Source organism: Myxine glutinosa, chromosome 6 (assembly GCF_964187855.1).
Source record: "Myxine glutinosa chromosome 6, kmMyxGlut1.1, whole genome shotgun sequence".
In the NCBI taxonomy this organism is placed as follows: domain Eukaryota; kingdom Metazoa; phylum Chordata; class Myxini; order Myxiniformes; family Myxinidae; genus Myxine; species Myxine glutinosa.
The window spans coordinates 1,778,428-1,922,606 of NC_136266.1; the positions used below are offsets into that span (position 1 = coordinate 1,778,428).

General features: G+C 46.0%; 4 protein-coding genes across 13 annotated transcripts in view; 2 read left to right on the forward strand and 2 right to left on the reverse strand.

Moving 5' to 3' along the window:
* Window positions 1-10,780: 10,780 nt before the first annotated feature.
* On the reverse strand, window positions 10,781-50,762 carry LOC144892555 (uncharacterized). 6 transcript variants are annotated; one of them, XM_078779554.1, is made up of 6 exons: window positions 50,644-50,762; window positions 21,711-21,770; window positions 20,967-21,017; window positions 16,107-16,172; window positions 14,971-15,006; window positions 10,781-11,705 (listed from the first exon to the last, which is right to left on the reverse strand). In XM_078779554.1, exons 1-6 carry the CDS (start codon window positions 50,648-50,650, stop codon window positions 11,635-11,637), a joined length of 291 nt encoding a protein of 96 aa, XP_078635680.1. In that variant the 5' UTR covers window positions 50,651-50,762; the 3' UTR covers window positions 10,781-11,634. The 6 variants fall into 6 exon arrangements, with proteins under 6 accessions (XP_078635680.1, XP_078635679.1, XP_078635678.1 ...); XM_078779553.1 differs by having other exon boundaries at window positions 16,107-16,199; XM_078779552.1 differs by lacking the exon at window positions 50,644-50,762 and adding an exon at window positions 26,908-27,244.
* Window positions 50,763-51,101: 339 nt separating this feature from the next.
* On the forward strand, window positions 51,102-81,256 carry LOC137429530 (uncharacterized). Of its 3 annotated transcripts, XM_068119499.2 has the most exons (3): window positions 51,102-51,203; window positions 75,651-78,014; window positions 79,332-81,256. In XM_068119499.2, the coding sequence occupies exon 3, from the start codon at window positions 79,489-79,491 to the stop codon at window positions 80,872-80,874; it is 1,386 nt and encodes a 461-aa protein (XP_067975600.2). In that variant the 5' UTR covers window positions 51,102-51,203; window positions 75,651-78,014; window positions 79,332-79,488; the 3' UTR covers window positions 80,875-81,256. The 3 variants fall into 3 exon arrangements, with proteins under 3 accessions (XP_067975600.2, XP_078635673.1, XP_078635674.1); XM_078779547.1 differs by having other exon boundaries at window positions 75,651-81,256; XM_078779548.1 differs by lacking the exons at window positions 51,102-51,203; window positions 75,651-78,014 and having other exon boundaries at window positions 78,562-80,638; window positions 81,010-81,256.
* LOC137429531 (gap junction delta-3 protein-like) lies at window positions 75,692-76,582 on the forward strand. The gene has a single exon (XM_078779521.1). The coding sequence runs from the start codon at window positions 75,692-75,694 to the stop codon at window positions 76,580-76,582; it is 891 nt and encodes a 296-aa protein (XP_078635647.1).
* Window positions 81,257-123,979: 42,723 nt separating the features above from the next.
* LOC137429117 (uncharacterized) overlaps window positions 123,980-144,179 on the reverse strand; it is a 232,344-nt gene continuing 212,144 nt past the window's right edge. For all 3 annotated transcript variants that reach the window (XM_078779541.1, XM_078779542.1, XM_078779543.1), the window contains 4 exons: window positions 137,553-137,757; window positions 137,345-137,443; window positions 128,357-128,462; window positions 123,980-128,055 (listed from right to left, as the gene is read on the reverse strand). In XM_078779541.1, coding sequence (XP_078635667.1) covers window positions 124,923-128,055; window positions 128,357-128,462; window positions 137,345-137,443; window positions 137,553-137,757 — 3,543 coding nt within the window. In that variant the 3' untranslated portion in view covers window positions 123,980-124,922. The remainder of the gene's footprint in view (window positions 128,056-128,356; window positions 128,463-137,344; window positions 137,444-137,552; window positions 137,758-144,179) is intronic.

Genomic DNA, 144,179 nt, shown 5'->3' on the forward strand with positions numbered 1-144,179 from the left:
AGCTGTCTCCCTTGTCATATCACGGGCCTTTGATACGGTCTGGCACCCAGCTCTGCTCACCAAACTCTCCTCCTATGGTATCCATGGAAATCTCCATGCATGGCTTGCGTACTTCCTCCCTGGTCGTAGTCAACGTGTGGCCCTGAATGGATTTCTCTCATCTCCCCTTCCTGTTCAGGCTGGAGTTCCCCAAGGCAGTGTTCTGGGCCCTGTGCTTTTTCTGGTCTTTATCAATGATCTCTCCGACTCTCTGGAAAATCCTCTCTATCTCTTTGCTGATGACTCCACTCTCTGCCGCTCCATTCCTCTTCCCTCAGATCGGCAGTCTGCAGCCTCCTCACTCTCTGAAGACCTGGACAAAATCACAGACTGGTCAAACAAGTGGAACATGTCTTTCAATCCTGACAAATCTCACTCTCTTACTATGTCTCTCCGAAAAGATCGACTGGACAACCCTCCCATCTACTTTCTCAACAATCCTCTCCAAGAAGTTCTGTCGCTCAAGCTTTTGGGTCTCACTATCTGCCATGATCTTTCTTGGGAAAACCACATTTCCAAGCTGGCCTCCAAAGCCAGTCGCCGACTGGGCAGCCTCCGTCGTGCGAAGTCCTTCCTCGGCACACCTGAGCTCCTCACCACATACAAGGCTTTCATCCGCAGCTCAATGGAATACTGTTCTCCCCTATGGGCTTGTGCTCCTGCCTCACACCTGGCTCGGCTTCACGCTGTTGAATCCAAAGCTTTCAAAATCATTGGAATCTCCCGCGATGAAGCTATCTCTGAGGGCCTTTCACTCACTCACCGCAGGCAGGTAGGTGGTCTTTCTGTCTTCTACCGACTCCTCTCCGGCCTTGCTCCCCCAGCTCTCTCTGTGCTCTGTCCCCCAAATATTCCTACAGGTCGCACAAGATCTGCCAGCAACCCTCTGATGGTTAAACTGCCGAAATCTCGGCTCTCCGCTCACCTTCACTCTTTCATTCCTCTTTTCTCCCGCCTGTGGAACAAACTCCGACACTCCCTTCAATCCCTCTCCTCCCTCCAGGTCTTTAAAACAGCTGTTCACCACCATCTCTTATCTTCCCTCATCCATAACCTTGATCTTTTCTACCCCCACTAATTCACCCCAGATCCACTTTGTTTGAAATTCCAACTTCTTTCCTGGAAATCCTGGCAGTGTCCATATGTTTATACCTCTCCCACTCCCCCCCCCCCCCCTTCACATGCCTCTCCCCCCAAAGCCCTCTCCCTTCCACAGATCTCTCGATGTCTCCATGTTTCTTGGTCCCTGCTCTCAAATGTTGTGTTTGTGTCCTTCCCCCTCACTCCCCATCTTGTCTACCGCTCCCGATGTTATTTGTTTTATGTGTCTGTTTGTCTTTCTGTGTGATTAATGTTCGCTCTTTCACGAGCCTCGATCTTGTATACAAAAAAAAAAAAAAAAAAAAAAAAACCGGCATGTTAGTACGGATAATAATAAAATTATTAAGTCATTTTCTTTTCCACTTACTATGCTCAATTCACGAACATCTACGCCAACCAGGGAAGGAAAACTATTGAAATATTTGAAGCGATTCTTTCATCGGTTAAGTCACATTTATTAAGAGAAACTAAATTTAAAGATTCTCTTAACGTAGTAAATATATTTTGGCGTAAGTGTGATGAGAGGACATCTACCAGGAGTCATTCGCCCACCATGTATCCAAAGCTTTTGATAAATAGTGAAGAAGGTAGAAATGAAAGAGAATGTAGAAATGAAAATTCCCCGATAGAGATTACAACAACGTTTTATAAGAATATCGTTTCTGGAGATAATATTCATGATTGTTGTATCGATCCTCAAGATTTGATGGGGGGAAACTAAGGTTAGTTGTGCAATCGAGGTTTCTCAGATCCTGATTGGAGAGTGGGGGTTATTCATTCCATTGAAAGTTAATGATGTTGTTGTTAATCAAATATTTGAAAAAACACGTAAACGAATGGTTAACACGAACAACATCTAATTAATGAGAACAGGAAGATCTCAATCATAATACTGATTACGATCTTAGGGCTATGAGTCACAAAAAATAGCGATGACTCCATCTACATCTCACTGTCTGATAATATGGACCAACTTCTATCTACCCATCCCAACTCTCTCTTCCTCATATGTGGTGATTTCAATTGTCACCATGCCAGTTGGCTGGGTGTGGGTACCTCTCTCACCAGCCATGGCTCTTCAGCAAAGGACTTCTGCGACTCACTGAGACTGACACAATCTGTCAATTTCCCGACCCGGATCTCAGTCAATGGAGCTTCTTCTCTTCTGGATTTGGTTATGACAAACTTCCCTGAAAATGTCTGCTGCTCTTCTTCTGCTCCAATCGGCTCATCTGATCATGTGCTTGTCAAAGTGGACATCTCTCTGACCATTCTCAGAGAGCCTCCTCAGCGTCGACGAGTCTGGCATTTCACTCAGGCCAACTGGCACGGTCTTCAAGCAGCCATCAATCATCTGGACTGGTCTCCCATCTCTACCGCCTCTGACATCAACTCATCCTGGGAATTCTTTCAAAGTAAATTGCTCTCTCTCATGCACAGATTTATACCATCTCGTCTTCAGTTGTCATACCCTTCCTCCCGTCCATGGTACACGGAATCTTGTGGTGAGGCTGTTGCCCTGAAACAACTTGCTTTCGTCTCCTGGAAAGCAAATCCAACGGAAGGAAATCTCATTTCCTTTCACAAAGCCCGAAACAAGTGTGTCTCCACCCTCAGGAGAGCCAGGAAACAATATCTCACCATTCTCAAGACCGAACTCTCTTATCTGTCTCCCTCTTCCAAATCCTGGTGGCGTCTGGTCAAATCTGTTTCTGGTGTTTGTTCCCCCTCCATCCCCTCCCTCACCTCAAACGGCTTAACGGCTGACTCCGCACGTGAAAAAGCTGAATGCCTCAACTCTGTGTTTGCCTCTAAATCTTGTGTCCCAAACCCATCCCTCTCTGTACCCACCATACCCAGTCGTACCCAGCTGCTCCTGGACTCTGTGTCCTTTCCTCCTGACAAGGTGGAAAAGTTTCTGTCAACCCTCGACTCTGATTCTGCAACTGGTCCTGACGGCATCAGCCCACGGGTCCTAAAATCATGTTCTTCTGCTCTTTCACTCCCTCTTTCTGTTCTCTTCACCCTCTCTTTTGCTCAAGGTCATCTGCCATCTGCTTGGAAATCAGCCAACATCACCGCTTTGCACAAAAAAGGTGCAAAAACAGATCCCAGCAACTACAGACCAATCAGCCTTCTCCCAATTATCAGCAAAGTCATGGAATCCATCATTGCTTCAGATATTAAATCTTTCCTCTTCTCCAATGGCTTGATCTCTGATCATCAATTTGGTTTCAGACCTGGTCACTCTACTCTGGACATGCTGCTTCTGCTTTCTCAACAATGGATGGAGGTCCTCAACGCCAAACAGGAAATTAGAGCTGTCTCCCTTGACATTTCACGTGCCTTCGATACGATCTGGCACCCTGCTCTGCTCTCCAAACTCTCCTCCTTTGGTATCCATGGAAATCTCCACGCATGGCTGGCGGACTTCCTCTCTGGTCGTAGTCAACGTGTGGCCCTGAATGGGTTTCTCTCATCTCCTCTTCCTGTTCAGGCTGGAGTTCCCCAAGGTAGTGTTCTGGGCCCTGTGCTTTTTCTGGTCTTCATCAATGATCTCTCTGACTCTCTTGAAAATCCTCTCTATCTCTTTGCTGACGACTCTACTCTCTGTCGCTCCATTCCTCATCCCTCAGGTCGGCAGTCTGCAGCCTCCTCACTCTCTGCAGACCTGGACAAAATCACAGACTGGTCAAACAAGTGGAACATGTCTTTCAATCCTGACAAATCTCACACTCTTACAATGTCTCTCCGAAAGGACCGACTGGACAACCCTCCCATCTACTTTCTCAACAATCCTCTCCAAGAAGTTCTGTCGCTCAAGCTTTTGGGTCTCACTATCTGCCATGATCTTTCTTGGGAAAACCACATTTCCAAGCTGGCCTCCAAAGCCAGTCGCCGACTGGGCATCCTCCGTCGTGCGATGTCCTTCCTTGGCACACCTGAGCTCCTCACCACATACAAGGCTTTCATCCGCAGCTCAATGGAATACTGTTCCCCCCTCTGGGCTGGTGCTCCTGCCTCACACCTTGCTCGGCTTCACGCTGTTGAGGCCAAAGCTTTCAGAATCATTGGAATCTCCTGCGATGTAGTCAACGCCGAGGGCCTTTCACTCACTCACCGCAGGCAGGTTGGTGGTCTTTCTGTCTTCTACCGACTCCTCTCCGGCCTTGCTCCCCCAGCTCTCTCTGTGCTCTGTCCCCCCAATATTCCTTCAGGTCGCACAAGATCTGCCTGCAACCCTCTTATGGTTAAACTGCCAAAGTCTAGGCTCTCTGCTCACCTTCACTCTTTCATTCCCCTTTTCTCCCGCCTCTGGAACAAACTCCCCCACTCCCTTCAATCCCACTCCTCCCTCCAGGTCTTTAAAACAGCTGTTCACCACCATCTCTTATCTTCCCCCATCGAAAACCTTGATCTTTTCTACCCCCGGTAATTCACCCCAGAGTCCTTGCAGTGTTCATATGTTTTAATCCTCTCCCACCTCCCCCCAAGTCCTCCCGATGTCCCTGCTCTCAAATGTTGTGTTTGTGTCCTTCCCCTTCTTCCCCCTCTCTTTTGTGTCCTCCCCCCTCTCTCCCCATCTTGTCTGCCGCTCCCCTTGTTTTTTGTGTTTTGTGTGTCGGTTTGTCTTTTTGTGTGATTAATGTTTGCTCTTTCACGAGCCTCGATCTTGTATACAAAAAAAAAAAAAAAAAAAAAAAAAAAGGATTCACCTCTTTTAGTAAAAAAAAATTTAACCATATAGGTTCAAAATTTACTGTTTTGAGAAAATTAGTTTTTTATTTATATAAAATTTCATATTTTTATTTTAAACTGTTTATCATAATTCTGAAATTTTATTTTTTGATTTTTAGAAATTTTGGAAATTATAAAAAATTTTTAGCAATTATAGAAATTTTAGAAAATCGGAAAATCGGAAAAATCAGGAAAATCGCAAGGGAAATTTTGAAAAATTAATTTTTTTGTTTTTTTGGGAAAAAATCTTTTTATTTAATTAATTATTTTTTGTTGGGCTGCCCCAGAATCGGCAATATTATCCTACTAAGGTTACTTCACTCCATCCCATTTAGAGGTTGAACGTTGAACGTTAGAGGTTAGAGGTTGAACGTCACAGACACAGGTGGGTGGCGAAGGACGGACACCACTCGAGCGGCCGTGCCGGGCCCGAGGGAGGCGACGACATGGCAGTAGCGCATGTCGTCGTTGGTGAGGCGCCGAAGCTGCACTCCATCTACATCTAACTTTGAGGTTAAAGGTTCATGCAATCCATCTCATTTAGAGGTTGAAGGTTCCTTCACTCTTTCCCAATTTGAGGTTGAACGTTCATCGACTCCATCTCCATCCCATTTAGAGGTTGAAGGTTACTTCATTCCATCTCCATCCCATTTAGAGGTTGAAGGTTCCTTCACTCTTTCCCAATTTGAGGTTGAAGGTCCCTTCACTCTATCCCATTTAGAGGTTGAACGTTCATCGACTCCATCTCCATCCCATTTAGAGGTTGAAGGTTACTTCATTCCATCTCCATCCCATTTAGAGGTTGAAGTTCCTTCACTACATCTCCATCCCATTTAGTGGTTGAAGTTTCATTCACTCCAGCTCTATCTCATTTAGAGGTTGAACGTACCTTCACTGCATCCAATTTATAGTGGGGTTCCCACCATGAACAAATTTTCATTTTCACTTCAAGTTTTTGAAAAAGTTTAGTTTTTGGTACCAGGTCGAAGCTTAGGGTCTAAGTAACAATTTTGGTCCGAGTGGACAAAGATCACATGGAGTCTTCATACATTCCCGCCATTTTCCAACATGGCCGCCATCAAAATCGAATACTGACAATATCTCGGAAACTAATCAACCTAGAAACATGAATTTGGTGTCTATACCTAGGTTTTCATGGTCAAGGAATCAAATAAAACCATTTCTGACTACATCAGAGTATTTATTTGTCCCGAAATGGTAAAATTCAAGATGGCCGCCACCAAAATCCTATATCGGCTATACTTCCAAAACCACTAAACCTTCAGTCATGCTGTTGGTGTCCATGCCTAGAATTTTATGGCCAGGGAAGCAAACAGTTATGTCTCTAAATCAGTAGGTGTATCTCTGTTCCCCAAAAGTAGAAAAATAACCATGGCAATTAGGATCTCACATTTATCCTTTGTGATCATGGAATCAGCTTAGGTTGTTTGCTGGAATATCTGTGCAGTACACGAACTCATTAGCACATTTTCTAGTCGCATTATATATCTGTTGATATATCAGTATGTATCCAAATATCTAAATACAATAGCCATTGTGTTATATAATTCAGCACACATGAATACATTTTGTATATTTGGAAATCGGTTTGGATAATTCATATGTATGTGCAACTGCTTCTGCTGAATCCCTACTTGTCAGATTTTTGTGTTATGTTATGTCCATGTATACTTGATTATGCTTGGTTATTATATACTTACATGTATTTTCTTTTCGTTCCAGGCTAGTGTGATGGCTGAGACAACGAACTGTGAGTTGTGTGTCCTCTGCCAAGAAAAAACAAACGAAGAACTTGTCTGTCCTCTTGACAACCCAGTTGGTGTACGTAGGGCGGAGGCATACAAAGATATTATCAGCCTTGTAAATCAATTCCGAGATGTTGATGCTGCACCTCACCCAAACTTGGAACTTCCAGATGAAGGATCTATGCAAGCAAATCGAGCATCCTGGCACAAAACATGTCGTCAGTTGTACAAGGCATCAGCACTTGACCGGGCAAAAACACGTTCTTCCAAAGGCTTGCCACCTCTACGAAAACGACCAAGAAGATCTAGCACAGAAACTAATCGAAATTTATGTCTCTTCTGTAATGAAGAAACGAGTAAAGATGACCATTCATTCCAAAAAGTTTCCCTCACCGAGAACATCCATGACAAAGCAGTTTCATTGGGAGAGGATCGCATTGTAGCACGGCTTGCAGAAGGAGATCTGGTAGCTATTGAAGCTAACTATCATCGATATTGCTACACTAAATTCAACCGTCGGCATTATGAAATGCTAATCAGTACAAAACAAGGTCAAGTCACCCAAGACACTGAAATCACAGTAGAAAATGAGCTACTACAATTCGTCAGTGAAGAAATTGCTGGAGGACGTAGAATCTTTGCTCTCCAAGATTTGACAGATATGATGACGGAAAGGTTGGGACAGCATGAGATTCGTAAGACAGTGAACTGCACACGCCTGAAAGAGAGAGTACTTGAACACTTCCCACATCTGACAGAAGAAAAAGGGATCCGAAATCGAGTATTCCTTGTTTGCTCAGAGACAGCTCGAAAAATCATCTCCAGCGCGAGCCAGACACCAGAGGAAGAATCACGTACCTTACTGTTGGCAGCATCAATTCTACGTAAAGCAGTTTTGGATCATGATACTGCTTTCAATTTCAAGGGGTCATTTCCTGAAGGTTGTGAGGAATCTGCTGTTCCAACAAAGCTGAAATATTTCTTTCGTCAACTGCTTACTGGTCCTAAATCATCTCCTATCTATCTATAATTCCAGTAATCTCTGTCTGTACGTTTGTTTGTCTGTGACCGCTGTTTCTCGACAACCACGGGTCCGATATACTTTTAACTTGCCAGGTATATTGCTGGGGACCCGAGGATGTGCCTTTTCAAGGTTTCATATTAATCGGACAATTACTTACCGAGCTATGTCCAAAAAACGATTCAACCAATCAGAGAGCAGCGAACGATCGCGTGTGCCGGCGTTGCGAATGGACCAAACCATTCCATGTAAATAGAGGGGGGGGGGGGGGTTCTGTGGTCGTTGCGAATGGACGAAACCATTTCATGTAAATAGAGGGGGGGGGGGGGATTGTCACTGTACTCGCAAGCCGTTCGCCGTTCGCTTTGGCGTTGCGAATGGACCAAACCATTTCATGTAAATAGAGGGGGGGGGATATAATTTTAGATAGATATATAGTACGGGCATATATATAGTACGGGCATGCCCTAGTGCAAGACAATTCCAGGACAGTTCTCTCCATGAGTCAACTAACCATGTTGAACATCACTTCTCTTCCTGAGGGTTTTCTGTCACAGGACTAGGGATGTGGAAAGAATACCCCCTACAAGTGATGCGCTGGACCAACATCTCAAAAGGAGTGTCTTCCAGGCGAGCATCTGGACTACAGCGCACGAGCCACTGGCACTAGTCCCAAGCCCAAGCAATCATGGATGGATGGAAAAAGATGGCCAACTGGTTCCCATCTGGACCACGTTGCCCTTTGCCAGGGATGTGTTTGATCTAGACGTAAAATGCGCGTGCACAAAACCTTGCTCGTCATGCAAGTGCAAAAAAGCTGACTTGAAGTGCTCACGTTTATGCAAGTGCACATGTCCCAACTAAATGACCATGATGGTTGTGAGAATGAGTAATGATTTTTTAGTTGCACTTACCTAATCAATCAAATATCACTAAGAACAATGAAAATAGAATGTTCGGTTTATATTCATGGTATTTTATAGAATTTACGTTCGTATGTGCTTAATTGTTAACATGCATAATTCTGCTAAATTCTGCTATAACGTTTGTTGTGTAATTTACCATTTCGGGACAAATAAATACTCTGATGTAGTCAGAAATGGTTTTATTGGATTCCTTGACCATGAAAACCTAGGTATAGACACCAAATTCATGTTTCTAGCTTGATTAGTTTCCGAGATATTGTCAGTATTAGATTTTGATGGCGGCCATCTTGGAAAATGGCGGGAATGTATGAAGACTCCATGTAATCTTTGTCCACTCGGACCAAAATTCTTACTTAGACCCTAAGCTTCAAAATGGTACCAAAAATCAAACTTTTTCAAAAACTTGAAGTGACTGATGCCCCAGGCCCCCCCCCCCCTATTAGTGGTTGAAGGTTCCTTCACTCCATTTCCATCCCATTTAGAGGTTGAAGGTTAATTCACTCCAGCTCTATCCCATTTATAGGTTGAACATCGCTTCACTCCATCCAATTTAGTGGTTGAAGTTTCATTCATTCCATCCCATTTAGAGGTTGAAGGTTCATTCACTCCATCTCCATCCAATTTAGTGGTTGAAGTTTCATTCACTCCAGCTCTATCTCATTTAGAGGTTGAACGTACCTTCACTGCATCCCATTTAGAGGTAGAAGGTTCCTTCATTCCATCTCCATCCCATTTAGAGGTTGAAGGTCCTTCGCTCCATTTCCATCCCATTTAGAGGTTGAAGATTCATTCACTCCATTTCCATCCCATTTCGATGTTGAAGGTTCCTTCACTCAATTTCCATCCCATTTAGAGGTTGAAGGTTCATTCACTCCATCTCCATCCAATTTAGAGGTTGAAGGTTCATTCACTCCATTTCCATCCCATTTAGAGGTTGAAGGATCCTTCATTCCATCTCCATCCCATTTAGAGGTTGAAGATTCATTCACTCCATTTCCATCCCATTTAGAGGTTGACGGTTCCTTCACTCTATTTCCATCCCATTTAGAGGTTGAATGTTCCTTCATTCCATCTCCATCCCATTTCGAGGTTGAAGACTCATTCACTCCATTTCCATCCCATTTAGAGGTTGAAGGTTCCTTCACTCCATTTCCACCCCATTTAGAGGTTGAAGGTCCTTCGCTCCATTTCCATCCCATTTAGATGTTGAAGATTCATTCACTCCATTTCCATCTCATTTAGACATTGAAGGATCATTCACTCCATTTCCATCCCATTTCGAGGTTGAAGGTTCCTTCCCTCTTTCCCAATTTGAGGTTGAAGGTCCCTTCACTCTATCCCATTTAGAGGTTGAAATTTCATTGACTCCATCGCCATCCCATTTAGAGGTAGAAGGTTCCTTCATTCCATCTCCATCCCATTTAGAGGTTGAAGGTCCTTCGCTCCATTGCCACCCCATTTAGAGGTTGAAGGTTCATTCACTCCATCTCCATCCCATTTAGAGGTTGAAGGTTCATTCACTCCATTTCCATCCCATTTAGAGGTTGAAGATTCATTCACTCCATTTCCATCCCATTTAGAGGTTGAGGGTTACATCACTCCATCTCCATCCCATTTAGAGGTTGAAGATTCATTCACTCCATTTCCATCCCATTTAGAGGTTGAAGGTTCCTTCACTCTTTCCCAATTTGAGGTTGAAGGTCCCTTCACTCTATCCCATTTAGAGGTTGAACGTTCATTGACTCCATCTCCATCCCATTTAGAAGTTGAGGGTTACATCACTCCATCTCCATCCCATTTCGAGGTTGAGGGTTACATCACTCCATCTCCATCCCATTTAGAGGTTGAGGGTTACATCACTCCATCTCCATCCCATTTCGAGGTTGAGGGTTACATCACTCCATCTCCATCCCATTTCGAGGTTGAACGTTCATTGACTCCATCTCCATCCCATTTAGAGGTTGAGGGTTACATCACTCCATCTCCATCCCATTTAGAGGTTGAGGGTTACATCACTCCATCTCCATCCCATTTGGAGGTTGAGGGTTACATCACTCCATCTCCATCCCATTTAGAGGTTGAGGGTTACATCACTCCATCTCCATCCCATTTCGAGGTTGAAGGTTCGTTCATTCACTGTGAATTAAGAAACTCCTGCCCCTCTTGGACAACCGTCAAAAAAAGGAAAGTTTTTGCAATTGCAAACAGTGACAGTTTATTGGAGCATAGCAACACGTTTGGTTACTTGATTTATTTTTCCATAGCTTGCAAATTATGATTATAAATACGAGTAACCAGCTAGCTTTGCTTGCAGTCGCAGTGGAAAGCTGTTTTTTGCGTGTTTGGTATTACCTGGCAAGTACATTCACAAAAACCTTTCATCAATCATCGATTTGCAAACACAAAATGACGAAACCATCACCATCACCATCACCATCAGGAGGTGAATGAGGATAATTATTCTCAATAATGCCCTCCTTGTTTTCATCGTTTTATCCACTGCTGTTCACATGTTCAACGTTACTTATGATCAGCAGTTCATTATCAACATGACCATTAACAAAAAAAAATGTTCTTTTTCAAATGAACAGCAATGTTATCACAATGAAGCTAACTAGGATTATCCAGAATTATTGGAGTCGGGAGGCAGCGTCATGTCGGCCGGGGGTCCTTGTCGCAGGTACGGATGTCCTTGGTCGGCTCACCGTCCCATCCCGGCCCGTATGCGTGGCCGGCCACGTTCGCTCACCTGTCCACCCGTGTGCCCACTCGAACCACACGACGTCTATAATACGGCTCACCGTTCCAATATGTGATACCTTCAACTTGACCTTGGCAACCAGGTTTGGGGAAGATGCATCATCCCAAATGCTGTATATTTTGATCATGGATAATCACACAGGTTGCCATAAACAGACATACACAGCCGGGAAAATACTTTATCGCACAAGCAGAACCTGAATATGTCGGAATAATATTAGCAATGATGATATAATTTCATTTGGTGAGGGAAAGGTGTGTGTACTTGAGCACATTTGCCGGTTCATTTCTTGTAAGGAAAGCCATTGTAATGATAGCCCTTTCCAGCGAGGCCACCGCAACGCATCACGGGCCCTGGAAAGAATGGAAAAATGGCACATTATGCGATAAAAACGAATGTTGGGAGATTGTTGGAATAAAAACTAATGTTGGAAGATTGTTGGAATAAAAACTAATGTTGGGAGATTGTTGGAATAAAAACTAATGATGGGAGATTGTTGGAATAAAAACTAATGTTGGGAGATTGTTGGAATAAAAACTAATGTTGAGATTGTTGGAATAAAAACTAATGTTGAGATTGTTGGAATAAAAACTAATGTTGAGATTGTTGGAATAAAAACTAATGTTGGGAGATTGTTGGAATAAAAACTAATGTTGGGAGATTGTTGGAATAAAAACTAATGTTGGGAGATTGTTGGAATAAAAACTAATGTTGGGAGATTGTTGGAATAAAAACTAATGTTGGGAGATTGTTGGAATAAAAACTAATGTTGGGAGATTGTTGGAATAAAAACGAATGTTGTGAAATTGTTGGAATAAAAACTAATGTTGAGATTGTTGGAATAAAAACTAATGTTGGGAGATTGTTGGAATAAAAACTAATGTTGGGAGATTGTTGGAATAAAAACTAATGTTGAGATTGTTGGAATAAAAACTAATGTTGAGATTGTTGGAATAAAAACTAATGTCGTGAGATTGTTGGAATAAAAACTAATGTTGGGAGATTGTTGGAATAAAAACTAATGTCGTGAGATTGTTCGAATAAAAACTAATGTTGAGATTGTTGGAATAAAAACTAATGTTGGGATTGTTGGAATAAAAACTAATGTTGGGAGATTGTTGGAATAAAAACTAATGTTGGGAGATTGTTGGAATAAAAACTAATGTTGAGATTGTTGGAATAAAAACTAATGTTGAGATTGTTGGAATAAAAACTAATGTTGAGATTGTTGGAATAAAAACTAATGTTGGGAGATTGTTGGAATAAAAACTAATGTTGGGAGATTGTTGGAATAAAAACTAATGTTGGGAGATTGTTGGAATAAAAACTAATGTTGGGAGATTGTTGGAATAAAAACTAATGTTGAGATTGTTGGAATAAAAACTAATGTTGAGATTGTTGGAATAAAAACTAATGTTGAGATTGTTGGAATAAAAACTAATGTTGAGATTGTTGGAATAAAAACTAATGTGAGATTCTTCGAATAAAAACTAATGTTGTGAGATTGTTGGAATAATAACTAATGTTGTGAGATTGTTGGAATAAAAACTAATGTTGGGAGATTGTTGGAATAAAAACTAATGTTGAGATTGTTGGAATAAAAACTAATGTTGGGAGATTGTTGGAATAAAAACTAATGTTGAGATTGTTGGAATAAAACTAATGTTGAGATTGTTGGAATAAAAACTAATGTTGGGAGATTGTTGGAATAAAAACTAATGTTGGGAGATTGTTGGAATAAAAACTAATGTTGGGAGATTGTTGGAATAAAAACTAATGTTGGGAGATTGTTGGAATAAAAACTAATGTTGAGATTGTTGGAATAAAACTAATGTTGAGATTGTTGGAATAAAAACTAATGTTGAGATTGTTGGAATAAAAACTAATGTTGGAAGATTGTTGGAATAAAAACTAATGTTGGGAGATTGTTGGAATAAAAACTAATGATGGGAGATTGTTGGAATAAAAACTAATGTTGGGAGATTGTTGGAATAAAAACTAATGTTGAGATTGTTGGAATAAAAACTAATGTTGAGATTGTTGGAATAAAAACTAATGTTGAGATTGTTGGAATAAAAACTAATGTTGGGAGATTGTTGGAATAAAAACTAATGTTGGGAGATTGTTGGAATAAAAACTAATGTTGGGAGATTGTTGGAATAAAAACTAATGTTGGGAGATTGTTGGAATAAAAACTAATGTTGGGAGATTGTTGGAATAAAAACTAATGTTGGGAGATTGTTGGAATAAAAACGAATGTTGTGAAATTGTTGGAATAAAAACTAATGTTGAGATTGTTGGAATAAAAACTAATGTTGGGAGATTGTTGGAATAAAAACTAATGTTGGGAGATTGTTGGAATAAAAACTAATGTTGAGATTGTTGGAATAAAAACTAATGTTGAGATTGTTGGAATAAAAACTAATGTCGTGAGATTGTTGGAATAAAAACTAATGTTGGGAGATTGTTGGAATAAAAACTAATGTCGTGAGATTGTTCGAATAAAAACTAATGTTGAGATTGTTGGAATAAAAACTAATGTTGGGATTGTTGGAATAAAAACTAATGTTGGGAGATTGTTGGAATAAAAACTAATGTTGGGAGATTGTTGGAATAAAAACTAATGTTGAGATTGTTGGAATAAAAACTAATGTTGAGATTGTTGGAATAAAAACTAATGTTGAGATTGTTGGAATAAAAACTAATGTTGGGAGATTGTTGGAATAAAAACTAATGTTGGGAGATTGTTGGAATAAAAACTAATGTTGGGAGATTGTTGGAATAAAAACTAATGTTGGGAGATTGTTGGAATAAAAACTAATGTTGAGATTGTTGGAATAAAAACTAATGTTGAGATTGTTGGAATAAAAACTAATGTTGAGATTGTTGGAATAAAAACTAATGTTGAGATTGTTGGAATAAAAACTAATGTGAGATTCTTCGAATAAAAACTAATGTTGTGAGATTGTTGGAATAATAACTAATGTTGTGAGATTGTTGGAATAAAAACTAATGTTGGGAGATTGTTGGAATAAAAACTAATGTTGAGATTGTTGGAATAAAAACTAATGTTGGGAGATTGTTGGAATAAAAACTAATGTTGAGATTGTTGGAATAAAACTAATGTTGAGATTGTTGGAATAAAAACTAATGTTGGGAGATTGTTGGAATAAAAACTAATGTTGGGAGATTGTTGGAATAAAAACTAATGTTGGGAGATTGTTGGAATAAAAACTAATGTTGGGAGATTGTTGGAATAAAAACTAATGTTGAGATTGTTGGAATAAAACTAATGTTGAGATTGTTGGAATAAAAACTAATGTTGAGATTGTTGGAATAAAAACTAATGTTGGGAGATACTTGGAATAAAAACTAATGTTGAGATTGTTGAAATAAAAACTAATGTTGGGAGATTGTTGGAATAAAAACTAATGTTGAGATTGTTGGAATAAAAACTAATGTTGAGATTGTTGGAATAAAAACTAATGTCGGGAGACACTTGGAATAAAATCTCATTACAAGTGTCCGTTTAAACAAAGGCCACAGGAAGTCACAGTTATTCACAACATAACACTTTTATCCAATAATTGTGTTGTAACAAGGTATACTGTGCCTTACCTTTAACTCCAGGGACGTAGTGACAGCCAGCTCGTCCTGAGGACAGAAACATTTGTTTAATTGTACAATCGTTTCCAAGAATCAGCATAGTATATGTCACACGGAACTAACAAAACGGCATAACCATTTCGACTCAACTCCATATCAGGTTATTTGGGAAGATAGGGGAATAAATTGGTCCATCCTTGCATGTTGGTGGCGACCCGTCGGGGCAGGTATCTTTGGAGTGGTGACTCATCCAGGCAGCTAATGGGGAGTAGTGGCGGATTCAGGCAGGTATATTTGGAGTGGTGACTCATCCAGGCAGGTATTGGGGGAGTAGCGACCCGTCCGGGCAGGTATCGGGGGAGTGGCGACCCATTCGGGCAGGTATTGGGGGAGTAGCGACCGGTCCGGGCAGGTAGCGGAGGAGTGCCGACCCATCAGGCCAGGTATCGGGGGAGTAGCGGCCGGTCCGGTCAGGTGTTCGTGGAGTGGCGACCGGTCTGGGCAGGTATCGGGGGAGTGGCGACCGGTCTGGGCAGGTATCGGGGGAGTGGCGACCCGTCTGGGCAGGTATCGGGGTAGTGCCGACCCATCCAGGCAGGTGTCGGGGGAGTTGCGACCCGTCCAGGCAGGTGTCGGCGGAGTGGCGACCCGTCTGGGCAGGTATCGGGGGAGTGCCGACCCATCCGGGCAGGTGTCGGGGGAGTCGCGACCCATCCAGAATTGTAACCTCAAGCAAGGAATGGGTCTTGGGAACCTTACGAATTTAACCGCCAAACGACTTCACTCCTGTTCCGCAAGGTGCACCTTTATGGATTTGCCCACTGTTCATATGTAACAATTTCATTGATTAATTAGTGCTTGTAGATTAATCTAAAATCATTTACAAACTTGGAGGGATCTTCCTCAAATCGCTGCATCCGGTTTCGTCAATGTCACTCTCCAAGTGAAAATAAAGGTGAGAACATTGAAAGGACCACGATAACAGGTACTTGACAGGTAAATAGTCATTCATTCAACAAATGGACCTTTTTAACAAAACAATTTGTTAATTTTTACCATGTTCATCAAAGGATGTGAAATATAGTATCAACAAAATCACCAAACATGCCACTATCATGACGGCACGGCAGGCACCACTCACTGCTCACCTGCATATCCCAGCCAAGGTGCAGCGGCCACGCTCCCGACGCGATGCTTCAGGTATGGATAGTAACCTGCGTGGTGGAGCACAGGACGAACACCTTCAGGGAAAGAACAAATGTTTGTAAAGGTTCGACCTCGATACATGCACCTATGTCTGTGCACATGAGCACAAGGAATCTTATCAGGTGTTCCTCATATAAATTTCTTAACCTGCACCGATTTTCTCCGAGTCAAACTCAAATATTAGGAAGAGCGATCGATTCCCTGGTGATGTCTGGATTGGCGATCACAAACAAGCGTTTAGAATGTGTATGTATTCAATTTCGATAATCGATCATAAACAAGCCTTTAGAATGTGTATGTATTCAATTTCGATATAATCGATCACAAACAAGTGTTTAGAATGTGTTTGTATTCAATTTCGATAACCGATCACAAACAAGCGTTTACATTGTGTATGTATTAAATTTCGATAATCGATCATAAACAAGCGTTTAGAATGTGTTTGTATTCAATTTCGATAATCGATCACAGACAAGCGTTTAGAATGTGTATGTATTCAATTTCGGTAATCGATCACAAACAAGCGTTTAGAATGTGTTTGTATTCAATTTCGATAATCGATCACAAACAAGCGTTTAGAATGTGTATGTATTCAATTTCGATAATCGATCACAAACAAGCGTTTATAATGTGTTTATATTCAATTTCGATAATCGATCACAAACAAGCGTTTAGAATGTGTATGTATTCAATTTCGATAATCGATCACAAACAAGCGTTTATAATGTGTTTATATTCAATTTCGATAATCGATCACAAACAAGCGTTTAGAATGTGTATGTATTCAATTTCGATAATCGATCACAAACAAGCGTTTAGAATGTGCTTGTATTCAATTTCGATAATCGATCACAAACAAGAGTTTGGAATGTGCTTGTATTCAATTTCGATGATCGATCATAAAGAAGCGTTTAGAATGTGCTTGTATTCAATTTCGATAATCGATCACAAACAAGCGTTTAGAATGTGCTTGTATTCAATTTCGATAATCGATCACAAACAAGAGTTTGGAATGTGCTTGTATTCAATTTCGATGATCGATCATAAAGAAGCGTTTAGAATGTGTATGTATTCAATTTCGATAATCGATCACAAACAAGCGTTTAGAATGTGTATGTATTCAATTTCGATAATCGATCACAAACAAGCGTTTAGAATGTGTTTGTATTCAATTTCGATAATCGATCATAAACAAGCGTTTAGAATGTGTATGTATTCAATTTCGATAACCGATCACAAACTAGCGTTTAGAATGTGTATGTATTCAATTTCGATAATCGATCACAAACAAGAGTTTAGAATGTGCTTGTATTAAATTTCGAGAACCGATCACAAACAAGCGTTTAGAATGTGCTTGTATTCAATTTCGATAATCGATCATAAACAAACGTTTAGAATGTGCTTGTATTCAATTTCGATAATCGATCATAAACAAGCGTTTAGAATGTGCCTGTATTCAATTTCGATAATCGATCATAAACAAGCGTTTAGAATGTGCCTGTATTCAATTTCGATAATCGATCATAAACAAGCGTTTAGAATGTGCCTGTATTCAATTTCGATAACCGATCACAAACAAGCGTTTACAATGTGTATGTATTCAATTTCGATAATCGATCACAAACAAGCGTTTAGAATGTGTCTGTATTCAATTTCGATAATCGATCACAAACAAGCGTTTAGAATGTGTATGTATTCAATTTCGATAACCGATCACAAACAAGCGTTTACAATGTGTATGTATTCAATTTCGATAATCGATCACAAACAAGCGTTTAGAATGTGTATGTATTCAATTTCGATAACCGATCACAAACAAGCGTTTACAATGTGTATGTATTCAATTTCGATAATCGATCACAAACAAGCGTTTAGAATGTGTATGTATTCAATTTCGATAATCGATCACAAACAAGCGTTTAGAATGTGTATGTATTCAATTTCGATAACCGATCACAAACAAGCGTTTACAATGTGTATGTATTCAATTTCGATAATCGATCACAAACAAGCGTTTAGAATGTGTATGTATTCAATTTCGATAATCGATCACAAACAAGCATTTAGAATGTGTATGTATTCAATTTCGATAATCGATCATAAACAAGCGTTTAGAATGTGTATGTATTCAATTTCGATAATCGATCATAAACAAGCGTTTAGAATGTGTATGTATTCAATTTCGATAATCGATCATGAACAAGCGTTTAGAATGTGTATGTATTCAATTTCGATAGTCGATCATAAACAAGCGTTTAGAATGTGTATGTATTCAATTTCGATAATCGATCATAAACAAGCGTTTAGAATGTGTATGTATTCAATTTCGATAACCGATCACAAACAAGCGTTTAGAATGTGTATGTATTCAATTTCGATAGTCGATCACAAACAAGCGTTTAGAATGTGTATGTATTCAATTTCGATAATCGATCACAAACAAGCGTTTAGAATGTGTATGTATTCAATTTCGATAATCGATCATAAACAAGCGTTTAGAATGTGTATGTATTCAATTTCGATAATCGATCACAAAAAAGCATTTAGAATGTGTATGTATTCAATTTCGATGATCGATCACAAATAAGTGTTTAGAATGTGTATGTATTCAATTTCCATAATCGATCACAAACAAGCGCTTAGAATGTGTATGTATTCAATTTCGATAGTCGATCACAAACAAGCGTTTAGAATGCGTATGTATTCAATTTCGATAGTCGATCACAAACAAGCGTTTAGAATGTGTATGTATTCAATTTCGATAACCGATCACAAACAAGCGTTTAGAATGTGTTTGTATTCAATTTCGATAGTCGATCACAAACAAGCGTTTAGAATGTGTATGTATTCAATTTCGATAGTCGATCATAAACAAGCGTTTAGAATGTGTATGTATTCAATTTCGATAGTCGATCACAAACAAGCGTGTAGAATGTGTATGCATTCAATTTCGATAATCGATCACAAACAAGCGTTTCGAATGTGTATGTATTCAATTTCGATAATCGATCATAAACAAGCGTTTAGAATGTGTATGTATTCAATTTCGATAGTCGATCACAAACAAGCGTGCAGAATGTGTATGTATTCAATTTCGATAATCGATCACAAACAAGCGTTTAGAATGTGTATGTATTCAATTTCGATAATCGATCACAAACAAGCGTTTAGAATGTGTATGTATTCAATTTCGATAGTCGATCACAAACAAGCGTTTAGAATGTGTATGTATTCAATTTCGATAATCGATCATAAACAAGCGTTTAGAATGTGTATGTATTCAATTTCGATAATCGATCACAAACAAGCGTGCAGAATGTGTATGTTTTCAATTTCGATAATCGATCACAAACAAGCGTTTAGAATGTGTATGTATTCAATTTCGATAGTCGATCACAAACAAGCGTTTCGAATGTGTATGTATTCAATTTCGATAGTCGATCATAAACAAGCGTTTAGAATGTGTATGTATTCAATTTCGATAGTCGATCACAAACAAGCGTTTAGAATGTGTATGTATTCAATTTCGATAATCGATCACAAACAAGCGTTTAGAATGTGTATGTATTCAATTTCGATAATCGATCACAAACAAGCGTTTAGAATGTGTAAGTATTCAATTTCGATAATCGATCACAAACAAGCGTTTAGAATGTGTATCTATCTATAATTCCAGCAATCTCTGTGTGTCTGTGTGTCTGTGTGTCTGTGTGTCTGTGTGTCTGTGTGTCTGTGTGTCTGTGTGTCTGTGTGTCTGTGTGTTTGTCTGTGACCGCTGTTTCTCGACAACCACGGGTCCGATATACTTGAAACTTGCCAGGTATATTGCTGGGGACCCGAGGATGTGCCTTTTCAAGGTTTGTAATTAATCGGACAAGTACCTACCGAGCTATGTCCAAAAAACGCTTCAACCAATCAGAGAGCAGCGAGCTATCACGTGTGCCGAACCGTTAATGCAATGCAAGCGTTAATGCGTTAATGCAAGGCTTTTCTTTTTTTCCCTCTTCTCTTTCTACTTTTCCTTGCGATTAAATTGCAAACAGCCAAAATACGTTGGCGCTAATTGAATAATTGGCCATTAACACTAAAATAATCGTAACTGCGATATGCCAACTTCCGGACAGTGCAGCCTTCCATGTTGTTGTTGTTTGCAGCAGCTGTTTGCAGCAAGGCAAGGCTTTTCTTTTTTTCCCTCTTCTCTTTCTACTTTGCCTTGCGATTAAATTGCAAACAGCCAAAATACGTTGGCGCTAATTGAATAATTGGGCATTATGTTTTACAACTAATAAAAACGAATTTGCGATTCATTCGCTTTCCTGCGCGTTTGTGTACGCGATGGCGATTTCTTTACCAAACTCCGGAAGCCGTTCGCTTTGGACCGAACCATTGCATGTAAATAGAGGGGGGGGATTGTCACCACTCGCAAGCCGTTCGCTTTGGACCAAACCATTTCATGTAAATAGGGGGGGGGATATAATTTTAGATATATATATAGTACGGGCATGCCCTAGTGTATTCAATTTCGATAGTCGATCACAAACAAGCGTTTAGAATGTGTATGTATTCAATTTCGATAATCGATCACAAACAAGCGTTTAGAATGTGTATGTATTCAATTTCGATAATCGATCATAAACAAGCGTGTAGAATGTGTAACTATTCAATTTCGATGATCCATTTCCAATACCATTTTCACAGACGGGTCGGGTCATCAAAGAACTTAGCAACACAATGGAAGGTCATGTTCGATGATACATTGGATTGAACATCAATATCGTGTTTCAAGGACGCCGTGTACACACCAGTGTGTCTTAGTCCATGAAAACCTCCATAGAGATGGCCTGCTCCATATCCTTCCATGGTTATGGGGAATACAAGGGAGGTTTTGTGAGGCAGAAAGGTGGGGGCGAGGAGAGATATTCAGATATGGTGGAATGCAGATACCAGGGTCACATGGGACTATGATCTGCTGCAAGATGTACTTGGGATGTCCGCAACAAGCAAAGAAGCAATATGGATTACATGATGTGAACATGTGATTTTTCCACTAAATCGGGGTCATTGATCCCACTACATCCCCACCACCACCTCCACCACCCACCATTAATCCCTTTCTGATATACAAGACATTACACAAAAACTCTTCTATTGGCCTCAGCTGATGGTCCTGGAAAGGTTTAGGAATGCCATGAGTCTCTTAATTTATCAAAGTGAAATCATTAACTGTTTAGTTTATTTATCCATGTAAAGTTAATATTCAATTTACAGGTATCCTAACTTGGCTCCTTCCACTCAAGCCGAGAGATCCTGTGTGAACAAAATCTTCTTATCAACTCTACACAAGCTGCCCCTGATTTATAAGTAACTCGTTGTAATAATAGGGATTATCGTTTGGAGAAATAAATTCAGGCACATATATATCACGTCATAACAACACTGTTAAAATGGCAATTCATGTTCCTTCCTAGAATCTGGATACAAGTGGAATTAGGGAGCAAACCGGTCTGGTCGGGCAAGGTTCACCAATCACCAGCTGCTGCACTTACCTGGGTAGTAGCCTGGATGTACACCTGGATCAACCACTTCATGATGCACCGACTTAACACCTGCAACAAACAATGTCCGTCAGACAATCCAAACCGTGGAAAAAATGATCACAACAATGACAATAATAATAATAATAATAATAATAATAATAATAATAATAATAAATAGAACTGCCACTTTATTAGTTCTGGCAGTGAAGACCAGGTACCAAGATTCAAAATGCATTTTTAAATGGCTGCCAGACCATGTGACCTACGACATTTACATTATGAAACTATATTCCCAAACACTCGTTGATCAGCTGTGTGAACTTTCCCATTGATCTATTAAGCCATTCTGGAGAAGAATAAATTAATGTTTACGATTCAAATAAGGGAAAAAGTGCTGTGGCAGAGCCATTGGTTTAAAGGAAAATATTAAATAATTACTGTATATCTGAAACCGCTAAAGCGATCGATGCGAGACTTTGCAGCTATGATCCACTACTCTCGCTGCATACATTGTGATAAGTTTCATATCGATTGGTTAAGTGGTTTCAAAGGAGGGTTTTGAAATATCGTTTTTCAAACGAATATGGCTGTCAATCCACGTGACTTGTGATATCAAATATTTACACTCCGCCTATGATTGGGTAAGGGATCACGTGTGTGAAGTTTCATGTTCATCATTTAAGGTTCGTTTTTCTATCGAATATGGCTGCCAAACCACGTGACATATGACGTCATCATTTCAAACGATGCAGCAATGTTGTGAGTTATTTGTAAAACCTTGCATCGCTAACGTAAGCGGCTTCAGAGAAATATTTTTTTCAATATATTCCTTAAATCCAATATGGCCGCAAAACTAGGAGATCAATGACGTTTTTTTTTTCAACATTATATCCCCATGGGTAGTCGAACATATGGTTAAAATTTCACATCGACCTGCTCAGGGCTTTCCTCTTTAAAGAGCCTCTTTAAAGTTTTTGCATAAAATCCAATATGGCTGCCAGGCCATGTGGCTTTTGGCTTAATTGTTTTCAAGCTTTATTTCCTAATGCTAGTAGATCACATATGTGGAGTTTCACATCGATTTAGTAAATTGTTCTGGAGAAGAAGATTTTTAAAGGTTTTCATTTTCAATCCAATATGGCTGCCAAACCACGCAACTTATGATGTCATAAATTTAATTTTCCCATACAATATTTGCGAAGATCATGCTCAAGAAATTTAAAACTGACCAGATTAAGCGTTGTACTTGTCCAATTATGACATCATAATAAAGGCACTGATGACATCATTGTTAACATATATTCTATTCCCCGTGGGGAGTTCTTGACAATGTGCCAAGTTTCAATTTTTTCCAAGGAGCAGTTTCAAAGATATAGAGGTGGAAAGTTTTTCGTTTTTTCCAAGATGGCACAATGACGTCATAATTATCATTAGAAAAATTCTACAGGAGGAGGTGCTCCTTTCATCATAATTTATTGGCAATCGCTCAAGTGGTTACAGAGAAAATAAATTAAAAAGAAGATAAACGTCCAAAATTGGCGGAGTAATGCCATAGAATAATAAAATCAAACAGAATAAAAACAAGTACAGATACATTCAAAGTACACCGCCCCCATGCCAAATAAATAAATATCCTACAGCGCGTGGGGCACCATTGGCATTGCCGGGGCGCCATTGGCACCCGGCGATACCGCCGTGCAGCTCAGAGAGACTGCATTGGGTGGGAGAGGTGCACAATATTTGATTGATTGCATAATTAAAATCAATAAACGATGGTCATAAAATATTTTCTTAATCAATTGACTAATAGCATCCCTAAACTACCAGTGCTTCATTTGAAGCTATAACTTTTTGAAAATTAATTAAATAGGTCATTAATCGAAAAAATTTAATAAACAATTGATTAATCAATAAATAATGAATCGATTGGCTAATAGCATACCTAAACCACCAGTGCTTCATCCGAAGCTGTAACTTTTTGAAAATTAATTAAATAAGTCATTAATCGAAAAAAAAAAAATTTAATTTATTAATCAATGAATAATTAATCGATTAATTGATTAATCAATAAATCAAAAATATCCTTTATAGCCACATCACTTCGTCACTGTCATGTCCAAATATTAGCTTCCTAGCTCAAAAGGTGCCTGAGATATTGCCCAGATGAGAAAGAAAATAAATAAATGACAAGCCAGGAGACGACGATGGTTCACGAGCGAGCGGTATTCAATGACAAAGGACGGACTATAACCGAAACAGGCCCGGACAGGCCAGGCCCGGAAATGTCAAAACGAAGGTTACTGACCTTGAAATGAGATAGAAAATAATGTATAATCAGTTATGAGGTTAGTTATCCGCACAATACCGAAAATTCGGTGAAAAATGAATTTGGCTGAAAAAAAAAAAATAATAATAATAATAATAATGAAAAATCGAGCTTCGTGGGGCTAGACACATGACATTGGCCTAACCAAATATCGAATCCCCTGTCAGATTCCACCAACTCCCTCGGAGAAGATGTAGCTTGAACTCGATTACCCCCTAAAAAGACATCTTTTTCGGGCGTGGCTCCGCCCACAATGGGCGCAATACGCCCACAAGGCAGGACACAACTCGATCATGATATCAACCTCCCACCCAAGTTTCATCAAGATCGGATGATATCATCGGGTAGTTATGCTGCGGACAGACAGACACACAGACAGACACACACAGACAGACGCACACACATGACGAATATAGTGGTCACTTGATAACTCGTGAACCAATTAATAATGAAAATAAATAAATAATAATCATAAAATAATTAAATAATTAATCAATTTCCTAATCGAATACCTAAATGACCACTGTTTCATCCGAATCTGTAACTTAAAAAAAATTAATCAAGTCATTAATCGAAAAATTAAATAATTCATCGATTAATTGATTAATCAAGAAATCAAAAATAGCTTTTACAGCCAAATTGCTTGGTCATTATAGCGTCCAAATATCAGCTTCCTCGCTCAAAAGGTGCCTGAAATAATGCCCAGATGAGAAAGGAAATAAATAAGTACTTAATTAATCGATAATAATTAAATAACTAATCAATTAATTGATTAATCAAAAAACTGTTTTTGTTTATTTTTTGGCCAAAGCACTTGCTCACTATTGTGCCGAAATTTCCTCCCAGGTCTCAAAGCATACACCTTTGTTGTGTGTGGTGTATGTATATACTTATATGAATGTGTACATGTATATGTGCGTAAGTGTGGGTGCGTGCATGCAAGTTTCACACCTGGGCGGGTTTCAGGAGATCGATCGGAGACCTACCAGGTCTCAAAGTATCCAGTGTGTGTGTGTGTGTGTGTGTGTGTGTGTGTGTGTGTGTGTGTGTGTGTGTGTGTGTGTGTGTGTGTGTGTGCGGCCATAATATGTAAAATATAAAAAGACTACCTTTAAAGCTAGGTCAATGCTATCGATTCCTAAGTTATGGTTATGATCCCGGGGTATGAGTTATGATCCCGGGTCGATGCTATAGATTCCTAAGTCATGGTTAAATCGATGCTATAGATTCCTAAGTTATGGTTAGATCGATGCTATAGATTCCTAAGTTATGGTTAGATCGATGCTATCGGATTTCGGATTAATAATTCCCAAAAAGAAATATGTTTGATCCCGAATTAATCATTTGGAAAGAGAAATCTGTTCAATTCTCGATTAATCACTCCCAATGAGAAACCTGTTCGATCCCGGATTAATCATTCCCGATGAGAAACTTGATCGATCCCGGATTAATCATTCCCGATGAAAAACCTGATCGATCCAGGATTAATCATTCCCGATGAGAAACCTGATCGATCCAGGATTAATCATTCCCGATGAGAAACCTGATCGATCCCGGATTAATCTTTCCTGGAAATAAACCTGATCGATCCCGGATTAATCTTTCCTGGTGAGAAACCTGTTCTATCCCGAAATAATAATTCCCGATGAGAAACCTGCTCAATCCCGGATTAATCTTTCCTGGTGATAAACCTGATCGATCCCGGATTAATCTTTCCTGGTGATAAACCTGATCGATCCCGGATTAATCATTCCCGATGAGAAACCAGATCGATCCCGGATTAATCTTTCCTGGTGATGAACATGTTCGGTCCCGGATTAATCTTTCCTGGTGAGAAACCTGTTCTATCCCGAAATAATAATTCCCGATGAGAAACCTGCTCAATCCCGGATTAATCGTTCCTGGTGATAAACCTGTGTAATTCCTGATGAATCATTCCCGATGAGAAACATGTTCTATCCCGAAATAATCATTCCCGATGAGAAACCTGCTCGATCCCAGATTAATCTTTCCTGGTGATAAACCTGTTCGATCCCGGATTAATCTCTCCTGGTGATAAACCTATGTAATATCTGATTAATCATTCCCGATGAGAAACCTGATCGATCCAGGGTTAATCATTCCCGATGAGAAACCTCATCGATCCAGGGTTAATCATTCCCGATGAGAAACCTCATCGGTCCCGGATTAATCATTCCCGTTGATAAACCTGATCGATCCCGGATTAATCTTTACTGGTGATAAACCTGATCGATCCCGGATTAATATTTATTGGTGAGAAACCTGTGTAATATCTGATTAATCATTCCCGATGAGAAACCTGTGTAATACCTGATTAATCATTCCCGATGAGAAACCTGTGTAATACCTGATTAATCATTCCCGATGAGAAACCTGTGTAATACCTGATTAATCATTCCCGATGAGAAACCTGTGTAATACCTGATTAATCATTCCCGATGAGAAACCTGTGTAATACCTGATTAATCATTCCCGATGAGAAACCTGTGTAATACCTGATTAATCATTCCCGATGAGAAACCTGTGTAATACCTGATTAATCATTCCCGATGAGAAACCTGTGTAATACCTGATTAATCATTCCCGATGAGAAACCTGTGTAATACCTGATTAATCATTCCCGATGAGAAACCTGTGTAATACCTGATTAATCATTCCCGATGAGAAACCTGTGTAATACCTGATTAATCATTCCCGATGAGAAACCTGTGTAATACCTGATTAATCATTCCCGATGAGAAACCTGTGTAATACCTGATTCCCGTGAGAAACCTGTGTAATACCTGATTCCCCACCACGTTTAGCAACGGCCCGTTGAATATGAACAAGGTGATCTCGAGGTTCATTACGGACACTCACCTGTGCCCGTTAGGGCGGATCCGTTAAGGAATTGAAGCACGAGGACGGCGAGAAAGCCAAAGAAAAAGGCCGAACGGCCTCGGGTGAATGCGGAGCACATGGTTCAGGACGAGGATGATGAAGGACGGATGAGAGCGGCTTCACAACACGTCTTCACGATACGACAACTCATCTCGTTTCGCGGCCCTTTTATGGCATCCCGAGGGCTCAGGGATCCGAGGACGTGACGGCACAATGTCCGTCACGGAGCCAGATCACACAAACGCCGAACACGGGCCTCGTTCAGGGCACAAAGTAAACACAAACACAAACCGCGCCGGGTTCGCGCTCCCCGCCGTGTCCGCGTTACAACGGCAGACAAAGTGCATTCCGTGCTTTACACCACCACGTTTAACAACGTTACACCACCACGTTTAGCAACGTTACACCGCGTTTAACAACGTTACACCACGTTTAATAACGTTACACCACCGCGTTTAACAACGTTACACCACCACGTTTAGCAATGTTTGCACCGCGTTTAACAACGTTACACCACGTTTAACAACGTTACACCGCGTTTAGCAACGTTACACCACATTTAACAACGTTACACCACCACGTTTAGCAACGTTACACCACGTTTAGCAACGTTACACCGCGTTTAACAACGTTACACCGCGTTTAACAACGTTACACCGCGTTTAACAACGTTACACCACGTTTAACAACGTTACACCACCACGTTTAGCAACGTTACACCGCGTTTAACAGCGTTACACCACGTTTAGCAACGTTACACCACGTTTAGCAACGTTACACCACGTTTAGCAACGTTACACTGCGTTTAACAACGTTACACCGCGTTTAACAACGTTACACCACCACGTTTAGCAACGTTACACCGCGTTTAAGAACGTTACACCGCATTTAACAACGTTACACCGCGTTTAACGTTACGCCACGTTTAACAACGTTACACCACGTTTAACAACGTTACACACGTTGAACAACGTTACACCACCACGTTTAGCAACGTTACACCGCGTTTAACAACGTTACACCACGTTTAGCAACGTTACACCACGTTTAACAACGTTACACCACCACGTTTAGCAACGTTACACCACGTTTAGCAACGTTACACCACGTTTAGCAACGTTACACCACGTTTAGCAACGTTCCACCACGTTTAGCAACGTTGCACCACCACGTTTAGCAACGTTGCACCACCACGTTTATCAGCGTTACACCACGTTTAGCAACGTTACACCACACGTTTAGCTGCACCACGTTACACCACCACACTAACGTTTAGCAACGTTACACCACCACGTTTATCAGCGTTACACCACGTTTAACAACGTTACACCACACGTTTTGCAACGTTACACCACCGCGTTTAGCAACGTTACACCACCGCGTTTAGCAACGTTACACCACCGCGTTTAACAATGTTACCCCACCGCGTTTAACAACGTTACACCACGTTTAACAACGTTACACCACCGTGTTTAGCAAGGTTACATCACCACGTTTAGCAACATTACACCACACGTTTAGCAACGTTACACCACGTTTAACAACGTTACAGCACTGCGTTTAGCAACGTTACACCACCACGTTTAGCAACGTTACACCACCACGTTTAGCAACGTTACAATACCATGTTTAGCAACGTTACACCACGTTGAACAATGTTACACCACCACGTTTAGCAAGGTTACACCACCATGTTTAGCAACGTTACACCACCATGTTTAGCAACGTTACACCACCATCACGTAACCGTTACACCACCAGAAGGACAATTCTCAAACGTTAAACCAGACAATTCACCACAGTTATCGGGGTACGAGTTCGACAACCTGGTTCGCTTTCCCGATGAGAGGGTAGCTGATTTCATGGCTGATTTCATGGCTGATTTCGTTGCTGATTTCATGGCTGATTTTGTTGCTGCTTTCGTTGCTGATTTCATGGCTGATTTCATGGCTGATTTCGTGGCTGATTTCGTTGCTGATTTTGTGGCTGATTTTATGGCTGATTTCGTGGCTGATTTCATGGCTGATTTTGTGGCTGATTTCATGGCTGATTTCGTTGCTGATTTCATGGCTTATTTCATGGCTGATTTTGTTGCTGATTTAGTGGCTGATTTTGTTGCCGATTTCGTGGCTGATTTTGTTGCTGATTCCATGGCTGATTTCATGGCCGATTTTGTGCCCGATTTCGTGCCTGCTTTTGTTGCTGATTTTGTGGCTGATTTCGTTGCTGATTTTATGGCTGATTTCATGCCTGCTTTCGTTGCTGATTTTATGGCTGATTTCATGGCTGATTTCGTGCCTGCTTTCGTTGCTGATTTTATGGATGATTTCATGGCTGATTTCATTGCTGATTTTGTGGCCGATTTCATGCCTGCTTTCGTTGCTGATTTTGTGGCTGATTTCGTTGCTGATTTTATGGCCGATTTTGTGCCTGCTTTCGTTGCTGATTTTGTGGCTGATTTCATGGCTGCTTTTGTTGCTGATTTTGTGGCTGATTTTGTGGATAATTTTGTGGCTGGTTTCGTGGCTGATTTCATGGCTGATTTTGTAGGTGATTTTGCGGCCGATTTCGTATCTGCTTTCGTTGCTGATTTTGTTGCTGATTTTGTGGCCGATTTTGTGCCTGCTTTCGTTGCTGATTTTGTGGCTGCTTTCGTGGCTGATTTCATGGCTGCTTTCGTTGCTGATTTTGTGGCTGATTTTGGGGATAATTTTGTGGCTGATTTCATGGCTGATTTTGTGGCGCAATTCATTGCTGATTTTGTGCCTGCTTTCGTTGCTGATTTTGTGGCTGAATTAGTTGCTGATTTTGTGGCTGATTTCATGGCTGCTTTCGTTGCTGATTTTGTGGCTGATTTCGTCGCTGATTTCATTGCTGATTTTGTGGCCGATTTCGTGCCTGCTTTCGTTGCTGATTTTGTGGCTGATTTCGTTGCTGATTTTGTGGCTGATTTCATGGCTGCTTTCGTTGCTGATTTTGTGGCTGATTTTGGGGATAATTTTGTGGCTGATTTCATGGCTGATTTTGTGGCTCAATTCATTGCTGATTTTGTGCCTGCTTTCGTTGCTGATTTTGTGGCTGAATTAGTTGCTGATTTTGTGGCTGATTTCATGGCTGCTTTCGTTGCTGATTTTGTGGCTGATTTCGTCACTGATTTCATTGCTGATTTTGTGGCTGATTTTGTAGCTGATTTTGTGGCCGATTTCATGCCTGCTTTCATTGCTGATTTTGTGGCTGATTTTGTGGATAATTTTGTGGATAATTTTGTGGCTGATTTCATGGCTGATTTTGTAGCTGATTTTGTGGATAATTTCGCTGCTGATTTTGTGGATAATTTTGTGGCTGATTTTGTGGCTGATTTCGTCGCTGATTTCATTGCTGATTTTGTGGATAATTTTGTGGCTGATTTCATGGCTGATTTCATTGCTGATTTTGTAGCTGATTTTGTGGATAATTTCGCTGCTGATTTTGTGGATAATTTTGTGGATAATTTCGTTGCTGATTTTGTGGATAATTTTGTGGATAATTTCGTGGCTGATTTTGTGGATAATTTTGTGGATAATTTCGTTGCTCATTTTGTGGATAATTTTGTGGATAATTCCGTGGCTGATTTCGTGGCTGATTTCATTGCTGATTTTGGAGCTGATTTTGTGGCCGATTTCGTGCCTGCTTTCGTTGCTGATTTTGTAGCTGATTTCGTTGCCAGGCTCAAGCATCTGGTGGGAGATTGTCGTTTTGGTGATGATCAATGATCACAAAGATTTCACTTTCACTCACTCACCGCAGGCAGGTTGGTGGTCTTTCTGTCTTCTACCGACTCCTCTCCGGCCTTGCTCCCCCAGCTCTCTCTGTGCTCTGTCCCCCCAATATTCCTTCAGGTCGCACAAGATCTGCCTGCAACCCTCTTCTGGTTAAACTGCCAAAGTCTAGGCTCTCTGCTCACCTTCACTCTTTCATTCCCCTTTTCTCCCGCCTCTGGAACAAACTCCCCCACTCCCTTCAATCCCACTCCTCCCTCCAGGTCTTTAAAACAGCTGTTCACCACCATCTCTTATCTTCCCCCATCGAAAACCTTGATCTTTTCTACCCCCGGTAATTCACCCCAGAGTCCTTGCAGTGTTCATATGTTTTAATCCTCTCCCACCTCCCCCCAAGTCCTCCCGATGTCCCTGCTCTCAAATGTTGTGTTTGTGTCCTTCCCCCTCTCTTTTGTGTCCTTCCCCCTCTCTCCCCATCTTGTCTACCGCTCCCCTTGTTTTTTGTGTTTTGTGTGTCGGTTTGTCTTTTTGTGTGATTAATGTTAGCTCTTTCACGAGCCTCGATCTTGTATACAAAAAAAAAAAAAAAAAAAAAAAAAAAAAATATTGAAGGATCATTTTATCACGGGTTTGGAAGATAAGAAGATGGTCTCGTCAAACTTATGGTTAACATTTGAAGACATTACATTTACTAAAGCGGTTGAAACTGCGGCTTTTGTGAAACAAGCTAGAAAGGATTTTCGCACCATTGTTGGGGAGGACTCGGCTGTTAATGCCATAGATGCGGGAGGGTCACGTGCTCACAATTCTCCAACTGTGTCGGTGGATCAGGGAACTGCTTCTTCTTCCCGGGTAGATGCAAGCAGTGCGTTAGTGGGACAACTACCACGGCAGCCTTGTCAGGGATGTGGTGGTTCACATTCTCGTGGGAGCTGTCCATTTCGGAATGCGGTGTGTTACCGGTGTGGTAAGACAGGCCATGTGCGGAGGGTCTGTCAGGGCCGGGCACCGTCATCGGTTGATGTGGTCGGGGCTGGCAGAGAGTTTGATCAACAGGGCGTTTTTCCGACGACATCAGCTGCGAATCACCACTTTGTGGTGATTGTCAGTGTGAATGTCAGGCCAGTCAACTTCACAGTGGATACCGGGGCATCAGTCAGTGGGCATCAGTCAGTCTCGTGAGTAAACGGATCTGGCGTCATTTGGGTTGTCTGGTGTTAGCCTCGATACACACTACACTTCGTACTTACACTGGAGATGATGAAGCCATTGGGCTTGATGGATGTGTTGGTTCGTTATCGGGACCAGCAAGCGGTGTTGCCCCTGCATGTGGTTGATGGTTCTGGACCATCTCTACTTGGTCATGATTGGTTGCACACCATTCGTCTGGATTTGGCAAACGTTTGCAGTGTCCATACGTCATTTCTGTCTAAATTCGCGCTTGGAGAGGATCTTGGAAAAACACCAAGTTCTATTCGGGCCTGAACTTGGAAAGCTCAAATGTGCTCAAGGTCACCTGCACCTGAAGGAGGGTGTCAGTACGCGATTCTGTAAGCCTCGACCGGTGCCGTATGCCCTTCGCGATCGGGACAAAGCTGAGCTCAATCAATTGGAAAAGATTGGGGTCATTGAACCGGTGGGAAAAGGTTGGGGTCATTGAACCGGTGGAACACTGAGTGGGAAAAGGTTGGGGTCATTGAACTGGTGGAACACTCTGAGGGGGAAAAGATTGGGGTCATTGAACTGGTGGAATACTTTGATTGGGCAAAGATTGGGGTCATTGAACCGGTGGAACACTCTGAGTGGGAAAAGATTGGGGTCATTGAACCGGTGGAACACTCTGAGGGGGAAAAGATTGGGGTCATTGAACCGGTGGAATACTTTGATTGGGCAAAGATTGGGGTCATTGAACCGGTGGAACACTCCGAGTGGGAAAAGGTTGGGGTTATTGAACCGGTGGAACACTGAGTGGGCGACGCCCATGGTCACTGTGCTTAAGCGGGATGGAGGTATTCACCCGTGTGGTGATTTTAAAGCGACTGTTAACCCCAACCTCTGCGTGGACCAGTATCCACTGCCATCCATTGACGAGATATATTCCAATTTGGCGGGGAGTCGGTACTTCACAAAGTTGGACTTGCGCGATGCGCACTTTCATCTTGAGATCGCGCTGGAGGATCGTCACCTCCTTACCGTCAATACGTGTCAGGGTATGTACCAGTTTACCCGTCTTCGTTTCCGGATCGTTTCAGCTCCGGCAATGTGGCAGAAGGTGATGGATCGTCTTTGTACCGACTTACCTGCACAATGCTACTTGGATGACATCCTTATTGTGGGTGACACGGCCAAACAACATCTTGAGAACATTGACAAGATGATGTCTAAGTTAGCTTGTCATGGCCTTCGCTTGAACAAGCACAAATGCTTATTCTTTCAGAAGCGAGTGGAGTACCTGGGGCATGTCATCACCCCATAGAGTACCTGGGGCATGTCATCACCCCAGAGGGAGGGGCTGTCAAAAGTCCATCAGAAAGTCGACGCTATAGCCGACATGCCCAGCCCAAGGGACAAAGTTCAGCTTTGTTCCTTCATTGGGCTTGCTCAGCATTACCACAGGTATGTCAGCAACCTGAGCACCGAGCTTTCCCGACTGACTCACATTCTGCATCGAGATGTTCGGTGGAGGTGGAGTTCGATGGAACAAGCAGCATTTTAACGAGTCAAAGCTCGCCTTACTGTAGACACGGTACTTCACATTACGAACCTCTCATGTCCTCTCATTCTGGCGTGGGACAGGTCGTCGTCCGGAATCGGTGCCGTCTTGTCTCAGGTAATGAGTGACGGTGCTGTGCTTCCGGTGTGTTGTGCGTCACGTGCTCTGACCGCTGCAGAGCAGGCCCTTGCTCAGATTGAGTGTGAAGCACTGAGTTTGGTATGGGACATGTTGAAATTTCATCAGTACCTGAAAGGTCGCCATTTTCTCCTACAAACCGATCATCAGCCACTTCAGTTCTTGTTTAATCCTCAGAAAGACATCCCAGTCACTTCCGCTGCTCGGACACAGAGATGGTGTCTTGTCCTCAGTGCGTACGACTATGAAATCAAATTTCGTGCCTCCGAACGGCACGGTACCTGTGATGGTCTGTCTCAATTGCCGTCTACAAAGGCCGGTGCCGAACCTGCGGATGAGGTCGAGGTGTTCATGTTGGAACAGATTTAATCTGATCCGGTAATCATTCCGGAAGTGGCCGCTGCCATTCGTCGTGATCCTGTGCGGTCACGTGTTGCTCACCTTGTTTTGTCAGTGTAATGTATGTTTGAAGTGCCTGCAATTAAGAAGCAACTACATGGTGGTTGTTGTTGTTGGTTGTCCCGAGGGACCCAGAAAATAAACAGACTTCCGGTGCGGACCGGATGGCCTAACATTTGAGTCCTGCTTATGTTGCATGGTGTCAGAAATAATCTGCAATACCTCCATCAATCTGGTATCTGAGATACATAAACTATGGCATCTGTTAACTTTGAGCACCCCATGATTGACTGGGATTCGGCTTCATTATATCAGGAATTTGTTGGATTTCGAAACCACGTTGGATTTGTGTTCAAGGGTCCTTTGGCCGATCTGCCCGACAAACGCAAGGCAGGCTTGGAACATGGATCGGAGAACAAGGACGAGAGATATACAAGACTTTTGAGTGGATTTAAGGTGAGGATGATCCCAAAAAAGTTTTGGACAAATTTGAATTGTATATTCATCCACGAAAAAACAAGCGCATCGCGAGGCATCGGCTGTTCAAGAGGAAACAAAGCTCCGAGGAATCGTTTGACAACTTTGTTCAGGACTTGTGTCTCATTCTCTTGCACTGCGAGTGTGCGCAACCTGAAGATGTGCTCATGGATACGATCATCCAAGGTGTGTATGAGAAGGTCCAGGAAAGCCTGCTGGACAAAGGTGAGGAACTTACACTGGCCCAAGCTCTTCAAGTGGGTCAGCAATATGAACTTTCAAAGAGGCAAATTCGCATTGTCCGTGACGAGGACCCGAGTGTAGCTGCTGTGCACGACAAACAAGCGAGGTCGAAACCACAATCGAACCCAGCGCCACTACCACCATCACGCAGAAGACCAACCCCGAATAGACCACGGCTCAGGGACAGATGTCAACACTGTGGAAAAGATCCTAACCATGCATGGAATCACTGTGAATGTCCAGCAATTGGATCCACATGCTCTTACTGCAAGAAACCGAATAATTGGCTTGCAGTTTGCCTTCAACGTGCTAGCATACATTCGGTTGAAACTCAATTGGACGGTGCTGATGCTGATACAACAGAGTATATGGATGAAACTCATGGGAACATTCTGCGGATCAGTGCACTGCAGACAATGGCTGCATCTTCTGGTGATAAATGGAGGCAATCTCTCTTGGTATCAGGAAAGCAAGCGACCTTCAGAATTGATACCGGACCTCGCTGCAACACAATGACACTATCTGATTGTCAGCGTCTCGCTCACAATGGTGAACTCCGTCAATCAGCCAAGGTATTGTGTACCTACTCTAATCACAGGAGAAAACCCGTCGCAGCCGTGGGTCTTCCTGTTCAGTACCATGGCAAGACAGTCACCACAACGTTTGAAGTGGTTGCTCTCCCACAGGAAAACATAATATCCGGAGATACAGCTGAAGTTCTGGGTCTGATCATTAGACTCCATTCCGTTGGAACTGAGGTGGACTCTGGTGACGTTCTTACTGAGCTGAAGGAGTATCCGGATCTAGTGCGAACTACTCGAACTCTCCCAGGAATTTTACAATTAAAGTGCAATCTGGTGCGAAGGGAGTAGTACACGCTTCGTGGCGACAACTCTTGCCACATATTAAAACCCGACTGGAGGAGATGGAATCCGATGAATACATTGCCAAAGTTAATGAACCAACTGAATGGGTCAGCTCAATGGTGATTTCTCTTAGAAATGACATTTCATTCCAAGGTAGATGTTGTGTTTCAATTTGATGAGTTAAGAATTCCTTAATGAAGAATTTATTAAATTAACAATTAAGCATTTCAATGTTTCAAAGATGAATTATTTCATTTCAATTGCAATAACTTGGTCACTGCACTTTTCCATCTTGGGGGGAAAGATGTAATGTATGTTTGAAGTGCCTGCAATTGAGAAGCAACTACATGGTGGTTGTTGTTGTTGGTTGTTGTTTTTGTTTGTCCCAAGGGACCCAGAAAAATAAACAGACTTCCGGTGCAGAACGGATGGCCTAACATTGGAGTCCTGCTTATGTTCCAGTCAGGTTCTTGGCGCGAGTTGCCCTCTGTGTCAGAATATGCTCCATATGTGTCACGTGTGTCTGAGCTGCCTTTATCTCAAGGTTGTGTAATGTGGGGCATGAGGGTGGTCATTCCTGCTGCTTTACGTCAGCGCTGTCTCAATGAGTTGCATGAGGGTCATTTAGGTTTGGTCAAAACAAAGAGTTTAGTTTGAGCAAAAGAGAGGGTGAAGAGAAGAGAGAGGGAGTGAAAGAGTGGCAGAGCAGGATTTTAGGACCCGTGGGCTGATGCCGTCAGGTCCAGTTGCAGAATCAGAGTCGAGGGTTGACAGAAACTTCTCCACCTTGTCAGGAGAAAAGGACACAGAGTCCAGGAGCAGCTGGGTATGACTGGGTACGGTGGGTACAGAGAGGGATGGGTTTGGGACACAAGATTTAGAGGCAAACACAGAGTTGAGGCATTCAGATTTTTCACGAGTGGAGTCAACTGTGTAGCCGTTTGAGGTAAGAGAGGGGATGGAGGGGGAACAAACACCAGAAACAGATTTGACCAGATGCCACCAGGATTTGGAAGAGGGAGACAGAAGAGTTCAGTCTTGAGAGAGGAGAGATATTGTTTCCTGGCTCTCTTGAGGGTGGACACACTAGGGGGGGGGGGGGCCTGGGGCATCAGTCACTTCAAGTTTTTGAAAAAGTTTGATTTTTGGTACCATTTTGAAGCTTAGGGTCTAAGTAAGAATTTTGGTCCGAGTGGACAAAGATCACATGGAGTCTTCATACATTCCCGCCATTTTCCAAGATGGCCGCCATCAAAATCTAATACTGACAATATCTCGGAAACTAATCAAGCTAGAAACATGAATTTGGTGTCTATACCTAGGTTTTCATGGTCAAGGAATCCAATAAAACCATTTCTGACTACATCAGAGTATTTATTTGTCCCGAAATGGTAAATTACACAACAAACGTTATAGCAGAATTTAGCAGAATTATGCATGTTAACAATTAAGCACATACGAACGTAAATTCTATAAAATACCATGAATATAAACCGAACATTCTATTTTCATTGTTCTTAGTGATATTTGATTGATTAGGTAAGTGCAACTAAAAAATCATTACTCATTCTCACAACCATCATGGTCATTTAGTTGGGACATGTGCACTTGCATAAACGTGAGCACTTCAAGTCAGCTTTTTTGCACTTGCATGACGAGCAAGGTTTTGTGCACGCGCATTTTACGTCTAGATCAAACACATCCCTGGCAAGGGGCAACGTGGTCCAGATGGGAACCAGTTGGCCATCTTTTTCCATCCATCCATGATTGCTTGGGCTTGGGACTAGTGCCAGTGGCTTGTGCGCTGTAGTCCAGATGCTCGCCTGGAAGACACTCCTTTTGAGATGTTGGTCCAGCGCATCACTTGTAGGGGGTATTCTTTCCACATCCCTAGTCCTGTGACAGAAAACCCTCAGGAAGAGAAGTGATGTTCAACATGGTTAGTTGACTCATGGAGAGAACTGTCCTGGAATTGTCTTGCATAGGAGATGATTTAGGACCAGTAAGCAGTTGACGAAAGAAATATTTCAGCTTTGTTGGAACAGCAGATTCCTCACAACCTTCAGGAAATGACCCCTTGAAATTGAAAGCAGTATCATGATCCAAAACTGCTTTACGTAGAATTGATGCTGCCAACAGTAAGGTACGTGATTCTTCCTCTGGTGTCTGGCTCGCGCTGGAGATGATTTTTCGAGCTGTCTCTGAGCAAACAAGGAATACACGATTTCGGATCCCTTTTTCTTCTGTCAGATGTGGGAAGTGTTCAAGTACTCTCTCTTTCAGGCGTGTGCAGTTCACTGTCTTACGAATCTCATGCTGTCCCAACCTTTCCGTCATCATATCTGTCAAATCTTGGAGAGCAAAGATTCTACGTCCTCCAGCAATTTCTTCACTGACGAATTGTAGTAGCTCATTTTCTACTGTGATTTCAGTGTCTTGGGTGACTTGACCTTGTTTTGTACTGATTAGCATTTCATAATGCCGACGGTTGAATTTAGTGTAGCAATATCGATGATAGTTAGCTTCAATAGCTACCAGATCTCCTTCTGCAAGCCGTGCTACAATGCGATCCTCTCCCAATGAAACTGCTTTGTCATGGATGTTCTCGGTGAGGGAAACTTTTTGGAATGAATGGTCATCTTTACTCGTTTCTTCATTACAGAAGAGACATAAATTTCGATTAGTTTCTGTGCTAGATCTTCTTGGTCGTTTTCGTAGAGGTGGCAAGCCTTTGGAAGAACGTGTTTTTGCCCGGTCAAGTGCTGATGCCTTGTACAACTGACGACATGTTTTGTGCCAGGATGCTCGATTTGCTTGCATAGATCCTTCATCTGGAAGTTCCAAGTTTGGGTGAGGTGCAGCATCAACATCTCGGAATTGATTTACAAGGCTGATAATATCTTTGTATGCCTCCGCCCTACGTACACCAACTGGGTTGTCAAGAGGACAGACAAGTTCTTCGTTTGTTTTTTCTTGGCAGAGGACACACAACTCACAGTTCGTTGTCTCAGCCATCACACTAGCCTGGAACGAAAAGAAAATACATGTAAGTATATAATAACCAAGCATAATCAAGTATACATGGACATAACATAACACAAAAATCTGACAAGTAGGGATTCAGCAGAAGCAGTTGCACATACATATGAATTATCCAAACCGATTTCCAAATATACAAAATGTATTCATGTGTGCTGACTTATATAACACAATGGCTATTGTATTTAGATATTTGGATACATACTGATATATCAACAGATATATAATGCGACTAGAAAATGTGCTAATGAGTTCGTGTACTGCACAGATATTCCAGCAAACAACCTAAGCTGATTCCATGATCACAAAGGATAAATGTGAGATCCTAATTGCCATGGTTATTTTTCTACTTTTGGGGAACAGAGATACACCTACTGATTTAGAGACATAACTGTTTGCTTCCCTGGCCATAAAATTCTAGGCATGGACACCAACAGCATGACTGAAGGTTTAGTGGTTTTGGAAGTATAGCCGATATAAGATTTTGGTGGCGGCCATCTTGAATTTTACCATTTCGGGACAAATAAATACTCTGATGTAGTCAGAAATGGTTTTATTTGATTCCTTGACCATTAAAACCTAGGTATAGACACCAAATTCATGTTTCTAGGTTGATTAGTTTCCGAGATATTGTCAGTATTAGATTTTGATGGCGGCCATGTTGGAAAATGGCGGGAATGTATGAAGACTCCATGTGATCTTTGTCCACTCGGACCAAAATTGTTACTTAGACCCTAAGCTTCGACCTGGTACCAAAAACTAAACTTTTTCAAAAACTTGAAGTGAAAATGAAAATTTGTTCATGGTGGGAACCCCACTACACTTGTTCCGAGCTTTGTGAAAGGAAATGAGATTTCCTTTCGTTGGATTTGCTTTCCAGGAGGCAAAGGAAAGTTGTTTCTGGGCAACTGCCTCACCACAAGATTCCGTGTACCGTGGACGGGAGGAAGGGTATGACAACTGAAGATGAGATGGGATAAATCTGTGCATGAGAGAGAGAGCAATTTACTTTGGAAGAATTCCCAGGATGAGTTGATGTCAGAGGTGGTAGAGATGGGAGACCAGTCCAGATGATTGATGGCTGCTTGAAGACCGTGTCAGTCGGCCTGAGTGAAATGCCAGATTCGTAGACGCTGAGGAGGCTCTCTGAGAATGGTCAGAGAGATGTCCACTTTAACAAGCACATGATCAGATGAGCCGATTGGAGCAGAAGAAGAGCAGCAGACATTTGCAGGGAGGTTAGTCATAACCAAGTCTCGAAGAGAAGATGCTCTGAAGAGAAGAAGAAAAAAGTGAATTATGGAGGCCACTGTGCTCTTGGGAACCTTCAATGCAGCAGAATTTTTTTTTGTAGGCTTCCCCAGATCTGTGCCTCGACACAATCCTGTCTCGGAGCTCTGCAGGCAGTTCCTTCGACCTCATGGCTTGGTTTTTGCTTTGATATGCATTGTCAGCTGTGAGACCTTATAAAGACAGGTGTGTGCCTTTCCAAATCATGTCCAATCAATTGAATTTACCACAGGTGGACTCCAATCAAGGTGTAGAAACATCTCAAAGATGATCAAGAGAAATGGGAGGCACCTGGGCTAAATTTCAAGTGTCGTAGCAAAGGGTATGAATACTTATGGAAATGTGATATTTCAGTTTTTTCTTTTTAATAAATTTGCAAAACTTTCTGAAATCCTGTTTTCTCTTTGTCATTATGGGGTATTGAGTATAGATTGATGAGGGGAAAAATGAATTTAAACGATTTCAGCATAAGGCTGCAACATAACAAAATGTGAAAAAGGTGAAGGGGTCTGAATACTTTCTGAATGCAGTTTATTTATTTATTTATTTTTTTGTATACTGAATCGCGGCTCGTGAAAGAGCTAACATTTACTTCACAAACAAATCAACCAGACAAACAAAATATATAAAAAGAGGGAGCGGAAAACAAGATGGGAAGAGAAGGGGAAGCACACAAACACAACATTTGAGAGCAGGGAGATGTGTGGAAGGGAGAGGGCTTTGGGGGAGGAGGCGTGGGAAGGGGGGGGGGGGGGGAGGGAGAAGTATAAAACACAAGGACACCAAGGACTTCCAGGACAGAAGTTGGTATTTCAAAAAAGTGGAACTGGGGTGAAATTAGCGGGGGTAGAAAAGATCAAGGTTTTGGATGGGGGAAGATAAGAGATGGTGGTGAACAGCTGTTTTAAAGACCTGGAGGGTGGAGTGGGATTGAAGAGAGTGAGGGAGTTTGTTCCAGAGGCGGGAGAAAAGAGGAATGAAGGAGTGAAGGTGAGCAGAGAGTCTTGATTTTGGCAGTTTGACCATAAGAGGGTTGCAGGCAGATCTTGTGCGACCTGTAGGAATATTTGCGGGACAGAGCCCAGAGAGAGCTGGGGGGGCAAGGCCAGAGAGGAGTCGGTAGAAGACGGAAAGACAACCAACCTGCCTGCGGTGAGTGAGTGAGAGGCCCTTGGAGTTAGCTTCATCGCGGGAGATTCCAATGATTCTGAATGCTTTGGTTTCAACAGCGTGAAGACGAGCTAGGTGTGAGGCAGGAGCACCAGCCCAGAGGGGAGAGCAGTATTCCATTGAGCTGCGGATGAAAGCCTTGTATGTGGTGAGGAGCTCAGGTGTGCCAAGGAAGGACTTCGCACGACGGAGGATGCCCAGTCGGCGACTGGCTTTGGAGGCCAGATTTGAAATGTGGTTTTCCCAGGAAAGAACATGGCAGATAGTGAGACCCAAAAGCTTGAGTGACAGAACTTCTTGGAGAGGATTATTCAGAAAGTGGATGGGATGGTTGTCCAGTCGGTCTTTTGGGAGAGACATCGTAAGAGTGTGAGATTTGTCAGGATTGAAAGACATGTTCCACTTGTTTGCCCAGTCTGTGATTTTGTCCAGGTCTGCAGAGAGTGAGGAGGCTGCAGACTGCCGATCTGAGGGATGAGGAATGGAGCGACAGAGTGTAGAGTCATCAGCAAAGAGATACAGAGGATTTTCAAGAGAGTCAGAGAGATCAGTGATGAAGACCAGAAAAAGCACAGGGCCCAGAACACTGCCTTGTGGAACTCCAGCCTGAACAGGAAGAGGAGATGACAGAAACCCATTCAGGGCCACACGTTGACTACGACTAGAGAGGAAGTCCACCAGCCATGCGTGGAGATTTCCATGGATACCAAAAGAGGAGCGTTTGGGGTCATTCCATGTCAAAATGCTGATTTTCGAACCTATATGCCATACGTACATGTACATTATTGCTCATATCTCAGAAACTATTGGAGTGCCCATCACAAAACTTATGTGGAAGCTTCTTGATATCATAAGGTACATCTGGGATGAATTTGAGGAAATTTGAAGGATACATTTTTTTTGGATTCACGATTGAAGTTTATATTTTGTGATAACTTTTTTGTGATTGGAGGTAGGAAAATGTTGCCCAGACAAATTTATAGCGCATGAAAATACCTTTAAAATTACACCAAAACCAGCTCTCTAGGTGTTATACTTTTAGAGATATGGCCATTTGAATTCGCGACATCGCGCTAATTAGTCCAAAGTTCGTTAACCTGTATCTCACTAATTAAGAGGCTGTTAGCAAAAATATTTGAGTTCTAGCTGTTTTTCATGGGTCCCAATTGGTTCCCAAAGTTTTACAAAAATCTGAGAGATGACGGCAGATTCTTTGATGATTTGACATGGAATGACCCTTTGGTGAGCAGAGCGGGGTGCCAGACCGTATCGAAGGCACGTGATATGTCAAGGGAGACTGCTCTAATTTCCTGTTTGGCATTGAGGACCTCCATCCATTGTTGAGAAAGCAGAAGCAGCATGTCCAGAGTAGAGTGACCAGGTCTGAAACCAAATTGATGATCAGAGATCAAGCCATTGGAGAAGAGGAAAGATTTCATATCTGTAACATCAAACAAAGAAATTTGGAGGAATCCGGACATCCGTGAGGTGAGTTTTACTTCCAGAACTGAGCGAAGATCTACTGTAATCTATATACCCCACAAGGGTTGGGTAAAAAACATGACCCTTCCTGCCGCTGACGTGACGTTTTTCGTTGGGAACTTTTGAAACCCACCAATTTAGGTTGTTTTTTTTTAAACCACCAATGAAACCCACTTTTCCTGCTGTTTAACACGAAACTGAAAGGGAGGAAGACTGGGGTGTGCTCATTTACCAAGCCAGCCGTTCCTTAACGGTTTTGAATGGAGTGCTTGCTCGAATGTTTAAACCACTTGGCGATCTCTCCACAAGAAACTTGGTAAATGAACACACACCCAATGTTCTTGAGACCCGACCATAAAAAATAAAAAAAAACACCTATAGAGGCTATTTTTCCCCGCAAGCGGGGGTTGGCCTTTTTCGGGGACCGTGGTTGTTGTTGTTTTTTGGTCCCCTTTTTGAAGCAATGTTTTACGGCCGGATGCCCTTCCTGCCGCCAACCCTTTTTGTCGCCTTTTAACGACAAACAGGGAATTACCAGTGAACTGGTACTCAATTTGCCGACCTCGGAAGGATGACAGGCTGAGTCAACCCCCCTGGCGTTAATTCAGCAATCGACCGGGATTCGAACCCAGGATCCCAGGATCCTAGGATCCTAAGTTGGCACCCTAGCCGCTAGCCCAACACCCGACCATAGATCGACTGTAATCTATATACCCCAAAAAGGAATGACCCTACCTGTCACTCCCATAGTGAGCAGGTGTACTAGTAAATGAAAATAGCTGTCAGTGGCATCAGCCGTCATACCATCATAGACGTAATGATGTAGCGTGACGGACGGACATAAAACTGCCACTTCTTTAATATGTAGAAGATGATATATTTTAACTTCCAGTAAGTTTGCAGTCACTACGAAGGGATTAGTGTTATGATTAGATTTGCTATAATATTAACGTTATGTTATCATTATTACGAAAATGATATTGCTATCAAAAAAACGAGGCCAATTCCTTACTTCCACGGTTATTAGTACCGTACACCGCTTATCATCGATTCATGAACCATACACCGCTTCAATCCATTGACTTTGCATTCACGACATTGGGATTAAAGTGTTATGGTCATATTTACTATATTATTATTATTACGAAAATGATACTACTGAAACGATGCACTACTGTATTAAGAAACCTGGGCTAATTTGCGGCTTGAAGCGGCCTGAAGGTGAGGCATGAAGCCTACACGTACTTCGTCGTTCGTAGATCCATAACGCCAATGCTTTTGATATTTGATGATCATTTTAACAATCGGTTTGTTTGTGTTTCACACTGAATGAAAAACGTAAAGGTAGAGCATGGTGATTGTGATATATGACAGGTTCGACGATATGTTCGGCATGAACAGCATATAGATCAAAATGGCGGAGTGTGGAGAGTCAGCTGCAGCACCGCCGTAATGACATCAGACGTAATCACATCACCCTGTCATGTGACCAGATCCTCAGCTCTGATTGGTAGACGTTTGAGGGGACATACATACATACATACATACATACATACATACATACATACATACATACATACATACATACATACATACGGACAAACACTTCTAAAAGGCTTTGCCCCATGGGCTACGCCGAAAAAATTCACTCCGCCTCCTTTTTGTCTCCACGAACAAACCACACCCAGACAGCACACGCCACACCCACACCACACAGCACTCGGCACACCCACACCACACCCATATACACCAACATCCCCCTTGTGTGCCCTCACTCATGACTCACCACCCCTGGCCCTTCCCAATACACACATGGAAAGTGGGACAAGGGATGGGGTGGGTCATTGAGGGGAGCACACCTTCCCTTTTTTTCTCCTGGATTCATTTTTATAATTAACAATTAAATAATTGTAAGCAAAACAAATATAATTAAAACCATACAACATTTAATACATTAAAACATTTGTCTGGGTGAGGTTAAATATTCAATTGTGCAAATGTTAATTCTTTCCCAGCATAAATCAGTGTCCTTCAAACGCCTTGAAGTTTTGAAACTCTGATGCCATATTCTGCCGAAACACACCACGGCAGAGTTTAACTTTACACCTCCTGGTATAACTGTACACCACCATGTTTAACAACTAACGGCTCGGTTTTACCACACCACAGCAGAGTTTAACTGTACACCACCACGTTTAACAACTAACGGTTCGGTTTTACCACACCACAGCCGAGTTTAACTGTACACCACCATGTTTAACAACTAACGGCTCGGTTTTACCACACCACAGCCGAGTTTAACTGTACACCACCACGTTTAACAACTAACGGCTCGGTTTTACCACACCACAGCAGAGTTTACCTGTACACCACCATGTTTAACAACTAACGGCTCGGTTTTACCACACCACAGCAGAGTTTACCTGTACACCAACACGTTTAACAACTAACGGCTCGGTTTTACCACACCACAGCAGAGTTTACCTGTACACCACCATGTTTAACAACTAACGGCTCGGTTTTACCACACCACAGCAGAGTTTACCTGTACACCACCATGTTTAACAACTAACGGCTCGGTTTTACCACACCACAGCAGCGTTTAACTGTACACCAACATGTTTAACAACGAGCAGCCCAGTTTTACCACACCACAGCAGAGTTTAACTGTAGACAACCATGTTACACAACTAGCAGCTGTTTTGCCATCCCAGGGCAGAGTTTAACTGTACACCACCATGTTTAACAACGAGCAGCTCAGTTTTACCACACCACAGCAGAGTTTAACTGTACACCACCATGTTTAACAACGAGCAGCCCAGTTTTACCACACCACAGCAGAGTTTAACTGTACACCACCATGTTACACAACTAGCAGCTCAGTTTTACCACACCACAGCAGAGTTTAACTGTACACCACCATGTTTAACAACGAGCAGCTCAGTTTTACCACACCACAGCAGAGTTTAACTGTACACCACCATGTTTAACAACGAGCAGCCCAGTTTTACCACACCACAGCAGAGTTTAACTGTACACCACCATGTTTAACAACCAGCAGCCCAGTTTTACCACACCACAGCAGAGTTTAACTGTACACCACCACGTTTAACAACCAGCAGCCCAGTTTTACCACACCACAGCAGAGTTTAACTGTACACCACCATGTTTAACAACGAGCAGCCCAGTTTTACCACACCACAGCAGAGTTTAACTGTACACCACCATGTTACACAACTAGCAGCCCAGTTTTACCACACCACAGCAGAGTTTAACTGTACACCACCACGTTTAACAACCAGCAGCCCAGTTTTACCACACCACAGCAGAGTTTAACTGTACACCACCATGTTTAACAACGAGCAGCTCAGTTTTACCACACCACAGCAGAGTTTAACTGTACACCACCATGTTTAACAACGAGCAGCCCAGTTTTACCACACCACAGCAGAGTTTAACTGTACACCACCATGTTACACAACTAGCAGCTCAGTTTTACCACACCGCAGCAGAGTTTAACTGTACACCACCATGTTTAACAACGAGCAGCCCAGTTTTACGACACCACAGCAGAGTTTAACTGTACACCACCATGTTTAACAACGAGCAGCCCAGTTTTACCACACCACAGCAGAGTTTAACTGTACACCACCATGTTTAACAACGAGCAGCCCGGTTTTACCACACCACAGCAGAGTTTAACTGTACACCACCATGTTTAACAACGAGCAGCCCGGTTTTACCACACCACAGCAGAGTTTAACTGTACACCACCATGTTTAACAACGAGCAGCCCGGTTTTACCACACCACAGCAGAGTTTAACTGTACACCACCATGTTTAACAACGAGCAGCCCAGTTTTACCACACCACAGCAGAGTTTAACTGTACACCACCATGTTTAACAACGAGCAGCTCAGTTTTACCACACCACAGCAGCGTTTAACTGTACACCACCATGTTTAACAACTAGCATCCCGGTTTTACCACACCACAGCAGAGTTTAACTGTACACCACCATGTTTAACAACGAGCAGCCCAGTTTTACCACACCACAGCAGAGTTTAACTGTACACCACCATGTTTAACAACCAGCAGCCAGCTTTACCACACCACAGCAGAGTTTAACTGTACACCACCATGTTTAACAACTAGCAGCCCGGTTTTACCACACCACAGCAGAGTTTAACTGTACACCACCATGTTTAACAACGAGCAGCCCAGTTTTACCACACCACAGCAGAGTTTAACTGTACACCACCATGTTTAACAACGAGCAGCTCAGTTTTACCACACCACAGCAGAGTTTAACTGTACACCACCATGTTTAACAACGAGCAGCCCAGTTTTACCACACCACAGCAGAGTTTAACTGTACACCACCATGTTTAACAACGAGCAGCCCGGTTTTACCACACCACAGCAGAGTTTAACTGTACACCACCATGTTTAACAACGAGCAGCCCAGTTTTACCACACCACAGCAGAGTTTAACTGTACACCACCATGTTTAACAACGAGCAGCCCAGTTTTACCACACCACAGCAGAGTTTAACTGTACACCACCATGTTTAACAACGAGCAGCCCGGTTTTACCACACCACAGCAGAGTTTAACTGTACACCACCATGTTTAACAACGAGCAGCCCAGTTTTACCACACCACAGCAGAGTTTAACTGTACACCACCATGTTTAACAACGAGCAGCCCAGTTTTACCACACCACAGCAGAGTTTAACTGTACACCACCATGTTTAACAACGAGCAGCTCCGTTTTACCACACCACAGCAGAGTTTAACTATACACCACCATGTTTAACAACTAGCAGCCCGGTTTTACCACACCACAGCAGAGTTTAACTGTACACCACCATGTTTAACAACGAGCAGCCCAGTTTTACCACACCACAGCAGAGTTTAACTGTACACCACCATGTTTAACAACCAGCAGCTCAGCTTTACCACACCACAGCAGAGTTTAACTGTACACCACCACGTTTAACAACTAGCAGCTCGGTTTTACCACACCACAGCAGAGTTTAACTGTACACCACCATGTTTAACAAATGGCAGCTCGGTTTTACCACACCACAGCAGCGTTTAACTGTACACCACCATGTTTAACAACGAGCAGCCCAGCTTTACCACACCACAGCAGAGTTTAACTGTACACCACCATGTTTAACAACTAGCAGCTCAGCTTTACCACACCACAGCAGAGTTTAACTGTACACCACCATGTTTAACAACCAGCAGCTCAGCTTTACCACACCACAGCAGAGTTTAACTGTACACCACCATGTTTAACAACCAGCAGCTCAGCTTTACCACACCACAGCAGAGTTTAACTGTACACCACCATGTTTAACAACCAGCAGCTCAGCTTTACCACACCACAGCAGAGTTTAACTGTACACCACCATGTTTAACAACTAGCAGCTCGGTTTTACCACACCACAGCAGAGTTTAACTGTACACCACCATGTTTAACAACCAGCAGCTCAGCTTTACCACACCACAGCAGAGTTTAACTGTACACCACCACGTTTAACAACCAGCAGCTCAGCTTTACCACACCACAGCAGAGTTTAACTGTACACCACCACGTTTAACAACTAGCAGCCCAGCTTTACCACACCACAGCAGAGTTTAACTGTACACCACCATGTTTAACAACTAGCAGCTCGGTTTTACCACACCACAGCAGAGTTTAACTGTACACCACCATGTTTAACAACTAGCAGCTCAGCTTTACCACACCACAGCAGAGTTTAACTGTACACCACCATGTTTAACAACCAGCAGCTCAGCTTTACCACACCACAGCAGAGTTTAACTGTACACCACCATGTTTAACAACGAGCAGCCCAGTTTTACCACACCACAGCAGAGTTTAACTGTACACCACCATGTTTAACAACTAGCAGCTCGGTTTTACCACACCACAGCAGAGTTTAACTGTACACCACCACGTTTAACAACTAGCAGCCCAGCTTTACCACACCACAGCAGAGTTTAACTGTACACCACCATGTTTAACAACTAGCAGCCCAGCTTTACCACACCACAGCAGAGTTTAACTGTACACCACCATGTTTAACAACTAGCAGCTCGGTTTTACCACACCACAGCAGCGTTTAACTGTACACCACCACGTTTAACAACTAGCAGCCCAGCTTTACCACACCACAGCAGAGTTTAACTGTACACCACCATGTTTAACAACTAGCAGCCCAGCTTTACCACACCACAGCAGAGTTTAACTGTACACCACCATGTTTAACAACTAGCAGCTCGGTTTTACCACACCACAGCAGAGTTTAACTGTACACCACCACGTTTAACAACTAGCAGCCCAGCTTTACCACACCACAGCAGAGTTTAACTGTACACCACCACGTTTAACAACCAGCAGCTCAGCTTTACCACACCACAGCAGAGTTTAACTGTACACCACCATGTTTAACAACTAGCAGCTCGGTTTTACCACACCACAGCAGCGTTTAACTGTACACCACCATGTTTAACAACGAGCAGCTCAGTTTTACCACACCACAGCAGCGTTTAACTGTACACCACCATGTTTAACAACTAGCAGCTCGGTTTTACCACACCACAGCAGCGTTTAACTGTACACCACCATGTTTAACAACTAGCAGCTCGGTTTTACCACACCACAGCAGCGTTTAACTGTACACCACCACGTTTAACAACTAGCAGCCCAGCTTTACCACACCACAGCAGAGTTTAACTGTACACCACCATGTTTAACAACTAGCAGCCCAGCTTTACCACACCACAGCAGAGTTTAACTGTACACCACCATGTTTAACAACTAGCAGCTCGGTTTTACCACACCACAGCAGAGTTTAACTGTACACCACCATGTTTAACAACTAGCAGCTCAGCTTTACCACACCACAGCAGAGTTTAACTGTACACCACCATGTTTAACAACCAGCAGCTCGGTTTTACCACACCACAGCAGCGTTTAACTGTACACCACCACGTTTAACAACTAGCAGCCCAGCTTTACCACACCACAGCAGAGTTTAACTGTACACCACCATGTTTAACAACTAGCAGCTCAGCTTTACCACACCACAGCAGAGTTTAACTGTACACCACCATGTTTAACAACTAGCAGCTCGGTTTTACCACACCACAGCAGCGTTTAACTGTACACCACCACGTTTAACAACTAGCAGCCCAGCTTTACCACACCACAGCAGAGTTTAACTGTACACCACCATGTTTAACAACGAGCAGCCCAGTTTTACCACACCACAGCAGAGTTTAACTGTACACCACCATGTTTAACAACTAGCAGCCCAGCTTTACCACACCACAGCAGAGTTTAACTGTACACCACCATGTTTAACAACTAGCAGCTCAGCTTTACCACACCACAGCAGAGTTTAACTTTATATCAGAATACCACGTGTTAAGGTATCACGGTAGGTTTCACCGTGCCATAGGTATCAAGGTATCACGGTAGGTTTCACCGTGCCATAGGTATCAAGGTATCACGGTAGGTTTCACCGTGCCATAGGTATCAAGGTATCACGGTAGGTTTCACCGTGCCATAGGTATCAAGGTATCACGGTAGGTTTCACCGTGCCATGGTACAAACTCGGTTGGGACACGCTAAAGGTGCCTCAGCGTCAATCAAAATGGTTGATTGAAGAGCGATGAATAGCGGGGTAAAGGTGTCGTTTACACGTCATTCACGGTAAAAACAACACCGATCGGTCTGTTATTTATTCGCCGATAACACAGAGAGTCTCTGAGGGGATTTTAAAAAATGGACGACACTGTGAGGCGGCGGGATCGACGTGGTGAAAAGACGAGCGTGGTGGCCCCGGTCGCTCGGTCACCGTGAATCGACCCTCACACACAGGGGGATGCGGTTCGCCTCAGGAATCTGTCCCGAGGAACGAGCGAACGGGCGCGCCATGAGAGGGTCTTGTCTAGACGAGGGAAGGAGGAAAAACAAAGCGCAATGGGACCCCGCCTCGGCTTGGCCCTCAATCAGACGCGTGTGCCTTGGGTTTGTGTTGGACGGCGCATGCGAGATAAACTTTCCTCCTTTCCTTCGGCCTCTCGCTCTGTCGTTTATTAAAGGAGCTCTGTGACTTACATTTCATGGCGTTCACATCAATAACACCGCTATCTTTGCTTCAGCGAGGTTCGGCGCACCTCCGTGGAGCGCGTCACGTGACCCGCGGCGCCAGAGCGCGTCATCAGCGTCACCGCTCGACGCTCGTCCACAACCAGTGGGATCGCTGCCGAGACGTGACGTCAGCATGTTTTGTCATTTGAAAATTAAACGTTCACAACAAACACGAAGGAATGTCGAGTTTTTGTGCGTGGATCGGACCATTCGGACTTCGAGCATGAAGGGCGCACAGTCGTCACTTACTCGATCGCGTGTATGTGCACTTATTACGTATGCAAGGTAATCAAGGTGTGCACGAGGATTTACAATATTTAACATCAACCTGCGAATAAAGTTCATCGTCGTTTGAACCGAGTTCATAGTACATTTGTTTTATGACCTTTTATTCACAAATTACTGCGATGATAAAAAACTCATTCAGTCACCGAGGTGAAGTGTACCACTACCTACTAGGGTACCGGTACCGGTACTGGTACTGTAGCAGGGTGCAGTGTGCAGGGTGCAGTGAAGTCAACAATTCTGTAAGTTTACACTTTTCCTTCTCCTTTTCCACTATTCCACGATATATATCGTTTTTAGCCTTTTTATTTAATGCTGAAGAGTCACTTTAAAATATTCTCAGATCTCGATTCGAATCTTCACCAAACCCGAACCGATTCGTGCTCGTCACACCCAACCTGTTACCTGTCCACCAGGTTTCGTCTCGATCCGTCCAGAACTTTTTGAGATGTCGTGCGATATATTTGTTTTAGCCCAATATGTCTCAAAGGTGAAAAGTCTCTTAAACAATTCCCGGATCCGGATTCGAATCTTCACCAAAAGTGTGCCTTGCTCTCCTTGGCCGGTCACTCACCTACGCACACCAAAAAAATCCACAATGACGACTTGAAAACTGTAGACAAAATCGTGACAGACAGACAAACACACACATGGACACAAGCACATGGAGCCATGGACACACGTACATGAATACTCACACATGGACATGGACACGCGAACATGGACACACACACACGTGCATGAATACTCACACATGGACAAATGGACATAAACAAACGCGCATGGACACCCGCACATGGACATGGACACACGAACATGGACACACACACGCACATGAATACTCACACATGGACAAATGGACATAAAGAAACGCGCACGGACACCCGCACATGGACATGGACACACGAACATGGACACACACACGTACATTAATACTCACACATGGACACACGAACATGGACACACACACGTACATGAACACACACACATGGACAAATGGACATGAAGAAACGCGCATGGACACCCGCACATGGACATGGACACACGTGCATGGACACACACACGCACATGAATACTCACACATGGACAAATGGACATAAAGAAACGCGCACGGACACCCGCACATGGACATACGAACATGGACACACACACGTACATTAATACTCACACATGGACACACGAACATGGACACACACACGTACATGAACACTCACACATGGACAAATGGACATGAAGAAACGCGCATGGACACCCGCACATGGACATGGACACACGAACATGGACACACACACGTACATTAATACTCACACATGGACACACGAACATGGACACACACACGTACATGAATACTCACACATGGACAAATGGACATAAAGAAACGCGCACGGACACCCGCACATGGACATGGACACACGAACATGGACACATACACGTACATTAATACTCACACATGGACACACGAACATGGATACACACACGTACATGAACACTCACACATGGACAAATGGACATGAAGAAACGCGCATGGACACCTGCACATGGACATGGACACACGCGCATGGACACACACACGCACATGAATATTCACACATGGACAAATGGACATGAAGAAACGTCCATGACATGTCATGTCATCTATCTATAATTCCACTAATCTCTGTGTGTATGTTTGTATGTTTGTATGTTTGTCTGTGACCGCTGTTTCTCGACAACCACGGGTCCGATATACTTTAAACTTGCCAGGTATATTGCTGGGGACCTGAGGATGTGCCTTTTCAAGGTTTCATATTAATCGGACAAGTAGTTACCGAGCTATGGCGATTTAGCCGTTCGCCGTTCGCTTTGGCGTTGCGAATGGACCAAACCATTTCATGTAAATAGAGGGGGGGGGGGGGGGGGTTCTGTGGTCGTTGCGAATGGACCAAACCATTTCATGTAAATAGAGGGGGGGGGGTTGTCACCGTACTCGCAAGCCGTTCGCCGTTCGCTTTGGCGTTGCGAATGGACCAAACCATTTCATGGACCAAACCATTTCATGTAAATGGAGGGGGGGGGGGATTGTCACCGTACTCGCACCCACGTACCCACGTACCCACGTACGGGCATTGCACCCACGTACGGGCATGCCCTAGTATATAATGATGTCATGTTTATTTCACAGTTTACAGTTACAGAAATTACAATTTTCAAATGCTCGATATTGATTGAGGTTTCTTTCTTTTATGGACACATTTCCGGTTTTTCACGTAAATATTCATTTTCGGATGCTTTGCTTTCCGTCTTTTTTCCCAATGTATCAGCTTCGATGTTCATCGGCACCAAAACTCAACTTTCCATGACACCTGGAAGGTACCGAACATTAATATCAGCGAATCAGTGGTTAGCATGAGCTTCATATACGTTATACATGCGGTATCTATATCGATATCCACACACCAGCTCTGCTGTGAATCCATGACAAATGGACATGAACCACTTGTACATAACATACTTGTGTACACCAGCTCGGCTCGGCTCACCAAGCGTCGATACTGAGGAGCGGGCTTATTTTACCTGAGGATAATGACTGTACCTGAGTTGCTGTGTTGTCATGATTTACAGCAATCATAATACAAACAATTACTTTGCACAAATGTATTTGTTGTGTTTGTGATATTACATTTTTATCGGCAATTTAGGTTGAAAAAATATATAAAATTCAAGAAAGAACCCCTCAGCACACACACATCGGGGAGGGGTAGGGGCAGACTGGAAGTTTGGGACCATTACACCTCACCACCACGTAATTTAAAACACCTCACCACCACGTAATTTAAAATACGTCACCACCACGTAATTCAAAACACCTCACCACCACGTAATTCAAAACACCTCACCTCCACGTAATTCAAAACACCTCACCTCCACGTAATTTAAAACCCCCCACCACCACGTAATTCAAAACACCTCACCTCCACGTAATTCAAAACCCCTCACCTCCACGTAATTCAAAACCCCCCACCACCACGTAATTCAAAACACCTCACCTCCACGTAATTTAAAACCCCCCACCACCACGTAATTCAAAACACCTCACCTCCACGTAATTCAAAACCCCCCACCACCACGTAATTCAAAACCCCCCACCACCACGTAATTCAAAACACCTCACCTCCACGTAATTCAAAACACCTCACCTCCACGTAATTCAAAACCCCCCACCACCACGTAATTCAAAACACCTCACCACCACGTAATTCAAAACACCTCACCACCACGTAATTCAAAACACCTCACCTCCACGTAATTCAAAACACCTCACCTCCACGTAATTTAAAACACCTCACCTCCACGTAATTCAAAACCCCTCACCACCACGTAATTCAAAACACCTCACCTCCACGTAATTTAAAACCCCCCACCACCACGTAATTCAAAACACCTCACCTCCACGTAATTCAAAACCCCCCACCACCACGTAATTCAAAACCCCCCACCACCACGTAATTCAAAACACCTCACCTCCACGTAATTCAAAACACCTCACCTCCACGTAATTCAAAAACCCCCACCACCACGTAATTCAAAACACCTCACCACCACGTAATTCAAAACACCTCACCTCCACGTAATTCAAAACACCTCACCTCCACGTAATTTAAAACACCTCACCTCCACGTAATTTAAAACACCTCACCTCCACGTAATTTAAAACACCTCACCACCACGTAATTTAAAACACCTCACCACCACGGAATTCAAAACACCTCACCTCCACGTAATTCAAAACAACTCACCACCACGTAATTCAAAACACCTCACCACCACGTAATTCAAAACACCTCACCACCAAGTAATTTAAAACACCTCACCACCACGTAATTTAAAACACCTCACCACCACGGAATTCAAAACACCTCACCTCCACGTAATTCAAAACACCTCACCTCCACGTAATTCAAAACAACTCACCTCCACGTAATTCAAAACAACTCACCTCCACGTAATTCAAAACACCTCACCTCCACGTAATTCAAAACACCTCACCACCACGGAATTCAAAACACCTCACCACCACGGAATTCAAAACACCTCACCACCAAGTAATTCAAAACACCTCACCTCCACGTAATTCAAAACAACTCACCACCACGTAATTCAAAACACCTCACCTCCACGTAATTCAAAACACCGCACCACCACGTAATTCAAAACACCGCACCACCACGTAATTCAAAACACCTCACCACCACGTAATTCAAAACACCGCACCACCACATAATTCAAAACACCTCACCACCACGTAATTCAAAACATCTCACCACCACGTAATTCAAAACACCTCACCACCACGTAATTTAAAACACCTCACCACCACGTAATTCAAAACATCTCACCACCACGTAATTCAAAACATCTCACCACCACGTAATTCAAAACACCTCACCACCACGTAATTTAAAACACCTCACCACCACGTAATTCAAAACCCCTCACCACCACGTAATTCAAAACCCCTCACCACCACGTAATTCAAAACCCCTCACCACCACGTAATTCAAAACACCTCACCACCACGGAATTCAAAACACCTCACCACCACGTAATTCAAAACCCCTCACCACCACGTAATTCAAAACCCCTCACCACCACGTAATTCAAAACACCTCACCACCACAGAATTCAAAACCCCTCACCACCACGTAATTCAAAACCCCTCACCACCACGTAATTCAAAACCCCTCACCACCACGTAATTCAAAACCCCTCACCACCACGTAATTCAAAACCCCTCACCACCACGTAATTCAAAACCCCTCACCACCACGTAATTCAAAACACCTCACCACCACGGAATTCAAATCACCTCACCACCACGTAATTCAAAACCCCTCACCACCACGTAATTCACAACACCTCACCACCACGTAATTCAAAACCCCTCACCACCACGTAATTCAAAACCCCTCACCACCACGTAATTCACAACACCTCACCACCACGTAATTCAAAACCCCTCACCACCACGTAATTCAAAACCCCTCACCACCACGTAATTCAAAACCCCTCACCACCACGTAATTCAAAACCCCTCACCACCACGTAATTCAAAACCCCTCACCACCACGTAATTCAAAACCCCTCACCACCACGTAATTCAAAACCCCCCACCACCACGTAATTCAAAACCCCTCACCACCATGTAATTCAAAACCCCTCACCACCACGTAATTCAAAACAACTCACCACCACGGAATTCAAAACACCTCACCACCACGTAATTCAAAACCCCTCACCACCACGTAATTCAAAACCCCTCACCACCACGTAATTCAAAACACCTCACCACCACGGAATTCAAAACCCCTCACCACCACGTAATTCAAAACCCCTCACCACCACGTAATTCAAAACCCCTCACCACAACGTAATTCAAAACCCCTCACCACCACGTAATTCAAAACCCCTCACCACCACGTAATTCAAAACCCCTCACCACCACGTAATTCAAAACACCTCACCACCACGGAATTCAAATCACCTCACCACCACGTAATTCAAAACCCCTCACCACCACGTAATTCACAACACCTCACCACCATGTAATTCAAAACCCCTCACCACCACGTAATTCAAAACCCCTCACCACCACGTAATTCTCAACACCTCACCACCACGTAATTCAAAACCCCTCACCACCACGTAATTCAAAACCCCTCACCACCACGTAATTCAAAACCCCTCACCACCACGTAATTCAAAACCCCTCACCACCACGTAATTCAAAACACCTCACCACCACGGAATTCAAATCACCTCACCACCACGTAATTCAAAACCCCTCACCACCACGTAATTCAAAACACCTCACCACCAAGTAATTCAAAACACCTCACCACCAAGTAATTCAAAACACCTCCCGTCCACGTAATTAAAAACACCTCCTGCCCACGTAATTCAAAGCACCTCACCACCAAGTAATTTAAAACACCTCACCACCAAGTAATTCAAAACACCTCACCGCCACGTAATTCAAAACACCTCACCACCAAGTAATTTAAAACACCTCACCGCCACGTAATTCAAAACATCTCACCACCAAGTAATTCAAAACACCTCCCGTCCACGTAATTAAAAACACCTCCCTTCCACGTAATTCAAAACACCTCAACTCCAAGTAATTAAAAACACCTCACCACCACGTAATTCAAAACACCTCACCACCAAGTAATTTAAAACACCTCACCGCCACGTAATTCAAAACATCTCACCACCAAGTAATTCAAAACACCTCCCGTCCACGTAATTAAAAACACCTCCCGTCCACATAATTCAAAACACCTCACCTCCAAGTAATTAAAAACACCTCACCACCACGTAATTCAAAACACCTCACCACCAAGTAATTTAAAACACCTCACCACCACGTAATTCAAAACACCTCACCTCCAAGTAATTAAAAACACCTCACCACCACGTAATTAAAAACATTTCACCACCGCATAATTCAAAACACCTCACCACCACATAATTCAAAGCACCACATCTCACCACCATGTAATTCAAAACACATCACCACCACGTAATTCAAAGCACCTCACCACCACGTAATTAAAACACCTCACCACCACATACTTCAAAACACCTCACCACCACGTAATTCAAAACACCTCACCACCACATAATTCAAAACACCTCACCACCACATAATTCAAGACACCTCACCACCACGTAATTCAAAACAACTCACCACCACGTAATTCAAGACACCTCACCACCACATAATTCAAGACACCTCACCACCACGTAATTCAAAGCACCTCACCACCACGTAATTCAAAACATCTCACCACCACATAATTCAAAACATCTCACCACCACGTAATTCAAAACACCGCACCGCCACATAATTCAAAACACCTCACCACCACGTAATTGAAAACATCTCGCCACCACGTAATTGAAAACATCTCACCACCACGTAATTGAAAACATCTCACCACCATGTAATTCAAAACATCTCACCGCCACATAATTCAAAACACCTCACCACCACGTAATTCAAAACACCTCACCACCACGTAATCCAAAACATCTCACCACCATGTAATTCAAAACACCTCACCACCACATAATTCAAAACAGTTCACCACGACATAAACAAAAGTTTGAAGGAGAGTAAGTAGTTCAGTGACAACACAGACACTGTCCACATATGTAGATATAGAGATGGATGACTGTACCCGAGTTGCTGTATTGTCATGGTTTACACCAATCATAATACAAACAATTATTTTGCACAAATGTATTCGTAATATACGTGATATTGTGGCGGACACAAAAGCCCACTGGCGTGGTGACATCATCCCGCGCACCAAGTGGGCGGTGGCCACGCCCGAGGGGTAGGCGTGGCCTCATGATATACACCGGGCGCCCAGCCCGGAGCGGGCGAGTGTTACAGTGAGCTCTTACAATAAAGACGTTTATATGTTACCGCTTATCCGCTTCCTCCTTGCTCGCAAGCAGCGCGCGTAACGCCGCGCTTTACTGGTGACCCTCGATGTTGGATCTGCCGGAGCGATCCTTCCACACGCGACGCCATTGCCATGGCCAACTTCGTCAAACTTCCGGAATTTTGGGAGGCTCAGGCCGAAGTCTGGTTCGTCCAGGCCGAAGCCCAATTTCAGCTTCGGCGCCTCACCGGCGATGACACGCGCTATTGCCACGTCGTCGCCTCCCTCGGGCCCGGCACGGCCGCTCGAGTTGTGTCCGTCCTTCGCCAACCACCGGACGGCCACAAGTACGAGGCACTCAAGCGGCTACTCCTAGCCACGTTCGGCCTCACGGACGACGCACGGGCCGACCGCCTCCTGGATCTCCCCGAGCTCGGTGACACGCGCCCGTCGGTCCGAATGGACCATCTGCTGTCACTGTTGGGCGACGAAGCCCCCGGTTCCCTATTCCGGGCGCTTTTCCGGCGCCAACTTCCAGCGCAGGTTCGCCTCGCGTTGGCCGGGACCGGGCTAACAGAACCCCGAGCATTGGCAGCCGAGGCGGACAGGTACTTCGCCGCTTCGGACACGCGGGCGAGAGTCGGCGTGGCCATCACGGCCCTCGAAGCTGATGCTGCTGATGCTGCTGATGCTGCTGTTCCACAGCATCAGCTTCTACAGCATACGCAGCATGTTCCACAGCATCAGCTTCTACAGCATACGCAGCATGCGTATACGCACCTCGTGAACGCCGCCACGCCCCGCCCACCGCCGCGGCGAAAACCGCCACCACGGGGAAACCCACCAACTCCACCGGCCTGGCGGAGCCAGCCGCGCTCCTCCAGCTCCACCACCTGGTGCTGGTTCCACGCCAAGTTCGGCCACGAAGCTCGGCAGTGTCATCCGCCATGCTCCTTCAACAGGTCGGGAAACGCCCGGGCCGGCGCTCAATAGTGGCGATGAGCGCCGGCCGTTCGAGCAGCCTGCTGTTCATAACCGACACCTTCTCCGGGCGCCGTTACCTGTGCGACACGGGAGCGCAGGTGAGTGTCATTCCCGCCGGCACGTCAGACAAGCACGCCGCGGGTGGGGGCCCCGCGCTGCTTGCCGCGAACGGGACGCCCACCCGTACGTACGGAAAACGCTGCCTCTCTCTGCGGTTTGGAGGGCAGGTTTTCCGATGGACGTTCGTCACCGCCGACGTGCCCATGGCACTGCTTGGCGCGGACTTCCTGTGCACTAATGGGCTCCTGGTCGACGTCAAGCGCAGACGTCTTGTCCAGGCCGAGACGTTCAGCTCGCTCGCTTGTGCGTTGCCCAGTTCAACGAGCGGCTTGCCAAGCGGCTTGCCGAACGGTTCGGTTCCGGCCACGTTGGTCTGTACGCTTCCGGCAGCGGACGCATTCACCCGCCTCCTCGCCGGCTTCCCGGCCCTCACGCGGCCCACCTTCTCGGCGGGGGCCGTCAAGCACGGGGTGGCCCATCACATCCCCACCGTCGGGCCACCGGTCTATGCCCGGGCACGCCGCCTCGAGCCGACAAAGCTGGCGGTGGCAAAAGCGGGGTTCGCTACCCTGGAGCGACTCGGCATCGTTCGGCGCTCAGAGAGCGCTTGGGCGTCGCCGCTGCACATCGTGCCGAAGCCCGGCGGGGGATGGCGACCATGCGGGGACTATCGCCGTCTCAATGACGCCACGACTCCCGACCGCTACCCCGTCCCCCACATTCAGGACTTTTCTGCCCGTTTGGCGGGCAGGTCCTTCTTCTCGAAGGTGGACCTCATACGCGGCTACCATCAGGTCCCCGTCAGGCCGGAGGACGTCCCGAAGACGGCGGTCATCACGCCATTCGGACTCTTCGAGTTCCTGCGCATGGCCTTCGGTCTGAAGAATGCGGCTCAGGCGTTCCAGCGACTGATGGACAGCGTCCTGCGCGACTTGGATTTTGTCTACGTCTACCTGGACGATATCCTCGTCGCCAGCGCGTCCCGCGAAGAGCACCTACGCCACCTCCGCACGCTCTTCGAACGCCTGGGCCAGCATGGCCTGATTGTGAACCCCGCAAAGTGCCGGTTCGGCGCCGCCACAATCGATTTTCTGGGGCACCGTGTCACCAGGCACGGAGCCGTCCCCCTGCCGGCCAAGGTGGAGGCGGTGAAGGGGTTTCCGCGCCCCCGCACGATCAGAGGGCTGCAGGAGTTCCTGGGCATGGTGAACTTTTACCATCGGTTCCTGCCCCGCATCGCCCAGCTCCTGCGCCCCCTGCATGAAGCTCTCCGAGGTAAGCCGGGCAAAGGCGACATTACCTGGACCGAGCAGATGGACACGGCGTTCACGGGCGCGAAGCTCGCCTTGGCTAACGCCACCATGCTCGCGCACCCGGCGCCCGATGCACCGATCGCCCTCACCACCGATGCCTCGGACTAGGCAGTGGGCGCGGTGCACGAGCAATGGGTGCGTGGAGCTTGGCAACCGCTGGCGTTCTTTAGCCGGCAGCTTCGCCCGCCCGAACGCCGTTACAGTACCTTCGACCGCGAGTTGCTCGGACTTCACTTGGCGGTCAGGCACTTCCGCCATCTGCTCGAGGGCCGTGCGTTCACTGCCTTCGTCGACCACAAGCCGCTGATCTTCGCGATGGGCAAGGTCACCGAGCCGTGGTCGGCCCGGCAGCAGCGTCACCTCTCGGCCGTGTCCGAGTACACGACGGACATCCAGCACGTCGCGGGGAAGGACAACCCGGTGGCGGATTGCCTGTCCCGGGCCGTCGCCCACGCAGTCCACCTCGGCATCGACTATGCCCGGATGGCAGCGGACCAGGCCGCTGACCCCGACGTCCAGGCCTTGTGGACCGCCGTCACGGGCCTCCGCGTCACCGAGGTGCCGTTCGACGGCACGGGCGTGGCCCTCTTGTGCGACGTCTCCCTCGGGCGTCCTCGCCCCATCGTGCCCGCGGGCTGGCAGCGCCAGGTGTTTGACGCCATCCACGGCCTGTCCCACCCGGGCGCGAGGGCCTCCCAAAGGCTGATCGCCGACAAGTTCGTCTGGCATGGCCTCCGGAAGGCCGTCCGCGGCTGGGCCAGGACGTGCCTCGCGTGCCAGCGCGCCAAGGTGCACCGGCACACCCAGGCCCCGTTGGCCCCGTTCACGGTGCCGGAACGCCGGTTTGACCACGTCCACGTGGACCTGGTGGGACCTCTGCCCCCCTCGCGGGGTTTCACCTACGTCCTCACCATGGTGGATCGCACCACCCGGTGGCCGGAGGCCGTGCCCTTGGCGTCGACAACGGCGGCCGATGTCGCGCAGGCTTTCATCGCCACCTGGGTCGCCCGGTTCGGCGCCCCCTCAGACATCTCATCCGACCGCGGCCCCCAGTTCACCTCGGAGCTCTGGGGGGCGGTTGCGCAGGGGCTCGGGGTCCGGCTGCACCGAACCACGGCCTACCACCCCCAGGCTAACGGCCTGTGTGAGCGATTTCACCGCTCATTGAAGGCCGCGCTCCGGGCCACCCTCCGCGACGGCGGCTGGGTCGACAGGCTCCCCTGGGTCCTGCTGGGCCTCCGGACGGCGCCCAAGGAGGACCTGCGCGCATCCGCGGCGGAGTTGGTCTTCGGGCAACCGCTGCGGGTGCCTGGGGAATTCCTCCCCGACTCCACGGCACCATGGTCCGCGGCACAGCAGCGCTCCGCTCTGCAAGAGACCGCCCAGAGCTTCGCCCCGGTGCCAACGGCATGCCACGGGCACCCACCGACGCACGTCGCCCCGGAGCTTCGCGCGGCGGAGTACGTCTTCGTCCACCACGATGCCCATCGGACACCACTGCAGCCCCCGTACGACGGGCCTTTCCGCGTGCTGGAGACCGGGGCGAAGCACTTCACCCTGGACATCGGCGGTACTCCTGACCGCGTTTCGGTAGACCGCCTCAAGCCAGCCCACCTCGATGTGGACCATCCACCGCCAGTGGCCCGACCCCCACGTCGGGCCGCCCTCCTGCGGGCGGACCCCCGGCACCGCCCAGCCCCGCCGCCACGCCGCCCCCCGGTCCTGCACCCATCCCAGGGGCAGCCAGGGGCATCCCACCTGGCATCCCTGCACCCCGGACGCCGCCGATCGCCAGGGGGCGCTTCGGCCGGGTCATTCGTCTGCCCCGCAAACTGGCCCTCCAGGTACGCAGGAATTCTGGGGGGGCGCGTGTGGCGGACACAAAAGCCCACTGGCGTGGTGACATCATCCCGCGCACCAAGTGGGCGGTGGCCACGCCCGAGGGGTAGGCGTGGCCTCATGATATACACCGGGCGCCCAGCCCGGAGCGGGCCAGTGTTACAGTGAGCTCTTACAATAAAGACGTTTATATGTTACCGCTTGTCCGCTTCCTCCTTGCTCACAAGCAGCGCGCGTAACGCCGCGCTTTAATTTTACATTTTACTAGAGAAATACCCGTGCTATGCATGGGTGGGAGGCCAGAAAGAAACAGGCAATGCAGATACGGTGAATGCTAAAGCATGAAACCAATAAATTCCACATTCCTGGAGCACCTTCAGTCGCACGCCAGACATGGACAGCAAGTTCGTGAAGGACTTCCATGAAAAACGTACCTGTTCGCAAACAAACGGGTACGTAGAGAAACATCGATCGTGGGTCCGTGGCGAATCTGCATATGGCGATGGCAAAATATCCGAAATTGAAGGTTTTTTTTTATTTTAAACGATTCATGTAAACATCCGTTGAATCATATCACACGCAAATCATCACAATCTAAACAGTATCGTTAGAATTTCAATAAAAGCCACATCACTGTTCATATCGGTAAATATTATGCCATCACGTTTCAAATCGTGATCGATACACTATGATCGTGATGATCGTGATCGTGAATCGTGATCGATAATCGTGTTCACAATCGCTATGTCGTACGTACTCCCGATACGTGTACCAAATTCCCGATACGTGTAACTGTACCAAATCAACAGTGAAAAGGATTTTGAGCCGATCGGTGTTACGGCCTTGGCAAGATTGATGGAGACAGTGATCTGTTAGATCTGATCCTCCTTCATGCCGAAGTGCAGATCCTCCTTCATGCCACATGCGATCGATGCAGCTGTGCAGCGATCGGTGCAGTCGTTTGTGCGACACACGGTGCAGCGATCGGTGCAGCCATTGTGCGGCACACGGTGCAGCCGTTTGTGCGGCACACGGTGCAGCGATCGGTGCAGCCATTGTGCGGCACACGGTGCAGCGATCGGTGCAGCCGTTAGTGCGGCACACGGTGCAGCGATCGGTGCAGCCGTTTGTGCGGCACACGGTGCAGCGATCGGTGCAGCCGTTTGTGTGGCACACGGTGCAGCGATCGGTGCAGCCATTGTGCGGCACATGGTGCAGCGATCGGTGCAGCCGTTTGTGCGGCACATGGTGCAGCGATCGGTGCAAACGTGGACTCCCACACTGCCACATCCTGCTGATACTTGCTCCCGCATGACGTTTCCGCATGGCGGATGTTTATATAAATCGTTTAAAAGAAAAAAAGGCTTCAATTTCCGATATTTGGCCTTTTCATTTGGGCCTCCCAATTGAAGCCCCGCCCATTGGGCGGGTACCATTGCTCGACGTAAGAAGACGTCACAATGAACGTCATGCAAACGCGAATGTTATGCGGGAGTCCAAACCTGAGAATGCTGGAGACTAAAGCTCAAATTGGGAAAACCAAATAGCCTATTTTACTCCTGGGGATCCCAGGATTATACACCCAAAATATCTTTGCGATCGGTTCAGCAGTTTTTACGGTACCTTCGAACAGACAGACAGACAGACAGACATTTGGTGAATTCTCGTAAGATAAACTTAGTTGTTGAAAGTTGTTTAAGTTGAAAAAAAACAACTTTGAAATTTATTTTCAAAAACAACTTTTTTTTTTCAAAACGTTTTTCAAAACAAATACCCTTAAGACATACACGCGGGAGAGATAGGTGCATCCGAGGAGTTTGGTACGATTTCACTAAAGTTTGAGGTAGTCGTTCAGTGACAACACAACACAGAATATATATCTTATATACAAGTGGTTCATGTCCATTTGTCATGGATTCACAGCAGAGCTGGTGTGTATATATCGATATAGATACCGTATGTATTGAAGCGCGGTGTTACGCGCGCTGCTTGTAAGCAAGGAGGAAGCGGACAACGCGGTAAGTTGTAAGAGTCTTTATTCAAGAGCTCCACTGTAACACTGGAGCGTTCCGGGCTGCGCGCCCGGAGTATATCCCGCGGCCACGCCTACCCCTCGGGCGTGGCCGCCGCCCACTTGGTGCGCGGAATGATGCCCTCGCGCCAGTGAGCTTTCGTGTCTGCCACACGCGCCCCCCCCCCCCCAGAATTCCCGCGCACCTGGAGGGCCAGTTTGCGGGGCAAACGGATGACCCGGCCGAAGCGCCCTCTGGCGACTGGCGGCGTCCGGGGTGCAGGGATGCCAGCTGGGATGCCTCCGGCTGCACCCGGGATGGGTGCAGGCTCGGGGGGCGGTGTGCCGGTGGGGCCGGGCGGTGCCGGGGGTGCGCCCGCCAGGGGGCGGCCCCGACGCGGGGGCCGAGCCACCGGCGGTGGGTGGTCCACGTCGAGGTGGGCCGGCTTGAGGCGGTCTATGGAGACACGGTCAGGAGTGCCGCCGATGTCCAAGGTGAAATGTTTCACCCCGGTCTCCAGCACGCGGAAAGGCCCGTCGTACGGGGGCCGCAGTGGTGTCCGGTGGGCGTCGTGCCGGACGAAGATGTACTCCGCGGTGCGAAGCTCTGGGGCAACGTGTGTAGGTGGGTGCCAGTGGTGCGCCGTGGGCACCGGGGCGAACCTCTGGGCGGTCTCCTGCAGCGCGGAGCACTCCTGCGCCGCAGACCATGGTGCCGTGGAGTTGGGGAGGAACTCGCCCGGCACCCGCAGCGGTTGCCCGAAGACCAACTCCGCCGCGGATGCGCGCAGGTCGTCCTTGGGCGCCGTCCGGAGGCCCAGCAGCACCCAGGGGAGCCTGTCGACCCAGCCACCGTCACGGAGGGTCGCCCGGAGCGCGGCCTTCAACGAGCGGTGGAACCGCTCGCACAGGCCGTTAGCCTGGGGGTGGTAGGCCGTGGTGCGGTGCAGCTGGACCCCGAGCCCCCGCGCGACCGCCCCCCAGAGCTCCGAGGTGAACTGGGGGCCGCGGTCGGACGAGATGTCCGAGGGGGCGCCGAACCGGGCGACCCAGGTGGCGATGAACGCCTGCGCAATGTCCGCCGCCGTCGTTGACGCCAAAGGCACGGCCTCCGGCCACCGGGTGGTGCGGTCCATCATGGTCAGGACGTGGGTGAAACCCCGCGAGGGGGGCAGAGGTCCCACCAGGTCCACGTGAACGTAGTCAAACCGACGTTCCGGCACCGCAAACGGGGCCAATGGGGCCTGGGTGTGTCGGTGCACCTTCGCACGCTGGCACGCGAGGCACGTCCTGGCCCAGCCGCGGACGGCCTTCCGGAGGCCATGCCAGACAAACTTGTCGGCGATCAACCTCTGGGAGGCCCTCGTGCCTGGGTGGGACAGGCCGTGGATGGCGTCGAAAATCTGGTGCTGCCAGCCCGCGGGCACGATGGGGCGAGGCCGCCCGAGGGAGATGTCGCACCAGAGGGCCGTGCCCGCACCGTTGAACGGCACCTCGGTGACGCGGAGGCCCGTAACGGCGGTCCGCAAGGCCTGGACGTCGGGGTCGGCGGCCTGGTCCACCGCCATCCGGGCATAGTCGATGCCGAGGTGGACCGCGTGGGCAATGGACCGGGAAAGGCAATCCGCCACCGGGTTGTCCTTCCCCGCGACGTGCCGGATGTCCGTCGTGTATTCGGACACGGCCGAGAGGTGACGCTGCTGCCGGGCCGACCACGGCTCGGCAACCTTGCCCATCGCGAACACCAGTGGCTTGTGGTCGACGAAGGCCGCGAACGCACGGCCCTTGAGCAGATGGCGGAAGTGCCTGACCGCCAGGTGGAGCCCGAGCAACTCGCGGTCGAAGGTACTGTACCGGCGTTCGGCCCCGGTTCGTGGGCACCGGGGCGAACCTCTGGGCGGTCTCCTGCAGCGCGGAGCGCTCCTGCGCCGCAGACCATGGTGCCGTGGAGTCGGGGAGGAACTCGCCCGGCACCCGCAGCGGTTGCCCGAAGACCAACTCCGCCGCGGAGTGCTGCTGGGCCTCCGGACGGCGCCCGGCGGGCGAAGCTGCCGGCTGAAGAACGCCAGTGGTTGCCAAGCTCCACGCACCCATTGCTCGTGCACCGCGCCCACCGCGTAGTCCGAGGCGTCGGTGGTGAGGGCGATCGGTGCATCGGGCGCCGGGTGTGCGAGCATGGTGGCGTTAGCCAAGGCGGGCTTCGCGCCCACGAATGCCGCAACCATCTGCTCGGTCCAGGTGACGTCACCTTTGCCTGGCTTCCCCCGGAGGGCCTCGTGCAGGGGGCGCAGGAGCTGGGCGATGCGGGGCAGGAACTGATGGTAAAAGTTTACCATGCCCAGGAACTACTGGAGCCCCCTGATCGTGCGGGGGCATGGAAACCCCTTCACCGCCTCCACCTTGGCTGGTAGGGTGACGGCCCCGTGCCTGGTGACGTGGTGCCCCAAAAAGTCGATTTCAGTGACACCGAACTGGCACTTGGCGGGGTTCACGATCAGGCCGTGCTGGCCCAGGCGTTCGAAGAGCATGCGGAGATGGTGGAGGTACTCTTCGCGGGACGCGCTTGCGACGAGGATATCATCCAGATAGACGTAGACGAAATCCAAGTCGCGCAAGACGCTGTCCATGAGGCGCTGGAATGCCTGAGCCGCATTCTTCAAACCGAAGGGCATCCGAAGAAATTCGAAAAGACCGAACGGCGTGATGACAGCCGTCTTCGGGATGTACTCCGGCCTGACGGGGACCTGGTGGTAACCGCGTATGAGGTCCACCTTCGAGAAGAATAATAATAATAATAATAATTCATTTATTTTGTATAGCGCTTTTCCAGAAGCCCAAAGGCGCTTTGACAGAGTGGAAAACATAATGCATAACAATACATGAAAACAACAATTGCAAAAAGACAAGAATCAAGAAAACAAACAGCAGCGATATACGGCATATATATAAGACAAGAATCAAAAAGACAAGACAAGAATCAATAGGGAAATATTTAAAGCAAAAGGAGGGAGAAGGAGAAGAGATAGTCAGGGGTTAAATGCTGTGGGTTGAATGTTGAATGCAGCGTTGAACAGGTGGGTCTTTAGTGATGTTTTGAATGTGGTGAGTGAGGAGGAGTCTCTGATGGTGTGAGGTAGTGAGTTCCAGAGGGTGGGAGCAGCGATGGAGAAGGCCCTGTCCCCCCAGGATCTGAATTTGGTCCGGATGGAGGGGGTCAGGAGGTTGGTACCAGCAGAGCGGAGGTTGCGGGTGGGAGTGTGTCTGGAGAGGAGGTCAGCCAGGTAGGATGGGGCCAGGTTATGGAGGGCTTTGTATGTCAAGAGGAGGATTTTGTACTGGATTCTCTGGGGGATGGGGAGCCAGTGAAGCTTGTAAAGGACGGGGGTGATGTGGTCACGGGTCCGGGAATGAGTGAGTAGACGGGCAGCGGAGTTCTGAATGTATTGGAGTTTATTGGTGATTTTTGAGGGTGAACCATAGAGGAGGCTATTGCAGTAGTCCAGACGGGAGGTGATGAAGGCGTGGATGAGGGTTTCTGCAGCCGTGGAGGAGAGGGATGAGCGGAGACGGGCAATGTTTTTCAGGTGAAAGAAGGCTGACTTTGTGATCTGTTTAGTGTATTTGTCGAAGGAAAGGGTTTGGTCAAAGATGACGCCAAGATTCCGGATGTGAGGGGAGGTGGATACTGGGATACCGTCGATGTTGAGGGCAAAGTTATGGGTGGATTTTGTGAGCGTTTTTGGGCCAATGATGATTATTTCAGATTTATCACAGTTAAGCTTGAGGAAGTTGATTTGAAGCCAGGATTTTATTTCAGTGATGCAGTTTGTCAGGATAGAGTGGGTGTCGGTGGAGACGGACTTGGTGGAGATGAAAAGCTGGATGTCATCGGCGAAGCAGTGGAATTGGAGACCATGACGGCGGATTAAGTGACCGAGCGGGGACAGGTAAAGGATGAAGAGGAGGGGGCCAAGAACTGAACCTTGGGGGACACCTCGGGGGAGGGGAGCAGTGGGGGATTTGCAGTTATTGATGGAGATGAACTGGCATCTGTCAGAGAGGTATGATTTAATCCAAGAGAGGGCAGTGCCGGTGACGTTAAAGGTGGATTCAAGTCGGGTGAGGAGGATAGTGTGATCGATGGTGTCAAAGGCAGCGCTGAGGTCGAGGAGGACGAGAATGTTGAGGTTGCCAGCGTCAGAGGAGAGGAGAAGGTCGTTGGTGATTTTGAGGAGAGCAGTTTCAGTACTGTGGTTGGAGCGGAATCCGGATTGGAATGTTTCATACAAGTTATTGGCAGAGAGATGATGTTTGAGTTGAGTGGCTACAGCGCGTTCCAAAACTTTTGACAGAAAGGGTAGGTTGGAGATGGGTCTGAAGTTGTTTAGGGTGTCAGGGTTTAGACCCGGTTTTTTTAGAATGGGGGTAACAGCAGCAATTTTGAGGGAAGGTGGGACGATGCCTGTAGACAGGGAGGAGTTTATTGTTGCAATGATAAGTGGAGAGAGAGCAGGGAGGGAGGCTTTGACAAAGCTGGAGGGGATGGGGTCAAGAGTGCAGGTGGCAGTTTTCATTCCTATGAGGAGTTCAGAGAGGTCAGTAGGAGAGATTGGGGAGAACCGAGACAGGGGATGGCAGGACAAGGGGGGGCAGGTGGTTGGAGGGGGAGCGGGTGCGGCGGTGGTCAAGCTGTTGTAGATGTTGTCAATTTTGCGTTGGAAGAAAGAGAGGAAGGAGATGCAGTTGTCTACTGTGAATGACTGGGTGGTGGTGTTCAGGGGGCGGAGGAGTTTGTTTATTGTCGAGAAGAGTGCTTTTGGGTTTCCGGAGCCAGAGTGGATAATTTGAGAGTAGTAGGCAGAGCGGGCGCGGGAGAGGGCATCTTTGTAGTGTTGTATGTGGTCCTTGTAGGCTTGGGAGTGAACTGTGAGACCCGTTTTATTGCGGAGTCTTTCAAGTTGGCGAGCACGAGTTTTCATCAGGTGGAGTTCAGGGGTAAACCAGGGAGCAGAATGGGTGAAAGAAACTGTTTTGGTTTTTACAGGCGCAAGCTGGTCAAGGCAGGAGGAGAGAGTGTGGTTGTAGTAGTCAGTGAGGTCGGAAGGGGTGTGGAGGTCAATGAAGGGAGAAGTGGACATTTTTTCAGAGAGGGTGGATGAGAATGAGGTAGGTGAAAGAGCGTTTAGCTTACGGAAGTTGATTGTGCGATAATGCCTTGGTGTTGGGGCGGGGATGTTGATGGTCAGAGTGATGGCTAAGTGGTCAGAGAGGGTGAGGTCGGAGCCATAGAGATGGTGCAAATTTAATCCAGTGGAGCAGACAAGGTCCAAAATGTGACCACGGATATGGGTAGGAAAGTCGACATGTTGAGTGAGGTTAAAGCAGGTGAGTAAATCAGTGAAGTCAGTGGTTATTGTGGAGTCAGTGGAGTCCATGTGGATATTGAAATCACCAAGGAGGAGGATTGAGGGGGAGAGGGAACATAGCTGGGTCAGAAAGTAGGAGAAGTCAGACAGGAATGATGGGTGTGGTTTGGGAGGGCGGTAGACGACAGCCATGACTGACTGCGTGTGACCAGAGAGTTTTAAAGCCAGGTGTTCAAATGATGGAGCAGATGAGATGGAGATGAGGTTGGTCTTGATGTCTTGACGGTGGATAACGGCAATTCCACCACCTCGGCCCTCCGAGCGTGGTTTATTGACGTAGGAATATCCATTGGGTGTGGTGAGGTTGAGTGTGTAGTAGTCCAGAGGTTGTTGCCAGGTTTCGGTGAGACAGAGAAAGTCCAGTTTGTTATCCAGGATGTATTCGTTCAGGATGAGGCATTTATTGTTGAGGGACCGGGTGTTGAACAGGGTGAGCTTGATGTTGTTTTGAACAGCAGGGATGAATTCAGGTGATTTAGCCAGGGTTCGTAGGCAAGAGGTGCGATCGTGTGGGTTGCTGTGACCAGGTGCGCTGGGACGAAGAGTGAGAGTGCGCTGAGCCGACCAGAGGACGGGGATGGAGTGACCTGATTGCAAATAAACAAACTTGCGACCGGAGCCACGGTGAATGTACCTGGGTCGTCGGAGGAGTCCATTTGATTTGATGGCAGAGATGCATGATGGGGTGGAGCGGGTATTGAGCAGAAGAAGCCTTGCGGCGGAGTACTTCAGAGCCATGCCAGGCAGGAGCGAAGGGACGAGTACGAGGCCAAGGTCGAGGAGGCAAAGCGGCAAACGCAGCGGCAAACGCAGCGGCAAACGCAGCGGCAAACGACTGCAGCCGCTAATCAAGACCACAGCGGCAAACAAGGCCACAAGGACACCAAGACCACAAGGCCACCGGCAAACAAGGCCACGGCCACAAACAACGGGAGCGGGCCTTTCGATTCCGTATTCCGTACCATCAAAAGCAGATTCCGTTATCCAGCCGGAGAACACGCGGCACGTGCGGGTGTGAAAAGGCAGGACAGGTGTGAGATGTCAGGTCAGAAAAGTAGAAGCAGACCCTGTACATCCATCCAGTCGGAGAAGCGGCGAATATGCAACGCCAGCGTCCTCTCGCAACCGAACCCGGAACCCGGAAGAAGGACATATTCGCCAAGCGGGCGGAAAAGTCCTGAATATGGGGGACGGGGTAGCGGTCGGGGGTGGTGGCGTCGTTGAGACGGCGGTAGTCCCCGCACGGTCGCCATCCCCCGCCGGGCTTGGGCACGATGTGGAGCGGCGACACCCAAGCACTCTCGGAGCGCCGCACGATGCCGAGCCGCTGCAGCGTAGCAAACTCCGCTTTAGCTACCGCGAGCTTCGTCGCCTCGAGGCAGCGTGCCCGGGCGTAGACCGGTGGCCCGGCGGTGGGGATGTGATGTTCCACCCCGTGCTTGACGGTCCCCGCCGAGAAGGTGGGCCTCGTGAGGGCTGGGAAACGGGCGAGGAGGCGGGTGAATTCGTCCGCTGCCGGAAGCGTGCAGATGAACCTGGCCGGAACCGAACCGCTCAGCAAGCCGCTCGGCGAGCCGCTCGATGAGCCGCTCCGTGAGCTGCTCAACGAGGCGGGCAGCACGCACACGAGCGAGCTGAACGTCTCAGCCTGGACAAGCCTTCTGTGCTTTACGTCCACCAAGAGGCCATTGGCACAAAGGAAGTCCGCGCCAAGCAGTGCCATAGCACGTCGGCAGTCACGAACGACCATCGGAAAACCTGCCCTCCGAACCGCAGAGAAAGGCAGCGTTTTCCGTATGTGCGAATGGGCGTACCGTTGGCAGCAAGCAGAGCGGGACCCCGGCCCGTGGTCTGCTTGTCGGATGTACCGGCGGGAACGACACTCACCTGCGCTCCCGTGATGCACAGGTAACGGCGCCCAGATAAGGTGTCCGTTATGTACAGGAGGCTGTTTAATCGGCCGGCGCTCAGTGCCACTACCGAGGGCCGGCCCGGGCGTTTCCCGACCTGCCGAATGAGCACGGCGGGCGACATTGCCTGGCCTCGTGGCCGAACCTAGCGTGGAAATGGCACCAGGTTTGCAGCGAAGCCGGAGGCGCGGTTTCCGTGGTGGTGGTGGGCGGGGCATGGCGGCCGCCACGAAGCGCCCCTCGGAGTAGGGGTGGGCACCCGCAGGAGGTTCAGCGGCTACGCGGTGCGTCGCATAGTATGGGTGGGCACCCGCTGCAGTTTCGGGCTCGGGAGCCGCTACGGCCGCACCGAAACTCGCCTGCGTGTCCAAAACCGCGTAGAACTTGTCGGCCTCGGCCGCGAGCGCTCTGGGTTCCGTTGTCGCAGAACCAGCCAACGCGAGGCGTACTCGTGCCGGCAGCTGGCGTCGAAATAACGCCCGGAATAGAGCGTTCGGGGTTTCGTCGCCCATGAGCGACAGCATATGGTCCATTCGGACCGATGGTCGCGTGTCACCGAGCTCGGGGAGGTCCAAGAGGCGATCGGCCCGTGCGTCCACCGTGAGGCCGAACGTGGCGAGGAGGAGACGCTTGATCGCCTCGTACCTGTCGTTGGCCGGTGGGTTCCTCAGGACCGACACGACGTGGGCGGCCGTGCCGGCCCCGAGGGAGGCGACGACGTGGCAGTAGCGTGTCTCGTCCGCCGTGATGCCTCGAAGCCTGAACTGGGCTTCTCCTGCAGGAACCAGATCTCCGCCTGAGCTTCCCAGAACTCGGGGAGCTTTATCGCTACCGCATTGGTTGCCATGGCTGTGGCGGGTTCGGGTGGTCAGTGACGGCTGACCAGAACGTCGGAGGTCACCAATGAAGCGCGGTGTTACGCGCGTTGCTTGTAAGCAAGGAGGAAGCGGACAACGCGGTAAGTTGTAAGAGTCTTTATTCAACAGCTCCACTGTAACACTGGAGCGTTCCGGGCTGCGCGCACGGTGTATATCCCGCGGCCACGCCTACCCCTCGGGCGTGGCCGCCGCCCACTTGGTGCGCGGAATGATGCCCTCGCGCCAGTGAGCTTTCGTGTCCGCCACAGTATAACGTATATCAAGCTCATTCTAACCACTGATTCGCTGATATTAATGTTCGGTACCTTCCGGGTGTCATAGAAAGTTGAATTTTGGTGCCGATGAACATCGAAGCTGATACATTGGGAAAAAAGACGGAAAGCAAAGCATCCGTAAATGAATATTTAACTGAGAAACCGTAAATGTGTCCATAAAAGAAAGAAACCTCAATCAATATCCAGCATTTGAAAATTGTAATTTCTGTAACTGTAAACTGTGAAATAAACATGACAATGAAAATTTACATAAAAAAGGTAAACGTGTCTAGAAAATAAATAAATCTAAATTGATACCTGGCAGCAGGTCGGTGATGCTTGCCTTTTATAATAAAGCGTCTATTTATTATGTACGTGCATACGGAGCACAGTTTATTGCTTACAATGTGTAAGCATACATACTTTACTAGTATTTACCAAAGCCTTTTTTTTTTTTTGGTTTTTTGTATACTGAATCGAGGCTCGTGAAAGAGCTAACATTTATTTCACAAACAAATCAACCAGACAAACAAAATATACAAAAGAGGGAGCGGAAGCCAAGATAGGGAGAGAAGGGGGAGCACACAGGGGAAGGGAAGCACACAAAGGGGAAGCACACAACCACAACATTTGAGAGCAGGGAGAAGTGTGGGAGGGAGAGGGCTTGGGGGCAGGAGGCGTGGGAAGGGGAGGGGGGGGGGGGCGGAGGTATAAAACACAAGGGGACCGAAATTAGCGGGGGTAGAAAAGATCAAGGTTTTGGATGGGGGAGGATAAGAGATGGTGGTGAACAGCTGTTTTAAAGACCTGGAGGGTAGAGTGGGATTGAAGAGAGTGAGGGAGTTTGTTCCAGAGGCGGGAGAAAAGAGGAATGAAGGAGTGAAGGTGAGCAGAAAGTCTTGATTTTGGCAGTTTAACCATAAGAGGGTTGCAGGCAGATCTTGTGCGACCTGTAGGAATATTTGGGGGACAGAGCCCAGAGAGGGCTGGGGGGGCAAGGCCAGAGAGGAGTCGGTAGAAGACGGAAAGACCACCAACCTGCCTGCGGTGAGTGAGTGAAAGGCCCTTGGAGTTAGCTTCATCGCGGGAGATTCCAATGATTCTGAACGCTTTGGTTTCAACAGCGTGAAGACGGGCTAGGTGTGAGGCAGGAGCACCAGACCAGAGGGGAGAGCAGTATTCCATAGAGCTGCGGATGAAAGCCTTGTATGTGGTGAGGAGCTCAGGTGTGTCAAGGAAGGACTTCACACGACGGAGGATGCCCAGTCGGCGACTGGCTTTGGAGGCCAGATTTGAAATGTGGTTTTCCCAGGAAAGATCATGGCAGATAGTGAGACCCAAAAGCTTGAGTGACAGAACTTCTTGGAGAGGATTATTCAGAAAGTGGATGGGAGGGTTTTCCAGTTGGTCTTTTCGGAGAGACATAGTGCGAGTGTGAGATTTATCAGGATTGAAAGACATGTTCCATTTGTTTGCCCAGTCTGTGATTTTGTCCAGGTCTGCAGAGAGTGAGGAGGCTGCAGTCTGCCGATCTGAGGGATGAAGAATGGAGCGACAGAGAGTAGAGTCGTCAGCAAAGAGATAGAGAGGATTTTCAAGAGAGTCAGAGAGATCATTGATGAAGACCAGGAAAAGCACAGGGCCCAGAACACTACCTTGGGGAACTCCAGCCTGAACAGGAAGAGGAGATGAGAGAAACCCATTCAGGGCCACACGTTGACTACGACCAGAGAGGAAGTCCGCCAGCCATGCGTGGAGATTTCCATGGATAGAAGCCTTACGGATGTTTCTGCACACGTGTAGAAAGACACATCATAGAGGCCCGTGTAATAGATGGATTAAACTCGTAGTGTTCTGATACCCCGCATACCTCTCATTCAATCTCATACATGTGAGTATTTTTAAAGTCACAGCTCTTTTGTTTAAAATGATAATGCCACACCGCCCTCTACCCCGCCCCCTACCCCGCCCTCTACTCCGCCCTCTACCCTGCCCTCTACCCCGCCCTCTACCCCGCCCCCTACCCCGCCCTCTACCCCGCCCTCTACACCCATTAAGTGTTGTATCTGAGAAGAGCGAGAAAGTTCATTGTGTTTACAGTGAAATGTATGAATAAATGTGTTAAAAAACATGAGGCCGTGTATATTACACGGGAGAATAGCTAGTTATAAATAAATAAACATAGTCGGAGTACAAGGGAATGATGTAGGGGATCAAGAAGGGTTAAGACACATATTGGGGGAGGGGTCACGTTTATCGTGTCGTGACGTCGACACGTGACCTATCGTCACACAGAAACTATACACTTACGCGAAACATGTACTCATGGTATAACTAGTCTACATTACATCCGTTAACCTGTATTCACGCTCCCGTAACTATGTATGGTGATCATCAATTTCAATGTCCCAGTGATTAATGTAAAAGTACATCGATATCTGCCAATGTCTTTGTCTTCCAATATCTGATTTATATATAAGCTCCTCCGGAACTCCTAATTAAATGAAATGTTAACAAAAGGTTTTACTTTCAGAGTTTCCCATATGTCTCTAATCCGATATTTCACGTGTCGTGTGTTTAGGATCCGCGTTGCTGCAACAGAAAAGTCCAAGGATTTCCACAATGGGAGAACTTAACTCCCTTGGAGACTTCCTCGGCACCATCAACACCCATTCGACCATGCTTGGACGCCTGTGGCTCAGCATCTTCATATTCTGTCGGATCGTAGTGATTGGAACCGTCGGGGACAACCTGTACGAGGACGAGCAGGAGCAGTTCGTCTGCAATACTCTGCAACCTGGGTGCAACCAGGTGTGCTACGACCAAGCATTCCCCATATCCCAATACCGATTCTGGGTCTTTCAAATCGTCATGATGTCGATCCCTGTGATGACCTTCCTCGCTTATTCCATTCACATAGACGAGAAGGTGAAAGCCGAACGGGAAAACAATACCTGCCCGGACGAACTCGGTGAGCCCGAGAAGGCCCAAAGGTGGATTCGCAAGAGGCAGCACCGGACAAGACAAGCATACATTTTTCATGTTTTTGTCAAACTCTTGTTGGAAATCGGAGGCCTTCTGAGCCATTATTACATTTATGGCTTCACCATGGGCGCGCACTACACGTGTGTGCGGTTCCCTTGTCCGCACGAGGTCGATTGCTTCGTGTCACGCCCAGCAGAGAAGACAATCTTTCTCCTTTACTATTTCAGTGTCAATATTTTATCAGCTTTCATTTGTTTCATCGAACTCCAGTGGCTCGGCATCAAGAAGTTAAAGCATTTCCTGAACGCCCGCTACACGGTACACAATCCAGAGACTGAAGACTCCATGACTCCACTACACAAGTACAACGCACAGAATTACACGAATGTCACCTTAGAGTCCAAAACGGAGGTGAACAAGACACAGACATTAGCAGACACCTACGGCCATGGAGGGACGGCGGATTACAATGGCGGACTGGCGGAGGAGCATGGCGGTGCCAGAGATAGCGCAGCCCACTATGTGTAACTCATTACACACAAACACTTTTTCGAATCCCTCTTCTGAGAACCACAACCCATGCCATCAGGAATCCCTCAACTGAGAACTTGAACCCACGCCAAGAGGAATCCCTCCTCCCAGCACATGAACCCATGCCATGAGGAATCCCTCCACTGAGAACCTGAACCCATGCAATGAGGAATCCCTCTACTGAAAACTTGAAACCACGCCAAGAGGAATCCCTCCTCCCAGCACATGAACTCACGACAAGAGGAATCCCTCCTCCCAGCACATGAACCCACACCATGAGGAATCCCTCCACTGAGAACTTGAACCCACGCAATGAGGAATCCCTCCTCCCAGCACATGAACCCACACCATGAGGAATCCCTCCACTGAGAACTTGAACCCACACCATGAGGAATCCCTCCTCCCAGCACATGAACCCACGCCATGAGGAATCCCTCCTCTCAGCACATGAACCCACGCCATGAGGAATCCCTCCTCCCAGCACATGAACCCAAGCCAAGAGGAATCCCTCCTCCCAGCACATGAACCCACACCATGAGGAATCCCTCCACTGAGAACTTGAACCCACGCCATGAGGAATCCCTCCTCCCAGCACATGAACCCACGCCATGAGGAATCCCTCCACTGAGAACTTGAATCCACGCCATGAAGAATCCCTCCTCCCAGCACATGAATCCACGCCATGAGGAATCCCTCCTCCCAGCACATGAACCAACTCCACGAGGAATCCCTCCACCGAGAACTTGAACCCACGCCATGAGGAATCCCTCCTCTCAGCACATGAACCCACTCCACAAGGAATCCCTCCTCTCAGCACATGAACCCACGCCATGAGGAATCCCTCCTCTCAGCACATAAACCCACTCCACAAGGAATCCCTCCTCTCAGCACATGAACCCACGCGATGAGGAATCCCTCCTCCCAGCACATGAACCCACTCCACGAAGAATCTCTCCAATGAGAACTTGAACCCACGCCATGAGGAATCCCTCCTCCCAGCACATGAACCCACTCCACAAGGAATCCCTCCTCTCAGCACATGAACCCACGCCATGAGGAATCCCTCCTCCCAGCACATGAACCCACTCCACGAAGAATCTCTCCAATGAGAACTTGAACCCACGCCATGAGGAATCCCTCCTCCCAGCACATGAACCCACTCCACAAGGAATCCCTCCTCTCAGCACATGAACCCACGCCATGAGGAATCCCTCCTCCCAGCACATGAACCCACTCCACGAAGAATCTCTCCTCCCAGCACATGAACACACGCCATGAGGCATCCCTCCAATGAGAACATGAACCCTCGCCATGAGGAATCCCTCCTCCCAGCACATGAACCCACACCATGAGGAATCCCTCCACTGAGAACTTGAACCCACGCCATGAGGAATCCCTCGTCTTGTGTGAGTGGAACCTCTTCTCATATGTGAGTGGCACGTCTTTTGTGAGTGGCATGTCTTGTCATGTAGGAATGGCACGTCTTGTCATGTGTGAGTGGCAAGTCTTGTCATGTGTGAGTGACACGTCTTGTCATGTGTGAGAAGCACGTCTTGTGTGAGTGGCACGTCATGTGTGAGTGGCACGTCATGTGTGAGTGGCACGTCTTGTGCGAGTGGCACGTCTTGTGCAAGTGGCACGTCATGTGTGATGGGCACATCATCATGTGCGAGTGGCACATCGTCATGTGTGAGTGGCACATATTGTCATGTGTGAGTAGCACATCTTGTCATGTGCGAGCGGCACGTCTTGTGTCAGTGGCACATCTTGTCATGTGTGAGTGGCACATCTAGTCATGTGCGAGCGGCACGTCTTGTGTGAGTAGCACGTCTTGTGTGAGTGGCACATCTTGTAATGTGTAAGTGGCACGTCTTGTCATGTGCGAGCGGCACGTCTTGTGTCAGTGGCACATCTTGTCATGTGTGAGTGGCACATCTAGTCATGTATGAGTGGCACGTCTTGTGTGAGCGGCATGTCTTGTGTGAGGAGCAGGTCTTGTCATGTGTGAGTGGCACATCTTGTGTGAGTGGCACATCTTGTCATGTATGAGTGGCACGTCTTGTCATGTGCGAGCGGCACGTCTTGTGTCAGTGGCACATCTTCTCATGTGTGAGTGGCACATCTAGTCATGTATGAGTGGCACGTCTTGTGTGAGTGGCACGTCTTGTGTGAGTAGCACGTCTTGTCATGTGTGAGTGGCACGTCTTGTGTGAGTGGCACGTCTTGTGTGAGTGGCACGTCTTGTGTGAGAGGCACATCTTGTAGGAGTGGCACGTCTTGTGTGGAGGCACATCTTGTAGGAGTGGCACGTCTTGTGTGAGTAGTACATATTGTGAGTGGCCCATCTTGTCATGTGAGTGGCCCATCTTGTCATGTGTGAGTGGCATGTATTGTGTGAGTGGCACGTCTTGTGTGAGTGGCACGTCTTGTGTGATTGGCACGTGTTGTGTGAGTGGTACATCTTGTGTGATTGGCATGTCTTGTGTGAGTGGCATGTCTCGTGTGATTGGCACGTGTTGTGTGAGTGGTATGTCTTGTGTGATTGGCATGTCTTGTGTGATTGGCATGTCTTGTGTGAGTGGCATGTCTCGTGTGATTGGCACGTCTTGTGTGATTGGCACGTCTTGTGTGATTGGCACGTCTTGTGTGAGTGGCACGTCTTGTATGAGGCTGCACACTCAATCCAGTATTCATGCACTTCATGCAAAAAGCGCCCTCAAAATACTGTGCACCTTGTTCGTTACAGCACGTGATGTTCTCAATGACATCATCGTCACTCCGATTGCCTTTCATCACGATTTCACCCCAAGAACCTGGAAAAGTCCCAATTAGATATCAAGGCCTCACAGAATCATGGATATCGAGGCCACACGGAATCATGGACATCAAGGCCACACGGAATCATGGACATCAAGGCCACACAGAATCATGGATATCAAGGCCACACAGAATCATGGACATCAAGGCCACACGGAATCATGGACATCAAGGCCACACGGAATCATGGACATCAAGGCCACACAGAATCATGGATATCAATGCCACACAGAATCGTGGAAATCAAGGCCACACGGATTCATGGAAATCAAGGCCACACGGAATCGTGGAAATCAAGGCCACACGGAATCGTGGAAATCAAGGCCACACAGAATCATGGATATCAAGGCCACACGGAATCGTGGAAATCAAGGCCACACGGAATCGTGGAAATCAAGGCCACACGGAATCGTGGAAATCAAGGCCATACGGAATCATGGAAATCAAGGCCACACAGAATCGTGGAAATCAAGGCCATACGGAATCATGGAAATCAAGGCCACACGGAATCGTGGAAATCAAGGCCACATGGAATCGTGGAAATCAAGGCCATACGGAATCATGGATATCAAGGCCACACGGAATCGTGGAAATCAAGGCCACATGGAATCATGGAAATCAAGGCCACACGGAATCGTGGAAATCAAGGCCACACGGAATCGTGGAAATCAAGGCCATACGGAATCATGGAAATCAAGGCCACACGGAATCGTGGAAATCAAGGCCATACGGAATCATGGATATCAAGGCCACACGGAATCGTGGAAATCAAGGCTACATGGAATCGTGGAAATCAAGGCCATATGGAATCATGGATATCAAGGCCACACGGAATCGTGGAAATCAAGGCCACATGGAATCGTGGAAATCAAGGTCACACGGAATCGTGGAAATCAAGGCCACACGGAATCGTGGAAATCAAGGCCACACGGAATCGTGGAAATGAAGGCCACACGGAATCGTGGAAATCAAGGCCACACGGAATCGTGGAAATCAAGGCCACACGGAATCGTGGAAATGAAGGCCACACGGAATCGTGGAAATCAAGGCCACATGGAATCATGGAAATCAAGGCCACACGGAATCGTGGAAATCAAGGCCACACAGAATCATGGAAATTAAGGCCACACGGAATCATGGAAATCAAGGCCACACGGAATCGTGGAAATCAAGGCCACACGGAATCGTGGAAATCAAGGCCACACGGAATCATGGAAATCAAGGCCACACGGAATCGTGGAAATCAAGGCCACACGGAATCATGGAAATCAAGGCCACACAGAATCATGGAAATCAAGGCCACACGGAATCGTGGAAATCAAGGCCACACGGAATCGTGGAAATCAAGGCCACACGGAATCGTGGAAATGAAGGCCACACGGAATCGTGGAAATCAAGGCCACATGGAATCATGGAAATCAAGGCCACACGGAATCGTGGAAATCAAGGCCACACAGAATCATGGAAATTAAGGCCACACAGAATCGTGGAAATCAAGGCCACACGGAATCGTGGAAATGAAGGCCACACGGAATCGTGGAAATCAAGGCCACATGGAATCATGGAAATCAAGGCCACACGGAATCGTGGAAATCAAGGCCACACAGAATCATGGAAATTAAGGCCACACGGAATCATGGAAATCAAGGCCACATGGAATAAAACTAATCAGTGTGTTAACGGTTTTACATTTGACCTCATCATTGAAACTGTTCTAAATGACGATGTACGACCTTTGACCATCATGTTTTAGTTGCACATGTTGATTAGTGCTTAACATTTTATTCATAACTGTTAAAGTTAAAAAGAGAACAAAGCATTTTTTTTTAAATTAAAGTTTGGAAGAAACATTCACATTCTGGATCCAATAATTACTAAATACAAATAAAAACCCTCAATATGCACTCTCAACACAAACTCCCAACACACACTCCCAACACACACTCCCAACACACACTCCCAACACACACTCCCAACACACACTCCCAACACACACTCCCAACACACACTCCCAACACACACTCCCAACACAAACTCCCAACACAAACTCCCAACACACACTCCCAGCACACACTCCCAACACACACTCCCAACACACACTCCCAACCGTCACTCCCAACACACACTCACAACACACACTACCAACACACACTACCAACACTCACTCCCAACACACACTATACAACAAGAAGTTCTGTCACTCAAGCTTTTGGCTCTCACCATCTGCCATGATCTTTCCTGGGAAAACCACATTTCCAAGCTGGCCTCCAAACCCAGTCGCCGACTGGGCATCCTCCGTCATGCGAAGTCCTTCCTTGGCACACCTGAGCTCCTCACCACATACAAGGCTTTCATCCGCAGCTCAATGGAATACTGCTCTCCTCTCTGGGCCGGTGCTCCTGCCTCACACCTAGCTCGGCTTCACACTGTTGAAACTAAAGCTTTCAGAATCATTGTTCCCCCCTCTGTGCCGGAACCTGCGAACCTGCATCTCCTGCGATGAAGCTAACTCCGAGGGCCTTTCACTCACTCACCTCAGGCAGGTAGGTGGTCTTTCTGTCTTCTACCGACTCCTCTCCAGCCTTGACGCCCCCCCCACCCGCCCCCCGCGCTGTCTGTGCTCTGTCCCCCAAATATTCCTACAGGTCGCACAAGATCTGCCTGCCACCCTCTTATGGTCCCACCGTTCATCCCTTCAGGTATTTAAAACAGCTGTCCTGTATGTAGTTGTGTGTAGTTTCTGAGAAGAGAGCAAATACCTATTTTGGGGGTCAAATTCTCCCTCTCCCATAAAACACTTTGATGAGTGCAGATTTTGATGCAGTCAATACACCTTCGTTAGGCATCAGATATGAAGCTTATGGCCAAGTTTTAACAAAATTGTGTGCGTAGTTTCAAGAGAAAAAATACCTATTTTGGGGGGGGGGGGTAAAACCCCCCACCCTCTCCCCCGTAGACTTCCACAATGAGCGTAGATTTTGATGCGGTCAATACACCTTCGTTAGGCATCAGATATGAAGCATGCAGCCGTTTTTTGTTTTGTTTTTTGTACACTGAATCGAGGCTCGTGAAAGAGGTAACATTTACTTCACAAACAAATCAACCAGACAAACAAAATATATAAAAAGAGGGAGCGGAAAACAAGATGGGGAGAGAAGGGGAAGCACACAAACACTTGAGAGCACACAACATTTGAGAGCAGGGAGATGTGTGGGAGGGAGAGGGCTTGGGGGGAGGAGGCGTGGGAAGAGGGGGGAGGGGGGGGGGTGGGAGAAGTATAAAACACAAGGACACCAAGGACTTCCAGGACAGAAGTTGATATTTCAAAAAAGTGGAATAGGGGTGAAATTAGCGGGGGTAGAAAAGATCAAGGTTTTGTATGGGGGAAGATAAGAGATGGTGGTGAACAGCTGTTTTAAAGACCTGGAGGGTGGAGTGGGATTGAAGAGAGTGAGGGAGTTTGTTCCAGAGGCGGGAGAAAAGAGGAATGAAGGAGTGAAGGTGAGCAGAGAGTCTTGATTTTGGCAGTTTAACCATAAGAGGGTTGCAGGCAGATCTTGTGCGACCTGCAGGAATATTTGCGGGACAGAGCCCAGAGAGAGCTGGGGGGGCAAGGCCGGAGAGGAGTCGGTGGAAGACGGAAAGATCACCAACCTGCCTGCGGTGAGTGAGTGAGAGGCCCTTGGAGTTAGCTTCATCGCGGGAGATTCCAATGATTCTGAATGCTTTGGTTTCAACAGTGTGAAGACGAGCTAGGTGTGAGGCAGGGGCACCAGCCCAGAGGGGAGAGCAGTATTCCATTAAGCTGCAGATGAAAGCCTTGTATGTGGTGAGGAGCTCAGGTGTGCCAAGGAAGGACTTCGCATGCCGGAGGGTGCCCAGTCGGCGACTGGCTTTGGAGGCCGGATTTGAAATGTGGTTTTCCCAGGAAAGATCATGGCAGATAGTGAGACCCAAAAGCTTGAGTGACAGAACTTCTTGGAGAGGATTATTCAGAAAGTCGATGGGAGGGGTTGTCCAGTCGGTCTTTTCGGAGAGACATCGTAAGAGTGTGAGATTTGTCAGAATTGAAAGACATGTTCCACTTGTTTGCCCAGTCTGTGATTTTGTCCAGGTCTGCAGAGAGTGAGGAGGCTGCAGACTGCCGATCTGAGGGACGAAGAATGGAGCGACAGAGAGTAGAGTCATCAGCAAAGAGACAGAGAGGATTTTCAAGAGAGTCAGAGAGATCATTGATGAAGACCAGAAAAAGCACAGGGCCCAGAACACTGCCTTGGGGAACTCCAGCCTGAACAGGAAGAGGAGATGAGAGAAACCCATTCAGGGCCACACATTGACTACGACTAGAGAGGAAGTCCGCCAGCCATGCGTGGAGATTTCCAGGATACCAAAAGAGGAGAGTTGGGTGAGCAGAGCGGGGTGCCAGACTGTATCGAAGGCACGTGATATGTCAAGGGAGACAGCTCTAATTTCCTGTTTGGCATTGAGGACCTCCATCCATTGTTGAGAAAGCAGAAGCAGCATGTCCAGAGTAGAGTGACCAGGTCTGAAACCAAATTGATGATCAGAGTTCAAGCCATTGGAGAAGAGGAAAGATTTCATATCCGAAGCAATGATGGATTCCATGACTTTGCTGATAATTGGGAGAAGGCTGATTGGTCTGTAGTTGCTGGGATCTGTTTTTGCACCTTTTTTGTGCAAAGCAGTGATGTTGGCAGATTTCCAAGCAGATGGCAGATGACCTTGAGCAAAAGAGAGGGAGAAGAGAACAGAGAGAGGGAGTGAAAGAGCGGAAGAACAGGATTTTAGGACCCGTGGGCTGATGCCATCAGGCCCAGGTGCAGAATCAGAGTCGAGGGTTGACAGAAACTTTTCCACCTTGTCAGGAGGAAAGGACACAGAGTCCAGGAGCAGCTGGGTACGACTGGGTATGGTGGGTACAGAGAGGGATGGGTTTGGGACACAAGATTTAGAGGCAAACACAGAGTTGAGGCATTCAGCTTTTTCACATGCGGAGTCAGCCGTGTGGCCGTTTGAGGTGAGGGAGGGGATGGAGAGGGAACAAACACCAGAAACAGATTTGACCAGACGCCACCAGGATTTGGAAGAGGGAGACAGATAAGAGAGTTCGGTCTTGAGAACGGAGAGATATTGTTCCCTGGCTCTCCTGAGGGTGGACACACACTTGTTTCGGGCTTTGTGAAAGGAAATGAGATTTCCTTCCATTGGATTTGCTTTCCAGGAGACGAAAGCAAGTTGTTTCTGGGCAATAGCCTCACCACAAGATTCCGTGTACCATGGACGGGAGGAAGGGTATGACAACTGAAGACGAGATGTGATAAATCTGTGCATGAGAGAGAGAAATTTACTTTGGAAGAATTCCCAGGATGAGTTGATGTCAGAGGCGGTAGAGATTGGAGACCAGTCCAGATGATTGATGGCTGCTTGAAGACCGTGCCAGTTGGCCTGAGTGAAATGCCAGACTCGTCGACGCTGAGGAGGCTCTCTGAGAATGGTCAGAGAGATGTCCACTTTAACAAGCACATGATCAGATGAGTTGATTGGAGCAGAAGAAGAGCAGCAGACATTTTCAGGGAAGTTAGTCATAACCAAGTCCAGAAGAGAAGATGCTCCGTTGACTGAGATCCGGGTCGGGAAATTGACAGATTGTGTCAGTCCCAGTGAGTCACAGAAGTCCTTTGCTGAAGAGCCATGGCTGGTGAGAGAGGTACCCACACCAAGCCAACTGGCATGGTGACAATTGAAATCACCACATATGAGGAAGAGAGAGTTGGGATGGGTAGATAGATGTTGGTCCATATTATCAGACAGCGAGATGTAGATGGAGTCATCACTGTTTGGTGGACGGTACAACACACATATGAACAAAAGGTGGGAGCGAAGGGGAAGCCGTAGCCAAAGGTATTCCTGGGGGTGAGGTGGAGAGAGGGCAGTGCAGGGTGAGTGAGGAAGAGAGATTTTATAAAGATTGCAACCCCCCCCCCCCCCCTCCAGGACGAGGCTCAGGTCTATCATACAGGAGGAGGGAGTAACCTGGGAGAGATACCAAGGAATCAGGAAGGAGGAAAGTTTCTGTTAAGCAGATCATGTCTGGTTTGTCAGAAGCAACCTGTATGGAGAGATCAGTCAAGTTTGAGCGAAGGCCCCAGATGTTTGAGGTCCATACTGTTAAAGAAGAGGAAGGGGGAGCATCGGATACAGAACAGGGGGGGGGGGGGGAGCGGTAGGGTAAGATGTGGAAGAGGAGGAAGAGGTAGGGAGAGCTGTTGAAGGTGTGTCAGAGATTTCAGAATAGCTTGGAGAAACGGAAGAATGGGGCGGACAAAAGGTTTGATGGTGATTGGGTGAGGCACAGTGAGGTGTTATTTGAAGAGGGGGAAGAGTGAGGCAGAAGGTTGAGGGAGATGAAGGTGAAAGTTGGAAGGGGGAAGAAGCAGGGAGGACGCTTTGAGGAGGAGGGGTGAGAGCAGAGTCTAGGAGGGGATGGGAGGAGTGAGGGAGAGTCTCGGAGGGGAGGGGTGTGGGGGGAGTTTAGGAGGGAAGGGGCAAGGGGGGAGATCTGAAAGGGATGGGTGATTGGGGAAGATTTGGAGGGGAGGGGCAAGGGGGAAGATTTGAAAGAGATGGGTGATGGGGATGATTTGGAGGGGTGGGGCAAGGGGGTAGATTTAGAGGGGAGGGGTGATGGGGAAGTTTTGGAGGGGAGGGGTGATGGGGAAGTTTTGGAGTGAAGGGGTGATGGGGAAAATTTGGAGGGGAGGGACAAGGGGGAAGATTTGAAAGGGATGGGTGATAGGGAAGATTTGGAGGGGAGGGGCAACGGGGAATATTTGAAAGAGATGGGTGATGGGGAAGATTTGGAGGGGAGGGGCAAGGGGGTGGATTTGGAGGGGAGGGGTGATGGGGAAGTTTTGAAGGGGAGGGGTGATGGGGAAGTTTTTGAGGGAAGGGGTGATGGGGAAGTTTTGGAGGGAAGGGGTGATGGGGAAGATTTGGAGGGGAGGGGTGAGATTGGATTTTGAAAAATGTACGATTAATGGGAAACGAACATTTATTGCAAAATGAGTTTCTTGAGACCTTCGAGTCAAAAATACGTTTGAGGACGCTGAAGGATGGGTGGAGTTCTGGAGAGTTTAGGGAATGTATGAAAGAGGCACTGTAACTGTAAGAGTTGGATTTTTTTTTTGGAATGAATAGATTTGGTGAGCAAGTCGAAAGCATCCTTTTATAGAAGAAGAAGAAAAAGGTGTTATAGTATATGACAGAATACAGTTCTTCAGGGGACAGTTGAAACATTTTTTAACGACGTGAACACGTGATCACGAACAACGTGGTCGAAGAACGAACGAACAAATAAGAACGAACAACGGATAAGAACAGAGAAGGGAATTTTTTTTTTTTTTTTTTTTTTTGAGTTGAGATGCAAACAGAGACAGAGACCGAACGTGAACGTGAAAAATAGAGACCGAAAGTAATTGCGAGCGCAATCGAAGAACCGCTGAGACAGAAACAAAGCCTCAAGCCAAGGTCAGACACGGTAGCCTACTAGTACTACACTAGGCCTCAGAATACGCGACACGAACTAACCGACGATTCTGTACACAGGTATGAAAAAACCAACACCAAGAATACTATTAAAGACACACCAATAGTTACACACACCGAAAGAAAGATACAGTTTCGACAAAAATACAATTGTGAAAAGTTACTTAACTTCGAAAGCGTGCGCGCATGGACAGCTTTGAAGAGACGTGACCTCCAATCAAGGTTTCATCAAAATTGTGCGTGTAGTTTCAGAGAAGGGGGCAAATACCTATTTTTGGGGGGGGGGGGTGGAAAGGGGGGGGTTAAAACTGCCCACCCCCTGTAGACCCTCTTCATGAGGGTAGATTTTGAACTTGTTTGGAAAGCCATTAATTAGACGTATTCCGATGTATATGCCAAGTTTCAGCTCGTTTCAATGTATAACCTTTGAGAAATGAGCGCCAACACATTTTGGGTGGACGGACAGACACCAACGTCAATTCGAGGGTTTTCTTCATAAAACTGAAGAATGCGGAAATGGACGGGCAGCAGATTTTCCTCTAGCATTTTTCTGTATTTTGCTCCATCAATTTTCCCTTCTATCCTGACAAGTGCCTCAGTCCCTGCTGATGAGAAACATCCCCATAATATGATGCTGCCACCATCATGCTTCACAGTAAGGAGGATGTTCTTTGGGTGATGTGTTGTGTTGGGTTTGTGCCAAATGGAACGTTTTGCATTTAGGTTCAAACCACTTAACCACAACCCAAGGAAACCTGCAGGAAAAGCTGATTTTATTCTGAAGTAATCAGAATCACTTATATTTAACACAGGTGGAGGCCAATTCACTTGGTGTGTGATTTTGAAGGTGATTGTTGCAAGACGAAGAGAGGGTATTGTATCTGGGTCCATTTGTCTCTCTTTGTCCACACAGAATAAGTATGCTTTTCTCTGCAATCGTTGAACCGATTGACAGGAAATTTTCACCATTGATGCATAATGTAGAATTCTTTAATAATAATTATGACGTCAAAGGTTACGTGGTATGGGCGCCATCTTGGAAAAAACCAACTTTGCACCTTTATATCTCTGAAAGCGCTGCATGGAGAAAATTGAGACATGGCTCATTGTAAAGAACTCTCCATGGGGAATAACATCTGTTAATGATGATGTCAAAGGTGCTTCCATTATGACGTCATAATTCGAAAAGTACAAAACTTCATCTGATCAGGATGAAATTTCTTGAGCGTCATCTTGGGATAAATTGGGAAAAAAAACAATGACGTCATCGGTCACGTGGTTCGGCAGCCATATTTTTAACACAAAAGCCTTAAAACCCTAAAAACACCTTTTCTCCTAAACGGCTGAACAGATCGAGGTAAAAATTTACATGCATGATCGCATACATATGATAAAGAAAAAGTTCCATGACCATGACATTATAGGTAACATGGTTTGGCACCTATGATGTTTTGTAGAATAAACCTTTAATAAATAGCACAGCAAAGCGAGCGTAACACCTCAGCCCATGCATGGTGAAAGGAAGCATTGATGATAATTTGTTAGGGTTAGCGATGATAATTTGAAGCGAAGTTGTATACCGAGTAGGAACTGCAAGTAATGAAATTTTCGCCCATGAACCCATTAACCCATTTCGCGCCCATGAACCTTCCTCTACTCAACCCCAACACACACTGCAAAAATGGATTTAATCGGACAAGCCGTTCTGCTCGAAATTGACGGAAACCAATTTCAAGATGGCTGCCGTGGCGGCCATATTGAAAATCGCAGCGCGCCCATTTTCGAAAGGAACCTTCCTCAACTCAACCCCAACACACACTGCAAAAAAGGATTTAATCGGACAAGCCGTTCTCCTTGAAATTGACGGAAACCAAAAGTTGACGGACGCCCGGACGCCCGCCCGCCCGGATGACAATACCCCTTAGCTTAGCCCATTGGGCTGAGCGGTGAAAAGCCACTCCTCCAGAACGGCTGAACACATCGAATGCAAACTTCACACACATATGTTCCCCATGCCTTGGGGATACCATGGTGTCTTTGAATAATTAATACGTCACATGATTTGGCGGCCGTTGTGGATTGAACGTAAATCTTTTTAAAATGATCTCTTGAACCGCTTAATTGATGTGAAACTTCAAAGTAGTCGTAAAGTCGACTTCAAAGTAGTCGTAAAGTCGATTAAGTAGTCGTAAAGCGGAATACGTGTTTAAAATTTCAACATGATACTTTTAAGGCCAGCACCGTAGCCTGCCTTCTTTATAATAAAAAAAGGTAAAAAATCAAACATTTGAACAGCCTTGGACGTGCACCTTGACCCCACGGCCAAGGCACACCGTCGATCAAGACTGTCCCATTGGCATACACATGCACCTCAACCCCAAGGCTGAAGCACATGGTCATTCAAAACACATGCATCCTGACCCCGAAGGGCACCCAGAAGTTATTGTTTGAAGAAGAAACTCTACTCTATTTTCTTCTCCAGCCACATGAGTTTTCAATATATCTATTAATTATGTAATGTTTGAAGTAAGTGGCATCCTGTCTGAATTAAGTATGTCTATGAATATTATGTACCATCGGAATGTACCTTTTGACACTGGACTGCTGAGACCCATTGGACCTTTGAAGAACCTTTCAGGCCCATCAAGACCACAAAGACCCCCAACATACCCTGAAGATCCTTAAGTACCATGAAGAACTCGAGGAACCCGAGCACCCAAAAGACACTGAAGACTCCGGTGACCCAAAAGACCACGAGGACCCAAAAGAGCTACAGGACCCTGATGACACAAAATACTCCATTGGAAATTCAATTTATGTTTTACTACAATAAATTCTAAAATATTTGAGGTCACAGGAAGATGTAAATCGTAAGATCCCCATTCAGTCCGATGTACGGGCTCGCAGGATGGCCTAGGCCCTAGAGGTACGCACACTCGTCTTTGAATTGTTTAGCCTGGGTTCGAATCCTGACCCAGCTATAAACTGCCATCCTGGTACTTTACAGGCCATGGTGATTCAACAGTCTGCGTGCTGTCACTCCCCCTGGCTGAACTGGGAAAATTCCTCCAACTCTCGCTTTGTATCGGCAAATGCCTGAAAATTCCACCAACTCTCGTTTTGTATCGGCAAATGCCTGAAAATTCCACCAACTCTCGTTTTGTATAGGCCCATCCCTGAAAATTCCTCCAACTCTTTCGTTTTGTATAGGCACATCCCTGAAAATTCCACCAACTCTCGCTTTGTATAAGCCCATCCCTGAAAATTCCTCCAACTCTTTCGTTTTGTATAGGCACATCCCTGAAAATTCCACCAACTCTCGCTTTGTATAAGCCCATCCCTGAAAATTCCACCAACTCTCGTTTTGTATAGGCCCATCCCTGAAAATTCCTCCAACTCTTTCGTTTTGTATAGGCACATCCCTGAAAATTCCACCAACTCTCGCTTTGTATAGGCCCATCCCTGAAAATTCCACCAACTCTCGTTTTGTATAGGCACATCCCTGAAAATTCCACCAACTCTCGTTTTGTATAGGCAGATCCCTGAAAATTCCACCAACTCTCGTTTTGTAGAGGCCCATCCCTGAAAATTCCACCAACTCTCGCTTTGTATAAGCCCATCCCTGAAAATTCCACCAACTCTCGTTTTGTATAGGCCCATCCCTGAAAATTCCACCAACTCTCGTTTTGTATAGGCACATCCCTGAAAATTCCACCAACTCTTTCGTTTTGTATAGGCACATCCCTGAAAATTCCTCCAACTCTTTCGTTTTGTATAGGCACATCCCTGAAAATTCCTCCAACTCTCGTTTTGTATAGGCCCATCCCTGAAAATTCCTCCAACTCTTTCGTTTTGTATAGGCACATCCCTGAAAATTCCACCAACTCTCGCTTTGTATAGGCCCATCCCTGAAAATTCCACCAACTCTCGTTTTGTATAGGCACATCCCTGAAAATTCCACCAACTCTCGTTTTGTATAGGCAGATCCCTGAAAATTCCACCAACTTTCGTTTTGTCGAGGCAGATCCCTGAAAATTCCGCCAACTCTCGTTTTGTAGAGGCCCATCCCTGAAAATTCCACCAACTCTCGCTTTGTATAAGCCCATCCCTGAAAATTCCACCAACTCTCGTTTTGTATAGGCCCATCCCTGAAAATTCCACCAACTCTCGTTTTGTATAGGCACATCCCTGAAAATTCCACCAACTCTCGCTTTGTATAAGCCCATCCCTGAAAATTCCACCAACTCTCGTTTTGTATAGGCCCATCCCTGAAAATTCCTCCAACTCTTTCGTTTTGTATAGGCACATCCCTGAAAATTCCACCAACTCTCGCTTTGTATAGGCACATCCCTGAAAATTCCACCAACTCTCGTTTTGTATAGGCCCATCCCTGAAAATTCCACCAACTCTCGTTTTGTATAGGCAGATCCCTGAAAATTCCACCAACTCTCGTTTTGTATAGGCCCATCCCTGAAAATTCCACCAACTCTCGTTTTGTATAGGCACATCCCTGAAAATTCCACCAACTCTTTCGTTTTGTATAGGCACATCCCTGAAAATTCCACCAACTCTCGCTTTGTATAGGCACATCCCTGAAAATTCCACCAACTCTCGTTTTGTATAGGCACATCCCTGAAAATTCCACCAACTCTCGTTTTGTATAGGCACATCCCTGAAAATTCCACCAACTCTCGTTTTGTATAGGCACATCCCTGAAAATTCCACCAACTCTCGTTTTGTATAGGCACATCCCTGAAAATTCCACCAACTCTCGTTTTGTATAGGCACATCCCTGAAAATTCCACCAACTCTCGCTTTGTATAGGCACATCCCTGAAAATTCCACCAACTCTCGCTTTGTATAGGCCCATCCCTGAAAATTCCTCCAACTCTTTCGTTTTGTATAGGCACATCCCTGAAAATTCCACCAACTCTCGCTTTGTATAAGCCCATCCCTGAAAATTCCACCAACTCTCGTTTTGTATAGGCCCATCCCTGAAAATTCCTCCAACTCTTTCGTTTTGTATAGGCACATCCCTGAAAATTCCACCAACTCTCGCTTTGTATAGGCCCATCCCTGAAAATTCCACCAACTCTCGTTTTGTATAGGCACATCCCTGAAAATTCCACCAACTCTCGTTTTGTATAGGCAGATCCCTGAAAATTCCACCAACTCTCGTTTTGTAGAGGCCCATCCCTGAAAATTCCACCAACTCTCGCTTTGTATAAGCCCATCCCTGAAAATTCCACCAACTCTCGTTTTGTATAGGCCCATCCCTGAAAATTCCACCAACTCTCGTTTTGTATAGGCACATCCCTGAAAATTCCACCAACTCTTTCGTTTTGTATAGGCACATCCCTGAAAATTCCTCCAACTCTTTCGTTTTGTATAGGCACATCCCTGAAAATTCCTCCAACTCTCGTTTTGTATAGGCCCATCCCTGAAAATTCCTCCAACTCTTTCGTTTTGTATAGGCACATCCCTGAAAATTCCACCAACTCTCGCTTTGTATAGGCCCATCCCTGAAAATTCCACCAACTCTCGTTTTGTATAGGCACATCCCTGAAAATTCCACCAACTCTCGTTTTGTATAGGCAGATCCCTGAAAATTCCACCAACTTTCGTTTTGTCGAGGCAGATCCCTGAAAATTCCGCCAACTCTCGTTTTGTAGAGGCCCATCCCTGAAAATTCCACCAACTCTCGCTTTGTATAAGCCCATCCCTGAAAATTCCACCAACTCTCGTTTTGTATAGGCCCATCCCTGAAAATTCCACCAACTCTCGTTTTGTATAGGCACATCCCTGAAAATTCCACCAACTCTCGCTTTGTATAAGCCCATCCCTGAAAATTCCACCAACTCTCGTTTTGTATAGGCCCATCCCTGAAAATTCCTCCAACTCTTTCGTTTTGTATAGGCACATCCCTGAAAATTCCACCAACTCTCGCTTTGTATAGGCACATCCCTGAAAATTCCACCAACTCTCGTTTTGTATAGGCCCATCCCTGAAAATTCCACCAACTCTCGTTTTGTATAGGCAGATCCCTGAAAATTCCACCAACTCTCGTTTTGTATAGGCCCATCCCTGAAAATTCCACCAACTCTCGTTTTGTATAGGCACATCCCTGAAAATTCCACCAACTCTTTCGTTTTGTATAGGCACATCCCTGAAAATTCCACCAACTCTCGCTTTGTATAGGCACATCCCTGAAAATTCCACCAACTCTCGTTTTGTATAGGCACATCCCTGAAAATTCCACCAACTCTCGTTTTGTATAGGCACATCCCTGAAAATTCCACCAACTCTCGTTTTGTATAGGCACATCCCTGAAAATTCCACCAACTCTCGCTTTGTATAGGCACATCCCTGAAAATTCCACCAACTCTCGTTTTGTATAGGCCCATCCCTGAAAATTCCACCAACTCTCGTTTTGTATAGGCACATCCCTGAAAATTCCACCAACTCTCGCTTTGTATAAGCCCATCCCTGAAAATTCCACCAACTCTCGTTTTGTATAGGCCCATCCCTGAAAATTCCTCCAACTCTTTCGTTTTGTATAGGCACATCCCTGAAAATTCCACCAACTCTCGCTTTGTATAGGCCCATCCCTGAAAATTCCACCAACTCTCGTTTTGTATAGGCACATCCCTGAAAATTCCACCAACTCTCGTTTTGTATAGGCAGATCCCTGAAAATTCCACCAAGTCTCGTTTTGTATAGGCAGATCCCTGAAAATTCCACCAACTCTCGTTTTGTATAGGCCCATCCCTGAAAATTCCACCAACTCTCGCTTTGTATAAGCCCATTCCTGAAAATTCCACCAACTCTCGTTTTGTATAGGCCCATCCCTGAAAATTCCACCAACTCTCGTTTTGTATAGGCACATCCCTGAAAATTCCACCAACTCTCGCTTTGTATAAGCCCATCCCTGAAAATTCCACCAACTCTCGTTTTGTATAGGCAGATCCCTGAAAATTCCACCAAGTCTCGTTTTGTAGAGGCACATCCCTGAAAATTCCACCAACTCTCGTTTTGTATAGGCAGATCCCTGAAAATTCCACCAAGTCTCGTTTTGTATAGGCAGATCCCTGAAAATTCCGCCAACTCTCGTTTTGTAGAGGCACATCCCTGAAAATTCCACCAACTTTCGTTTTGTAGAGGCAGATCCCTGAAAATTCCGCCAACTCTCGTTTTGTAGAGGCCCATCCCTGAAAATTCCACCAACTCTCGTTTTGTAGAGGCCCATCCCTGAAAATTCCTGCAACTCTTTTGTTTTGTATAGGCCCATCCCTGAAAATTCCTCCAACTCTTTCGTTTTGTATAGGCCCATCCCTGAAAATTCCTCCAACTCTTTCGTTTTGTATTGGCCCATCCCTGAAAATTCCTGCAACTCTTTTGTTTTGTATAGGCCCATCCCTGAAAATTCCTCCAACTCTTTCGTTTTGAATAGGCCCATCCCTGAAAATTCCTGCAACTCTTTTGTTTTGTATAGGCCCATCCCTGAAAATTCCTCCAACTCTTTCGTTTTGTATAGGCCCATCCCTGAAAATTCCTCCAACTCTTTCGTTTTGTATTGGCCCATCCCTGAAAATTCCTGCAACTCTTTTGTTTTGTATAGGCCCATCCCTGAAAATTCCTCCAACTCTTTTGTTTTGTATAGGCCCATCCCTGAAAATTCCTCCAACTCTTTCGTTTTGTATTGGCCCATCCCTGAAAATTCCTGCAACTTTCGTTTTGAATAGGCCCATCCCTGAAAATTCCTGCAACTTTCGTTTTGAATAGGCCCATCCCTGAAAATTCTTCCAACTCTTTCGTTTTGAATAGGCCCATCCCTGAAAATTCCTGCAACTTTCGTTTTGAATAGGCACATCCCTGAAAATTCTTCCAACTCTTTCGTTTTGTATAGGCCCATCCCTGAAAATTCCTGCAACTTTCGTTTTGAATAGGCACATCCCTGAAAATTCCTCCAACTCTTTCGTTTTGTATAGGCCCATCCCTGAAAATTGCTGCAACTTTCGTTTTGAATCGGCACATCCCTGAAAATTCCTCCAACTCTTTCGTTTTGTATAGGCCCATCCCTGAAAATTGCTGCAACTTTCGTTTTGAATAGGCACATCCCTGAAAATTCCTCCAACTCTTTCGTTTTGTATAGGCCCATCCCTGAAAATTCCTGCAACTTTCGTTTTGAATAGGCACATCCCTGAAAATTCTTCCAACTCTTTCGTTTTGAATAGGCCCATCCCTGAAAATTCCTGCAACTTTCGTTTTGTATAGGCCCATCCCTGAAAATTGCTGCAACTTTCGTTTTGAATCGGCACATCCCTGAAAATTCCTCCAACTCTTTCGTTTTGTATAGGCCCATCCCTGAAAATTCCTGCAACTTTCGTTTTGTATAGGCCCATCCCTGAAAATTCTTCCAACTCTTTCGTTTTGTACAGGCCCATCCCTGATAATTCCTCCAACTCTTTCGTTTTGAATAGGCCCATCCCTGAAAATTCCTCCAACTCTTTCGTTTTGAATAGGCCCATCCCTGAAAATTCTTCCAACTCTTTCGTTTTGTATAGGCACATCCCTGAAAATTCCTCCAACTCTTTCGTTTTGAATAGGCACATCCCTGAAAATTCCTGCAACTTTCGTTTTGAATAGGCACATCCCTGAAAATTCTTCCAACTCTTTCGTTTTGAATAGGCCCATCCCTGAAAATTCTTCCAACTCTTTCGTTTTGTATAGGCTCATCCCTGAAAATTCCTCCAACTCTCGTTTTGAATAGGCCCATCCCTGAAAATTCCTCCAACTCTTTCGTTTTGAATAGGCCCATCCCTGAAAATTCCTGCAACTTTCGTTTTGAATAGGCCCATCCCTGATAATTCCTCCAACTCTTTCGTTTTGAATAGGCCCATCCCTGAAAATTCCTCCAACTCTTTCGTTTTGAATAGGCCCATCCCTGAAAATTCTTCCAACTCTTTCGTTTTGTATAGGCACATCCCTGAAAATTCCTCCAACTCTTTCGTTTTGAATAGGCACATCCCTGAAAATTCCTGCAACTTTCGTTTTGAATAGGCACATCCCTGAAAATTCTTCCAACTCTTTCGTTTTGAATAGGCCCATCCCTGAAAATTCTTCCAACTCTTTCGTTTTGTATAGGCTCATCCCTGAAAATTCCTCCAACTCTCGTTTTGAATAGGCCCATCCCTGAAAATTCCTCCAACTCTTTCGTTTTGAATAGGCCCATCCCTGAAAATTCCTGCAACTTTCGTTTTGAATAGGCACATCCCTGAAAATTCCTCCAACTCTTTCGTTTTGTAGAGGCACATCCCTGAAAATTCCACCAACTCTCGTTTTGTATAGGCAGATCCCTGAAAATTCCACCAAGTCTCGTTTTGTATAGGCAGATCCCTGAAAATTCCGCCAACTCTCGTTTTGTAGAGGCACATCCCTGAAAATTCCACCAACTTTCGTTTTGTAGAGGCAGATCCCTGAAAATTCCGCCAACTCTCGTTTTGTAGAGGCCCATCCCTGAAAATTCCACCAACTCTCGTTTTGTATCGGCCCATCCCTGAAAATTCCTCCAACTCTTTCGTTTTGTATCGGCCCATCCCTGAAAATTCCTCCAACTCTTTCGTTTTGAATAGGCCCATCCCTGAAAATTCCTCCAACTCTTTCGTTTTGTAGAGGCACATCCCTGAAAATTCCACCAACTCTCGTTTTGTATAGGCAGATCCCTGAAAATTCCACCAAGTCTCGTTTTGTATAGGCAGATCCCTGAAAATTCCGCCAACTCTCGTTTTGTAGAGGCACATCCCTGAAAATTCCACCAACTTTCGTTTTGTAGAGGCAGATCCCTGAAAATTCCGCCAACTCTCGTTTTGTAGAGGCCCATCCCTGAAAATTCCACCAACTCTCGTTTTGTAGAGGCCCATCCCTGAAAATTCCTGCAACTCTTTTGTTTTGTATAGGCCCATCCCTGAAAATTCCTCCAACTCTTTCGTTTTGTATAGGCCCATCCCTGAAAATTCCTCCAACTCTTTCGTTTTGTATTGGCCCATCCCTGAAAATTCCTGCAACTCTTTTGTTTTGTATAGGCCCATCCCTGAAAATTCCTCCAACTCTTTCGTTTTGAATAGGCCCATCCCTGAAAATTCCTGCAACTCTTTTGTTTTGTATAGGCCCATCCCTGAAAATTCCTCCAACTCTTTCGTTTTGTATAGGCCCATCCCTGAAAATTCCTCCAACTCTTTCGTTTTGTATTGGCCCATCCCTGAAAATTCCTGCAACTCTTTTGTTTTGTATAGGCCCATCCCTGAAAATTCCTCCAACTCTTTTGTTTTGTATAGGCCCATCCCTGAAAATTCCTCCAACTCTTTCGTTTTGTATTGGCCCATCCCTGAAAATTCCTGCAACTTTCGTTTTGAATAGGCCCATCCCTGAAAATTCCTGCAACTTTCGTTTTGAATAGGCCCATCCCTGAAAATTCTTCCAACTCTTTCGTTTTGAATAGGCCCATCCCTGAAAATTCCTGCAACTTTCGTTTTGAATAGGCACATCCCTGAAAATTCTTCCAACTCTTTCGTTTTGTATAGGCCCATCCCTGAAAATTCCTGCAACTTTCGTTTTGAATAGGCACATCCCTGAAAATTCCTCCAACTCTTTCGTTTTGTATAGGCCCATCCCTGAAAATTGCTGCAACTTTCGTTTTGAATCGGCACATCCCTGAAAATTCCTCCAACTCTTTCGTTTTGTATAGGCCCATCCCTGAAAATTGCTGCAACTTTCGTTTTGAATAGGCACATCCCTGAAAATTCCTCCAACTCTTTCGTTTTGTATAGGCCCATCCCTGAAAATTCCTGCAACTTTCGTTTTGAATAGGCACATCCCTGAAAATTCTTCCAACTCTTTCGTTTTGAATAGGCCCATCCCTGAAAATTCCTGCAACTTTCGTTTTGTATAGGCCCATCCCTGAAAATTGCTGCAACTTTCGTTTTGAATCGGCACATCCCTGAAAATTCCTCCAACTCTTTCGTTTTGTATAGGCCCATCCCTGAAAATTCCTGCAACTTTCGTTTTGTATAGGCCCATCCCTGAAAATTCTTCCAACTCTTTCGTTTTGTACAGGCCCATCCCTGATAATTCCTCCAACTCTTTCGTTTTGAATAGGCCCATCCCTGAAAATTCCTCCAACTCTTTCGTTTTGAATAGGCCCATCCCTGAAAATTCTTCCAACTCTTTCGTTTTGTATAGGCACATCCCTGAAAATTCCTCCAACTCTTTCGTTTTGAATAGGCACATCCCTGAAAATTCCTGCAACTTTCGTTTTGAATAGGCACATCCCTGAAAATTCTTCCAACTCTTTCGTTTTGAATAGGCCCATCCCTGAAAATTCTTCCAACTCTTTCGTTTTGTATAGGCTCATCCCTGAAAATTCCTCCAACTCTCGTTTTGAATAGGCCCATCCCTGAAAATTCCTCCAACTCTTTCGTTTTGAATAGGCCCATCCCTGAAAATTCCTCCAACTCTTTCGTTTTGTATAGGCACATCCCTGAAAATTCCTCCAACTCTTTCGTTTTGTATAGGCTCATCCCTGAAAATTCCTCCAACTCTCGTTTTGAATAGGCCCATCCCTGAAAATTCCTGCAACTTTCGTTTTGAATAGGCCCATCCCTGAAAATTCCTCCAACTCTTTCGTTTTGAATAGGCCCATCCCTGAAAATTCCTCCAACTCTTTCGTTTTGTATAGGCACATCCCTGAAAATTCCAGCAACTTTCGTTTTGAATAGGCACATCCCTGAAAATTCCTGCAACTCTTTCGTTTTGTATAGGCCCATCCCTGAAAATTCCTGCAACTTTCGTTTTGAATAGGCCCATCCCTGAAAATTCCTCCAACTCTTTCGTTTTGAATAGGCCCATCCCTGAAAATTCCTCCAACTCTTTCGTTTTGAATAGGCACATCCCTGAAAATTCCTCCAACTCTTTCGTTTTGTATAGGCCCATCCCTGAAAATTCCTGCAACTTTCGTTTTGAATAGGCACATCCCTGAAAATTCCTCCAACTCTTTCGTTTTGTATAGGCACATCCCTGAAAATTCCTCCAACTCTTTCGTTTTGTATAGGCACATCCCTGAAAATTCCTGCAACTTTCGTTTTGAATAGGCCCATCCCTGATAATTCCTGCAACTTTCGTTTTGTATAGGCACATCCCTGAAAATTCCTGCAACTTTCGTTTTGAATAGGCCCATCCCTGATAATTCCTCCAACTCTTTCGTTTTGAATAGGCCCATCCCTGAAAATTCCTGCAACTTTCATTTTGTATAGGCCCATCCCTGAAAATTCCTCCAACTCTTTCGTTTTGTATAGGCCCATCCCTGAAAATTCCTGCAACTTTCGTTTTGTATAGGCCCATCCCTGAAAATTCCTCCAACTCTTTCGTTTTGTATAGGCCCATCCCTGAAAATTCCTCCAACTCTTTCGTTTTGTATAGGCACATCCCTGAAAATTCCTGCAACTTTCGTTTTGTATAGGCCCATCCCTGAAAATTCCTCCAACTCTTTCGTTTTGTATAGGCCCATCCCTGAAAATTCCTGCAACTTTCGTTTTGTATAGGCCCATCCCTGAAAATTCCTCCAACTCTTTCGTTTTGTATAGGCACATCCCTGAAAATTCCTGCAACTTTCGTTTTGTATAGGCCCATCCCTGAAAATTCCTCCAACTCTTTCGTTTTGTATAGGCACATCCCTGAAAATTCCACCAACTCTCGCTTTGTATAGGCCCATCCCTGAAAATTCCTCCAACTCTTTCGTTTTGTATAGGCACATCCCTGAAAATTCCTGCAACTTTCGTTTTGTATAGGCCCATCCCTGAAAATTCCTCCAACTCTTTCGTTTTGTATAGGCACATCCCTGAAAATTCCACCAACTCTCGTTTTGTATAGGCCCATCCCTGAAAATTCCTCCAACTCTTTCGTTTTGTATAGGCCCATCCCTGAAAATTCCTGCAACTTTCGTTTTGTATAGGCCCATCCCTGAAAATTCCTCCAACTCTTTCGTTTTGTATAGGCACATCCCTGAAAATTCCACCAACTCTCGTTTTGTATAGGCCCATCCCTGAAAATTCCACCAACTCTCGTTTTGTATAGGCCCATCCCTGAAAATTCCTCCAACTCTTTCGTTTTGTATAGGCACATCCCTGAAAATTCCTGCAACTTTCGTTTTGTATAGGCCCATCCCTGAAAATTCCTCCAACTCTCGTTTTGTAGAGGCCCATCCCTGAAAATTCCTCCAACTCTTTCGTTTTGTATAGGCCCATCCCTGAAAATTCCTCCAACTCTTTCGTTTTGTATAGGCACATCCCTGAAAATTCCTGCAACTTTCGTTTTGTATAGGCCCATCCCTGAAAATTCCTGCAACTTTCGTTTTGAATAGGCCCATCCCTGATAATTCCTGCAACTTTCGTTTTGTATAGGCCCATCCCTGAAAATTCCTGCAACTTTCGTTTTGTATAGGCCCATCCCTGAAAATTCCTGCAACTTTCGTTTTGTATCGGCACATCCCTGATAATTCCTCCAACTCTTTTGTTTTGTATAGGCCCATCCCTGAAAATTCCTCCAACTCTTTCGTTTTGTATAGGCCCATCCCTGAAAATTCCTGCAACTTTCATTTTGCATAGTAGTGTAGCAGCATAGCAAACCTGTTGTGCATTTTGTGATACAAGCACCAAATTTGGTACACTAGTAGACTATCATATTATGAAAAGATCTGGATATTGGGCCATCTCAGATTCAGTGATTTGATTTTTGCAAGATTTCGATTCGATTGGGATCGAAGAGAACACCTTCTTCGTCTTCTGTACAGTGAAGTTGCCAGCCCTGAATTCTCTGGCTACATCTGGGTGCTTCATTGGGAGTGCAACCACGTCCCTCAGGTGAACAGGGACCCACCTGGCATAGTGTGTGTGGTCTAAGGCATGGAACCATGGGACCAGTTCCGTCAGGGCATCAAGGTACGTCGTGAATGAAGCCTGTCGCAGAGAACGCACGTAGACCAGTACCAACATCTCTAGTTCCAGCACAGTTGCCCAGTACTGAAAGTTGGGAATGTCTTCTCCTCTCTGGTGACACCTGTCTTCGAACTCAGGCAGGTCTTCTGCATCATCAGCATATGTCATACAGTGGCGTTCATACGCACGGTGTTGCAGGATGTGCAGTGCCGCTGCAGTGATTTGATGAGCTCTTCTTGTGCGGGTGACGTGGGCAGCTCGTAGGAAGGAGTCGGCCGTCCCTGGCGTTGCAATCTCAGCTTGCAAAATCTGCAAATCTTGCAAAAATCAAATCTCTGAATCTGAGATGGCCCAATATCCAGATCTTTTCATAATATGATAGTCTACTAGTGTGCCAAATTTGGTGCTTGTATCACAAAATGCACAATTCTTTTGAATATTTGGGCTAAGCCGCCCCACTACAGGCCCATAGTTTTTAGGGTGGCATAGTTACGAACCCGGAGGATCGGTAGCCGACACAATTTCGGTATTCGAGGCCGGCCGATAGGCCAGACTGCCATCTCGACCTTGGGAAGATCTCGCGAGATCACGGTGAGGTCACGTCTTTTCGAAGCTGTTCCATGCGCTCACGCTTTCGAAGCCAAGTGATCTTTCACATTTGTGTTTTTGTCGTATCTTTATCTTTCTTTTGGTGCATGTACGTATTGGGGTGACTTTAATAGGTTTCTCGGTGTTGGTGTTTCATACCTGTGTGCAGAATCGTCGGTTTTTTCGTATCGTGTATTCTGAGGCCTAGTAGTACTAGTAGGCTACCGTGTCCTCAGACCTTGGCTTGAGGCTTTTGTTTTTTGTCTCAGCGGTTCTTCGATCGCGCTGCAACTACTTTCGGTGTCTGTTTTTCACGGTCTTTTCACCCAAACTCCCTTGTTTTAAAATCTCAAAAAAAACCAAACATTTTTTTTCCTTCCCTGTTCTTATCCGCTTGTGCGTTCTTATTTGTTCTTTCGTTCTTCGTTCTTTTGCTCTTTCGTTCTTCGTTATTTGTTCTTTCGTTCTTCGTTCTTTTGCTCTTTCGTTCTTCGTTATTTGTTCTTTCGTTCTTCGACCACGTTGTTTGAGATCACGTGATCAAGTTGTTAATACATGTTTCATCTGTCCCCTGAAGAACTTTATTATTATGTCATATTCTATAACACTTTTTTCTACTTCTTCTATAAAAGGATGCTTTCGACTTGCTCACCAATTCTATTCATTCAAAAAAAAAATTCCATCTCTTACAGTGCATCTTTCATTCATTCCCTAAACTCTCCAGAACTCCACCCACCCTTCAGCGTCCTCAAACGTATTTTTGACTCGAATGTCTCAAGAAACTCATTTTGCAATAAATGTTCGTTTCCCATTAATCGTACACTTTTCAAAATCCAATCACACCCCTCCCCTCTAAATCTTCCCCATCACCCATCTCTTTCAAATCTTCCCATCACCCCTTCCCTCCAAAACTTCCCCATCACCCCTCCCCTCCAAAACTTCCCCATCACCCCTCCCCTCCAAAACTTCCCCATCACCCCTCCCCTATAAATCTACCCCCTTGCCCCTCCCCTCCAAATCTTCCCCATCACCCATCTCTGTCAAATCTTCCCCCTTGCCCCTCCCCCCCAAATCTTCCCAAACACCCATCCCTTTCAAATCTCCCCCCCTGCCCCTTCCCTCCTAAACTCCCCCCACACCCCTCCCCTCCGAGACTCTCCCTCACTCCTCCCCTCCGAGACTCCCCTCTCACCCCTCCTCCTCAAAGCGTCCTCCCCGCTTCTTCCCCCTTCCAACTTTCACCTTCATCTTCCTCAACCTTCTGCCTCACTCTTCCCCCTCCTCAAATAACACCTCACTGCGCCTCACCCAAACACCATCAAACCTTTTGTCCGCCCCATTCTTCCCTTTCTCCAAGCTATTCTGTAATCTCTGACACACCTGCAACAGCTCTCCCTACCTCTTCCACATCCTGCCCTACCGCTCCCCCCCCCTGTTCTGTATCCGATGCTCCCCCTTCCTTAACAGTATGGACCTCAAACATCCGGGGCCTTCGCTCAAACTTAACTGATCTCTCCATACAGGTTGCTTCTGACAAACCAGACGTGATCTGCTTAACAGAAACTTTCCTCCTTCATGATGTCTCTGATTCCTTGGTATCTCTCCCAGGTTACTCCCTCCTCCGGTATGATAGACCTGAGCCTCGTCCTGGAGGTGGGGTTGCTATCTTTATAAAAAACTCTCTTCCTCACTCGCCCTGCACTGCCCTCTCTCCACCTCACCCCCAGGAATACCTTTGGCTACGGCTTCCCCTTCGCTCCCACCTTTTGTTCATATGCGTGTTGTACCGTCCACCAAACAGTGATGACTCCATCTACATCTCGCTGTCTGATAATATGGACCAACTTCTATCTACCCATCCCAACTCTCTCTTCCTCATATGTGGTGATTTCAACTGTCACCATGCCAGTTGGCTGGGTGTGGGTACCTCTCTCACCAGCCATGGCTCTTCAGCAAAGGACTTCTGTGACTCACTGGGACTGACACAATCTGTCAATTTCCCAACCCGGATCTCAGTCAACGGAGAATCTTCTCTTCTGGACTTGGTTATGACTAACTTCCCTGAAAATGTCTGCTGCTCTTCTTCTGCTCCAATCGGCTCATCTGATCATGTGCTTGTTAAAGTGGACATCTCTCTGACCATTTTCAGAGAGCCTCCTCAGCGTCGACGAGTCTGGCATTTCACTCAGGCCAACTGGCACGGTCTTCAAGCAGCCATCAATCATCTGGACTGGTCTCCCATCTCGACTGCCTCTGACATCAACTCATCCTGGGAATTCTTCCAAAGTAAATTGCTCTCTCTCATGCACAGATTTATCCCTTCTCGTCTTCAGTTGTCATACCCTTCCTCCCGTCCATGGTACACGGAATCTCGTGGTGAGGCTATTGCCCTGAAACAACTTGCTTTCGTCTCCTGGAAAGCAAATCCAACGGAAGGAAATCTCATTTCCTTTCACAAAGCCCGAAACAAGTGTGTGTCCACCCTCAGGAGAGCCAGGAAACAATATCTCTCCGTCCTCAGGACCGAACTCTCTTATCTGTCTCCCTCTTCCAAATCCTGGTGGCGTCTGGTAAAATCTGTTTCTGGTGGTTGTTCCACCTCCATCCCCTCCCTCACCTTAAATGGCCACACGGCTGACTCCGCACGTGAAAAAGCTGAATGCCTGAACTCTGTGTTTGCCTCTAAATATTGTGTCCCAAACCCATCCCTCTCTGTACCCACCGTACCCAGTCATACCCCGCTGCTCCTGGACTCTGTGTCCTTTCCTCCTGACAAGGTGGAAAAGTTTCTGTCAACCCTCGACTCTGATTCTGCAACTGGACCTGACGGCATCAGCCCACGGGTCCTAAAAATCATGTTCTTCCGCTCTTTCACTCCCTCTCTCTGTTCTCTTCACCCTCTCTTTTGCTCAAGGTCATCTTCCATCTGCTTGGAAATCTGCCAACATCACCGCTTTGCACAAAAAAGGTGCAAAAACAGATCCCAGCAACTACAGACCAATCAGCCTTCTCCCAATTATCAGCAACATACAAGCTCCTCACCACATACAAGGCTTTCATCCGCAGCTCAATGGAATACTGCTCTCCTCTCTGGGCCGGTGCTCCTGCCTCACACCTAGCTCGGCTTCACACTGTTGAAACTAAAGCTTTCAGAATCATTGTTCCCCCCTCTGTGCCGGAACCTGCGAACCTGCATCTCCTGCGATGAAGCTAACTCCGAGGGCCTTTCACTCACTCACCTCAGGCAGGTAGGTGGTCTTTCTGTCTTCTACCGACTCCTCTCCAGCCTTGACGCCCCCCCCCACCCGCCCCCCGCGCTGTCTGTGCTCTGTCCCCCAAATATTCCTACAGGTCGCACAAGATCTGCCTGCCACCCTCTTATGGTCCCACCGTTCATCCCTTCAGGTATTTAAAACAGCTGTCCTGTATGTAGTTGTGTGTAGTTTCTGAGAAGAGAGCAAATACCTATTTTGGGGGTCAAATTCTCCCTCTCCCATAAAACACTTTGATGAGTGCAGATTTTGATGCAGTCAATACACCTTCGTTAGGCATCAGATATGAAGCTTATGGCCAAGTTTTAACAAAATTGTGTGCGTAGTTTCAAGAGAAAAAATACCTATTTGGGGGGGGGGGGGGGTTTAAAAACCACCACCCTCTCCCACGTAGACTTCCACAATGAGCGTAGATTTTGATGCGGTCAATACACCTTCGTTAGGCATCAGATATGAAGCATGCAGCCGTTTTTTTTTTTGTTTTTTGTACACTGAATCGAGGCTCGTGAAAGAGGTAACATTTACTTCACAAACAAATCAACCAGACAAACAAAATATATAAAAAGAGGGAGCGGAAAACAAGATGGGGAGAGAAGGGGAAGCACACAAACACTTGAGAGCACACAACATTTGAGAGCAGGGAGATGTGTGGGAGGGAGAGGGCTTGGGGGGAGGAGGCGTGGGAAGAGGGGGGAGGGGGGGGGGTGGGAGAAGTATAAAACACAAGGACACCAAGGACTTCCAGGACAGAAGTTGATATTTCAAAAAAGTGGAATAGGGGTGAAATTAGCGGGGGTAGAAAAGATCAAGGTTTTGTATGGGGGAAGATAAGAGATGGTGGTGAACAGCTGTTTTAAAGACCTGGAGGGTGGAGTGGGATTGAAGAGAGTGAGGGAGTTTGTTCCAGAGGCGGGAGAAAAGAGGAATGAAGGAGTGAAGGTGAGCAGAAAGTCTTGATTTTGGCAGTTTAACCATAAGAGGGTTGCAGGCAGATCTTGTGCGACCTGCAGGAATATTTGCGGGACAGAGCCCAGAGAGAGCTGGGGGGGGCAAGGCCGGAGAGGAGTCGGTGGAAGACGGAAAGATCACCAACCTGCCTGCGGTGAGTGAGTGACAGGCCCTTGGAGTTAGCTTCATCGCGGGAGATTCCAATGATTCTGAATGCTTTGGTTTCAACAGCGTGAAGACGAGCTAGGTGTGAGGCAGGGGCACTAGCCCAGAGGGGAGAGCAGTATTCCATTAAGCTGCAGATGAAAGCCTTGTATGTGGTGAGGAGCTCAGGTGTGCCAAGGAAGGACTTCGCATGCCGGAGGGTGCCCAGTCGGCGACTGGCTTTGGAGGCCGGATTTGAAATGTGGTTTTCCCAGGAAAGATCATGGCAGATAGTGAGACCCAAAAGCTTGAGTGACAGAACTTCTTGGAGAGGATTATTCAGAAAGTCGATGGGAGGGGTTGTCCAGTCGGTCTTTTCGGAGAGACATCGTAAGAGTGTGAGGTTTGTCAGAATTGAAAGACATGTTCCACTTGTTTGCCCAGTCTGTGATTTTGTCCAGGTCTGCAGAGAGTGAGGAGGCTGCAGACTGCCGATCTGAGGGACGAAGAATGGAGCGACAGAGAGTAGAGTCATCAGCAAAGAGACAGAGAGGATTTTCAAGAGAGTCAGAGAGATCATTGATGAAGACCAGAAAAAGCACAGGGCCCAGAACACTGCCTTGGGGAACTCCAGCCTGAACAGGAAGAGGAGATGAGAGAAACCCATTCAGGGCCACACATTGACTACGACTAGAGAGGAAGTCCGCCAGCCATGCGTGGAGATTTCCAGGATACCAAAAGAGGAGAGTTGGGTGAGCAGAGCGGGGTGCCAGACTGTATCGAAGGCACGTGATATGTCAAGGGAGACAGCTCTAATTTCCTGTTTGGCATTGAGGACCTCCATCCATTGTTGAGAAAGCAGAAGCAGCATGTCCAGAGTAGAGTGACCAGGTCTGAAACCAAATTGATGATCAGAGTTCAAGCCATTGGAGAAGAGGAAAGATTTCATATCCGAAGCAATGATGGATTCCATGACTTTGCTGATAATTGGGAGAAGGCTGATTGGTCTGTAGTTGCTGGGATCTGTTTTTGCACCTTTTTTGTGCAAAGCAGTGATGTTGGCAGATTTCCAAGCAGATGGCAGATGACCTTGAGCAAAAGAGAGGGAGAAGAGAACAGAGAGAGGGAGTGAAAGAGCGGAAGAACAGGATTTTAGGACCCGTGGGCTGATGCCATCAGGCCCAGGTGCAGAATCAGAGTCGAGGGTTGACAGAAACTTTTCCACCTTGTCAGGAGGAAAGGACACAGAGTCCAGGAGCAGCTGGGTACGACTGGGTATGGTGGGTACAGAGAGGGATGGGTTTGGGACACAAGATTTAGAGGCAAACACAGAGTTGAGGCATTCAGCTTTTTCACATGCGGAGTCAGCCGTGTGGCCGTTTGAGGTGAGGGAGGGGATGGAGAGGGAACAAACACCAGAAACAGATTTGACCAGACGCCACCAGGATTTGGAAGAGGGAGACAGATAAGAGAGTTCGGTCTTGAGAACGGAGAAATATTGTTCCCTGGCTCTCCTGAGGGTGGACACACACTTGTTTCGGGCTTTGTGAAAGGAAATGAGATTTCCTTCCGTTGGATTTGCTTTCCAGGAGACGAAAGCAAGTTGTTTCTGGGCAATAGCCTCACCACAAGATTCCGTGTACCATGGACGGGAGGAAGGGTATGACAACTGAAGACGAGATGTGATAAATCTGTGCATGAGAGAGAGAAATTTACTTTGGAAGAATTCCCAGGATGAGTTGATGTCAGAGGCGGTAGAGATTGGAGACCAGTCCAGATGATTGATGGCTGCTTGAAGACCGTGCCAGTTGGCCTGAGTGAAATGCCAGACTCGTCGACGCTGAGGAGGCTCTCTGAGAATGGTCAGAGAGATGTCCACTTTAACAAGCACATGATCAGATGAGTTGATTGGAGCAGAAGAAGAGCAGCAGACATTTTCAGGGAAGTTAGTCATAACCAAGTCCAGAAGAGAAGATGCTCCGTTGACTGAGATCCGGGTCGGGAAATTGACAGATTGTGTCAGTCCCAGTGAGTCACAGAAGTCCTTTGCTGAAGAGCCATGGCTGGTGAGAGAGGTACCCACACCAAGCCAACTGGCATGGTGACAATTGAAATCACCACATATGAGGAAGAGAGAGTTGGGATGGGTAGATAGATGTTGGTCCATATTATCAGACAGCGAGATGTAGATGGAGTCATCACTGTTTGGTGGACGGTACAACACACATATGAACAAAAGGTGGGAGCGAAGGGGAAGCCGTAGCCAAAGGTATTCCTGGGGGTGAGGTGGAGAGAGGGCAGTGCAGGGTGAGTGAGGAAGAGAGATTTTATAAAGATTGCAACCCCCCCCCCCCCCCCTCCAGGACGAGGCTCAGGTCTATCATACAGGAGGAGGGAGTAACCTGGGAGAGATACCAAGGAATCAGAGACATCATGAAGGAGGAAAGTTTCTGTTAAGCAGATCACGTCTGGTTTGTCAGAAGCAACCTGTATGGAGAGATCAGTCAAGTTTGAGCGAAGGCCCCAGATGTTTGAGGTCCATACTGTTAAAGAAGAGGAAGGGGGAGCATCGGATACAGAACAGGGGGGGGGGGGGGGAGCGGTAGGGTAAGATGTGGAAGAGGAGGAAGAGGTAGGGAGAGCTGTTGAAGGTGTGTCAGAGATTTCAGAATAGCTTGGAGAAACGGAAGAATGGGGCGGACAAAAGGTTTGATGGTGATTGGGTGAGGCACAGTGAGGTGTTATTTGAAGAGGGGGAAGAGTGAGGCAGAAGGTTGAGGGAGATGAAGGTGAAAGTTGGAAGGGGGAAGAAGCAGGGAGGACGCTTTGAGGAGGAGGGGTGAGAGCGGAGTCTAGGAGGGGATGGGAGGAGTGAGGGAGAGTCTCGGAGGGGAGGGGTGTGGGGGGAGTTTAGGAGGGAAGGGGCAAGGGGGAAGATTTGAAAGAGATGGGTGATGGGGATGATTTGGAGGGGTGGGGCAAGGGGGAATATTTGAAAGAGATGGGTGATGGGGAAGATTTGGAGGGGAGGGGCAAGGGGGTGGATTTGGAGGGGAGGGGTGATGGGGAAGTTTTGAAGGGGAGGGGTGATGGGGAAGTTTTTGAGGGAAGGGGTGATGGGGAAGTTTTGGAGGGAAGGGGTGATGGGGAAGATTTGGAGGGGAGGGGTGAGATTGGATTTTGAAAAATGTACGATTAATGGGAAACGAACATTTATTGCAAAATGAGTTTCTTGAGACCTTCGAGTCAAAAATACGTTTGAGGACGCTGAAGGATGGGTGGAGTTCTGGAGAGTTTAGGGAATGTATGAAAGAGGCACTGTAACTGTAAGAGTTGGATTTTTTTTTTGGAATGAATAGATTTGGTGAGCAAGTCGAAAGCATCCTTTTATAGAAGAAGAAGAAAAAGGTGTTATAGTATATGACAGAATACAGTTCTTCAGGGGACAGTTGAAACATTTTTTAATGACGTGAACACGTGATCACGAACAACGTGGTCGAAGAACGAACGAACAAATAAGAACGAACAACGGATAAGAACAGAGAAGGGAATTTTTTTTTTTTTTTTTTTTTTTTGAGTTGAGATGCAAACAGAGACAGAGACCGAACGTGAACGTGAAAAATAGAGACCGAAAGTAATTGCGAGCGCAATCGAAGAACTGCTGAGACAGAAACAAAGCCTCAAGCCAAGGTCAGACACGGTAGCCTACTAGTACTACACTAGGCCTCAGAATACGCGACACGAACTAACCGACGATTCTGTACACAGGTATGAAAAAACCAACACCAATAATACTATTAAAGACACACCAATAGTTACACACACCGAAAGAAAGATACAGTTTCGACAAAAATACAATTGTGAAAAGTTACTTAACTTCGAAAGCGTGCGCGCATGGACAGCTTTGAAGAGACGTGACCTCCAATCAAGGTTTCATCAAAATTGTGCGTGTAGTTTCAGAGAAGGGGGCAAATACCTATTTTTTTGGGGGGGGGGTGGAAAGGGGGGGGTTAAAACTGCCCACCCCCTGTAGACCCTCTTCATGAGGGTAGATTTTGAACTTGTTTGGAAAGCCATTAATTAGACGTATTCCGATGTATATGCCAAGTTTCAGCTCGTTTCAATGTATAACCTTTGAGAAATGAGCGCCAACACATTTTGGGTGGACGGACAGACACCAACGTCAATTCGAGGGTTTTCTTCATAAAACTGAAGAATGCGGAAATGGACGGGCAGCAGATTTTCCTCTAGCATTTTTCTGTATTTTGCTCCATCAATTTTCCCTTCTATCCTGACAAGTGCCTCAGTCCCTGCTGATGAGAAACATCCCCATAATATGATGCTGCCACCATCATGCTTCACAGTAAGGAGGATGTTCTTTGGGTGATGTGTTGTGTTGGGTTTGTGCCAAATGGAACGTTTTGCATTTAGGTTCAAACCACTTAACCACAACCCAAGGAAACCTGCAGGAAAAGCTGATTTTATTCTGAAATAATCAGAATCACTTATATTTAACACAGGTGGAGGCCAATTCACTTGGTGTGTGATTTTGAAGGTGATTGTTGCAAGACGAAGAGAGGGTATTGTATCTGGGTCCATTTGTCTCTCTTTGTCCACACAGAATAAGTATGCTTTTCTCTGCAATCGTTGAACCGATTGACAGGAAATTTTCACCATTGATGCATAATGTAGAATTCTTTAATAATAATTATGACGTCAAAGGTTACGTGGTATGGGCGCCATGTTGGAAAAAACCAACTTTGCACCTTTATATCTCTGAAAGCGCTGCATGGAGAAAATTGAGACATGGCTCATTGTAAAGAACTCTCCATGGGGAATAACATCTGTTAATGATGATGTCAAAGGTGCTTCCATTATGACGTCATAATTCGAAAAGTACAAAACTTCATCTGATCAGGATGAAATTTCTTGAGCGTCATCTTGGGATAAATTGGGAAAAAAAACAATGACGTCATCGGTCACGTGGTTCGGCAGCCATATTTTTAACACAAAAGCCTTAAAACCCTAAAAACACCTTTTCTCCTAAACGGCTGAACAGATCGAGGTAAAAATTTACATGCATGATCGCATACATATGATAAAGAAAAAGTTCCATGACCATGACATTATAGGTAACATGGTTTGGCACCTATGATGTTTTGTAGAATAAACCTTTAATAAATAGCACAGTAAAGCGAGCGTAACACCTCAGCCCATGCATGGTGAAAGGAAGCATTGATGATAATTTGTTAGGGTTAGCGATGATAATTTGAAGCGAAGTTGTATACCGAGTAGGAACTGCAAGTAATGAAATTTTCGCCCATGAACCCATTAACCCATTTCGCGCCCATGAACCTTCCTCTACTCAACCCCAACACACACTGCAAAAATGGATTTAATCGGACAAGCCGTTCTGCTTGAAATTGACGGAAACCAATTTCAAGATGGCTGCCGTGGCGGCCATATTAAAAATCGCAGCACGCCCATTTTCCAAAGGAACCTTCCTCAACTCAACCCCAACACACACTGAAAAAAAGGATTTAATCGGACAAGCCGTTCTGCTTGAAATTGACGGAAAGCAATTTCAAGATGGCTGCCGTGGCGGCCATATTAAAAATCGCAGCACGCCCATTTTCGAAAGGAACCTTCCTCAACTCAACCCCAACACACACTGCAAAAAAGGATTTAATCGGACAAGCCGTTCTCCTTGAAATTGACGGAAACCAAAAGTTGACGGACGCCCGGACGCCCGCCCGCCCGGATGACAATACCCCTTAGCTTAGCCCATTGGGCTGAGCGGTGAAAAGCCACTCCTCCAGAACGGCTGAACACATCGAATGCAAACTTCACACACATATGTTCCCCATGCCTTGGGGATACCATGGTGTCTTTGAATAATTAATACGTCACATGATTTGGCGGCCGTTGTGGATTGAACGTAAATCTTTTTAAAATGATCTCTTGAACCGCTTAATTGATGTGAAACTTCAAAGTAGTCGTAAAGTCGACTTCAAAGTAGTCGTAAAGTCGATTAAGTAGTCGTAAAGCGGAATACGTGTTTAAAATTTCAACATGATACTTTTAAGGCCAGCACCGTAGCCTGCCTTCTTTATAATAAAAAAAGGTAAAAAATCAAACATTTGAACAGCCTTGGACGTGCACCTTGACCCCACGGCCAAGGCACACCGTCGATCAAGACTGTCCCATTGGCATACACATGCACCTCAACCCCAAGGCTGAAGCACATGGTCATTCAAAACACATGCATCCTGACCCCGAAGGGCACCCAGAAGTTATTGTTTGAAGAAGAAACTCTACTCTATTTTCTTCTCCAGCCACATGAGTTTTCAATATATCTATTAATTATGTAATGTTTGAAGTAAGTGGCATCCTGTCTGAATTAAGTATGTCTATGAATATTATGTACCATCGGAATGTACCTTTTGACACTGGACTGCTGAGACCCATTGGACCTTTGAAGAACCTTTCAGGCCCATCAAGACCACAAAGACCCCAACATACCCTGAAGATCCTTAAGTACCATGAAGAACTCGAGGAACCCGAAAACCCAAAAGACACTGAAGACTCCGATGACCCAAAAGACCACGAGGACCCAAAAGAGCTACAGGACCCTGATGACACAAAATACTCCATTGGAAATTCAATTTATGTTTTACTACAATAAATTCTAAAATATTTGAGGTCACAGGAAGATGTAAATCGTAAGATCCCCATTCAGTCCGATGTACGGGCTGGCAGGATGGCCTAGAGGTACGCACACTCGTCTTTGAATTGTTTAGCCTGGGTTCGAATCCTGACCCAGCTATAAACTGCCATCCTGGTACTTCACAGGCCATGGTGATTCAACAGTCTGCGTGCTGTCACTCCCCCTGGCTGAACTGGGAAAATTCCTCCAACTCTCGTTTTGTATCGGCACATGCCTGAAAATTCCGCCAACACTCGTTTTGTATAGGCCCATCCCTGAAAATTCCTCCAACTCTTTCGTTTTGTATAGGCCCATCCCTGAAAATTCCGCCAACACTCGTTTTGTATAGGCCCATCCCTGAAAATTCCCCCAACTCTTTCCTTTTGTATAGGCACATCCCTGAAAATTCCACCAAGTTTCGTTTTGTATAGGCACATCCCTGAAAATTCCGCCAACTTTCGTTTTGTATAGGTACATCCCTGAAAATTCCGCCAACTTTCGTTTTGTATAGACACATCCCTCAAAATTCGGCCAACTCTCGTTTTGTATAGGCCCATCCCTGAAAATTCCACCAACTTTCGTTTTGTATCGGCACATCCCTGAAAATTCCATCAAGTTTCGTTTTGTATAGGCCCATCCCTGAAAATTCCACCAAGTTTCGTTTTGTATAGGTACATCCCTGAAAATTCCACCAACTTTCGTTTTGTATAGGTACATCCCTGAAAATTCCAGCAACTTTCGTTTTGTATAGGCACATCCCTGAAAATTCCACCAACTTTCGTTTTGTATAGGCACATCCCTGAAAATTCCACCAACTCTCGTTTTGTATAGGCACATCCCTGAAAATTCCACCAACTTTCGTTTTGTATAGGCACATCCCTGAAAATTCCACCAACTCTCGTTTTGTATAGGCACATCCCTGAAAATTCCACCAACTTTCGTTTTGTATAGGCACATCCCTGAAAATTCCACCAAGTTTCGTTTTGTATAGGTACATCCCTGAAAATTCCACCAACTTTCGTTTTGTATAGGTACATCCCTGAAAATTCCGCCAACTTTCGTTTTGTATAGACACATCCCTCAAAATTCCGCCAACTCTCGTTTTGTATAGGTACATCCCTGAAAATTCCACCAACTTTCGTTTTGTATAGGCACATCCCTGAAAATTCCACCAACTTTCGTTTTGTAGAGGCACATCCCTGAAAATTCCACCAAGTTTCGTTTTGTAGAGGCACATCCCTGAAAATTCCACCAACTTTCGTTTTGTATAGGCACATCCCTGAAAATTCCACCAAGTTTCGTTTTGTATAGGTACATCCCTGAAAATTCCACCAAGTTTCGTTTTGTATAGGTACATCCCTGAAAATTCCACCAAGTTTCGTTTTGTATAGGCACATCCCTGAAAATTCCACCAACTTTCGTTTTGTATAGGTACATCCCTGAAAATTCCGCCAACTTTCGTTTTGTATAGACACATCCCTCAAAATTCCGCCAACTCTCGTTTTGTATAGGTACATCCCTGAAAATTCCACCAACTTTCGTTTTGTATAGGTACATCCCTGAAAATTCCAGCAACTTTCGTTTTGTATAGGTACATCCCTGAAAATTCCACCAAGTTTCGTTTTGTATAGGCACATCCCTGAAAATTCCGCCAACTTTCGTTTTGTATAGGTACATCCCTGAAAATTCCACCAACTTTCGTTTTGTATAGGTACATCCCTGAAAATTCCACCAACTTTCCTTTTGTATAGGCACATCCCTGAAAATTCCACCAACTTTCGTTTTGTATAGGTACATCCCTGAAAATTCCGCCAACTTTCGTTTTGTATAGACACATCCCTCAAAATTCCGCCAACTCTCGTTTTGTATAGGCACATCCCTGAAAATTCCACCAACTCTCGTTTTGTATAGGCACATCCCTGAAAATTCCCCCAACTCTTTCCTTTTGTATAGGCACATCCCTGAAAATTCCGCCAACTTTCGTTTTGTATAGGCACATCCCTGAAAATTCCACCAACTCTCGTTTTGTATAGGCACATCCCTGAAAATTCCACCAACTCTCGTTTTGTATAGGCACATCCCTGAAAATTCCCCCAACTCTTTCCTTTTGTATAGGCACATCCCTGAAAATTCCACCAACTTTCGTTTTGTATGGGTACATCCCTGAAAATTCCACCAAGTTTCGTTTTGTATAGGCACATCCCTGAAAATTCCGCCAACTTTCGTTTTGTATAGGTACATCCCTGAAAATTCCGCCAACTTTCGTTTTGTATAGACACATCCCTGAAAATTCCCCCAACTCTTTCCTTTTGTATAGGCACATCCCTGAAAATTCCACCAACTTTCGTTTTGTATAGGTACATCCCTGAAAATTCCACCAAGTTTCGTTTTGTATAGGCACATCCCTGAAAATTCCGCCAACTTTCGTTTTGTATAGGTACATCCCTGAAAATTCCGCCAACTTTCGTTTTGTATAGACACATCCCTCAAAATTCGGCCAACTCTCGTTTTGTATAGGCCCATCCCTGAAAATTCCACCAACTTTCGTTTTGTATCGGCACATCCCTGAAAATTCCATCAAGTTTCGTTTTGTATAGGCCCATCCCTGAAAATTCCACCAAGTTTCGTTTTGTATAGGTACATCCCTGAAAATTCCACCAACTTTCGTTTTGTATAGGTACATCCCTGAAAATTCCAGCAACTTTCGTTTTGTATAGGCACATCCCTGAAAATTCCACCAACTTTCGTTTTGTATAGGCACATCCCTGAAAATTCCACCAACTCTCGTTTTGTATAGGCACATCCCTGAAAATTCCACCAACTTTCGTTTTGTATAGGCACATCCCTGAAAATTCCACCAACTCTCGTTTTGTATAGGCACATCCCTGAAAATTCCACCAACTTTCGTTTTGTATAGGCACATCCCTGAAAATTCCACCAAGTTTCGTTTTGTATAGGTACATCCCTGAAAATTCCACCAACTTTCGTTTTGTATAGGTACATCCCTGAAAATTCCGCCAACTTTCGTTTTGTATAGACACATCCCTCAAAATTCCGCCAACTCTCGTTTTGTATAGGTACATCCCTGAAAATTCCACCAACTTTCGTTTTGTATAGGCACATCCCTGAAAATTCCACCAACTTTCGTTTTGTAGAGGCACATCCCTGAAAATTCCACCTAGTTTCGTTTTGTAGAGGCACATCCCTGAAAATTCCACCAACTTTCGTTTTGTATAGGCACATCCCTGAAAATTCCACCAAGTTTCGTTTTGTATAGGTACATCCCTGAAAATTCCACCAAGTTTCGTTTTGTATAGGTACATCCCTGAAAATTCCACCAAGTTTCGTTTTGTATAGGCACATCCCTGAAAATTCCACCAACTTTCGTTTTGTATAGGTACATCCCTGAAAATTCCGCCAACTTTCGTTTTGTATAGACACATCCCTCAAAATTCCGCCAACTCTCGTTTTGTATAGGTACATCCCTGAAAATTCCACCAACTTTCGTTTTGTATAGGTACATCCCTGAAAATTCCAGCAACTTTCGTTTTGTATAGGTACATCCCTGAAAATTCCACCAAGTTTCGTTTTGTATAGGCACATCCCTGAAAATTCCGCCAACTTTCGTTTTGTATAGGTACATCCCTGAAAATTCCACCAACTTTCGTTTTGTATAGGTACATCCCTGAAAATTCCACCAACTTTCCTTTTGTATAGGCACATCCCTGAAAATTCCACCAACTTTCGTTTTGTATAGGTACATCCCTGAAAATTCCGCCAACTTTCGTTTTGTATAGACACATCCCTCAAAATTCCGCCAACTCTCGTTTTGTATAGGCACATCCCTGAAAATTCCACCAACTCTCGTTTTGTATAGGCACATCCCTGAAAATTCCCCCAACTCTTTCCTTTTGTATAGGCACATCCCTGAAAATTCCGCCAACTTTCGTTTTGTATAGGCACATCCCTGAAAATTCCACCAACTCTCGTTTTGTATAGGCACATCCCTGAAAATTCCACCAACTCTCGTTTTGTATAGGCACATCCCTGAAAATTCCCCCAACTCTTTCCTTTTGTATAGGCACATCCCTGAAAATTCCACCAACTTTCGTTTTGTATGGGTACATCCCTGAAAATTCCACCAACTCTCGTTTTGTATAGGCACATCCCTGAAAATTCCCCCAACTCTTTCCTTTTGTATAGGCACATCCCTGAAAATTCCCCCAACTCTCGTTTTGTATGGGCACATCCCTGAAAATTCCACCAACTTTCGTTTTGTATGGGTACATCCCTGAAAATTCCGCCAACTTTCGTTTTGTAGAGGCCCATCACTGAAAATTCCTCCAACTCTTTCGTTTTGTATAGGCCCATCCCTGAAAATTCCTCCAACTCTTTCATTTTGTAGAGGCCCATGCCTGAAAATTCCTCCAACTCTCGTTTTGTAGAGGCCCATCCCTGAAAATTCCTCCAACTCTCGTTTTGTATAGGCCCATCCCTGAAAATTCCTCCAACTCTCGTTTTGTATAGGCCCATCCTTGAAAATTCCTCCAACTCTCGTTTTGTATAGGCCCATCCATGAAAATTCCTCCAACTCTCGTTTTGTAGAGGCCCATCCCTGAAAATTCCTCCAACTCTCGTTTTGTAGAGGCACATCCCTGAAAATTCCTCTCACTCTTTCGTTTTGTGTAGGCCCATTCTTGAAAATTCCTCCAACTCTCGTTTTGTATAGGCACATCCCTGAAAATTCCTACAACTCTTTCGTTTTGTATAGGCCCATCCCTGAAAATCCTCCAACTCTCGTTTTGTATCGGCCGATCCCTGAAAATTCCTCCAACTTTCGTTTTGCATAGGCCCATCCCTGAAAATTCCTCCAACTCTTTTTGTACAGGCCCATCCCTGAAAATTCCTCCAACTCTCGTTTTGTAGAGGCCCATCCCTGAAATTCCTCCAACTTTTTCGTTTTGTGTAGGCCCATTCTTGAAAATTCCTCCAACTCTCGTTTTGTAAAGGCACATCCCTGAAAATTCCTACAACTCTTTCGTTTTGTATAGGCCCATCCCTGAAAATCCTCCAACTCTCGTTTTGTATAGGCCCATCCCTGAAAATTCCTCCAACTTTCGTTTTGTATAGGCCGATCCCTGAAAATTCCTACAACTCTTTCGTTTTGTATAGGCCGATCCCTGAAAATCCTCCAACTTTCGTTTTGTATAGGCCCATCCCTGAAAATTCCTACAACTCTTTCGTTTTGTATAGGCCCATCCCTGAAAATCCTCCAACTCTCGTTTTGTATAGGCCCATCCCTGAAAATTCCTCCAACTTTCGTTTTGTATAGGCCGATCCCTGAAAATTCCTACAACTCTTTCGTTTTGTATAGGCCGATCCCTGAAAATCCTCCAACTTTCGTTTTGTATAGGCCCATCCCTGAAAATTCCTACAACTCTTTCGTTTTGTATAGGCCCATCCCTGAAAATCCTCCAACTCTCGTTTTGTATAGGCCGATCCCTGAAAATTCCTCCAACTTTCGTTTTGCATAGGCCCATCCCTGAAAATTCCTCCAACTCTTTTTGTACAGGCCCATCCCTGGAAATTCCTCCAACTCTTTCGTTTTGTAGAGGCCCATCCCTGAAAATTCCTCCAACTCTCGTTTTGTAGAGGCCCATCCCTGAAAATTCCTCCGACTTTCGTTTTGTCCAGGCCCATCCCTGAAAATTCCTCCAACTCTTTCGTTTTGTAGAGGCCCATTCCTGAAAATTCCTCCAACTCTTTCGTTTTGTATAGGCACATCCCTGAAAATTCCTCCAACTCTTTCGTTTTGTATAGGCCCATCCCTGAAAATCCTCGAAATCTCGTTTTGTATAGGCCGATCCCTGAAAATTCCTCCAACTCTTTCATTTTGAAGAGGCTCATCCCTGAAAATTCCTCCAACTCTCGTTTTGTCGAGGACCATCCCTGAAAATTCCTCCAACTCTCGTTTTGTATAGGCCCATCCCTGAAAATTCCTCCAACTCTTTCGTTTTGTATCGGCCCATCCTTGAAAATTCCTCCAACTCTCGTTTTGTATAGGCACATCCTTGAAAATTCCTCCAACTCTTTCGTTTTGTATCGGCCCATCCTTGAAAATTCCTCCAACTCGTTTTGTGGAGGCCCATCCCTGAAAATTCCTCCAACTCTTTCGTTTTGTATTGGCCCATCCCTGAAAATTCCTCGAACTCTTTCGTTTTGAATAGGCCCATCCCTGCAACTTTCGTTTTATATAGGCACCCCCCTGAAAATTCTTCCAACTCTTTCGTTTTGTATAGGCACATCCCTGAAAATTCCTCCAACTCTCGTTTTGTATCGGCCCATCCCTGAAAATTCCTCCAACTCTTTCGTTTTGTATAGGCCCATCCCTGAAAATTCCTCCAACTCTTTCATTTTGTAGAGGCCCATGCCTGAAAATTCCTCCAACTCTCGTTTTGTAGAGGCCCATCCCTGAAAATTCCTCCAACTGTCGTTTTGTATAGGCCCATCCCTGAAAATTCCTCCAACTCTCGTTTTGTATCGGCACATCCCTGAAAATTCGGCCAACTTTCGTTTTGTAGAGGCACATCCCTGAAAATTCGGCCAACTCTCGTTTTGTATAGGCACATCCCTGAAAATTCCACCAACTCTCGTTTTGTATAGGCCCATCCCTGAAAATTCCTCCAACTCTTTCGTTTTGTATAGGCCCATCCCTGAAAATTCCTCCAACTCTTTCATTTTGTAGAGGCCCATGCCTGAAAATTCCTCCAACTCTCGTTTTGTAGAGGCCCATCCCTGAAAATTCCTCCAACTCGTTTTGTATAGGCCCATCCCTGAAAATTCCTCCAACTCTCGTTTTGTATAGGCCCATCCTTGAAAATTCCTCCAACTCTCGTTTTGTATAGGCCCATCCCTGAAAATTCCTCCAACTCTTTTTGTACAGGCCCATCCCTGGAAATTCCTCCTACTCTTTCGTTTTGTAGAGGCCCATCCCTGAAAATTCCTCCGACTTTCGTTTTGTAGAGGCCCATCCCTGAAAATTCCTCCAACTCTTTCGTTTTGTAGAGGCCCATTCCTGAAAATTCCTCCAACTCTCGTTTTGTATAGGCACATCCCTGAAAATTCCTCCAACTCTTTCGTTTTGTATAGGCCCATCCCTGAAAATCCTCGAAATCTCGTTTTGTATAGGCCGATCCCTGAAAATTCCTCCAACTCTTTCATTTTGTAGAGGCTCATCCCTGAAAATTCCTCCAACTCTCGTTTTGTCAAGGACCATCCCTGCAAATTCCTCCAACTCTCGTTTTGTATAGGCCCATCCCTGAAAATTCCTCCAACTCTCGTTTTGTGTAGGCCCATCCTTGAAAATTCCTCCAACTCTCGTTTTGTATAGGCCCATCCTTTAAAATTCCTCCAACTCTCGTTTTGTATAGGCCCATCCCTGAAAATTCCTCCAACTCTCATTTTGTATTGGCCCATCCTTGAAAATTCCTCCAACTCTCGTTTTGTGGAGGCACACCCCTGAAAATTCCTCCAACTCTCGTTTTGTAGAGGCCCGTTTTGTAAATTCCTACAACTCTTTCGTTTTGTATCGGCACATCCCTGAAAATTCCGCCAACTCTCGTTTTGTATAGGCCCATCCCTGAAAATTCTTCCAACTCTTTCGTTTTGTATAGGCCCATCCCTGAAAATTCCTCCAACTCTTTCGTTTTGCATAGGCCCATCCCTGAAAATTCCGCCAACTCTCGTTTTGTATAGGCCCATCCCTGAAAATTCTTCCAACTCTTTCGTTTTGTATAGGCCCATCCCTGAAAATTCCTCCAACTCTTTCGTTTTGCATAGGCCCATCCCTGAAAATTCCTGCAACTTTCGTTTTATATAGGCACATCCCTGAAAATTCTTCCAACTCTTTCGTTTTGTATAGGCACATCCCTGAAAATTCCTCCAACTCTTTCGTTTTGTATCGGCCCATCCCTGAAAATTCCTCCAACTCGTTTTGTGGAGGCTCATCCCTGAAAATTCCTCCAACTCTTTCGTTTTGTATCTGCCCATCCCTGAAAATTCCTCCAACTCTTTCGTTTTGAATAGGCCCATCCCTGAAAATTCCTGCAACTTTCGTTTTATATAGGCACATCCCTGAAAATTCTTCCAACTCTTTCGTTTTGTATAGGCACATCCCTGAAAATTCCTCCAACTCTTTCGTTTTGTATCGGCCCATCCCTGAAAATTCCTCCAACTCTTTCGTTTTGTATAGGCCCATCCCTGAAAATTCCTGCAACTTTCATTTTGTACAGGCCCATCCCTGAAAATTCCTCCAACTCTTTCGTTATGTATAGGCCCATCCCTGAAAATTCCTCCAACTCTTTCGTTTTGTATCGGCCCATCCTTGAAAATTCCTCCAACTCTCGTTTTGTATAGGCACATCCTTGAAAATTCCTCCAACTCTTTCGTTTTGTATCGGCCCATCCTTGAAAATTCCTCCAACTCGTTTTGTGGAGGCCCATCCCTGAAAATTCCTCCAACTCTTTCGTTTTGTATTGGCCCATCCCTGAAAATTCCTCGAACTCTTTCGTTTTGAATAGGCCCATCCCTGAAAATTCCTGCAACTTTCGTTTTATATAGGCCCATCCCTGATAATTCCTCCAACTCTTTTGTTTTGTACAGGCCCATCCCTGAAAATTCCTTCAACTCTTTCGTTTTGTATAGGCCCATCCCTGAAAATTCCTGCAACTTTCATTTTGTATAGGCCCATCCCTGAAAATTCCTCCAACTCTTTCGTTTTGTACAGGCCCATCCCTGATAATTCCTCCAACTCTCGTTTTGTATCGGCCCATCCCTGAAAATTCCTCCAACTCTTTCGTTTTGTATAGGCCCATCCCTGAAAATTCCTGCAACTTTCATTTTGTATAGGCCCATCCCTGAAAATTCCTCCAACTCTTTCGTTTTGTACAGGCCCATCCCTGATAATTCCTCCAACTCTTTCGTTTTGTACAGGCCCATCCCTGATAATTCCTCCAACTCTTTCGTTTTGTACAGGCCCATCCCTGATAATTCCTCCAACTCTTTCGTTTTGTACAGGCCCATCCCTGATAATTCCTCCAACTCTTTCGTTTTGTGCAGGCCCATCCCTGATAATTCCTCCAACTCTTTCGTTTTGTACAGGCCCATCCCTGAAAATTCCTCCAACTTTTTCGTTTTGTATAGGCCCATCCCTGATAATTCCTCCAACTCTTTTGTTTTGTACAGGCCCATCCCTGATAATTCCTCCAACTCTTTCGTTTTGTATCGGCCCATCCCTGAAAATTCCTCCAACTCTTTCGTTTTGTACAGGCCCATCCCTGATAATTCCTCCAACTTTTTCGTTTTGTATAGGCCCATCCCTGATAATTCCTCCAACTCTTTCGTTTTGTAGAGGCACATCCCTGAAAATTCCTCCAACTCTTTCGTTTTGTAGAGGCCCATCCCTGAAAATTCCTCCAACTCTTTCGTTTTGTACAGGCCCATCCCTGATAATTCCTCCAACTCTTTCGTTTTGTACAGGCCCATCCCTGATAATTCCTCCAACTCTTTCGTTGTGCAGAGTCCCATCCCTTTATCACAAGTATGTTTCCAATTATTTTTGGCCTCTTTTAGAAGCTTTGCGAGCCATTTTAGGTAACAATCCTCATCGAGCCCACACAATATACTTTATGATGTCCCAAACACCACTGTTTCCTAGATTTTTTGCACATGCACAACGTGCATTCTAAGGGTGGATTACGTCATTTTGAAACTCCCGTATTGAATGTTCCTCGATTTGAAATATAATTTATGTTCCAGACCACGAGGCCTGAATTTCTACACGAATATTTAATGTTTGAAAAGTACATTCCAATGTAGACATCCAAAGCAACATCCTCAATGATGAATCTCTTAGAATGGAGGGATAGTCATTGGGGAAGGGGGAGTATGGGGGGGGGGGGGGGGGAGAGGTTGGGACACAGGAAGCAATGTTCAGTTTATTCATAGTGTAAAAGATGTATGTGTTCATTTAACTTAAAGGGCTGCAGGATGGCCTAGAGGTACACATGGCTGTCTACCCTGGGTTCGACGAATCCAGACTCAGCTACAAACCGTCATCCTGGTATTTCACAGGCAGGATGATTCATCAATGTGGGTGCCGTCCCTCGGATGCTGGCATTGGTTGGTCAACGTAAAAGCTCCGATACGGTGTCCTTCGAGAAGAGTCGGCCGGCTATCACTGGCACCCTGAACAAGTTACTCATTCTTGTGCTAACCAGCAGAGGGCATTGCATCAGCACCACAGTCGCATCCTCAGCATCCAATGATGGCACCTCACAGCCTTGTGCTACGTTGAAACGAGGAAGAAGATTTAACGCAATACGCTACAATTGGGACATGGGTGCAGGGTGGAGGAGGAGGTGGGGACGGAGCGTATCTGTGATTATGGACCTGAAGTTAAAAAATACACTCTTTGTAAATTATGTTCACAAATGTGAATAAGAAATGAGCTTTTATTAAACAAGATACTTGGATATGTACAAGGAATCGGGACACAGGAGGAGCCACTGGGCCCATCAAGGGTGCCAGCCTTTATTAGGCCAAATTTGGACCTGGTCAAGGTTTGACGTGCACTCGTCATTGTAGAACGTAGACGATAGTTTGATGCTAATACTTTGTGTGATGATATTAGTTACCCCAGGCGAATGATACAGGAAGTGATATCAGAGCTGTTCAAAGCAATCTCAGTTTACTAATGTTACAATTGTATTTCCTGGCAAGAGTGGTGATGTTTGATCTCATCATCACCATCATGACGTGTTTCATCCAGGTCATTGAAAGTAGAAGATCAAAGAAGTAGCTCATATTCACAGAAGACTGTCAACACAATTTGGTGATTTCAGTCTTTCACACTTTTATATAAATCATTCAGACTTCCAAAATGGCCATAAACTAATGAGTTACCAACTTCTGTCACTCAAAGAAACATGAACTATGTGGGGACAGATAATGTTGGACAATAATCAGATGAATATTTGTCACATTGCAGAAGAAGTGGACGTCAGTGTTGAAGGTGTGGAAACAATCATTCATTTTCACTTGATATTCAACAAGGTAAAATTACCTGGTGGGAAGCAAAGGATTTCACATTTTTTGTGCGGCCACTTGCGTGGTAACTTATGTGGCAACTTATGTGGCAACTGGTGTGGCAACTTGTGTGGCAACTTGTGTGGCAACTTATGTGGTAACTTGTGTGGCAACTTATGTGGTAACTTTGGCGGTCACTTGTGTGGTAACGTATGTGGTAACTTGTGCGGCCACTTTTGTGGTAACTTGTGTGGCAACTTGTGTGGCCATGGCAACAGAGTTCCTGGAACCCCACCAGAAGGGAGATAATTTATTGACAAATTTATTGACAGATATTAAATCTGATTCCATCATTTCACCAGTCAGAACGAGCCAGCATGGACTGGAGACATTCGCAGTCTTCTTCTTTCTTAAGTCTTAATGCCACCAATTAGCGGTCAGCTACTCAGATACACCTTCTCCATTCTCTCTTGTCCTCTGTATCTTCTTTTTTCAATGACTCGCTTTTCAAACATCGTCGGTCGGTCCCCGGCATCAAATCATGAATAGGTTCGGCCATCAGCTGGAAATCTCATGCCAACAGAGTTTTTGGAACTAAACAGATGAATTCATGCGAGACTTCTTGATCGTAGCCGAAACCATCGATGCAATACAGCAATACGGTGACTTGTTACACGCGAGTTAGGCAAACAATCTGCAGATGGGCAGGTATGCTGTGTCAGGAGGTGATTTTACTATGACCACGTTGGCAAGTCCAGACTCATCACATTGTGATTTTCTCTTCGGAGCACGCAAGGAACATTTGAATGGCATCAAGTGTACAAGTGATGAAGACATCGACACGCGTGTACCGAAACGGCCGTGTCCCCATCACCCTCTCGCATAATTATACGCACACGTCATCAAGTTTCAACCACATCGATGGGACAAATGTGTATGTCCAACAATGGAATACATTGAGATACAGGTGAGGTTTCATCAAGTCCTCTGTAATTTTTGATTTTCCAGAATAAAGGGTCCATCTCAACCTTGAACAAGCCTTGTAAAACACACAGCAAGTAAAGCTAAAATCAACTTGAATAGTGTACAATGAATGCACAGCAACAAGACCAGGATACCATATCTACCTCCAGCATACCAAGGAGCAGGAGTTGGTCAATAACAATAATTGCAGATTTTAAAATGATTTTGGTTTAAAACGATGCCAAAATAATTATGATCATTCAGCGAGATCCGGCAGTGATCGCCTCATCCATAAGATCATCGTTTATGTCGATCACTTCTGGGGATGGGCGGAAGGTCAGACTTGATGTGGAAAGAGGAGATTTGGAAAAGACAGAGGATGATTTTTTATCCCTATCTTTTTCTACATCTGAAATGCAATCCTTTTTTGGTTTTCCTTGCTGTGTATCACACAGAAATCTGTTTCCCAGACCAACATCCTCCTCAATACTTCCATCCATTTTGGGCCGGCTTGCCGGCACATCTGCACGAACGGCGAGTTTCTCCACTGGCTTTGGCGTCGACCCTCTATGCTGCAGTGACACGTCGTAGCTGTTACCACCACCTACAGGTCTCAGTGACGCTGTCTCTCCAAACTTGGGCGCGGGCTTCTGCTTCAGTCCGGCAGGAGATCCCCTGCCATCGGATTTTGGCATGGCACTCATCGCTGGACTATTCTTGACATCATCCAGCCTTCTCACCGAATCCACAGGGCTCTGCTGAATGCCTCGATTCTCAGGTCTGTCTTTTTTATCCCTTTTCTGCTCATCAGACTGAGATAACAGCTGCTTGCTTTGAGATGACGATGTGCCACTACTCGGCACCCTTTCGTCTGACCCTCCGGCATTTGAGGCTTTATGCTTGAGCTTGTCGATAACTGCAATTAGTGAAGACGAATGACTAGGTGATCGGCCAGTTTTAGGTGTGCTTTGGGGAACTGAACCTGGAATGGGCATGCTTGGACTGGTTACTTTGTATGCGGTGCTAGCTACAGGTACAACTGCCCTTGCTGTGGTAGGAAGCGTTGGGGACGAGATCGTGGTCATAGTAGGCAGGGGCCTTGATGAAACAGATGCCGTGGTTGTCTTTGCTCCTTGGTAAGATCCCGGACTGGATATATTTGATGTAGTTACAATGGTGGAGCCGAGTCCCTTGATCTTTGGCATCGGATTTGCCAGCACCATCTTTGATCCTGGCATTCGGTCTGAGGTGTTCACCTGCAAGCCCCGTGTGTGCGATGGAGAAGAACCGGAACGGCTAATTCCGACGGATGAACTAAGGGGTGGAGTCTTAGGTGTTGGTTTTATCTTTATGTTGCTGCTGGAAATGGGCTTGCTGGTCAGCGACTGTGACAAAGGACTCTTGGAGAACCCAGTGTTCTGCCCAGAAACAGGCTTTGGGGTGGGTGCACCCACAGGCAAAGGTTTTGTGTTCTTAATTTTTGCAACTAACTGAGTGCCCTGCTTATTGGGGGAAGCAATGCTGGAGGAAGCCGAGGATGGGCTTTTTCCAGAACCAGAAGAGCCAGAGCTATTACTTTGTCCTCCCAATGTAACTTTCTTGGTCGAAACCTGTATTGTGATTTTAAGTGGAGCTGATGTATTGGAAGAAGTCTGAGAGCGACTGTGGGAAGGAGATGATGTGCCTAAAACAAGGCCAGAATTTGAACGTCCCTCACCATCACGATCTTTCTTTTTCTTTTTTGGAGGTTTATCCTTCTTGGGTCTCTCCCCAGAAGCATCTCTACTTCTCTTTAGTCCTCTTGATTCCTCCTTACCCCTGCCTGTCATTGAAGATACCTGAGGAGGAATCTTGGGAAGAGAGTTTTCCAATTGGTTAAAAAGTGGGAAAGACGCCGCCAAGAACTCAGATATATTCCCTGTCGATGCTGCCTCATTGCTAGTTGGCATACTTTGATGCGTTTCAGATCCTGCAGCATCCGGATCAAAATGGGAATGACCAGCAGTATTTCCTTCCTCAAAAATCCCTGGATTTTCTGATGCTGCAGCTCCAAAGGCAGAGAAGCTATAATTAACCTGTGGCAATTTGCGATCTCGGTTCACTGAATGTTCAGAGCCAGAAAGAAGATCAGGTAGGCTGTTGTCGTCACTATCACCTGAAAAAACATTTGCATCCAGTGGGGATCCAAAATCGTCCACCGTGGTACCAGGTTGCACATTGAATAACAGTTCTGGCACCACGGGCGAGTCGCACGATTCTGTTCGGCTGGGCTGCAGTGAAGATTGGTTTGATTTACAGGAAAGGCTTCCACTCTCGGTCCCACTTGCACAGGGTTGCCATGAAAACTCTGATAGGATGCTGGATAGGTCTTGCTCCAACCCAACACCCCCACTCCCTCCACCGTCTGACTGCAACTGACCAACCATAGGTTTGGACTGTGGGCTTTGAATAGCCAGGGAAAGTCGACCTGCTAAAACTGCTGCGCCAACTGGAGAGCCATCTGGCATATCAAACTTTAAGGGATCTGTAGAGGTTGCAGCCGTTGTCAGTCCATCTTCACCCTCCATGGCCGAGAGTTGTCGATTGAATTCATCCTCCGATTGCATGTCTCGTGGTGAACGGTTTGTCGGCTTCCGCTTGCGTTTCCAGGAGAGCGGGGAAGATGGCTCTCCAGAGGCAGGCAGTCCAGATCCCGGGACTGAAATGCTATGAGGTGATGTAGGCACAGAGGGTGTGGGTACACCATAAATAGACGACACAGATGACACCACAGAAGATGTGGATAGCGATGGAGTAGTATCTGTTGCAACACTGTCTCTTAGTAGAGTCATGAGCATCGGGTGCGTCTTCGTGCTCGATGGGGATGGTGTCGTAGGTGTATTCAACGTTGCAGGGATCTGCGTAGACTGTGATGCTCCGGCACTCACCCCGGTAGTAGGAGTACTCCCAGATGAACCAGGAATCAGTAGACTGGTCAAAATGGGATTCTGTGCAACTTTACAGAACTCTGCATCTCCATGGGTAGAAGGTGCAAGAGGGTGAGACCCAGTACTCGAATTGGGAAACAGGGACATGGGGGATGCAAGGCCTCCCCCATTAATTGCTACATCAACTCCAGAATATGCAGGGCTAGCATGAGTATGCGGGATGGGTGGCTGTTGTGGTCCTGATTTACCGTACATGTCAACAGAAGGTAAGATTGCACAGTGTGCGACCTCTGGTGTCGGTGGTGCGTGCGCCTTGTGCAACTCTTCAAGCGTAGCACTAAGATTGGAAGCAAGCGCTGCTAGAGCGCGGCGTGTCTCTGCAGTATTGCTCGGACGCACGGGGCACACCGGGGCAGACTCGGCTTTCTTGTACAGAGCTCTCATCGTCACGGGCAGAGACACGCAGCTAGCATGAAGGCAAGAAAGAAAAAAAACTTTCAAACAAATAGGGTAAAAAAGAACAGTGATAAAAATATAAGAGAAATAAACAAGAGCATTTTCAGATACATACAATCAACGTTATGATGAAAGTACGTGTCAAGCTTAAGCAGAAGATTACATATATTAACATGAAAGATTTACAACATTGACACATTATCGGCCACAGAATTGTGTTCAAGGAATAAAGGAACATTCCAGGATGGTGCTACTGGTACAAAACAAATAGTGTGCAGTACACAGTGGTATCAACTTGCTTGTTTTCTTACCGCTGCAGTATCTGCGAGATGTAATCATCACCACATATTGGTCCATCCACCGGGCTTGTGAAAAGCTTTCCACTCAGCAGGCCATGGTTGGAAATCTCGACCAAAACTGCACAGCACAACGAGCGAGAAGGCTGAAGTCTCAATTCATTAGGTGCAGTAGGTCCGTTCAAAACATTGCTGACCATGTGGTTATATTACAGTGGGTGAGCTACTGAGCAGTTTAAACTTGAAAAATGGAGATTTGTATAAAAACAACACGAACGCAACATCTTGCAACAAAATATACTAACGTCATGTCTTTATGTACACAGAGGTCATAGTTCATGGAAGAGCTGTAAAACAGATCCTGGAACATCACCAAGCCAAGATTTATATATGTGTATGCATATATGTATATAGTATATATACATACATACATATACATATATACATACATACATACATATATATATGTGACAGTTTTACAACACTAGATATGTCCGACCTACTGCGTTGTGTAACGAACTCTAACCGACTCACACCCACAGCTAACAGAATTGCGGAATTGTTTTGAAACTAAACATAAAGCCGGTGGGTAGCATCTTATTTACAACACTAAACCTAATTATTTACATTTCTATAACCCAGGACCTGTTCTTTTTGGAAAGAAGTTTGGAGGGGCGAAAACATAGCAATGCACCAATGCACCAATACACATTTCACAAAAGGTTCACATTTCAAATGTCATATTTGCTGCTTGGCTGCATCTTCTTGCTTCCTGCTTCATCTTCGGTGTGCAATAATAAAAAACTTAAAGGTCTTCTTTCCTGGCACACCAGAATACAATGTACAAAGCATGTCCGTTTTTATTGCCAGCAGGGCCAATCTCATGTGGTCCGACTGCGTGACATCGACGCCACTTAAAACCAGTGGTCCGCAGGTGCAAGGTAAGTTTGCAGCAAATGACTGCTCAGCAAAAAGGCAAGGCCAGATAACGTGTGGTCCATAAGGTGTATTGTGGTGCAGCAAAATGCAGCAGGGGTGCCGCACAGGTGTAGCCAGTTGCAGCTGCACAGTTCAGTGTTCCTGCGCACTTCCCCTCCAAAATGGGTCCATGGGTGGGGAGGAGAGACAAAGCACAGTTAGCAAAGGAAAGGACGCAAAGGTGCACATCAATAGGAGGCAATGCAACCTGAGGGGCGCGCGGGAGAGCGAGCAGAGCAAGCTCGTCCCTAACCGTTCGTAACCCCCCATGTCAGCCTACACTACCCTTGCCCTTCCCTGTATTTACAAATTACAAATTCGTTACTACGTCTTGTCTCCCATATCCCCCTCTAAACCAAATTCGTCTTCCAATCCCTCCCAAGAAGGAAGAGATGGAATTACACACAATGTCACACTTCCACATCATGATGTGTCTCACCCACTCAAATAGTTCACAAAACCTGGTGTGGAGTTCCGTCTCCCTTGGTGAGTGGATGTGGATGGTGCGAAGAGATTCCTCATCCTAACTATACTCTAATAACATTAACTCAGTTACACTACCCGGGGTCTTGCCCTGCCAATCGGCATCTTTAAACTATGTGGTTCTAAAAACCAATTCCCATTGACCATCCTGTGATGCCATCCAATTTGGGTCTCACTCCCCAATTTTTCACTACTGTGCCTTTGCACAATTTCGGGGCTGGGTCGTGTGGCTCCACTAGCAGGTCCAACTACCTGCGCACCTCCGCCACTGAAGTCGCCACCCGGGCTTACCTTGCTCCTTGCGACTACCCTAAATCGGGGAAGGCCCTCCTGGCTCTCTCACCCCTCCGATGCCCTCTCTGGCATTGGGCTACCCGGGTCCTTCTCCTGGATCCTCGGGCCCCACTGAACACTACTCTGACTGGCTCCCAGAGCCTACCTGCGGCCTCACCTGGCCGACAGACTACCAGTGGCGGAGTGCCCCAATAATCATACGCACCAAAAAAGCCCACACACACAGCCATTCCACAGACTCATGCACCCATCCAAGCACTTCTTTGCAACTACCTGCACCACAGGTGTCAATATCCAACAATTTACTTAAACCCTCTACCTAACTTTAGACTACTCTCCCCGGGTATTCGTGAAGGGGTCCATCTTCCCCCATTCACTCCTTCGCACCATGCATTCCACACCACTCATTCCACACCATTTATTCCACACACCAAGCTCTCTTGCACACCTCTTGTGCTCTTACACCTTTTCTCCACTTGCACCCCATGCAAGTCAATTCACTCAACACAACTCCATTCATCCTCAATACACCACTCATACACCACCTCCGGTTATCTCCGACCAATTCCTCATTTGCGCCTCAATCTCAAGCTCCACACACACAGTGATTCCCATTCAATTCCTCATTTGCTCAAGCTCATCCACACACAGAATTTCTCCACACTACTACTACTACTAACACACACACACACACACACACACACACACACACACACACACACACACACACACACACACACACCATCATCTAACTAGCTAGCTGCTTTTCCCCCTAATACTCGTGCTTTCCCGTCTTCCCTTACACTAAGCACTCCCTTGTCATTATCATCCTTCTAATCTCTCTACGTCCCCTCTACCTGTACAAATGTCACTACTTAAATCTCATGTCTCCTGTTGTCATCTCTAAATCCCTAACAATATCCTAGCCCGCCTTCGGCTAGTTTACACTGCCACCCCATAATCTACTGCTCATGTGCCCCAAATGATCGTGTGAGGAATGGCGAAACCACCACTCCCCCACACAGGGTAACATTCTCCAACACTATGGCCATTCGTCCACTACTCTCGAGCCTCTCCGTGCGGAAATACATCGCCGTAGCTCGGCTTCGAAAAGCCGAGCAATGCATGCGGGTGGTTGGTCTACTGTTGGTTGGGTCCGTCGTGCATTTTCGATTCAGGGGAGGAGGTTTTGTTGGGCCAAGGTTCCAGGCGCCATCCCTGCGCGGAGCCTTTCGGTCCCCGGCACGATGGCCCAGCCGCCCACGGTCGGAGCACCGCGCCCGCCAGGGGGCGCAGCTCCGACCTCTCCTACCCCCCCCTCGAACCGTGCCGATTGCCTTTCCCGCCAAGGCGCGGCACCGACCATACAGGGCGGGGCCCGGCACCAATCGTGCACACCGCCGCGGCAACGATCCCCGCCAATCCCCACTGCACACAAAGTGCACCACGCACCGAGGGCTCGCGTCGGCTATACGTCGCCCTAAACGCTCCGCCCGGTCTGCGTCGATGCCCGAGCCGCGTTCTCAACACACGCGACCCATTCCACTCTCGCACATCGAGGCGCTCCAGCGCCTCCCATACACTCTCTGCATTCTATTACAGCATGCTCTCCTCTCGCGCCCTCTGGTGTGCATTCTTTCTTGCACACCACACTCGCACCTGCACACCTCGGCGCACTCATGCCCCTCGCACACTCCATTATCACACACTCCTCTGTTACACACTCAGTAACACACTTGGCCATCGCACACCCTCGCGCACAATCTTTTGTTACACACTCAGTAACAACCATGGGTGTGCACTCTCCCGGTACACAACCAATCACGCGCTCTGGTGTGCACTCCTGCACACTCTCTACCACATGCTCCGGTGTGCATTCTCGCACACCCTCTTCGGCCATCGCACACTCTGTATCGCACTCTGTTTCACACTCTTCCCACATACACTCCGTTGTGCATTCCTCCTCACACTCTGTAACACACTCTCCTGTTACACACTCGCGCTCCGTTGCCGTTCGCACACACGCGCCATTCACCCTCACACATCGCACCACGGACCTTCCACGAGCGCCCGGGTTTTGTCGCGATCCCAAGCGCGCCAAAAATCTTTTCGCGCCAAACATTTTCGTGCCATACACGCTCCTACTCACCTTCGGGACCCTTTTCCGCGGCAGCACCTGCAAACTTTCATTTTCGTTAGGAAGCACGACATCACAATGCGAATCCAGACTTTGAGTACATTCCATTTCGACCTCCCGTGATACATGTACTTTCTCTGCCGTCTCTTCGGCCCCAATTTCAATTATGCACATTTCTTTTTCTATATCGAGCTCGACGACCGCCGGTGCACATAAAATTTTATTTCCCAATTCGGCGGCCGTCGGCTTTCCCATACCCCTAGTCGCGATCTCTACCCCCGAGGTCAATGTAGCCGCGCTCTGCTCTACCCGGCTCTCCATGCGTTCCTCACATCGCGTTACCCCGTCGTGTCCCTTTGCGACCTCTTCGCTCAACTTGCGTCTTATGTCCTTCCCTGCCTCTTTCGTTTCCTTTCTCGACGCCACCCTCATTTTTTTCAATTCGTTATTCCGGGTGTCCATTTTTCTCCCCAGCCCGTTTTTCACCTCTTCCAATTCCCGGGTGGATTTGTCCCCCATTTCTTTCAATTGGCCACCCATTTCTTTCAATTGGCCACCCATTTTGTTTTCCAATTCATCACCCATTTTTTAATGTCCCGGGTGGATTTGTCACTTTGAGCATCCATTCGATTAACCAACTGATCCCCCATTTTTTTCATTTCCTTCTTAAATAGAGCCATGAATTGGTACAGCGGCCGCGGCCCTCGTCGCCATGTGCGAGGTGCCGCCATTTTCTTTCCCAGCTGCCGCACCCTTTTCTGCTTCCATTACTACCAACAGTCCCTCTCGGTCCTGGGTTATTAATTTCCCATTTTCTACCCCCACCGGCATTCGATCGTTTTGGCTAGCCATGGCATGAATACAATTTTGGATTTTTAAAAACTAAATTTTGGTCGCTCGTAATCTTGGGGCCAACTTGTCCAAAAAAAATTGGTAGGGTTCCAAATTCCACTCCCCGACACCAATTGTTGCTGCCAATATGTAAAATTGGTGTCCAAAATTTTGTCTAAAAAATTTCGTCCCAGGTTCCAAATCCCACTCCTGACACCAATTGTTGTGGATCTGCCGCCGGCCTTCTCCCCTTACCAAGGGGGGATTAGTCCCCTTGTCTTTGACTGACCAGGCGCGACCCGAGACCTATGACGTCCCTTCCGGACAGCGCGAAATAGGGTATCAGGACCAAATTCGCTGTTACCTAAATACTCGCACTGCCCTGAAGCGAGGAAATAAGCCTCGCACGAATCACGTGTGTTGGTGGATGGGCCGAGCGGTAGCGTACACGCGATCCGCGCCGTTTAGCACTTACTAGACCCGATTGGAGCGATCGGATTCGTACCATGCTTAGTCAATGGAGAAATCACAGGTACGATCGAATCAGGAAAGACAGGAAGAACAAATGGTTTAATTACGATTGCATGTATTTACAATACAGGATGCAGAGACACAGAGCAGCTTATACAGTCTTATTCTTAATCCCAAGGACACGGGCCAGTCTCACACACACACTCACACGGGGATTGCTGATGAGTAGGATGATGTTCACCAGCTCGCCCAGGGATGGCTCTCGTGCAGTTCTCTCCGGTCCCCGGCACGTCCTTTGGAGATGGAAGTCGGTGAAAGCAGGAGCTCGCCGCGTGTCGTCTGAACGGAGCGGGTTATCACGGGCGAAATGGTAGGGAGCGGACTTTGGCGCAGCTGGCGGTTATTCACTTGCGGCTATGGCCCTGGTGTTGGGCCTGGTGTTGGGCTAGCGGCTAGGGTGCCGGCTTAGGATCCTAGGATCCTGGGTTCGAAGGAAGCCTGGGTTCGAAGGTTGGTTCTGGGTTCTGGGTTCTGGGTTCGAAGTCCTGGGTTTGAAGGTTCGAAGCCCTGGTGTTGGGCTAGCGGCTAGGGTGCCGGCTTAGGATCCTAGGATCCTGGGTTCGAATCTCGGTCGATCGCCGAATTAATGCCAGGGGGGTTGACTCAGCCTGTCATCCTTCCGAGGTCGGCTAATTGAGTACCAGTTCACTGGTAATTCCCTGTTTGTCGTTGAAGGCGGCAAAAAGGGTTGGCGTCAGGAAGGGCATCCGGCCGTAAAACATTGCTTCAAAAAGGGGACCAAAAAACAACAACTACCACGGTCCCCGAAAAGGCCAACCCCCGCCTTGCGGGGAAAAATGGCCTCTAAACGGTGGTTTTTTTATGGCCGCGCTTACTCGCATGGGTGAAAAGCGCAATATGCGTTACCGGCGCGTCTGGCTGCGCCCGTGTACTTGTACAGTTCAACGCCTCTTCTTCTCTCTCTCTGCGCAAGTCCTCAAACAACGCGCGTATCCTCTGCAAATCCTTTCGCCACTGCGCTTATCCTCTGCCAGTCCTTCTCAATCAAGTGTTCCCGCGCTAGTCCTTAAGCAAAAACCCTTCAAGTCCTTTCGAGGGCTTTTCACATGGGCTTTTATAGACCCGCCCCACGAACCCTCTGGAACTCACCAGACGCGCTTCACCACGCCCTCTCACGCCATGCCGCTCGAGCTCTGATTGGCTGGTGGCTCTTACCGTCATCGCCTCGCCGCTCCCGACCTCAACGCCGCCCCGACCTTTTTAGGCCGACCTTGTGTTACTCGACTAGTGGTCAGCCGAATGGGGCGCGGGCTGGATTACGCCCATAGAGGTAGAATTGGAGGGTGGACGCAAAATGCATGGGGCCTACTCTCATGTCTTTACACAACGCAGGCACTAAGAGGGGAAATGGCCTATTCTTACACATACTAAGACATAACTATACTACAAATGGGCCTTTATGTTGCTCGTGTGACTAACTATGGGGGGCAACCCTTTAACCTTTAATGACCTCAATGTGCAAATCTCAAAACCGCAGCAATATGTATGTATGTATGTATGTATGTATGTATGTATGTACGTATGTACGTACATATATATATATATATATATATATATATATATATATATATATGTATATGTGTATATGTGTATATATATATATATATATATATATATATATATATATATATATATATATATATATATATATATATATATATATATATATATATATATATATATATATATATAAATTTAACCAAACAAGCGCACTGACCTCATGACATGATGCTGCCGTCATGTACATACATTATACCAACACATCACCTCCAAACGAGGAGGCATCCGTATGGTACTCAAGTCTTTGCAGACTGAGATTAAAGCTCCATGGTCACAAATAGACAAAGGCAGAGATGACGATCAGGATTTCGCCCTCATTATGGGCTCATCAGGACAACATACTGCAAATTGTTTATTTGTGACCAACCTAAGCCGCTAATAAACACAAATCGCACCCCTCAACTTGACGAGGAAGCAAGGCACACAGAGTCTCACCCCAGCAATTGCTGCACGACCTGTTTGCAACAAGTGTCACCTGCCACGCAAACATATTGTCTCTGCCCTGCTTGTCACCCTTCTCCCTTCCCTCTCCCCTCTCTTCCTCCCTCTCTTTGTATTCCCGTCACGAAGGGCCTCCGTGTTACCCGGCAATGGCACAACTCTCACAACTGAGTATTAATATCTCAACAACTCTCACAACTGTGTATTAATATCTCAACAACTCTCATAACTGTGTATTAATATCTCAACAACTCTCAGAACTGTGTATTAATATCTCAACAACTCTCATAACTGTGTATTAATATCTCAACAGCTCTCATAACTGTGTATTAATATCTCAACAGCTCTCATAACTGTGTATTAATATCTCAACAACTCTCACAACTGTGTATTAATATCTCAACAACTCTCATAACTGTGTATTAATATCTCAACAGCTCTCATAACTGTGTATTAATATCTCAACAGCTCTCATAACTGTGTATTAATATCTCAACAACTCTCATAACTGTGTTTTAATATCTCAACAACTCTTATAACCGTGTATTAATATCTCAACAACTCTCATAACTGTGTATTAATATCTCAACAACTCTCATAACTGTGTATTAATATCTCAACAACTCTCAGAACTGTGTATTAATATCTCAACAACTCTCATAACTGTGTATTAATATCTCAACAACTCTCATAACCGTGTATTAATATCTCAACAACTCTCATAACTGTGTATTAATATCTCAACAACTCTCATAACTGTGTTTTAATATCTCAACAACTCTCAGAACTGTGAATTAATATCTCAACAACTCTCATAACAGTGTATTAATATCTCAACAACTCTCATAACTGTGTTTTAATATCTCAACAACTCTTATAACCGTGTATTAATATCTCAACAACTCTCATAACTGTGTATTAATATCTCAACAACTCTCATAACTGTGTATTAATATCTCAACAACTCTCAGAACTGTGTATTAATATCTCAACAACTCTCATAACTGTGTATTAATATCTCAACAACTCTCATAACCGTGTATTAATATCTCAACAACTCTCATAACTGTGTATTAATATCTCAACAACTCTCATAACTGTGTTTTAATATCTCAACAACTCTCAGAACTGTGTATTAATATCTCAACAACTCTCATAACTGTGTATTAATATCTCAACAACTCTCAGAACTGTGTATTAATATCTCAACAACTCTCATAACTGTGTTTTAATATCTCAACAACTCTCAGAACTGTGTATTAATATCTCAACAACTCTCAGAACTGTGTATTAATATCTCAACAACTCTCATAACCGTGTATTAATATCTCAACAGCTCTCATAACCGTGTATTAATATCTCAACAACTCTCATAACTGTGTATTAATATCTCAACAACTCTCAGAACTGTGTATTAATATCTCAACAACTCTCATAACTGTGTATTAATATCTCAACAGCTCTTATAACTGTGTATTAATATCTCAACAACTCTCAGAACTGTGTATTAATATCTCAACAACTCTCATAACTGTGTATTAATATCTCAACAACTCTCATAACCGTGTATTAATATCTCAACAGCTCTCATAACCGTGTATTAATATCTCAACAACTCTCACAACTGCGTATTCATTATAAAATTGTCACGACTTTATGCAAGTGTAATTTCAGAATTGTGGAGCCTTTTAACAGGTTTGTTGAGTATGTATGAACTGCATGCTTACCACTGAGAAGACTATCCTGCTTTGGGTGTTGGAAGGAAAATGTGAAAGAGCAATCAGTGACGGGACTAATTTCAAATTGAATTCGTTTGGACAGTTGATCTGCAGGAGAAAACATGTTAATGTTATGAGGTTATGCAAAGAGATGAAACTGTACATCATTAAATATTTCCTACAATGTGGAATTAGTACGTCACAAACAGGTGCTTACTCGTCCAGGGAAGGGGCTGGCCACGTACACAGCTTCCCAGCAGTGTATTGAACACGAGCTGCTGACGTAATAATGCGAGCACAGGGGGCACATGACTCGGGTGCACAAACGGGATCTTGGATATGAGGCCGCCGTGGAATTCTTTGTTGTTGTGCAGTAACGACGCTGTGTTTAAGAAATAACAGTGTTGCTGGCCAGGAAGGTTCTGCAGAGAGAAAATAAATTGCCAGGGCAATTTCGAGCAGCATCAAACAAAATAATCGCACATTCCAAACGCATGGATAAAGCAAATCAAAGGACAGCGATTCAAATGATTGTACAAAGGCACGAAGACAGAGAGAGATAGTGAAAGATAGAGAGGGGGGAGAGAGAGCGAGGAGAGAGAGGAGAGAGAGGAGAGAGAGGAGAGAGAGGAGAGAGAGAGAGAGAGAGAGAGAGAGAGAGGAGAGAGAGAGAGGAGAGAGAGGAGAGAGAGGAGAGAGAGGAGAGAGAGGAGAGAGAGGAGAGAGAGGAGAGAGAGAGGAGAGAGAAGAGAGGAGAGAGAGGAGAGAGAGGAGAGAGAGGGGAGAGAGGAGAGAGAGGAGAGAGAGAGAGGAGAGAGAGAGAGGGGAGAGAGAGGAGAGAGAGGAGAGAGAGAGAGAGAGGAGAGAGAGGGGAGAGAGAGGAGAGAGAGGAGAGAGAGAGGAGAGAGGAGAGGAGAGAGAGGAGAGAGAGGAGAGAGAGAGGAGAGAGAGGAGAGAGAGGAGAGAGGGAGAGGAGAGAGAGGAGAGAGGAAGAGCGGAGAGAGGAAGGAGGAGAGAGAGAGAGAGAGGAGAGAGGAGAGAGAGGAGAGAGAGGAGAGAGAGAGAGAGAGAGAGAGAGAATTGAATTTGCACACACCATTTATTTCACAAAAAACACACCAGGTCAAGTACATTTTTACAGGAGAGAAAAAATAAAATAAAAACAACAGTTCTTAATGTTAAAAAGAAAAGTACAAATTCGATTCATTTACAACACATAATGCTTCATTAATACACCATTTGCACTCAAAGAGTTTGACATTTTCATTCGCCACATAATAATCAAACTCTAACCTTATTCTTGCAGACACCAGCCCTTTAAACATAGGAACAACATCAAACCCATGCCCATTATCAATTTTAATTTCCCTTGATTTATATATTGAATATTTTGCTACAGCAGCTAAGAAGTTTAGGAGGACACCAGAGTCCTTGCAGGAGGGTCTGAAAGATACACCGAAAATAAAAGAGTGTGAAGTAAAAGGAAAAGACAACTGCTCAAAAAGGTGTGTGAGCATCAAGAAAAGAGGTATTAGTCTTTCGCATTTCACATAGGCATGAAAGAGATCTCCTTCTGTACACAGAAGGGGCATGCTACCTGGCACTGAGCTGTCAAGGTGATGAACAAAGGTGTTCGTAGGGAGAGCCCAATGTGCTAGTCTCCACTGGATATCTGCGAGGAACCCCGTAAATAGGTAGTTTGTACATATTAGGCCACAGTGGCATGGCAGGAGACCCCTGGCCCTAACCTTTCTGACCACAAGGCCACTCGCGCCACTCCGGAGAAGGGTGATGCTTGGTTTTCCTCGAAGGAGCTTGTGAATACCCCGCCTTTTTTACCAAATGAAAAGGAGATACAAGTTCACCATTCGACTGGAGAGCTGGGAGCACCTTAATTTCAGGGAAAGACAGCCGAACATCCTCGACATTGTTTATACCTTCCCAGCCAATATTTAACTCCTTAAACTTCCTCTTGACGATGCGTATAATTTGGCTGACAATACGCACTGATCTTAAACCAAGAATGGCCGCCACCCTGCCAGCAGACATCAATTTTGTCCCAGATGTATCCCTCAGTCACAAACTTTGCCAATTCCTCCTTGAGTAAATTCCTAATCAAAGTCGGACTATGAGGAATGCATGGGAAAAAACCGTTATAGAAAATAGGCTCTTGGATAAACATCCGGCAATTATAAGCCTCAAGGCAACGATGAACCCCAAAACCTTTCCAAACTCTCAGCAAACCCTGATAAAAAGTTGGGATTGAAACTAAGCTGACACGGTCAAGGTTCACCAGGAACAAGTGCCTATCATAACACAGGCCTCCGCTTGTTGCAACAAGCAAAACGCAAATGAGCGCCAGGGCAGCTCTTCAGCATACAACAGACGTTGCACAGACTGTAGGCGAAAAGCCATAAGCCGGGTGGACACATCCACAATTCCATGTCCACCCTCCTTCCGAGGATGGTACAGTATTTGCGGCCGAAGCCAGTGGTATCCATTCCAAAAGAAATTAACCAAGACCCGCTGGATAGCTGGTATCAACTCTTGGGTGGCTGCAAGGCAATTAGTTTATGCCATAATCTTGCTGCTATCAAGTTATTTATAACAAGAGTGCGGCCTTTGTAAGAAAGAGATCGCAGCAGTCCTTCCCATCGTTTCAACCGGTGTGTAATTTGTTCAATCATTCCTTCCCAGTTCTTCGTTTCTACTTCCTGGTTGCTGAGATAGACACCAAGATATTTGACCCCATCTGTTTTCCACTCTAAATTATGTGGGAGTGTCGGTGGCAGTGTTAAAGAAAGGTTATCTGAACCGCACCATAAGGCTAAACTCTTGCCCCAATTTACTTTGGCAGAAGAGGCCGCAGAGTAGTCTTTAAGGCAACGCTGCACCGCAGCAACACTACTTGGGCCTTTAAATCAGAACACATACATCATCAGCATAAGCTGTGACCACAAATCTTGAACTAAAAACGGCTCCCACATCCTGAGTTATTCGCTGCCTGATGGATGCTAAGAGTGGTTCAAGGGCAATTATATACAGAAGTCCAGAAAGGGGACAACCTTGACGGATACCCCGTCGGAAAGGAAAAGGGGGACATAAACTGTTGTTTACTTTCATCATGCAGAAGGTGTTAGTGTATAACAGCTTAACATAGGAAATGAAAGTTTTGCCAAAACCCATCCGCTCCAGAACAGAAAACAAATATGTATGATCAACACGATCAAAAGCCTTTGTTTGGTCAAGAAACAACAACCCAAAACTGGCACTCAAGTACTTATTACAAGAAATAATATCCCTTTTCAAAAAAATATTGTCATAAATTGACCTTCCTGGTACACAGTAGGTCTGGTCAGGGTGCACAATAGAGCTGATCACAGTTCCCAAACGGTTTGCTAAAGCCTTTGACAAAAGCTTGTAATCCGCACACAGCAATGAGACAGGCCGCCAGTTCTCGACTAGTTGAGTGTCCCCAGCCTTTGGCAACAGGCACATGACTGCTCTTCTGCAGGGACAGGGGAAGCTCTCCAACATGAAGGCATTCATCAAATACCTCAAGCAGGTGAGGTCCCACAAGTTTCCAAAAAGTCTTATAGAACTCTCCAGGCAAACCATCAATCCCAGAGGCTTTACCATCCTTCAAGCTCCGCATAGCAGTTTCAAGTTCAGCAGCCGAAACTGACATGTTCAATGTGCGTTGCTGGTCCTCCTCAAGTCTTGGAAGCCCAGTAGTCAGCTCCTGCAAGGTCTCATTACTTATGCTCTGGGGGGAGTACAAGTTTGTATAAAACCCTTCAAAACAGACTTAATCTCCTGTTGGGAGGTCACTATTGACCCATTAGCAGCACGTAGCCCGTGAATCTGTTGTGCTTTTTTGACAGAGTTCTCCAAGCTAAAGAAGTCCTTATTTGGCATATCCAAAGTCAAGTAACTCATCCTCATACGCACCAAGGTACCCATTGCCCGCTGCCTCACCATTTCGGTCAGTAACGACCCTTTTTGTCCATAGTAACTGATCATATCCCAAATCTTTCCCAGCCCCATTACGATTCTGTTCCAATTCTGCAATTTCGGCCTTTAATGAGTCAACTGAGAGACTTTGCATTTTAGTAGTAAACAGACTATACTGTTGACAAAACGTTTTAACTTGACACTTTGCAAGGTCCCACCATATGCGAAGGTTGGCATGCTCAAGCTTAGAGGACCGGATTTCCCCCCACACTGTTCGGAAGGCATCTTCAAATTTCTTATCACTTACTTCAAATTTCTTATCACTTAACAACCGAGTATTGAGTGACCAGTACGCGCTACCTCCTGATGTCAGGGGTAATTTAAAGGACATTGCCACTAAATTATGATCTGAAAACCCTGTTGGGAGTATTTGGGTAGTGGACACCACATTCAGCATTGGCTTATTGATATAGATCCTGTCCAGCCTTGCCCTTGATATGACGCCATCATGACATCTGCACCATGTGTAGGCCTGTGAAGTTGGATGCTGCAACCTCCACACATCCTCAAAACAATAGTTCTTGATGAGGCTCGCTAACACCTTTGCAGAAGCGCCGTGGGGTTCATGTCCATTCCTGTCAACTGACGGATCAATTGTACAGTTAAAGTCCCCTGCGATACAGGTGAGAGCAGCTGGATCCAGTCCCTCTACAAAGTCCCGCAATGTGGAAAAGAATGTTCTTCTTTCTATAGGTTCACTTGGTGCATACACATTTACTATAATAAGCTTTTGTGTATTGCAGTAGAACTCCACCGCTATCAAATGTGCCTTATGGACCTCCCTATAAATAACACTCTGAGTGGGAAGCCTGGGACTTAAGGCGATGGCAACACCCACCTTGGGTGTGGAAACCCCACTCAGCCACCATTGCCCTTTAAAAAGTTTACACCATTCAGCTGCCAAATTGTTTGTGGCATGGGTCTCTTGCAATAGAATGACATCTGCTTTTACCCTCTCCATTGCCTGGATTGCTTGAATTTTTCATAAGGGGGCACATCCCCTATTGATGTTCAGGGAGGCAATATATATTTCTCGCATTGTCATTCTAAGGTGGTAGCTCACTGTCCGCCTGCAATTCCTTATTCGCCTTTGTTACTGCTTTACGAAGACGTTGAAATTGAGGCTCCGAGAGCATGGGGTCATTTTTCTGTAAAAGAGGTTTCGAAACCTTAATGAAAGCTTGAACATCAGGGAAATGATCTCTAATTACAACATGACGTTGTCTAAACGTTTCGTTTAAGAAATCAATGACCTTCCCTTTTGTCACCTCTGCTTGCCTCACCTGCTCCTTCTGAGACTCACTCAGGGCAGCAAGACTGCATCCTTCCTCATCAGCCTCGACCTCACTCTCACCCAGTGGTGTGTCAGGTACTGGCACCTCATCTGTGTCATTGTCACCATGGTATTTTTGTTTGTGCGTCTGCATGGCACCAACTACCCCATCGTTGTTGTCTGCCACCGACTTATCAATCTCTTTCTCATCATCTTCCGTTGAGATGAGGGTCCTTAACTGCTCGTCGCATGGTGCAGGGTGTCCACCATCACACACGGTGACACGCTCGGTAATGCTTCGATTCTCTTCATCCTGTGAAATGGGCAGATTCCCATCTCTACCTATTGCATTACCATTTTGCTCATGGTCATCAGGTTGGTCTGTATTTCCATCTGCCTGCACGAGAACCATTTTGTTTCCTTTTCCTCCATTCTCATCGCTCGCAAGAGAGCGTTTCAAGTTTCTCCTCGACTCGGTCTCCATCAGCTTCACCTCCTCGAAGTCCCTTTGTTCTTGAGGTTGCAGCCTCTCCTCCACATATGGTTGCTCCACTACCGTATGGGCTTCTCCACCAACACCACTGTCACCCGCACCCTCGTATTCCGGTGTTGACCTTTTTTCGACACCTGGCTCATCTACAGGGTCGTTCAAGTCATTTACAGGGGGGGGGGGGGGGCTGCCCCAGCTGCTGTGGCATAACTCTTCCTCACATCAGGACAATACTGCCGAGTGTGTCCGTATGCCCCACATGTATAGCAAATCAAGGTCTCAGTAGCTGCAAAGATCCGGTAATCATGATCTCCTATTTTAAAATTTATAGATATGTTCAGCTGTTTTGCCTCATCCTTTAAAGTACGACGAAACAAAAACGTCTAAACGACTCTACATGCTTCAGCCTTCCGTTCCTGGTTCGCAGGGGGACCGTGATAATTCGTGAGACGACAGTCCCATGCTCCCCTAATTTACGTGGGATTTCTTCATTCCTCAGAAAGGGCGGAACGTTACTTAAAATAACTTTAACCGCCGGCATGTCCATGGACGATACCGGAACAAATTGGTTGTTCCCCAACGTGTTTTGCACCACGATGTCTGCAAGGCTAACTTGTGACACGAAAACCACCACTTTGTGGTTCATTCGAGACGCAGCACGAATGTTCTTCACCCCGATCAAATCCCCGATTGCAAGTAGAACATCGTCCATTTGCACGTCTTCCGGCGGAACAAGGCACAGCCCATGCTTACGCGATAACACCTCATCACTAACACGATCAGCAGTCCTTTGACTATTCCTATTAGCCATTTATCGGCAATAAACTAAACAAACTAAACAGTAACAATGCAATAAACTAACCAAACAAATCAAAATTAGTTAAATAAATAAATAAATAATCGGCACGATATAACCAACCCACGTTATAAATTAATACAGGTGGCTAACCGTTACCGTGCTGTCTCTCTCCCTCTCTCGTCTCAAGAGCAGAAGGGAAACACGGAGAAAACTTCACAACCTCGTACAAGGACACAAATGGAGTGAAAGGAGGATAGGAAAGACCACC

Coding starts and splice junctions, on each gene's coding strand:
- LOC137429531 (XM_078779521.1), top strand. CDS start 75,692: ATGGGAGAACTTAACTCCCTTGGAGACTTCCTCGGCACCATCAACACC.
- LOC137429530 (XM_078779547.1), top strand. CDS start 79,489: ATGGACATCAAGGCCACACAGAATCATGGATATCAAGGCCACACAGAA.
- LOC144892555 (XM_078779549.1), bottom strand. CDS start 38,537: ATGGCTGAGACAACGAACTGTGAGTTGTGTGTCCTCTGCCAAGAAAAA.